Source organism: Haliotis rubra, unplaced genomic scaffold (assembly GCF_003918875.1).
Source record: "Haliotis rubra isolate DU_JTF1 unplaced genomic scaffold, ASM391887v1 Scf152, whole genome shotgun sequence".
In the NCBI taxonomy this organism is placed as follows: domain Eukaryota; kingdom Metazoa; phylum Mollusca; class Gastropoda; order Lepetellida; family Haliotidae; genus Haliotis; species Haliotis rubra.
In genome coordinates this window covers 404792-526687 of record NW_025765470.1, presented here as the reverse complement: position 1 = coordinate 526687, position 121896 = coordinate 404792, and the positions used below count along the sequence as shown (strand labels likewise).

The following is a 121896-nucleotide window of genomic DNA, read 5'->3' as shown; positions in this document are numbered from 1 at the left end:
TTTAAGAGAAATGTCAAAGGTTCAGTTTTAAGTATCAAAGTTCATGTGAGAGGAATGCTCCGGGACTCGAACTCAAAATGGGCCAGAATAACAGCCTTTTATCCCTACATCCTCTGTATCACAGGAAAAGATTCTTCAATAGAACTTTTGTAAGTTTCAGGACAACAAATACCAATTGCGTTTTTAATGGCTTTCAGTATACATAAAATACTTGCTTTCTGTATCTTTTCTTGTCTCATTGCATAAATTCTATTTCACTTAGCATTTTGTGTTCATTAATGAATCCTCATTGTGAAGTTCAAGACATGCAATATAATGTCATGTCTAATGCTATAGATATGTAGCATCTCTTTGAGCTGTGGGCATCAACATGGGCCTTTCACTGGGACTCAGCTGATGGAGAGTCAAGGCCATGTTGATCTCTATGAGGAATATGAGGGATATATGGTTGGTGTATGTTTACAATAGTTTACCATAGTTTCAAAAAATAATCAAAACTCTTTTCCATTATCAAAGAACGACCATTATATTTTCAAGGGAGGCCTGGGATATTTTTTTTAATGCATGTTGCCCATATTTTTTTCAAATATGATCCGCCAAATTATTTGGTAGCACTAGGTAGTATCTTTTTAAGCCATGTCGCAGCATGGTTCCTGTCACATTATGGAGTCCGGCATTCCAATTGGGTCTGTTGAAATACAAGTAAATTGCAGTGTGAAGTTGTTTTGGTCAATAGGTTCAAAGATATAAAATAGTTGTTAATACATGTACTGTTGAAAGTGCTGGGTGTTCCATTTGTTCCACTGATTGACATATTTATGTCCTTCAAAACATATATTCTCAGTTTCTCCATCAATGTAACAGTGGGACAAATAAAAGTTTACAAATTTGTCTTTTTTCCCATTGTAGATTTTGGCTGTAATTGTTCAAATCTGTAAACACAAACATAAAACAAATGTATCCCTGATTTGTACTATTTGTAATAGTCACATGAAATACTACTGCGTGAAACGAGTTCATATTAAGGAGCTGTGAAGATCCAGGTTACAATTGATCTTCAGTAACCCATGCTTGTCGTAAGAGGCGACTAACGGGATCAGTGGCCATGCTCCCTGATTGGGTGACACATGTCATCATATCCCAGTTGCATGGAACGATGCTCATGCTGTTGATCACTGGATTGTCTGGTCCAGACTCGATTATTTACAGATCACAGCCGTATAGTTGGAATATTGCTGAGTGGGGCGTTATACAACAAACCAATCAATCATTAAGGCTGCTTTTTGGATCTGGAATATGTTGTGATATATTAGGGTCTCCCAAGACAGTACAATGGTCGGTTCCCGTGAGTGTTGTTTAAGAGTTGTTGTATCTGAATCTCACTTGGTGTTGTGTCCCAGTTGTGTCCCAGTTGTGTCCCAGTTGTGTCCTGTAACATGTCACTTGGATGAGGCTGTCACTCACCATATAAAGAATATTTCAGCATATTTCTGTGTAGGAAATGAATAAAACATTTATTTTTAAAGTGAAATATGAATTTGTTCTATGTCCATGAATTAATGATTGTGATTAGTGTTGTTCAGTAAGCATGCCCATTTCACATGGAAAATGGGTTTGCCATTTAACAATAACTTGACACCATAAGGAGGGCATTGACCATCTAGGATGCTGTTGTGCTATCAACATCCCACAAGCTTCTCCATCCTCCTGGAGACCCATCAAGATTCGTGTTAGAATTGGTCTTCAGTAACCCATGCTGGTAAGATTCAACTAACGGGATCTGGTGGTCAGGCTCTCTGATTTGGTTGACACATGTCATCGTATCCCAATTGCATAGATTGATGTTTATGATGTCTATCACTGGATTGTCTGGTCCAGACTCGATTATTTACAGACTGCCGCCATAGAGCTGGAATATTGCCAAGTGTGACATTAAACAACAAGCAAACAAAAAAACATCCTCCTGGAAGATGCTGGGATGCTTTTCTATATTTAGTTCAACCTTGCCATGACTGATATTTTCTGATTTCTTCATCAATTGTTGGACATTGTAAAATGACAGAATGACATAGTTTGTGAACAATATATTATAACTGTTTCGGGTTTTTATATACAGTATTACCAATATTATTTGATGTCAGTCTCTAAATATGAAGTCGGACCGGACAATCTAGTGTTTGAACTTATGAGCTGTGATCTACTAGGATACAATGTCATGCATCAGCCAAGTCTGTGGCCCTGACCACCTAATCACTAAGGATGGAACTTCACGGGTACATATTTATATTATCGCTCTTTACAGAAAGATAATTGATATATCTCTGTTTAAAATTGTTTCTGAATATTTTACGATGCCGAGACATGAAGGAATTCTGGTTGACACAAAAAAACTCATCAGTTCTGATAAAACTATAGGTGTGTTTCTGAACCTGAGCTACTATTTGGTCCTTTCTCCTTTTGGAGCAATAGTATACCAGCTAAAGCACAAATAGGGTTTTAGACAAATTATTCTTATTGTCAATATTTCAAAAAAAATTGTAAACCATTAGTAATAATTGCTTTATTCTTTATGTGTTAAGTGAGTGGTTGAGTATGGTTTTACACCGCATTTAGCAATATCACGGCAGGGGACACCAGAAATGGGCTTCACACATTGTACTCATGTTGGAAATCGAACCCAGGTCTTCAGTGTGACGAGTGAACACCTTAACCACTAAGCTACCCCACCAGCCCTTATGTGTTAAGCTTGTAACTGTCAGACACAGAGCAGTACAATCATTGACATGAGTGTGACACTTTGACTGCTTGAGCTGGTAGGTCACATGTACAATAGCTTCATCCAACACAGTGTCAGAGGGGCCTCAGCCTTAGTGGGAAATAACTGCTTGTCAATTTAGTTGTCTACATTTGTGTCCAATTAAATATTTTTAACAAATATTCTTTCTTGTAAGATTTTTTATAACAATACTGACTGACCATCGTTCGGAGGCGGAAACTGAATCATCGGACTAACGAGGTGTCAATTGTATACAATATATAGGGAGATGATTTGGTGCCCAGTGAGTAGCGTTCGGAAGTCGGTGGATTCGGATTAACGAGGACCGGATTACCGCGGCCTGACTGTACAAAACAAACAACTGCACAAATCAGATGCCTTTCATCGACATATTAAGTTATCTCTCACAGAACAAGAGGAGACCTGGCAGTAGAGTCATGTCAAGTAGAAGTGCCAGCATCAACTGGCAGTAGAGTCATGTCAAGTAGAAGTGCCAGCATCAACTGGCAGTAGAGTCATGTCAAGTAGATGTGCCAGCATCAACTGGCAGTAGAGTCATGTCAAGTAGAAGTGCCAGCATCAACTGGCAGTAGAGTCATGTCAAGTAGAAGTGCCAGCATCAACTGGCAGTAGAGTCATGTCAAGTAGAGGTGCCAGTATCAACTGGCAGTAGAGTCATGTCAAGTAGAAGTGCCAGCATCAACTGGCAGTACAGTCATGTCAAGTAGAAGTGCCAGCATCAACTGGCAGTAGAGTCATGTCAAGTAGAAGTGCCAGCATCAACTGGCAGTAGAGTCATGACAAAGTAGATGTGCCAGCATCAACTGGCAGTAGAGTCATGTCAAGTAGAAGTGCCAGCATCAACTGGCAGTAGAGTCATGTCAAGTAGAAGTGCCAGCATCAACTGACAGTAGAGTCATGTCAAGTAGAAGTGCCAGCATCAACTGGCAGTAGAAGTGCCAGCATCAACTGACAGTAGAGTCATGTCATAGTAGAAGCGCCAGCATTAACTGGCAGTAGAAGTGCCAGCATCAACTGGCAGTAGAGTCATGTCAAGTAGAAGTGCCAGCATTAACTGGCAGTAGAGTCATGTCAAGTAGATGTGCCAGCATCAGCAGTAGAGTCATGTCAAGTAGAAGTGCCAGCATCAACTGACAGTAGAGTCATGTCAAGTAGATGTGCCAGCATCAACTGACAGTAGAGTCATGTCAAGTAGATGTGCCAGCATCAACTGACAAGTGCCAGCATCAACTGGCAGTAGAGTCATGTCAAGTAGAAGTGCCAGCATCAACTGGCAGTAGAGTCATGTCAAGTAGAAGTGCCAGCATCAACTGGCAGTAGAGTCATGTCAAGTAGAAGTGCCAGCATCAACTGGCAGTAGAGTCATGTCAAGTAGAAGTGCCAGCATCAACTGGCAGTAGAGTCATGTCAAGTAGAAGTGCCAGCATCAACTGGCAGTAGAGTCATGTCAAGAGTAGAAGTGCCAGCATCAACTGGCAGTAGAGTCATGTCAAGTAGAAGTGCCAGCATTAACTGGCAGTAGAGTCATGTCAAGTAGAAGTGCCAGCATCAACTGGCAGTAGAGTCATGTCAAGTAGAAGTGCCAGCATTAACTGGCGGTAGAAGTGCCAGCAAGTAGAAGTGGCAGTATCAACATGTCAAGTAGAAGTGCCAGCATCAACTGACAGTAGAGTCATGTCAAGTAGAAGCGCCAGCATTAACTGGCAGTAGAAGTGCCAGCATCAACTGGCAGTAGAGTCATGTCAAGTAGAAGTGCCAGCATTAACTGGCAGTAGAGTCATGTCAAGTAGATGTGCCAGCATTAACTGGCAGTAGAGTCATGTCAAGTAGAAGTGCCAGCATCAACTGGCAGTAGAGTCATGTCAAGTAGATGTGCCAGCATCAACTGACAGTAGAGTCATGTCAAGTAGATGTGCCAGCATCAACTGACAGTAGAGTCATGTCAAGTAGAAGTGCCAGCATCAACTGGCAGTAGAGTCATGTCAAGTAGAAGTGCCAGCATCAACTGGCAGTAGAGTCATGTCAAGTAGAAGTGCCAGCATCAACTGGCAGTAGAGTCATGTCAAGTAGAAGCGCCAGCATTAACTGGCAGTAGAAGTGCCAGCATCAACTGGCAGTAGAGTCATGTCAAGTAGAGGTGCCAGTATCAACTGGCAGTAGAGTCATGTCAAGTAGAAGTGCCAGCATCAACTGGCAGTAGAGTCATGTCAAGTATATGTGCCAGCATCAACTGGCAGTAGAGTCATGTCAAGTAGAAGTGCCAGCATCAACTGGCAGTAGAGTCATGTCAAGTAGAAGTGCCAGCATCAACTGGCAGTAGAGTCATGTCAAGTAGATGTGCCAGCATCAACTGGCAGTAGAGTCATGTCAAGTAGAAGTGCCAGCATCAACTGGCAGTAGAGTCATGTCAAGTAGAAGTGCCAGCATCAACTGGCAGTAGAGTCATGTCAAGTAGAAGTGCCAGCATCAACTGGCAGTAGAGTCATGTCAAGTAGAAGTGCCAGCATCAACTGGCAGTAGAAGTGCCAGCATCAACTGGCAGTAGAGTCATGTCAAGTAGAAGTGCCAGCATTACCTGGCAGTAGAGTCATGTCAAGTAGATGTGCCAGCATCAACTGGCAGTAGAGTCATGTCAAGTAGAAGCGCCAGCATTAACTGGCAGTAGAAGTGCCAGCATCAACTGGCAGTAGAGTCATGTCAAGTAGATGTGCCAGCATTACCTGGCAGTAGAGTCATGTCAAGTAGATGTGCCAGCATCAACTGGCAGTAGAGTCATGTCAAGTAGAAGTGCCAGCATCAACTGGCAGTACAGTCATGTCAAGTAGAAGTGCCAGCATCAACTGGCAGTAGAGTCATGTCAAGTAGAAGTGCCAGCATCAACTGGCAGTAGAGTCATGACAAAGTAGATGTGCCAGCATCAACTGGCAGTAGAGTCATGTCAAGTAGAAGTGCCAGCATCAACTGGCAGTAGAGTCATGTCAAGTAGAAGTGCCAGCATCAACTGGCAGTAGAAGTGCCAGCATCAACTGACAGTAGAGTCATGTCAAGTAGAAGCGCCAGCATTAACTGGCAGTAGAAGTGCCAGCATCAACTGGCAGTAGAGTCATGTCAAGTAGAAGTGCCAGCATTAACTGGCAGTAGAGTCATGTCAAGTAGATGTGCCAGCATTAACTGGCAGTAGAGTCATGTCAAGTAGAAGTGCCAGCATCAACTGGCAGTAGAGTCATGTCAAGTAGATGTGCCAGCATCAACTGACAGTAGAGTCATGTCAAGTAGATGTGCCAGCATCAACTGACAGTAGAGTCATGTCAAGTAGAAGTGCCAGCATTTACTGGCAGTAGAAGTGCCAGCATCAACTGGCAGTAGAGTCATGTCAAGTAGATGTGCCAGCATTAACTGGCAGTAGAGTCATGTCAAGTAGAAGTGCCAGCATCAACTGGCAGTAGAGTCATGTCAAGTAGATGTGCCAGCATCAACTGACAGTAGAGTCATGTCAAGTAGATGTGCCAGCATCAACTGACAGTAGAGTCATGTCAAGTAGAAGTGCCAGCATTAACTGGCAGTAGAAGTGCCAGCATCAACTGGCAGTAGAGTCATGTCAAGTAGATGTGCCAGCATCAACTGGCAGTAGAGTCATGTCAAGTAGAAGTGCCAGCAGAAACTGGAACTAACCTGGCATTCTTTTTAACTTTTTAAAAATATGGAAATCATCTGGTTACAACACTTCTTTTTGGTCTCTTTGGTGGAAGTCGTCATATGAGCGAAATATTCTCAAGCACTACGTAAAACCCAATTTCACCTCACCTCACCTCTTTGGTGGAAGCAAAGAAGTTAAAGCTATAATTAGTCCAGTCATCTTAATTGTCACCATTTCCTGTTCTGTCTTGGAGCTGTTTGAACATATCATTTGTACTTGCAAAACTGACAAGGTACCCGGGTCGAGTCCACTGTCACCGTTGTGTTTGGGTATCCACAACCCCAAGGCAGTGCAAAACGAACACATACATACCAGTACTACAATCTTCACACACTCCAGTGAACAAGACGAGGATTGATTCTTGCAAATACTGATGGCAACACGGAAATCAGCTGAGATAAAACACTTTGTTTCAATGTGTATTTGTGCACACCTCTGGGTATGGACAGACACCTTTGTCAAAAGACCCACTATAAAATGCATCAGTCATAAATGTAAATGGCACCGAATCTACAAACTGGAGTTGCGTCCTTTAGCTGCAACCACAAGCTCTAAATGTTGATTCACGCCGAATATTTAGCCATGTTTGTCAGCCCTCGTGTTTATGGGTGTCAGCAATGTGACGTCTGTCATGTTTCTGGGTGTCAGCAATATTACGTCCCTCGTGTTTATGGGTGTCAGCAATATGACGTCCGTCTTGTTCCTGGGTGTCAGTAATATGACGTCTGTCGTGTTTATGGGTGTCAGCAATATGACGTCTGTCATGTTCCTGGGTGTCAGCAATATTACATCTGTCGTGTTCCTGGGTGTCAGCAATATTATGTCCGTAGTGTTTATGGGTGTCCGCAATATTATGTCCGTCATGTTCCTGGGTGTCGGCAATATGACATCTGTCGTGTTTATGGGTGTCCGCAATATGACGTCTGTCATGTTCCTGGGTGTCAGCAATATTATGTCCCTCGTGTTTATGGGTGTCCGCAATATGACATCTGTCATGTTCCTGGGTGTCAGCAATATGACGTCCCTCGTGTTTCTGGGTGTCAGCAATGTGACGTCTGTCATGTTTCTGGGTGTCAGCAATATTACGTCCCTCGTGTTTATGGGTGTCAGTAATATTACGTCTGTCGTGTTCCTGGGTGTCAGCAATATGACGTCTGTCGTGTTCCTGGGTGTCAGTAATATGACGTCTGTCGTGTTTATGGGTGTCAGTAATGTGACATCTGTCGTGTTCCTGGGTGTCAGTAATATTATGTCCGTCATGTTCCTGGGTGTCAGTAATATGACGTCTGTCGTGTTTATGGGTGTCATCAATATGACGTCCGTCATGTTCCTGGGTGTCAGTTATATGACGTCTGTCGTGTTTATGGGTGTCAGCAATATGACGTCTGTCATGTTCCTGGGTGTCAGCAATATTACGTCTGTCATGTTCCTTGGTGTCAGTAATATGATGTCTGTCGTGTTTATGGGTGTTAGCAATATGACGTCTGTCATGTTCCTGGGTGTCAGCAATATTACGTCTGTCATGTTCCTGGGTGTCAGTAATATGACATCTGTCGCGTTCCTGGGTGTCAGCAATATGATGTCTGTCATGTTCCTTGGTGTCAGTAATATGACGTCCCTCATGTTCCTGGGTGTCAGCAATATGACGTCCGTCATGTACCTGGGTGTCAGTAATATGACGTCTGTCGTGTTTATGGGTGTCAGCAATATGACATCTGTCATGTTCCTGGGTGTCAGCAATATGATGTCTGTCATGTTCCTTGGTGTCAGTAATATGACGTCCCTCATGTTCCTGGGTGTCAGCAATATGACGTCCGTCATGTACCTGGGTGTCAGTAATATGGCGTCTGTCGTGTTTATGGGTGTCAGCAATATGACATCTGTCATGTTCCTGGGTGTCAGCAATATTACGTCCGTCGTGTTCCTGGGTGTCAGCAATATTACGTCTGTCATGTTCCTGGGTGTTTGCAATATGACGTCTGTCATGTTTTTGGTGTCAGCAATATTACGTCCGTCGTGTTCCTGGCTGTCAGCAATATTATGTCCGTCGTGTTTATGGGTGTCCGCAATATTATGTCCGTCATGTTCCTGGGTGTCGGCAATATGACATCTGTCGTGTTTATGGGTGTCCGCAATATGACGTCTGTCATGTTCCTGGGTGTCAGCAATATTATGTCCGTCGTGTTTATGGGTGTCCGCAATATTATGTCTGTTGTGTTTCTGGGTGTCAGCAATATTATGTCCGTCGTGTTTATGGGTGTCTGCAATATGACGTCTGTCATGTTCCTGGGTGTCTGCAATATGACGTCTGTCATGTTTTTGGTGTCAGCAATATGACGTCTGTCATGTTTATGGGTGTCAGCAATAAGCAACCATCGTGTTCCTGGGTGTCAGCAATATTATGTCCGCAGTGTTTATGGGTATCCACAATATGACGTCTGTCGTGTTCCTGGGTGTCAGTTATATGACATCTGTCGTGTATGGGTGTCCACAATATGACGTCTGTTGTGTTCCTTGGTGTCTGCAATATGACGTCTGTCATGTTTTTGGTGTCAGCAATATGACGTCTGTCATGTTCCTGGGTGCCAGCAATATGACGTCCATCGTGTTCCTGGGCGTCAGCAATATTATGTCCGTCGTGTTTATGGGTGTCCGCAATATGACGTCTATCGTGTCCAGGGTGTCCGCAATATGACGTCTGTTGTGTTCCTGGGTGTCAGCAATATTACGTCTGTCGTGTTCCTGGGTGTCCGCAATATGACGTCTGTCGTGTTCCTGGGTGTCCGCAATATGACGTCTGGCGTGTTCCTGGGTGTCCGCAATATGACGTCTGTTGTGTTCCTGAGTGTCAGCAATATGACATCTCTCGTGTTCCTGGGTGTCAGCAATATGACGTCCCTCGTGTTTATGGGTGTCAGCAATATGACATCTGTCGTGTTTATGGTTGTCAGCAATATGACATCTGTCGTGTTCCTGGGTGTCAGCAATATGACGTCTGTCGTGTTCCTGGGTGTCAGCAATATGACGTCTGTTGTGTTCCTGGGTGTCAGCTTGACATCTGTCGTGTTCCTGGGTGTCAGCAATTTGACGTCTGTTGTGTTCCTGGGTGTCAGATTGACATCTGTCGTGTTTATGGGTGTCAGCACAATGACGTCTGTTGTGTTCCTGGGTGTCAGCAATATGACGTCTGTCCCGCAGGAGGCTGATATATCGGGATAATAGTGGAATACTGTGACCTCACTGTGATTTAGGAACACATTCAGCGACCTTCTGCATTCTTCCCATTCAGCAAGAAATTTGCAATTGTTGCTAGATATGGTGCCCTCAGACTTAACCAGATTCTGTCAAAACAGGTCTCTCATATAGCCAGAGTGGAATTTGGTTAGGGTTAGTGTTTTGATAACACTTAGTCTAGATGAGCCATAGTCTGTATCAGCAAAATGCTCAATTTGTGAGATGAGTGAAATTTGTATTAAAGTGAGATACATTGATATGGTATTATTTGAATTGCTTAGCATTTTCCATACATGTGTTAAAGTCAGATACATTGAAATGGTTTTAACTAGATTTATAACAGAAAAGGTATTACCAGTATATATGGCAAACTTTAGCCAAACAATGACAAATGCATGTGTTGAGATCAGGTTCATAGACAACAAAAGGCGATCAGTATCTTGTTCACAATAACTATGGTGGCATGGTGGGTGTCAGCTGGCTCAGGCGCCAGGCTGGTGTTCCAGCGGGCATGAGGTGCCATAATGGAGCCCACCTGTGACCGGGTGTAAACACCTTGGAGTCAACTTTGTGTGCAGACTCTTTCAGTGTTGTCCCAACCCCTAGTGTACAGTACACACCCCTTTGTACTTAAAAGAACCCACGTATCCGTTGGTATATGACCAGATGGTGACCAGTTCAGTGTGAAAGCTACATTCCAGCAATATCACGATGGGGGACCCCAAAATGGGCTTCACACATTGTACCTACATGGGGAATCGAACCTGGGTCTTCGGCATCATGAGCAGACGCTTTAACCTTTAGGCTACCCCACTGCCCCGTATAAAGGGTTGAAGTTCAGCAGTGTACACTAGTAAATAGATAAAGAAATCCACAAAATATTGACACATGAATTTCTCTCTCGCGCGCGTGCGCGCGAATAGGCTGAAGTTTTTGATAATCTACATTCATAAAAATAGCGAGGCAATGACTTCTTGGCCTTCCACCTGAACTTCCCCTTGTGTTCAAACTGACTACTTCTGTCTCTGCACTGTGAGTATGTTGCAAGTTGAAGACTTGGTGAAAGGATTCATGTGAGTCAACTTCTGTTGGGAATCCACCTCTGAGCAAGGATCTGTGTCGTATCCAGCCGACATATTTGGCAAGTTTGGTTGTTGCTTAACGCCACATGCAGCAATGTTTCAGCTATAGCTTATGGTCGCAGTCTGTAAATATTCGAGTATGGACCATACAATCCAGTGATCAATAGCATGAGCATCGATCTACACAATTGGGAACCGATGACATGTGTCAACAAAGTCCACCTGCCCACCTGATCCCGTTAGTCACCTCTTACGACAAGCATGGGTTACTGAAGATCAATTCTAACCCGGATCTTCATGGGTGTATTTGGCAAGTGCACGGTGCCTGAAATTGCCACAGAGGTGGAAATTGGACACTTCTTGGATAGTCTATCCGTTGGCATTATTTTCTTTCTACTTGTTAAAGACCTGCAATATATCTCCATGTTGTAATCATGTTCAGTGCTATAACCTTTCTGCACAAGTCTTTGAACAGTAGGTTTAAGTACAATGTACTTATATTTCGTATTTAAATCTGTATTGTGTAACATAATTGCCACTGTACATGTTAGTGTATTAGTGTGCACCTATTTATAGTATTATTAAAGGATGATTTGTATGTTAACGTATTACCTACCATGGAAAGACATGTATAAATATGGAACTTGAATACTTATTATTTATAATGTAAGGTTATATCCCAAAACTTCCACATCCCAATACAACCACACATTGAATCCCCTTTTTAGGTAATAGGATAGCCCAGAAAGTGCACTGAACTGAAACAACAGATAATGATACATCACCTGACTTAGGGTAGAGATTTTAGTAGAGAAGAGGGCAATTAGTTAATAAATCTGAAATATATATAATCTAAATTATATATATATTTCATATAGGCAAAAAATGTTAAGTAATTTGTTTTCTTGTTTTACCTAAATGATGTTGATTACATTCATAGTATTCTGAATATTCAAAACATAAATCTGCGAGATTAACGTTATATCTAATGTACATTTATATTAAAATATGTAGTTTTACAAAACAACATTGCTAATGAGTTTTGAAATTTTATATTTATTGCTTAAAAGGGACCAACAAACCAAATAATTCCTTTCAATTCTGATTTGCAAATATAAAGTAATATGTAGCAAAAAATTCAAAATGAGAATGTGAATTGTACTATGCTTACTTTAAGCTCTACTACCAAACATACTTGCACTACCAAATCCAGGCATAAACACAAAAATCAATTTGAATTAAATCAGGAAATTGATTATGTTGTGGTTTGGACATTGGCATTAATTGTTATGGTAGTGACACAATAACGGTAGTGACATTTTTAATAGTCGCCATATTTATATGTCATTTTAAAAGATGATTTAATGGAATTTGTGAGTCAAATATTTGAGAATGTTTAAAGAATATGCAATAGGCAAAAGATTGCATGTTACGGCAGTGACGCTGTGGCGGTATATAATGTCATCACCGTAACGGCCAGGTTCTTCAACACCACACTCTTCAGAACAGTACAGAGTGACTGGGTTATGACTGTCAAATGTGAAATCTTGGACACTATAGGACATAGGTTCTATATAAATGTTCTACATAGACTGTTATACGTAACTAGAACAGATATGTATTTTTGTTAATAACCCTGCCTTTAATGGGTTAAACCATTACAGACTGGGGTAATCAGTATGCTAAAGTGTGTGCAGTCAACCAGAAATGTTGTTATAAGCTGTGGTAGTTTTGGGATGTGGAAGTTTTGGGAGGATCCCTAATGTAAGGCAATTTCCACTTTCTCACATCTTTAGCAAGGGTTTGTTGACATTTAAACTGGAATGGCAATCACTATACTAATACATGTGTATTAGGTCTTCTGATCCCAATACTTCTCCAGAATACTGGCCTGCTTGTGTGCATGTGGGTGCACGTGCATGCGTGCATGTTCAGTCAACTGCAATGTCTGAATCTGTGGTCGAACATGGCCTTCACAACTTCTTTAACGCATTATTGTTACATATTCAAGATATGTTGACATGTCTTCTGAAGTGATCAACAGCACTCTTCCTCCTTGTAACTACATACTTTGTGTTATAAGGTAAACCAAAAATATATGAAATCTTCAGTTTTACTTCTGAAGATAATAACAGCCCTAACCTTTGTTATACTGAAGATCTTATGATGGTGTAATAACCACTAAACAAAACTACAGGAAAGACGTAAGGGCCCCTTGTTCTTGAAAGGATCTCAGCCCTAGGATATCCTAACTTTGATCCTTGGGTCTGGGATAGGTGTCCTTATTCTTGAAAGGATCTCAGCCCTAGGATATCCTAACTTTGATCCTTGGGTCTGGGATAGGTGTCCTTATTCTTGAAAGGATCTCAGCCCTAGGATATCCTAACTTTGATCCTTGGGTCTGGGATAGGTGTCCTTATTCTTGAAAGGATCTCAGCCCTAGGATATCCTAACTTTGATCCTTGGGTCTGGGATAGGTGTCCTTATTCTTGAAAGGATCTCAGCCCTAGGATATCCTAACTTTGATCCTTGGGTCTGGGATAGGTGTCCTTATTCTTGAAAGGTATCCCAGTGCTAGGTAGGGTTGGCTATTGAGGAGGAAACAACTCTTGCGATAGTGATAGTCTATTGCGACTCTTGAATTGTCTCATTTGAAATGAACTTATAGTTTATAAGTTGAAGTAGTTTCAGTCTCTCTTAATAACTGACAAGAAACTTGAAACCCAGATCAAGTAAACAGTTAAAACATAAACTCAATGAAGCTGAAAGTCTGCACCCAAACAATAAAAAAACAAAAACAAAACATAAATATTTATTAAAAATAAAGTCAATTACTAAACTATCGATAGACACACATTTCTACCATCGATTAATTGCTATCGGAGACTCAACAATTGCAATCCATCTATAGTTTGATGCATCGTTACAGCCCTAGTGCTAGGATATCCTTAACTTGAGACAAATACTAGGTAGGTTTTCCCGCTTTAAACATGCCCATAAGGTGCAGGCTACATGATACTACTATTGTACTGATTGGTGATAGTGAAGGACTACTATGGCAACAGCCAAAACACAGGATTTATGGCTATGATGTAATCAAGGTAGCATACTCACAAGAACTGAAGGGCTGCTGTTAAAAATCTGAAGTGGTAACAGTCAAAACACATAAATTATGCTGTGCTGTAATAGAGGTAGGGTACTCAGACAAAGTGTGTGATCTGTATACTGAACTATTCAGTTACCTGTCATATATTAGTGTATGAAATAAGCCAAAACCCCAGCCAGACATCCGGTTTCAAAATGTTACCAGTCCAAAATGGATTTAACCAGACCAGACACCAAGATATTACTCAGATGTACTTTATACCGTCTAATTTTTTACCAGACCATTGGGTTGGCTAGCTGTAAAGCTAGACCGTCCGTCTGAAACCTAACCCATCTCAGGCCGTCGGGCAGGCCATATTTCATACACTGCATACCGTATATTTCAAACTATTTGTGATTCCAATCAGTAAGCATACTTGACTTCAAGCCGTGCAGAGTTATGTCCCTTAGGTAGTGTTCATTGTCCATAACTTGCTCTGAAGATATCTATATTTTTGCTATACAGAAATTGAATAATATTTTAATCAGTTAACATATCTTTACCACGATGTTTAATGACTGTACTTTTCTGTATGTACCTGTGAAGATTCGGGTTAGAATTGTCTTCAGCAACCCATGCTTGTCGGAAGAGATGACTGACGGGATCGGTGGTCAGACCCGCTGACTGGGTCGACACATCGTCATGATCGTATCCCAATTGCGTAGATCGATGCTCATGCTGTTGATCACTGGATTGTCTGGGCCCGACTCGATTTTTTACAGACTTCCGCCATATAGCTGGAATATTGCTGCGTGCAGCGTTAAACAACAAACAAACTTCTGTATGGTCACAGGTGTGTGTGTCAAGTAAAGGGACTCTATTTGTTTCTTTTTCTGTCAGAGCCCATATACTGTTATTTGGCCTGTGATTGTACAGACATGGGGAACTTCATTGCTTGTCACATATTAATATCAATGACTCTTGTGTTCAGTCCAGATATGATTAGTTATGTTGGGTCTTTAGTCAATTTTACCAGTGATTACACAATGCCATATAGAAAGTGGTCAAATGTAACATATGTTATATTTAGGATTACTCTTTCTTAGTAAATACTATAAATACAGCTGACTGCAGAGTAAAACCCAGGACTGTGTGGTGAGCAAATACTATAAATACTGCTGACTGCAGAGTCTAACCCAGGACTGTGTGGTGAGCAAATACTATAAATACTGCTGACTGCAGAGTCAAACCCAGGACTGTGTGGTGAGCAAATACTATAAATACTGCTGACTGCAGAGTCAAACCCAGGACTGTGTGGTGAGCAAATACTATAAATACTGCTGACTGCAGAGTCAAACCCAGGACTGTGTGGTGAGCAAATACTATAAATACTGCTGACTGCAGAGTCAAACCCAGGGCTGTGTGGTGAGCAAATACTATAAATACTGCTGACTGCAGAGTCAAACCCAGGACTGTGTGGTGAGCAAATACTATAAATACTGCTGACTGCAGAGTCAAACCCAGGACTGTGTGGTGAGCAAATACTATAAATACTGCTGAATGCAGAGTCAAACCCAGGACTGTGTGGTGAGCAAATACTATAAATACTGCTGAATGCACAGACTAGTGCTACCCATTCCTTGATCACATTTCTGTAAGTAGCCTAAAAGAAAACAAAGCCTGTATCTCATGTAAAATCTGGTTTTAATCCGAGTGTTTTGGAGACACCAGATACAGTCACTGTACATCACACTCTCTCTTCTCTCACAGCAACTCAGCTGAAATACACAAACATGACAAAATACTCCATACAAATCAGTATATTGCATGACAAAAATAACATGAAAATGATCCTATATATTATTAGTATTTACAAAATTCTTTGACTTTTCTGTACAAGTTGATAAGGCATTGAAAACAAGTACTTCACATAAAATACTCCTGGAAAATGATACTGTCTTTTTTGACAATGATAGTTTGACATGCAATCAGTATAACATGAACTTTATGCATATGTATAATGAATATCACACAGACATACTATGCAGCCTCCACAAATCCTATACCATTAATCAGGAATTATCATGCATAACAGACCATTAACTTGAAAAATCATTTAAAAACTATTACAGAAACAAAATCAAATAACAAAAAAGAAAAATTCCAAACTTAAAAATTCTTAAATTAAATACAAAATGTTTTTGTAAACATAACTCCTACCAGCACAGCCACAAAGTGTTGAAGTGAATGTTCTAGAAGCACAAATGACTACAACTACCCACTGTTAAAGCTTGACGGTTCCAGCACACAAGTAAAACGAAACACCATGATGTCCGCATGTTCTACCCGTATCTAATACTCACAAAAAGGTGACAAGCAAATGAAGGAAATAAACACACTAACCATGCAGACACCACTCTCCACCTCTCTCTTACTGGTGACCATTTGGGCAACATGCACACAACATACATAACCAACACATGATGAGTTTATGAGTGCAGATCTTTGGTGGTAATAAGTCAGGTTGAGAACTAATGAGAACTCTTACATGTTTGTGTGGTGGTGAACATGAGTGTTAACTATCACATCACTGTATAGTACAATACATAACTCAATGTATCTGATGTTAAAGCAGCTCAACATCAACAGAATGACTCGCCAAATTCCCCCAAATGAAGGGTCCTTGTGTAATATCCGTATGATGCTGACAGTTTTGACAAATCTTGTACATGACTCGTCTTCAGGATTTATTTCTATCATTGGGAGGCATGTTTTCTTCAGATTTTACAGATGACCTGATGGGACAATTGACGAAGCCCATATCACCTGTGTAGTGATTCAATGACTGAATGAGTATCTGCATTATGTCCAATGTCTTCCACTACTTCCATCTCTTGAAAAGTGAATGCATATGTTCAATCCCTGAGTGTCTACCGAACTCCATCCTCGATAATCTCCAGGGTTTACGTTACGATCACTCTCCACTATACCCTGGATGCATCCACGGCTATTATATTACCTCCCTTTGCTGGCTCCGCATTCTCACAGTAGCCAATCAGCGAAGCCGCTGTTACATCCGAGCTTTCCAGTGTCAACAAAGATAGTGGTCGCAGTCGCGAAGGTTTGTTCGTCGTGCCACTCAGATTTTGGGGGATATAATACAGACAAATTGACAGATCTGAAACTTATATGAAAGAACAACTTCTACCCATTTCAGAGTACCTGTGCATCAATTGTGTTGCCAAGTTTAAACGGTTAGATAATTTAAGAAGCGAAAGTGAGTTGTGATTGTTTCGCTCAACTTCCCAGTGTAGACACCTGATTGGATAAAAAGCCAGCAAAGGGAGGTAATAAAATAATCGGGCCAAGCCGTGGATGCATCCTGGGTATAGTTGAGAGTGATCGTAACGTATATACCCCGGAGATTATAGAGGATGACCGAACTCATGCTGCTTGAACTATGTTTCAGCTATATCACAGCATAACGAGGAAGGAAGGAAATCCAAACCAACACTAAACAGTTACTAGTGAAACCAAGCAATGGGCAGGTGCTGACAAGCCAACAATCATATTCCAGGGATGCAGCTCTGCCTAATGAATTGTATCACCTCGTATCAGCTCACCCACTAGCTGACTTGTCTCTATAAAGTGACTGAACACTATCCATTCGTATCATGCAAGAAATGTGTGTGCAGCAGCTTAATGCAAGGATGTGGGGACATCACACTGATAGATGATAGTGTCCTGTCAACACGCTTTCACCATGTATCACAACATTAACTTGACAGACATGACATTGATGTAGTAGCGCACAGTAGCTGCCTTCATAGCATGACAACACTAATTCACACATTCACACCACTAGCGATGTCAGAAAAAACTGAACCCACAGCCAAACTTTCGATGTGCAAAAGAAACCAATTCTATTGAGAAACAGCTGAACATGCTCAAAAAACCTGTTGCACAAATTACAAGGTAACAAAAGTACAAGTGTTTTACGAAACAAAAATCATGCAGGATATTATATTGACTTGTAAGTATATTTGATAAATTACAACATGGTTTAAAAATGAATAAATATCGTAACTCTCCATCGGAATATTTGAAGCCATATAGCAAGGTACTAACAACTGGCACATGTGTGGTCACAGTACCTTAGGTTGAAACTAGGTTGACACTATGTACAGTGAACAAGGTCCTGTGATATAACACAGGTGCAACAACTAGTTATTTCTTCTTAGCACTTCGGAGGCACAACCAGTTAGGTTTGACACAGTTAAAAGCTTTGGTTGGTAACAGAGTAGTGGGGAACCATCCTTTGGACAGTAGACAAACTGACAAAACTTGCTTGAAAAAACCCCAACCTGACCCGGATATTGTACAAGAACTTCCAGCAATGATGATTTCTGAAAGCTCTTGAAGAATCTCCAGGAAAAATTGACGAGACTTAATATATCACACACGTACATGACGAGGACAATCTGACAATATCATCAGATCATAAACAGTCCTCAAACAGTCACTCGATCAGCCAGACAAATAATGTACAGACATTTGGACACCGAGTCCGACATGGAAGCACCTGTTACAGGCGGGGCAGTGGTGGTATTGTCACTGTTTTGAACAATTGCTCTGTGGTTTTGATGAAATACGTAATGGTATGAGCACAGCTTATCAGAAATACCATCCACTGTTAAGATGTAAACACTAAGACTGAAATAGGATTAAGCTTGTTAATTCCTAATTACAAACCCACTTCTATCCACTGCTGGTAATAGGGGGGAAATGATTCATCAAATTCTGTGATCATGTGGGAAAACACTTATCACTTTCATCATTTTCACTGGTTGTCAATAACAATATTCCAGAGCGTGTATTTGTATACAAGTATGGTGCATTGTTCAAGGCAAGGATATCATGATGATTGTGATGTTAAAGGATCTTGGAAGGACCATCAGAATCAAACACAATCATACTGTGACAACATACTTCAGTTGTAGCAGTAGGGCAACATTTCTACTCTTGTGTAAAATCTCAAAACATTTGCAATTGTTCAGTCAAAATCAACTCAACTGTTTATGTGGCACAAACATCAGTAAACTCAGTTATAGCACAAGGGGCAAAGCTGTAGCAGACATTATACTTTTCAAATATACCTGAAGTATGAAATCCTATCTGTGTTCTAACATGGAGTTGGTGCATTGGATGAACATGCAGCTCAAGGTTCCCAGAGAATAGCTTTAGTTTATTATCATCTGGGATATCAGAATTATGCCTTGGGCCAGTACACCTTAATTTCGGGATCAATTAGTACTAATCGTCGCCTTTCCCTTAACATTCTGTTTGTAGGGTGGGCAGATCTATTACCAACATTCAACAAGGTCCCAGCGTAACAGCTGATATTTAATACTTTCAGGTGGGACTGACTGCAAAACTAAAGAACAGATCCAGTGTAGTAAAGATTCTGGCTGCACTGACTGTCTAACTGTGGGCAGCCCTAAACACAGAATGTTATGAATGTATATAATAGCACAGATGAGGAAGATATAGAGGGAAGAGCAGGCCATTATGTTCATTCTAGAAACATGAGAAAGGCAGTATCTGCAGAAAGAGGTAGGTTGATGGCAACTTGCACATGTGGTAATACAAAGCTACATGTTCCACTCTCTCAAGTCAACAGTAACCAACATACTGTTAGGTTTAGCATGTAAATATGTGATGGTAAACATGACCCTTCTGATAATATTTCAATCTGGGACATACATATACATTTATTAGATTGTTCACAAGGATCTGTTTACTTTCCTTAGTTTCCTATACGCAAGAAGCAACTCAAAGTCATGACAGATTCTTCGTTTACCCACCAGTGTAGTATATCTCCATTCTGATACGATGAACACTACATTAGCATTCTTAACCCTTATTTTCAGTTCAGCTTGAATCAAACAAGTTACGCATTTTACTTGATGAAACAGGAAGCAAAACTTCTCGTTCTTTATGTAATGTCACAAATGAAACCTGAACATCATTCACTCCCTTGTCTTCGTGATCAGAAACAAACATCACATACAATCTTTTGATTTGATTAACACACGTAAATATACCAAAAGCTTGCTTGAGTGAGACTAAAATATTTCAGGTAGATCTCTCAAGTCAAGTCAAGTCAAGTTCAACAGAGACTGTTTGTTTATCTAAGCTTATTGGTGAGAGAAATCATGTAGCAAGTAGTTACCGGTACATGATATGTAGGTAACTAAACAACACTGATGTCGGTATGTTTGTTGGTTAATGCCACACTCGGCAATATTACAGCTACCGGTATATGGCAGTGGTCTGTAAAGAATCAAGTGTGGATCAGACAATCCAGTGATCAACAGCATGAACATCAATCTATGAAATTGCAATACGATGATGACATGTGTCAACCAAGTCAGCGAGTCTTTACCACCTGATCCTGTTAGTCACCTCTTCTGACAAGCATTGATGTTGGAGCTGTCTAGTGTAAACAGAATGGAGATATGACACACTGGACTACTAGGGATCCTGCCATGTTCTGTCACTGAATTATAATAATGTAATGTTTCATAGTATCTCTATCAAGAGGAACACCTGGTGTAAGCATGTCCACACAAATATTCTGGGACTTAATCATTTCTGAATACAACATTAAACACTCAAACAAGAAGAGAAATCACACATCAAGGCATGTAATCCACAAAAGGGATATTGTCATGTTATCTGCGGAAATATTAACAACAGTACATACAGCACGTACATCTTTGGTTCATGTTCAGTTGTTCAAGTGATCCTTCTCTCGCTGACTAATGCTGGCAGCACCATCAGGAAGGGATGTTATCACCATAGCAAGAAATAAAACCTGTGGTTACCTCAGTCTCACAAGTAGGAAAGAATTCCTTTTGATTCCAGTAACTATGGTAACCTGCTGTCAAAATAAGGTTTGGAAAATATTTCCAAATCGAACATTTTGGAATTAGGCAGCTTTTGTGTTCCTTAACACATTGCAAAGTTCATATAGACATGCCATTAATAATAGTCCAATAAGGAATTTGAAATGGAACAGCAAGGATGTAGGCCTGCAATGTCTCTTGGAATGACAATCTGTTTGAGACCTTCGGAAACCCTCAACAGTATATTCTAAACCTAGACCTAACACCAACCTCTGAAACATCAAGAAACAATGATGTAGAGAGAACATCATTTTGGCAAAAAATGATACATGACAAAAATATGTTTTTGATGTCTCCAGAAAATATGTGATGGAATAGATTGATGATTGAATGAGATGGAAGGAATGACTTTTTGAGATGCTACGTCTGTGCAGTACCTCGATTACCATGACCCCCAACATTATGCTGGTCAAATCATGCATGGCAACCATCACAATCTACATGATTAATACTCAGTTGAAAAATATGCCCTCATCGTGTTACGTAGTTGTGTTTCACTGATGATGGCAGCACCTGAGAACAAAGACATTTGAACATGTTTACAGTTGGTGAATCATTCTCCACATCAGATAATGTTGCAGGCTGAAGTGTTAGCCTGGAAAACACCAATCGGAATTACCTCCCTTGAAAAGTGATATCAGTTCTGGACAGCTGACAATCTGGCTTGTGTTCTTAGTGGTCAGCCTGTAAAGCTACACAATAAATTATCTCCCTTGAATTGACATCAGTACTGGAAATATAGGTGGTCTCACATACAACAAGAAAATCAAAGAAAAGACCTGACTTTCTGCAGCTGTCTCTAAAACCTCACCCTCTGTACAACATTATATTGTGCACAATACACCCAATCACATGACAAGGCTCTCTTAGGTATTTAAAATACATTTGGAATTTCCTGGAAAAAAGAACAATGCGATGTACAGCCCTATTTCATACACCGATCTCGTCAGATCCTGAACCCTGTGATTATCATCAACACACCTACAAGACAATTATATATAGCTTAAACTCTTCTTTCACCAGAATACAATACTGATCAAATCTTCTCACCGTCACTAGCTGGATTTCATACTGTATCTATCCACATGCTTCCTGTCAAAACATGAAGGTCAAGGTGTCCTGTAAGAAGTTATCCTGTAGAAGAGTCTCAAGATTTATATTCCATCACTGTTATGCAAACAATTTTCTCCAAATAGTATTCTTGTCTGTACCGTGTGATGAACTGACAAAACAGAGCTCTTTAACATGCAGCTGCTGTTTGGAATGTGTAAATCTATTCTCACAAGTAATGTTAATTTTCTTTTTGAACATCATTAAATAACATTGCAACTTTGGTCATCTCAAGATTTGATTTTCCATGCATTCATGGCAGATGACAAGGTTGACCATGATTACAACTGGTGATATATATGTGAATCATTCTATTTACCAACTACTTATCTTCAAAACCTTTACTACAGTCAACAAATGGGTACAGACCTATTGACATGGGATACCTTCATATCAATAGGCACCAGACAGCATACTAATTTTAGTTATTATGCAACATTCTGTCCTCACGAATATCAAGTGAAATGGGTTAGGTTTATGACTTGACTAAAGTGATTATCAAGGGTTTTGTTTTTGCAAAGTTGGTGTTGCTTTTGGCATGTTTGGCACTGTGAAGATTTGATCAGTTGTCTGACAATGCCATATTATCTAGTCTAGTAGAAACAATAAACACTGAGAACTCCTTACACATTCACAAGTACACAGCCATATCTGGTGTGGACAGCCACTCCCATTGTGAGACATGCCACATTCACAATGCAAATCAAGCTATTTTGGAGGACATACAATCAATGACTGTCCTGACAATCATTATGGCCCTTCTGTGATGTACAATCCATGCCTGTCTTGACAATCAAGATGTTCCTTCTGTGATGTACAATCCATGCCTGTCTTGACAATCATGATGGCCCTTCTGTGATGTACAATCCATGCCTGTCTTGACAATCATGATGGTCCTTCTGTGATGTACATACATGCCTGTCTTGACAATCAAGATGTTTCTTCTGTGATGTACAATCCATGCCTGTCTTGACAATCATGATGGCCCTTCTGTCATGTACAGTCCATGCCTGTCTTGACAATCATGATGGTCCTTCTGTGAAGTACAATCCACACCCATAATGGCCAGCCTGTGAAGTACAATCCATGACTTCCTTGACAACCACAATGGCCCTTTTGTGAAGTACAATCCATGACTTTCTTGACAACCACAATGGCCCTTTTGTGAAGTACAATCAACACCCATAATGGCCCTTCTGTGAAGTACAATCCATTTCTGGTTTTGAAGTGAAACCCATGATTTATGGTGACTTGGATTTCACGGCATTTTTGTAATGCACAAACCCTGACTTGTCCTGATTAACAATCCCTCACTTTGTCCTCCTCCTTTGTTTGAGCACCAGTGGTTGTGTTCATCTGAGTAGCAATAGCCTACCAGTTAAACTCTAGCAGTCTCATTGGGAATCCCTACAACCTTGGAAACATCTGCTTCTTGCTGCAGATAAACAACAATCCAGTACAATAAAGCCATGTCTGTAACAGAATATACTGTGATCTTGGGTTTCAGATGTACATAAAGAGCTTTTAGGTACAGATACACATCAAGCTTGTCCAACAGGATATTGTCCCTCCAACACAGTCAGTGAAACATCCAACAGTGGCAGCAGTAGCATGGAGTGCATGTTGGTCTACTGGCCACCTCCTACACATGAACATCAGTGCATCAGCAAAACTGCACTTGGGCCTGTACTATGCTGACTGAACAACCTTGATTACATTCTTAAGTTTCTCAATAGTCAATTGTGTTTCACTTGTCTTTGCTAATAAGTGCTGATTTTTTTCCACTTGTTCCTGGAAATAAATAAAAATAAGACATTAAATTTGGAATATTTCAAATGCAGTCTGAGGGGGAAACCTGCCACCACAATGATTAGACAAAGAGGGGTGAATGAGTGAGTGAGTGAGTGTGGTCTTAAGCCGCTTTTAGCAATATTCCAGTGGGGAACACTAGAAATGGGCTTCACACATTGTACCCATGTGGGGAATCAAACCAGGAACACAAAGAGGAAGCTTCTGAGGAATTACTGACCAGAATGTTTGACAGACAGGCTTACAAGCCATGACTGCATAAAAGATTATGGTTGTTACTGCTGCAGTGGAATAACAGTAAGTGGTAACCTTGGAATTATCACCATGCGTTCTACTTTACATAAAAACACACAATCATTGAACCCTAGCTTGCCAACTGAAACTTTTGTCTCCAGATCTCTTGCACAATGAAGGAAAGTGCCCTTAATATACTGAAAATCGTATGGTAATTACGTAATTGAAAATTTTAACTATAAATTGTATATTTATATACTTATCCTATCTCACGACTTGCACCTCTCTCTCTTCATTCGACCATGAGTGGAAACGAATTAAAACTTTGCTCAAGACCTACCTTGCCCCTCTCCCCGTGCTGTGCATGCCTTCCTGTCTCAGTCGTGCTCACTAGTCCATGACAGCACGAGGCATGCGCAGTCCTCACCCACGTGATCACCTCACATACTCATTCTCGATCTTGGAGCCATAAAGGACAAAACCGGAGCGGTGGTAATCTATGTAGTGGGGAGGTAGGGAGGGACTTTATCGCGTGAGATAGGATAAGTATATAAATATACAATTTATAGTTAAAATTTTCAAATTTTTAAACTTATCCTATCTCTCGACTTGCACTTATCCCACGGTAGGAAGGTGGGTCATAGATTACCGAATTCAAGCGATAACAGCTAGTGTTACGCCCAAACAACCGTGGGAAGCAACTGCAAGGTGGGGCAATAACTACCAAGTTACTACGTCTTGAGGGTTAGGTCGAACCCATTGACTTATTAAGCACAATTGCTCCCAGGGACCGGGATTCCCGAGCAATGTGGTGTTCAGTCACTACCTTCACAAAGTGAAAGGGCGAGCTTAACGAGTGTAATCAGTCGCATCGCCACGATTTCCAAGGTACCCCGTAATAAAAGTCAAGCGACTAGTATCGGGCCAGCCCTGCTTGAAACAACCCCCACAGACACCGTCCCGAGGAGGGTGAAAGAGAAATGTGAATCGGTAAAACTCACAATTTTTAGCGTTCAGTACCACAACATCATCTTATGACTTCCATTACTTACCACAATAAGATCACATAGATGTGTATAGGCGCAGGAGCATGAACGCTCACGGTGTAACACTTCGAAGGACTCACTTCACTGACTTAATTACTCCGTGGAGCAGAGGGACAGTAAGTGAGGTGGCGACTCTCTGTAGTCTCAAACAAATGAGAGGAAAAATCTAAATCGAGGAAGAAATAAAGGCGTAAATCAGAAAAAAGTTTTCAGATTTATTCAGATTGTACACAAGCAGAAACGATCGCGACTTGGGATCAACTGCACAGTGGGATCCATATAGCATCGGAGCACAAGAAAGTTCATTATCTGCGATGTTGTGCGCTGATAACTGCTGGGCAAGGGCGAGTGGTCCAAACTGATGAAGGCCTTGAATATCCGTCACCGACACATCTCTGAGGTAATGAGGCGAAAATACCGTGTCAGATCGCCAAAAACACCCCTCCATTATGGCAGTTAACGAGCAGTTGCTATGCAGCGCCATAGTAGAAGCCAAAGCCCTGGTTTCATGAGGGTTGACTGCCGTCAGAGTGGTGGCAAACCGGCAAAGTGTAGGCTCATAGTATTGTTGCTCGTAGCCAATATGAGAGTGTTGTCGCGAGAAACTTCCGCCTTGGAAGCCGTGAGAACAAGGGTATAAATAGCCTCTTCACGCAGACGGCGGCGCTCTTGCGATGCTTTAAGGTAAATCACGAAGTGCTCTGACTGGACAAAGAGACAGATCTTCAACATCTGCTGGACCCAATATGGTAGACAAAGGCGGGATTGTAAAGAGCGATCAGGTTGACCCGGCAACTGTTTTTGCAATAAAATCCCAGCGCAAATCCCAACAATACCTTGCCATGTCTACTCTGTTCAAAAACGGACCACGGTTGATATCTAGAGCATGCAGTTCTGATATACGTGCGCTGTGGCCAAAAGGCAATAAGAAAAAGGTCTTGAATGAAACTTGTTCAAACTCCTTGTCCTGTAAGGGTTCATAATGCTCGGACACTAAGTGGTGCAGGACCACGGATAAGTCCCAAGCTGGTGGGCCGAAATTTCCTGGATTGGTCGGCTAGCTTAAAAGAGCGAAGTAAATGTACTGCAGTTCCGGTACCGTGAAACCTTCGTACCAGAAGTCGTAAGCTAGGACCGAATTAAGAGCCGCCAAGTAGGTGGCTAAAGTGGAACCCTTGAGTTTCCTTGTAGCCCGCAAATGTTGTAAATATTCCGCAACAACCTGGGGCGAAGCAGTAGTAGGGGAAGCGATCCCTCTGACCCGACAATAACATTCAAATTTCTTCCACTTATCGTCATACAAAGAGCGGGTAGACGTCACGATGAGCTGCAGTGATAGCTGAGGCCACTCTGTGAGAATAACCTTTGGCTATTAGTGATTTCTGCAAATGTGCCATACGTGAAGATTGAGCGTCTGTGGTGACTCGTGATACATGCCCGAGTCTTGGATGAACTAATAGGTCGTCCGCATGCGGGAAGAGGAATGCTGCTTCGACTGACTAGACTTTTTAGGCCGACGAACCAACTTCTGGCTGGCCAAAATGGCTACCAAAAGTAGTTGTACTTTGTTGGTTAACAGAATTTTCTGAATGACCTTGTGAAGTAGAGCCGGAGGTGGAAACGCGCATAAGCGTTGAGGCCTTCCCAAGGAATGGCCAGGGCCGCGTGATCCCAAGCTAGTGGATCTGGAATTGGAGATCTGAATCTCGGCAGTTGGGAGTTGAACCCGGTGGCAAACAGATCGACACTTTCGGTTAGAGATCAGGTAAATTATCGTCCGAAAAATCTTGGGCAGGAGTTGCCACTCTGTGGGCTGACGGGCGACTGGACGTGACACAGCGTCGGCAATCCGCTTTTTGTTCGAGGAATGTGCCTGGCTCTTGCGGCGATGTTGAGAGAATCTATCAGAAGATAGAAAGCGAAGCGTCCACTGTAGGAGTGCTGCTGAGCAGTCGACCCTAGGTGATTGATGTACCACACTACCGTCGAGTTGGCGGACTGTATCAGCAGGTGAGACATCTTGAGTAGAGCCGCCCAGTGCTGAATCGCCAGTAATACTGCCTTGAACTCCAGAATGTTTATGTGGAGTGACTTGTCTTCGGGCGACCACTGCCCTGCCACTTGATGCTGAAGGAAGTGAAACCAACCTTCTAGAGAGGCGTCCACAAACAACTGATGGGTTGGACTGAATGGCACCAAAGAGGCGCCGGCGCCAAACATTCTATGCGTTGAGCCACCAGCGTAGAATTGGGCGAGTAGTTCCCTGGGTAACGAATCAACACCTGAGGGTTGTTGGTTTGAAGATGAGAGCGCAGAAATAACTGAAGTGAAGCGAAGCTGCAGTTGACCTCTGTAAGTCAGAGCCTGAGCTGGCGTTAAGGCGTAGCAACTCCTGCCACTGGCGTAGAGTTCTGGGGTGATCAAGGCTAAGCGGAACCAGGCGCTGAATTTTGGTCCACCTGTCCTGGGGAACAAACAACTTGGCTTGTTCTGTGTCAAGATTGCTCCTATGAACTGAAGTCTGCGAAGTGGGGTGTTAACTCCGACTTCTGTAATTGAGGAGCCACCCTAACTGTTTGAGCAGCCTGATGGTGAACTCCGATGGATTTGAAGAGCGTTTGGATCCTGTTGTGCCTGAATACAATCGTCGATATAGCTTTTCGAAAGTCACTCCCGAGAATGTAGGAAACTGCTGATGGGTTTGGTCACCGAGTAAAAGCCCGCGGGGCATTAGAGATTCCAAATGGAAGGGCGTTCCATTGGTAGTGATGGCCCCGAAGGTGAACCTGAGATATTTCCGATGATCTGGGTGAATCGGAATGTGCAGGTATCGTCTTGAAGATCTAGGGATGAGGAAATCCCTTTCTTCAGAATTGAAAATGAGAAGACTGACCGATACCATCGCGAAAATGAGGTGGTTGTTGCAGGAATCGGCGTTGAATGTCTTCATATTGAAGATGAGGCGCAACTTGCTGGAGTTTTTCTTTGGCACCAGAAAATCGGGAGTAAAATCCTGGAGTTATGCACACCTGATCTAGGTGTTCTATTGCATGTTTCTCCAGTAGAGTTTGGATTGTAGTCGAAAGGACTGCAGCCGATCCAGAGGATATATTTGCTGCAAGGGTTGAGTGGTGAGGGTGGATCCCGACCACAGGCAGTCGATAGCCGTGAATGAGAGTCATTGTGACAAAAGGATCTCCCAGAACCTCCCAGTTGGGAACAAACAGACCTAACCTCCCTCCTACAGGGGAATCGAACACTGGAACCACGGATCCGGCAGAACCAATCGAAGCTCTGACTTCCGTGAGTCACTGTTTGGACTGTCTATGTCCAGTTCCGTCAATGAATTCGATAGGGGAGGCGGCGTGATCGCGGAACCGCGAAATGGCCTCCTGCCTCTGCCGCGCTTGAGAAGGCGCCGTGCCTTTCATACAGTCGGAGGTCTGGGTTGGAAGGGTAAATTGCTGCGGTTCGGCGATGCGAATAGAATCTTGGAACTGAATTTTTGCAATTCCAAAGAGATCAACAGATACTTGAAATTGGTTAAGGCGGTCCACCTTGGATGCGATTTCAGCAATAGCCCCACTGAACACCGTATCCCCGACCATGGTTGACAAAATAATTCAGCCTTGAATCTATCTTCCCATGAGGAGAAATTCAGCGGACTCCAAATTCGCCGTATTGCAAGTAAATAGCCAAAAATGAGACAATTGCTCGAAGACCACCTGGAATTGGTCTAAAATCAGAGTCATACTACCCCTGATGTATCGTCCTGGTCGATATATGCATGGTTGACCGCCTCTCCGCAACAGCGTCAACAGCTGAAATAATGCAGCTAATGGCAGGGATAGCATGGCGAACCGTGAGTATCTAAGTGAGCCAATTCCTGTCTTCCACCAAATCGGTGAAATGGAACTTGCCACAGACCATGGAAATGTCATCATCGACTGAAGGTGCAGCTGACCAAAGTTTCACACCATGAGTATGTGCGTGGATGGTCTGAACCTTGGAGCAGACAAACCATCCTTAGATCCTTCTAAGCTTGTTGAAAGCAGCGTCAAGAGAAGAAGGCAACTGTTGAAGACATGGGCAAAGGAAGTGTGATACTGGCAACATCTCTATTAGTCATGGCATAAGGCGTTGGCCAAATCATCTGGAGATTTACTAAGAGGTAGCTGAAGTTTTTCAACTATCCAGGCTAACACGTGAGCGGTTCAACAACATCAAAACTGCCATCAGGAGTGGAGATGTCTGACTGCCCAGGTGAAGGGAAAGTAGTCTGAGATCGAGTCCGATCCTCAAATCCCGAGCGATTATTGCTAAATGAATGCGTAGACGATTGTTGAACATGTGAGGGCGAGTGACACTGATTCCAAGCAGGCGTAGCGGCACCGAAGCATGGTATCTAAATCCGGCTGGAGCCGGAATCAATAGCAGGATTCCAAGACTCAGCAATAATCTGTGACCGGGCAAAATAGAACTGGAAAGGTGTGAAGGGTGAACGCTGAGCCACTGAAGCGTAACAGCTGCCCTAGCAGGTGAAACCACCCGTACAGAACGGCGTTGCTGATGTGTACTATCATGGGAAGGCACTGACGTAAAGGCGATTACTAGCACAAGGCTGGCTAGAGGGGATATTCTGATTCCCCTGAGGTGAATGAGACCCGATTCTCATTATCCCTCTGGCGCTTAAAGACACCAAGCGGTTAGGTGAACCGGATGGAAATGGCGAACCGCCGACTAGGGTGAGACTGAGCGACTACGGGGAATCAAAAGCGCTGTGGTGAGTCGAACGGAAACACCTGTTGAAATGAATTGAGTCGGAATGTGAAGCGGTTCGTCCTGGTGAACCTATTTGAGTCACGTGGAAACAGTACGGCCAGAGGAACCCGATTCGACTACATGGAATCAGTTCGATCAACTGAACTCATTCGAGATGTTCTGGTGAGCCGCCTGCGGCGTGTGAGCCGGTTCAACAGGGAATTGAGTCGGTTTGGCATGGTGAGCCGGCTCGGCGATGTGGAAGTCGGTTCGGCAGAATTGAGCGGTTCGGTAAGGTGAGCCGGTTCGGCTAAAGTAGAAGTCGGCTTCGGCTGTGTGAAACCGGCTTCGGCGATGTGGAAGTCGGTTCGGCAAGGTGAGCCGGTTCGGTAAGGTGAGCGGTTCGGCTATGTGAGTCGACTCTCGAAAGTGAAGCGAGACCTAAACGACTCTTGCCAGCCGTGGAAGAACGCATTCGAACCTTCTCGCACCAGATGGTGATTCAACTTCGTGTGGGTGAATTGTTCCGGTTAGATGAAACCGTGGAATTAGGAGAGCGGGTGCGTTCCAACCGCGCGCCGATCCCCGCTTTGACGATGAATGCTTAGAAGTTCTCGAAGTCTGTGATCGTTCGAAGAAACAGACCTCTGAGATAATGTAGATCGCCAGGTCTGGCGTAGAAGAAATATCGGTCATTACCACCCTGATACGGCTCCTGAGAACGTAAACTGGGTGAGGAACCTCTCCTAAAAGCCGTCTCACGTTCTCAGATAAATAGGAATCTGACCGAAGCGTCCATAAAATCTTCGTCCAGGCGAGGCGGCCGATTGAGGACGGTGAGCAGTGAGGGTGGAAGCGATCTAAGCATTGTTTCTTAGCGGGAGATGGACCAGACCCCGCAGAAATAGTCCTAGCCCTATCTGCCAAAGCGTCTGGCACAAGCACGCGTTTGTAAGATTTAAAAAGCCTCATTAGACAGACCTGAACACTTAGGACAGCGTGTGTCCCAGTCACAAGCACCCACACAATCAACACCGCGATGTGTGAGGGTCCCATGCTGAAAATACTTTATTACAACGGACGCCAAAACTTCCGTTTACTGGCCTTAACAGGCTTAACCATTTTGAGCAATTCTCAGACGAAAAATTGTTCACGTCCACTCAGTGGAGCGACAAGAAAGAGAATGAGTATGTGAGGTGATCACGTGGGTGAGGACTGCGCATGCCTCGTGCTGTCATGGACTAGTGAGCACGACTGAGACAGGAAGGCATGCACAGCACGGGGAGAGGGGCAAGGTAGGTCTTGAGCAAAGTTTTAATTCGTTTCCACTCATGGTCGAATGAAGAGAGAGAGGTGCAAGTCGTGAGATAGGATAAGTTTAAAAATTTACATTTTTAGTTTTGCTACTTCATAATAAAATACTGAACACTCTCAAAGTAAACATATTTTTCAATCAAACACGAATTTTGTCTTTAATTACACAGCACAGCATAATAAAGCATGCAGAGTAGTACCCTTCATACCAGATACAGACAAACTGTCACTGATTTAACTGAATGGGAACACAACAAGCAATGGTATGACTATGAGTAACACCACTTTAACATAGACATGCAGTACTCAGGGTGGGAAAAAAAGAAATAACCCATTGCCAGACGCCCCAGTCCAGTGTTTTTTACTGTCGGGCAAGCCAATTTGTATATCACGCTATACCGGTGTCCAGTTGACTTTCCAATGTTAATTATGTTGTTTATTTTTAAAAAAACACAAGAAAAGTGGCCGGTATAGTGGAAAAATTATCAGGGCAAGTGATTTTACATGTGCAACTGTACAGGAGTACACTAGCAATTTTAAAGTTATTTCCACCCCTGGGTACTGCATGATAAGTTCTCAACCAAAATGAAGACAAGAGTAACAATAAAATGCTTGCAGTTACCCATGACCACTTACTTTACACTACGTACATTGACCATCACTACTTACATTAAAAGAATTATTCAGCGATTTTGACTTGGCTTCCAGTTGTATTTTCTCAGTAGAAAGGTCGTTGGTTTTCTTTTGCAGCTTCCTCTTTTCTTCTTCTTTAGCTGCAGGAATCACAAGACAAGGTTAGAAGGTTCAACAAGTAACAGTATTTCAGCTATATCACAACATGCCACCATTATATGGAGGTAAGCCAAGTGACACATGTTGTTCATTATACTGGTGAAAGTCAGTGTACAGGTATTATACAGACAAACCCAAAACACACATCTTAGTCCTCTGAACAGCAGCGCTTTAAGAAGGGGACTTCCAGAAAGACAAAGCAAATCTCAGGACAAGATTAGAACATCACCAGTCTCACTTTAGCCAATCAAGTCGGGTCTAGTAAACTGTGCTTAGATTTGTTCAGATTTTCTGCTATGACAAATGAAGTCAAGTAACAAGTTAAAGCTGGCAGAATCATATCCTTTTCTGACTGTAAAATGGAATGGGAGAGAGAATGCTTGATGTGTTACTGTGAGAATGAGTTTGTGAGTGAAAGCATGTATGAATCATTTTAGGCAACCAAGGGTTAGCAAATAAATTATATATATCAACAGATCATGGGAGAGTTTGCTGAACATTATTAAAGACAGAAGAGAGAGGATTCATGCAAGGGGCCACGGATGCCAGAAGCATGTCACCACACCAGTAACCAGTAAATAAAGTATATTTAAAATTGATATTTTTATACTTATCCTGACTCATGATCTTTGGCTTATCTCCCTTTTCTTTTTGAATGGTACTGGAACACTTGCATCCCTTGAAGTTCCCGAAGTGGACATAAAAATACACTCACCCACGAGTTACCTCCCTTTTCCCACGTAAACAGTCATGTGACCAGCCTTATTTGTCACTCTCTCCTGATTTTTCTGCCCAAGCACTTGGATCTGCTGTGCAATCCGAAGTGTTTCCAGTGGGGAGGTTGGGAGGGCTTCTCGTCATGAGTCAGGGTAAGTATAAAAATATCAATCCGACGGATTGGTGGTGGGTCAAGCCACTTCATGGATTCATCAACTGTCCTTAGATACGTCCTGTATCCCCTCCATGGGAACTGCAAAATGGCATTTCCTATTCTTCCAACTTCCGTTATAACTCGGGGACCACTTTGTTGTCTTACTTCCATCTCAGACAAGTTGAATCATCTTGATTCATGTGGCTTAAGATATACTAGTATCTTCTTTTTACTAGATATCTATAACAACCCATAGATTATGATAAGATCTTTATCATAAATGAGTTGCGACCCCTTCACGTACAGGTAAGATCTTTACCCGTACAGGATCTTTAATCACTCATGCTAGTCTGTCCTAGACTGTGCGCATGGACTTTCAAACTAATACTTTTCCTTAGTAAAAGTTATCAACAAGTCAACGTGATAAAGGGTGAGATTTTCCAACTCAGCGCCTTTGAGGAACTGTTAGTTGCTGTGCTACAACGAGAGGCCCAAATTGCTGAATGCCAGAGACGTCTTCAGTGGCTATGTCTCGGAGGTAGTGGTTGGCAAACACCGTATCCAACTTCCAAAAGCAGCCCTCCATAATTGCTCATATAGAGCAATTTCCCTGCAGAGCCAATGTTGACGCCAGTGCTCTGACTTCGTGCGGGTTGGAAGCTCTAGGAGGTTCTAGTCCTGCTGCTTTATAGGCTCTCAATATGACGGCTCTCATCCCGAACAATATCGTTCGTTCTTGAGACTTCTGCTGATGTCTCTGTGGATAATGGGATGAACAGGCGCTTTAATTTTTGTCTCCTTGTCTTAGTCTTTTGAAGATATCTTTTCAGGGCTCTGACCGGACACAAGGATAGGTCCTCTATATCCTCTGGTCCGAGGATTGTAGATAGCGCTGGTACGTGGAACTGTCTATCTGGCTGACCAGGTAGTAGGTTCTTGGCAATGAAGTCCCATCTAAGTCCTAGATGAACTGCAGCATGTTGCCCCATGTCAAATCTGGTTCGACCAAAGTCCAGCGTATGTATCTCTGATATCCGAGCTGCCGTGGCTAGCGCAAGCAGGAACAGAGTCTTCTGTGTCAGCAGCTCGAAGGTAGTATGGTCTAGAGGTTCGTAGACATCACTTGTAAGATGACGTAGAATTACATTCAGATCCCAGGCCAGAGCTCTGAACTTCTTTTGCTGGTCCTCCAGTTTAAAAGATCTAAGCAGAGCAAGTAATTCTGCTACTTTCGTCAACTTGATGCCTGTTTTCATGGTAATCACTGTACTGATGGCAGCGAGGTATGTAGATAATGTCGAACCTTTCAGATGTCTAGTCTGTCTAAGATGACACAGGTATTCCGCCACTTGAGGATGAGTAGCTTTCATAGCAATAAAGCCTTTCCGCCTTGCATAAGTCTCAAACTTGAGCCACTTGTCATCATACAGGTTACGAGTAGATCTGCGTAACGCTAGCGTTACTGCCTTGGCTGAGAATCCTCTTTTCTTCAAACATGTTTTGATACGGTCCACACATGTAGCTGGAACAGTGTTGGGTTCCCGTCGACTTGCTTGGTGTGTGGATGTATGAGTAGGTTCGGCCAATCTGGTAACTTGATTGTTGGACTTCCGAGATCTTCTATTAGGTCTAGGAACCATACTTTCGCTGGCCAGTATGGCGCAACCAAAGTCAGTTGTAGAGCCTGTGTCTGTTTGATCTTCAACAGTACTTTCAGTAGTAATATCGGGGGTGGAAACGCGTAAGCGTTTAGTCCTTCCCAGGATATGCTCAGTGCATCTGTTGCCCAGGCCTGAGGATCTGGAACTGGTGAGACAAACGTCTGTAGTTGTATGTTGAACCTCGTGGCAAATAGGTCCTATTTCCCTTATGATGAGCCGAAATGCTTGTGGATGGAGCATCCATTCCGTATGTGACTGGTGCAGTGGTCAGGAGAGAGCCTCTGCAAGCACGTTCTTGGCTCTGGGTATGTGACACACCTTTATCCAGATGTTTGCCTCCTCCATGATGTTAGACAACTGGAATGTGAGCTGTAGTAGGCTTGGTGATCTTGAGATCCTTGCCGATTTATGGAGAATGCCACTGTAGAGTTGTCCGTGTGGACCATCAGCATTCTGTTGATCAGCGAGCTCGACCATAGTTGTAAGGCGTTGATCACAGCTTTCATCTCCAGCAGATTGATGTGATGATGCTGCTCTGTTTTGGACCACTTCCTTGATGCAACTTGATTGTTGAGATGCGCACTCCAACTTTGTATCGATGCGTCTACGTAGAAATGTGTGTCGAAGGCTGGCTCTTGTAAATAGGTCCCTCCGCAGACGTTCGACCTGTGGGTCCACCAAAGTAGGTACACTTTGAGATTGTCTGGCAGCAAGATAGGGTCGATGCTGTCCAGATGTTTTGTCAGGAACCGTTGCAGCGGCCTTAGTTGTAACCTTCCTGTGTGAGTCAAGTCCTGCACCGAGGATAGTTGACCCAGTAGACATTGCCATGTTCATAGTGTTAACGGAGAGATGACTGCTTGTGGAATCATGGCTTGTATCTTGACCCAATGATCTTCTGGGACCACAATTTGATTCTGTGTTGTGATAATTCTTATTCCCAGCAATTGAAGATCTTGTTTGATTCTAACTCCAATCTTCATCAGGTTCACTAGCCATCCTAGTTGCATGAGCAACTTAATTGTGAAGTTCAGCTGCTGTCTGAGTTGATTGGCACTTTGAAGAACCTGTATGCCGTGGTCCAGATAACTGGTTCTGCGTAGACCTCGATGCTGCAGATAGGTGCCGATAGGCTTGGTTATTCATATGAATAATCCTAGAGCCGACGATATTTAACGCTAGGACGTTCCATTGGAAGTGCTAATCTCTGATTGCAGTGATGATACATCATTCTTTCCCTTATATACGCAGGCGATCTGTGTTGATCAGCATACATCGAGCGTTGTCTATTTATATTCCTTTGATGATAACAGGCCGTAGTTGTATACTGTTTCCAAGGCTGCCGATGAAGTATTCCCCCTTACCACGAGTTTGCTTACAAATCAGAAAACATGCTGGAGCCTGCTCTGTCAGTGGGAGGCGTTGTCTGACGTGGACCAATCAGCTTCCAAGCATGACGTCACCGGTGTTGTAGCAAGTTGGCCTACATACAATCTGGAAGTCATCAGCGTATATGCAGTACGTCTCTGTTGGGTTGGAGTGAGTGAGTGAGTGAACGACAATATCCGCAGGCCATTTGCTACCAGGTATAAGACCTCAGCATCCGTATAGATGAAGTGATTCCTTTCATCAAGTAGGTTGTCGTCCGAAACTGAACCTATACAGGTATAAGGTTTGTGCAGGTTGTAGACTTTTGTAGGCTGTAAACTAGTGATCGCACATGTTGTAGATTTTTTTGTTGAGTATTAAACTATGCCAAACCCTTCTGTTTTCATCATTGCTTCGTTTTACTCAGCCGTATGGTAATAGAGTTGACAACAACCTGCCTGTTGCTGTAAGTATTAGATATACCCACACTTTCCGAGGTGTGCCGCTCAATACCCCTACTGTTTGAGTTGTGTGGCCTCCGAGGCGTTAGCCGAGGAGACCACCGACTCAAACAGTAGGGTATAATTACACACCGAGGAAGTGTGGGTACATCTGACTTATACCTCACTTCTGGTCGAGTTACGAGTTTATTATAACACTTTATGTTCTAATTATGACAATTTTTTTTATTTCTTTTCTATCTGTTTCATTTCTTTTTAGCCCACTGGTTAAGACCCTCAAATGTCCCGCGTCTATAGTCTGTTTGCAGTGAAACCTACCGATCAATTTCACTTTAAACAAAAAAGTACTCAAATAAGTGAAATTAAGATTGCGAATCTCATAATTTGACCTTGCCAAATGAACATCTCAGAATTATATTCAACTTAGAATAAAATTTGTTTAACAAATGATCATAGTTTCAAATCAATATTATTGGTTTGTATTACAATTTTAGGGGGTAAGCGCGTAGTTGGAACAGTGAAACAAATGCCCGTCGCGATGCGTAACAAGCGTTAACTTCTACCAAACCTGCATGTTCTGGGTGTTTCATTTAATCGCATACCCCATTGTAATACAAACCAATAACAGCTTTGAAACTATGATCGCTTGTTAAACAACTTTTATCCTAAGCTGAATATAATTCTGAGATTTAAATGTTCAATAGGCAAGGTAAAATTATGGGCATTTGCAATCTTAGTTTCACTTTATTTGATTTACTTTTAAAGTGATATTCATCGATGCGTTTTCACTGCAAACAGACTATAAGCAGTCGATTACATGTGCATGCACGGGCTTGCACGATTTCCCACGATTTTAAACACCAGTTCGGGCGCGAGAATGACTTCAAGTAGCCCCAAATATGCTAATATTACTGATAATTGACATTTGTATGGGCAGACCAATGCGCATGCGTTCTCTGACTTCGCATGTGGCATAGAAAACATTTGGAAGATCACCGTTAGATTCGCAAGGGATGCTGAAGAGTGGACAGAGGATTTTCTTTCTCAAATTGACAGTTCGTTAGCGTCACATTTCGACCTGGATGATAAGGAAGATTTTGAAACAATCGAAATCTCAATGTGAGTCCATTGAAATAAAATTATATTTCGCCGTTTGTTGTGTCTTTATTGCTTCGGTATACCCTAGTGAAAAAGTGTAGGTGTATCATTGATACACCTACACTTTTGACAGGTGTACCGGTCAATACACCTACACTTTTAACAAAGGAAACCATGGCAACGAGACCGGAAGCGGGGTATAAGGGTTTGTTAACCCTAGGGTTCGCGAACCCTGCAGATGTCTGCGTTGCTGTTATCTGCCTGTAGATCTGAGAGTTCTCGAACCTTGTACATGTCTGCAGCTTTCTCAAAGCTGTGCGTAGGTTAGAAGGTACCTTGGATATAGGTTCAATCGGAGGAATAGACACCGAATCAAAGTCGTCATTACGCATCTTATATGTGTAGACTTCATCTATATCCTTAGAAGGAGACTCCAAGTTCAAACCATTGGCTATCCAAGCTGTAACCTCTGAGTCCAGGCGACGAAGTCTGGTTATACATCAGTTAATCTCCAGATTGGTAGAGCTATGCCTCCGCGAATCATCCTTCTGCAAACCTGTAGCCCTTCTCGAACCTCCATCATCCTTTCGCGAACTGAAGATCCTCCCTTCGCGAACCTCTATCTTGAGAGTCCTCTCTTCGCAAACCTCTATCTGTGGATTCATCTCTTAGCGAACCTCTGTGACATGAGCCTACTCTTCGCGAACCTCTGTCGCTAGATGTATCCCTTCGCAAACCTCTGTGATGTGAGCCTCCTCTTCGCGAACCTGTGTCTCGTGATGAGTGACTTTGCGAACGTCTGTGAGAGATATGAGATCTCGATCTAGAACGGCTATGTGTAGGAGATGAATCCCGTGATGTTCTCGAATGTTGAGGGTTCGCAGATGTAGAACGGTGAGTAGGCATCTCATGTCTTCTATCCTCCTCCAAGATGACAAAGTCGGTAGACTGTGGAGACCTTCGCAAGGTGTACGTTCGCCAACGTAGTCTTGAGACGAAGTTCTATGTGGAGTAGGTTCACACAGGTCTGTAAGTTCGCGCAGGTCCGTAGGTTTGCGTACGGTGTTAGTAGATGAGAGGATTCGCCGAGCCTTCGTTTCTTCCTCGAACCTCCGTATACGGGACTCCAGTGCTCGCCATCCACTTCGTCGAAAAGGGAGAGAGTGACAAGTAAGGCTGGTCACATGACTGTTTACGTGGGAAAAGGGAGGTAACTCGTGGGTGAGTGTATTTTTACGTCCGATTCGGGAACTTCAAGGGATGCAAGTGTTCCACTACCATTCGCAAGGAAAAGGGAGATAAGCCAAAGATCATGAGTCAGGATAAGAAAAAAATTAAGAATGTACACGAGTGGGTGACATTACCTGCTTTTGTTGCAATGTAGGAATGTACAAGAGCCAGAGTCTCTGCTGACCCAGCCCAATTCTTGTTTGACGCCTGAAACAAAAGAATTGGGAATTTCTTCATAATTTCATTGCATGGCAACAGAAAATTATAGATAGTTTTGAGGTGTATAGGTGTATATCACATCATGTCCCAAGATAAAGGACAGAGATACCCATCACAATAATAAGTATCCTAGGTGCTTCAACATTGACTAAGCAGGGGTGCTTACTGAAAGTTACAAAACATGAGGTGAACTTTTGTCTGAGCAGTGGTGAACAAATTATAAACCTTATCTACAGTACCGTATATGACCGTCTATAAGCCGAATTTTGAGGACCAAAAAAAGCAGTCTGTAGAAGGGGGTCGTCTTATCCATGGGTTACTTTTTTCCAGGGGTAAGAAAACAACATCGTATCATTTCGTGTGAACAAACAACAGAAGACGACTTTGTCAGTAGAGACGTCAAATTTGCAATTCAACATCACTAGACAAGATTATTTACCTTTTAAGTTACTAGTATAAGTTGTTTTTGCTGGGCATTGTATTATTTGCAGGGATTAAGATTACCGTGCGTATTTGTCTCGTACACAAAGCCGGAAATAGCAATCAGCTGTGCACACGTTTCCCGGCAAACAAGTTCAAACATGCACAATAATATAACGGGACGAATTCTGACGCAGTCATCAGTAAAATATAATACAGAATACCATTATTTAACCCAAAGAAATATATCCTAGCATTGTGTAATTTTAGTTACAGTTTTTGCTCTATAAATTAATTAAGATTACCGTGTGTATTTGAGCCGGAAATAGCAATCAGCTGCATTTTTGCACACGTTTCTCGGCGAACAAGTTCAAACATGCACAATAATATAACGGGATGAATTCTGACACAGTCGTCAGTAAAATATAATACAGAATACTATTATTTAACCCAAAGAAATATATCCTAGCATTGTGTAATTTTATTTACAGTTTTTTATGTAAAATATATATAATCAAGACTAAGGTTATACGGACCCTCATGAACGTGGTAAGCACATGGAATGGGGTAAAATACGGAAGCCATTTAAATTCTAACATTTTTACCGATGTTACTGTAAACTAGCAGTCAATGGAAAACGAGGCGGTAATCAGTTCGTGATTGTTGAATGGGGTAAAATAAGCAAGCCAGTTTGTTGCTACAATAAATATGATATTTAGAGAAGCAAAATATATTATGCATTTTCTGTCAACTACACTTGTTTCGATCCGTGAGTAGACACAATATATATGACAGTGAATTCTTTGAATAATGTTGACCAAAGTCATAATTATTGGTAACTGCCAGTTGTCTGTGGTCTGTGTTTGCTGCGATTAGGACCCCATCGCGGGGGATCGACTTATGCACGAAACATACCATTTTGACACTGATTTTAAGGGTCAAATTTGGGGGTCGTCTTATCCATGGGGTCGTCTTATAGACGGTCATATATGGTAGTTCCTTCTAAATGATATACCCTTTCTACACTGCTCTAAAAATATCTGTAATACATGCAAGGAGATATGGACTGTCACAGTTAGTTACAGCCTGGTCTAGTAGCTGGTCAGGGCACTTATTGGATCAGGTCTATATACGGTGATTATGATAGCATAATTGTCTTTCTGGTCTTTCTTGGAACCTACCTGTCAAGATCCGGGTTAGAATTGGTCTTCAGTAACCCATGCTTGTCGTAAGAGGCAACTAACAGGATCAGCTGAACTAGCTGACTAGGTTGAGACATGTCATCATATCCCAATAGTGTAGATCAATGCTCATGCTGTTGATCACTGGACTGTCTGGTCCAGAGTCGATTATTTACAGACCGCCACCATATAGCTGGAATATTGCCGAGTCCGGCGTAAAACTAAACTCACTCACTCACAACTTGGAACCTAACACATCCTAGCTTCAGAGAGTCAAAGCATACACCATTCTCAAGTGTCCAAATTTTCAGGCAGACAGTCCTCCTTTCCAAACTCACCTGACACTTGGGACAACTCCAGGGACTCAGGGGTACTGTTGTGAGGGGTGGGTTCAGACAGTCTAGGTGATACACCATTCTACATGAGCTGCAAAGCAGTAACTCTCCTTCCTTCCCACAAACAGCACAGAAATCATCATGTGCTTCAGCCTGATGGAAAAACAGTTAGGCAATTTTAACATGACACATAAAAGAAGTGAAAACCAAATCAGTGCAAAACAACGACAAGAACAGGCACAACCCTTTATTCCGAAATCCTTCAAAATTTGAAGATCATTCAGACTGGATAAGTAAAACCTCTTGTACCAAAAGAATGAATTAATAGATTTTCATTCCAAGCTGACTTAATTCCAAACACAATGCCAGCCTCATGTCATTCACAACTGTCCCCAAGGGCCACTGCCAAACAGACCCATGAAGATCCGGGTTAGAATTGGTCTTCAGTAACCCATGCTTGTCGTAAGAGGCAACTAACGGGACAGGGTGGTCCGGCTCGTAGACTTGGCTGACACATGTCATCATATCCAAATTGCGTATATCAATGCTCATGCTGTTGATTGTCTGGTCCAGACACGATTATTTATAGACTGCCGCCATATAGCCGAAATATTGCTGAGTGTGGCATAAAACTAAACTCGTTAACTCATTAACTACCATACTACCATACACCCTGACACACATTGTTTAGTACCTACAGATGAAGGCACAGTGTCCTTATGTAAACATTTTGTGGGTAAGTAAAGGGGATTTTCCATGCAGTGTAAATATTTTGGATATAAGACTGATGAAAAAATGACAGTAATTACTAAAAAGTTAACCAAATATACAGCTTCATTTATCTCATTTTCAAAACAAATGAAGATGGTGCTGTTCCCAGTGAAATTATTTGGATTACATTTTGTTTAAACAAACCTACAGTCAAGGCCCTTTGTACATAACAGAAGGCAGTCACCCAGGTTTTCAGCTGCTGAAAATACTCAAGCACTGTCCTCACAGACTTACCTCCCCTGAACCATTGCGCATAATGTTGTTCTTGTACAACATGCCATTGTGAGGGCTGTCTGGTGTCGTTGGGCGGCTGTTGTTGGGGGAAGGACCATGTTTCGGAGGCCGGCCTGCAGGTTAAGGAACATATGCATGATTGCTAGCATATAGGTTGCACTAAAACCTTTTCATTTATATGAAACTCAGCTTGAGATCCTGAACAAATATCAGTAAGTAACTAAGTTTTTTTTAAAAACATCATATCAAGAAAATAGGTACCCGGTGGGATAAGTCATGTGACTATTAACCTTCTAACCCTTCACAGGCTGGTTGGGTTATCCGGGGTAATAATTACAGTGCTTTTGGGCAGTGCTACATTGGAAATCAGTGCATTACAAATGAATAACATTATCATTATCTATTTCATTAACTGAAAGATAAATGCTGTTTGGCCAGAATACAGAGTAGAGGGTTTGTGAAACTTTCAGGCAGACAGATGAGACTTTGTTCTATTTTTTCACTTATCTACACTACTGTACACGTTCCAAGCATCCAGTGTTACCTACCTCTCGGCCTCTTGACACCTGGTGGCAGGGGATTCAGCAGATAGTGGGACACCCTCTTTCTCTGATAAAATAAAATCAACATCAGTTCACTAGCTAATTTGTGTACTTGAGAGGCATCTAGCAACAATTTTAGTCACAATATATTGTACATATTGTAACAGCAATAACACAACCACAGTGTGTCAGCAGTTATATCACAGTTTAGTACATGTTGTATCAGCTATATATTAACAGCAATAACACAACCACAGTGTGTCAGCAGTTATATCACAGTGTAGTACATGTTGTATCAGCTATATTGTATCAGCTATACTGTAAAAGCAATAACACAACCAGTGTCAGCAGTTATATCACAGTGTAGTACATGTTGTATCAGCTATATTGTAAAAGCAATAACACAACCACAGAGTGTCAGCAGTTATATCACAGTGTAGTACATGTTGTATCAGCTATATTGTAACAGCTATAACACAATAACACAACCAGTGTCAGCAGTTATATCACAGTGTAGTACATGTTGTATCAGCTATATTGTAACAGCTATACTGTAAAAGCAATAACACAACCAGTGTCAGCAGTTATATCACAGTGTAGTACATGTTGTATCAGCTATATTGTATCAGCTATACCGTAAAAGCAATAACACAACCAGTGTCAGCAGTTATATCACAGTGTAGTACATGTTGTATCAGCTATATTAACAGCAATAACACAACCACAGTGTGTCAGCAGTTATATCACAGTGTAGTACATGTTGTATCAGCTATACTGTAAAAGCAATAACACAACCAGTGTCAGCAGTTATATCACAGTGTAGTACATGTTGTATCAGCTATATATTAACAGCAATAACACAACCAGTGTCAGCAGTTATATCAGTGTAGTACATGTTGTATCAGCTATATATTAACAGCAATAACACAACCACAGTGTGTCAGCAGTTATATCACAGTGTAGTACATGTTGTATCAGATACTGTAAACGTACTTATTTTCGCGTGGTGCAATTTTCGCGGAATTGACAGTTTAGACTACATTGCGCGGTCAATTATTCGCGCAATCAGTAATTGCCGGAACTGCCAGCTGTCTCTTTTGCCGCCACTAATAGCAGTGAAAACAAACAGAGTGGCTTAACCTGTCAGGCGGCGTTTATTGCTTACTCATAGGAAACCCCTATCTGTGCGATATACTAGTACACAGTAACCCGTTTACTCCCGGAGGAGATGAAAAACACATCAGTCTTATGTTCCGAATTCTGACGATCTGACGAATTAACTTATACTGTATATGAAGCTTTTTGTGATTTCAAACAAGCCGGGTTGTTGTGAATGAGTTGACTGAGTGTTAAGTGACTATTCGCTTCATGATGATACGTTTGTATCTAAATGAATAAATAAAATACTGCTGTATTATTTCTTTCCGAGTTGTTTCATGGTAATCTGTTTTGTATCAAACCATCTGTCATGTGACCAATTTCCATGGCGGCCACAACATACATTGCTGTTTTTGCTAATTCGGCGATGGGATTTGGCTCATTATTTAATTATGTTTTGGGAAATCCATTACAGCGACAGTTAAGTATGATTGTTTATGCTACTATCAGTCGTCATTTTAAGATTCCCGTAGATTTCTGTCTTCAAACTTGATGTGTTATGGTTTATTCGCGGTGTATAAATTTGTCGCTAAAATGTTTTGCGCGAAAAGCGCGAAAATAGAACCTGCGTGAAATATACTACGTTTACAGTATACTGTATCAGCTATACTGTAAAAGCAATAACACAACCAGTGTCAGCAGTTATATCACAGTGTAGTACATGTTGTATCAGCTATATATTAACAGCAATAACACAACCACAGTGTGTCAGCAGTTATATCACAGTGTAGTACATGTTGTATCAGCTATATATTAACAGCAATAACACAACCACAGTGTGTCAGCAGTTATATCACAGTGTAGTACATGTTGTATCAGCTATATATTAACAGCAATAACACAACCACAGTGTGTCAGCAGTTATATCACAGTGTAGTACATGTTGTATCAGCTATATATTAACAGCAATAACACAACCACAGTGTGTCAGCAGTTATATCACAGTGTAGTACATGTTGTATCAGATATACTGTATCAGCTATATATTAACAGCAATAACACAACCAGTGTCAGCAGTTATATCACAGTGTAGTACATGTTGTATCAGCTATATATTAACAGCAATAACACAGTCACATTTTATCAGCATCAATCCAGTTGTGGTTTAACAGCAATATAACTGATAATTGAAACAGCTGAAAAGATTAAATTATTGTTCATTTTGCTCAACAAATAAGGAGTAACAGATACCTCAGGTTCAAAATTATAACTGAATTGTGGGTTGGCCGTAGACCTCCGTTTTCTCTCAGTCCTTTTGCACTGCAACTCTGAAATAGACAACCATTGCACGCCATCAGTATCCATGTACGCTTGAGACAATTACTAGCATTGCACAAGTAAGCACCTATGACGTGTAATCCACAAAACAAAATTACAAAGTAAATACTTGTTGTGAATAAATGTTTGAAACTTGTTGCCATGGAAGCCTAAAACATAGTTTTTCTAAACAAATCCCACACTATAGTTACTAGTAGTTCCCCTCTAGACCTACTCATCTGCCAAGCGTGGAAAAATAGATTTTCAAGATCTTCTCAGGAAACAACCTCTTGCATGGATGGTGGATATAACTGATGCTGACAAAGAGCTTTCAGATGACTATAAAACAATTCATGTAGTCCTCCTCATAACATTTCCACATGAATAGACAAAAATGAGTCAGTGTCTACCTTTCAGTGCATCAGGAGTGACTAGATCCAGAGAAGCCATGAAGTCCATTTTCTGAAAGTCAAACAAATCCCAACTTAGCAACACTTCTTCAAAATGGCACAGCACATCAATTAACGCATCACTTCACAATATTCAAACAATATGATGGCAATCTGAAAATAAGAGAGTAGACCAGACCATCCAGTGATTGCAATCATGAGCATTGATCTATACATTTGGGATTATGACATACATCAACCAGGTCAGAGACCGTGACCACCTGATACTGTTTTTGCCTCATTAGACAAGCACAGATTGCTCAAGACCAATTATAGACCGATTATTCACAGGTTGCACTGCTATTTAAATGAAATACCTGCGATCCATTACTTAACATTATCCAATCATACCTGCTTCTGTTCTGGCTTGATCTGCTTCCTGTCCACAGACTTACGGGAATCTCTGGTGACATCAGAGTCTGACACTCGTCTCTGTGGCTCTGAATTTGGGGGAGGCATATGGTTCTTGCTATTGACTAGAACAGGTTTCTGGCCCTGGAAAATCAATGCATGCATAAATCTTCAATTGTTTCTCAGTTGCTCTATGTCCCAGACAGCACAATTCCAGCAATAAAATGGCAACCTGTTATAAACTGATTTAGGACCAAGCAACAAGTGGTTGATGGCAATCTCAGGCAATCAAGGTAACGAGACACACAACCAGCTAACTCACCAGACCACCAGATCCCCATGTTTGTCTGCGGTACTGGGAATCTCCACATAAGAGATTTCAACTAACATGGCAAGAAGTGTTCAAGAAATAGTAGTATTTTTACAGGGTGACATAAGAACACATAGGTAGGATAAGCTTGGTTGGTTGGTTTGTTGTTTAACGCCGCACTCAGCAATATTCCAGCTATATGGCGGTGGTCTGTAAATAATCCAGTCTGGACCAGACAATCCAGTGATCAACATCATAACTGGGATATAATGACAAGTGTCAACAAAGTCAGCAAGCCTGACCGCCCTGATCCTGGTAGTAGCCTAGAAGACCAATTCTAACCTGAATCTTCACGGATGGGTAGGACAAGCAATGGGAGGACACTTCAACTTCAACATTGTCATCCAGCACACAAGCCAGAAAGCACAATTACATAATCTAAATACATGTAAACATGGTCAATGTTCCAATGGCCCTGTGAGATTTGCCATTTCACAGCACTCTAAGATTAGATCAAAACTTGGTACTGTCCTTAAGATAAGATGTTCTCCTCAAGAAATAAGCATCCAATATATCTCTGTTGCTATCATGTTCTACAAGTTTTACATGCTGTAATCAAATAGCTGAATGAAAGGTATTTTATGCCTCTCCACAGCATTATTAGGTTTCAGGAAAGACATCAAGTTAGCAAGCCTAGTCCAGACAATGCAGTGGTTGATAGTGTGACCAATGTGTATAAGGACTCTTTCCCCCCATCAACAAATCCCTTCTAAGCCTGTTCAGTCACATCTTCAATCAAACGTTGGATACTGGGAATTAACTCTGCATAGGCTTTCCCACATGTCTGACCCATGATCACATGGGACTCCTCCAACATGACAAAATGAGATCCACTAACTGTGAGAAAAGGGTAACAACAAATTTAACGCTGATATCAGCTTCTTTACTAAAATATGAGAATTGATTTCAAAATTAAAATAATTAAAAAAAAAAGACATCTATGTTAACCATGTTCCTTTAACCTTTGCTTTGATATCATACACCGTGATAATTAGGAGACAAAACCTACTGTTATGAAATTTGCAGTAGTATAACAGAATTATAAAGCGTTTTTATCTTGTTCGAATGAATATTTGTTTCTATGCTTGATAAGTATTTTTGTATGTATTAATACCTATTTCTGTGATTTCTGACGCAAGGAATGAGTCAAGCCCATCATCGCCAAATCCATCTTTAAATACATATGTGTAATTTCCGGCAGGAAAAACGACATAATCTATCAATGTGTCGGTAGTTTAATTGGTGTCCGCCATGTTCATGGGCAAATGAAAATAGTGCATTAAAGTAAACCATGTAAAATTGCGCATGGAAAAATCAGACCTGTAAAACTGAATTATATACCTCTGAATGACTTTAATTAACCAATCACAATCTAGTATTTACTGAAGTCATGGTAGAATGATAAATACCTTGGCGTTTCTGCAGTAGCTCACCTGGACTGCTTTGGATGGAGCTGAGCTTACAACAGGGTACTGTGGGACTCTGATGGGTGGAGAGCTACCCCGTGGGGCAAGAGGCTTCAGGGCAGGTTTGATTGGCACCTGAGTTGGAGTTGTGGCGATGTTGTTGACGATGTTGTTGACAATGTTGTTTACAGGTTGTTGTTTGGTGGTGTCGAGGCAGACTGTGAGGTCGGAGGGTTGGCAGGCTGAGGCCGACACAGGTAGCACCACGGCTTGACATGTCTGTGGGGAAAGGATCTACTGTTTCATATTATATAGCTTCAAACGGATGGTTGGATTAACAAGACTAATTGTGTCACTATCTCAATCTCTATTATCAGTAATGTGCAGCAGAATTTCTGACACAAGGGTTGATAGCAAGCGGTATTTAAGCAAACTGGTGGAAGGCAATAATTTTAGTACTTTTCATAAAGTCAAATATATGAGATTGCCTTCCCCTAGCCTAAACTGTGCCATGAAATAAGTGAGTGAGTATGCTTTTACACCACTTTTAGCAATATTCCAGCAATATCACGACAGGGAATGTGAGAAATGGGCTTCACACATTGTATCCATGTGGGGAATTGAACCCAAGTCTTCAGCAACCCCTCTGCCCCGCCATGAAATGAAGGAATCATACTAATCTTATCTTTGACATTTATAAACAATTATCAACCAAAGACATACAACTTACTTTTTCCTGCTTGACACATGATTCAACGTGATACAACAATGTTACAGAATTCAACAGCAGGAAACTGTACACAGTTTTACCATAACTGAGATAGGTTATAGACAACTGACAAAGAAAGAACAGATTCCAAGTACAAACACAAATTACTGCAATCCTTTGAATGTAAATGTAAATGAAAAGGACTTAGTAATGACTGCTGTTACTGTACTGAATATTTTCACTTGGTAGGTGAGCAGCGGTTTGCAGGTAATTATAACATCATCTGATCAGGTATCAAAGAACCAAGGTGCTATCCTACATGCTTTGAGACTTGTCATGTTACTTCATTAGAAGCACTCAATGTAGTGCTATTTGTAATGCCAAGGAGAGGGAGTATCCCAGGGGTGGAAACAACCCATTGCCCGACGTCCGAGTCCACTGTTTTTTTCTGTCGGGCAAGCAAATTTGTATATCACACTGTACCGGTGTCCAGTTGACTTTTCAATGTTAATTATGTTGTTTATTTTAAAAATCAACAAGAAAACGGCTGGTATAGTGGAAAAATTATCAGGGCAAGTGATTTTACATGTGCCACTGTACCTGAGTACACTAGCAATTTTAAAGTTATTTCCACCCCTGTTTCCTTATGTGATATATATCCTTGTTTTTAGCATTTGCAGTGAACCTCAACACCAGGTATTTATACCACCCTGCATCAAGTTTCATGAGTATGAGTTAAAAAAACAATACAGAATCAAGATTTGGATGACGATTGCATGGCAAACATGTTTATAACGAACTGGCTCACATTAAACTTGTTTTCAGTCTCGGACACTCAATCGACATTCATATAATGAACTACAGTCACAACAATGAAAATGACAAGATATCAAGGGCAAGGGAGATTACTTAATGAATCGAGTGCCATCAGTGTGTCACAAACAGGCAGATATGAAGTCCCACTAACGTAATGGTACTGTCAGTAATGGTGTCAATGTGGAGCACTGATGGCAAGTGATGTCAGAGATACATTTCTGTGGTTCTGCCCTTGCCTTCAGCAAAGATGTTGACGGTACCTATTCATCTGCTATTAGGGTCAAGACATAACTATTTAAACAAGAAATGTGCAAAAATCATCCCAAAATTGATACATATCTTGCATATAAAATTCATTTAACCACCACCCTTTCTTTACAACAGGGTTTATGGATTCATCTGTTTAGATGAGTAGAAAAGATAGGAGTGGCAGAGGTCAAACTGTACACATCTTCAGCATAACGGAAACATTTGACATTGTGTGTGTTTTAATAGCTCTGTAAAACATTCATTTCACCCATATGTATTTAAACTGTATCTGGCACAAGAAGTTAAGAATTTCAACATGATCAATAACGAGGTTGTCTGTGATAGCCTCCTGTTCTTCTACTTTAACATAAAGCTGTAGAGAATCAGCTACATGACCAACTCACCTGTAGCTTGGAGTGAGCTGCAGGCACGGTGACACTGAAAGTAGTTGGCAGGATAACAGCCTGGGCCTGCACCTGGGTACATGCCACTAACGGAGGCTGTCCCACAGACAGTGCTGTCACAGGGGGTTGGGGTGTTGGGGCTAGACTTGTTGCTGGGACAGACACTTGCACTGCGATCTGTGTTGTAGGTACTACATTGGATATCTGTTTCTGAACCAGTTCCTTTCGTAAACTCTGCACAACAGCTTTCTGAAACAGAAAAAAATTGCATTTTAGAATAAGCAGATTTAACAATGCTAAGTTGAGTGATAGGTGGTAATAGCACTCAACACTCCATGCTTTGCGACACTGAGATAAACCTGCTGGACTATGAAGAATCTATAAACAGAATTCAACTTATTTCAGCATCCTTCCCAAAGGCTAATAATAGTTGTAATCAGTTTCCTGAACTATTTTGATAGATAAGAATATATTGGTCTAAAAGTCAAGGTATGGCTAACAGGATCATATTGCTGAAATCATGTGGGTAGAACAGAAGTGTGTTGGTGCCACAATTTTAACATCTACTCAAGATAAAATTATAAAAATTGTTCTGTACAAAATACAATTTGTGCATTTCCTTCCAAACAACAAAGACAATTCACTGTTAGCAATAAACTCAAATGTTTACAAGCCCAAGTAAAGATAAAACCATTCTGAAATTTGGAAAAATAGTATTAGACTGTGGGAATGTATACCATGCACAGACTTGCAGACTAGCGCTAAGTTCCAACTCTGACATAGGTCCTGTTGTGTGGCCTTCCTATTACAAACTTTACTTAACAGTTTCTGGCTAACTTAACATATGCTGAACTTTAACCTTTCACCAATATTGAGCTCAACAAGTCTACCAACTACAGCGGGAAATCCATTCACCATCCACCATCCACCAAGGACCAAGTTCTTGTCAATGACTGCTGTATCTGCTAGGCACCTTGCTTCCTACATTCACCAGTGTCAGGGAAATACAATTTATGGCCTGATTGGTTTTGCCTAACTTTATTGTAAAGTGAGAACAGTCTTTGTTATGTTAATTCTACCATTCCACGAATTCATTGACCACCAGGACCACTGCAAACTTATCATTTAGTGGTCCTGATGAATTTTTACTAGCTAGGGACCACAGGACCAGCGTAAATTTCGCACAGTGCAACGTGATTAATTAACAAAAAAAAAGTCACAATTTTATTTTCTATCTTCACATGGCTCAAATATTTGATCCATGTGGCTGAAGATGGCTTCAGACAAGGACTAACATATACAGTGCTTGGTTTGGACATTTGACTTGCCGTTGCCTTTGCCATGTCCTATTCAAGTGATGTAGCACTATGGGACAGTGAAGAAAATTATGGAACATTTGGCCTTCCATAATATTGTCTCCAGAAGAAACCAATGTAATACAGCTCACACAAAATGTAGAGACCCACATGATAACAGACTTCTGAAGAATTGTTCATCAAATGGACCATGGTCCAAGCCTAGCTTACGTCTAGCAACAAATACTGGACATAAAACTGGAAGAGATTTTTTGTAAGATATCATGACCGAAGCATTCTTGAATGTCATGTAACAGTACTAACACTTCATTGCTTCAAACCAACATGCTAGAAACAACAATCTATCAGTCACAAGCAGCTGATTATCAGGACTGATCAACAACAAGCACCTGCTGTTGGGAAATTTAAGATTGATCATTGATTGATTAATGATCAATCATGGATGAGAAATGAAACAACATCAATCCTAATGAGTGTTTTGAAAATAAACAAAGGCCTGGAATTGTTACAGAAACTTGCACCAAGTGCACAAAGGTAAGCTGCAAGATTAATGGATGTTAACAGACATGTGAATATCGTATCTCAATAATACACATAACATTCATAAAATCAATCATCACAAACCTCTTCATACAATGTAAGTGCTAGTAACCGAGTAAGGCAAGTTTGCAAGTTTAATACAACTAACGTGAGGAAACAATCTGAGCACTTTTAGTGAGAAGTTCCAAAGTCCCGAATATGAATTTTGGACTTCTAAATGACTGAATTACATATGTTTACCTTTGTATCATTTGACTTGTTTTAACATTATTGCATCAGGATAGAATCATGATCCAGCTTAGAATTTGTCTTCAGCTACCCATGCTTGTAGTAAGACTAAGAGGCACCTAATGAGCTCGGTTGGTCAGGCTCGCTGACTTGGTTGACCACATGTCATTGTATCCCGATTGCGTAGATCGATGCTCAATCACTGGATTGTCTGGTCCAGACTCGCCACACACAGTCACATACAGTTAACAACTTGCCACATACAGTCACATACAGTTAACAATTTGCCACATACAGTATAACAACTTGCCACATAGTCACGTACAGTATAACAACTTGCCACATACAGTCACATACAGTATAACAACTTGTCACATACAGGATAACAACTTGCCACCATAGTCACATACAGTTAACAACTTGCCACATACAGTCACATACAGTATAACTTGCCACATACAGTATAACAACTTGCCACATACAGTCACATACAGTATAACAACTTGCCACATACAATCACATACAGTAAACCAATGGGAACATTGAGCAGTAGTTAAACTCCATTTCTGGCCTTTTTTCTCCATTGGGTAATACAGTCCTTCCTGTTATTCCTCATTACTTAAAGATATCCCCACATTGTATGCTGCAACCAATGAGAATAGAATGCTGCTCTTACCACAGGCAAATCATAATCTGACCAAATGGGCTGTGTTGCCAATCAGATTTGGTTACATAAACATCTAATAAAGATAATCAGCTATTGTTTAACGTTCATAAACACTCCAGGTATTGTCATAATACTCTTTTTGATGACTGATATCATTAGTGGCTCAAAAATCTTAATTCAGAAATTTACTTAAATATTCATACCTCTTTAATTCCACTCTGTGGAGATCCTGGCCCCCAACAGATTCTCAATACTGCATGCTTGTGAAGGGAGTCAAATAAACTGGTCATCAATATGGATAATGATGATGATGGATGGTAATCTGTCACAACTGTTTACAGTGTGTGAGAGCTAAAACTTGCGCCCCAGATACATAACATGTACAGCTATCATTTGCTGACTGTAGAGCAATCCAGCATTTAGCTGATTATGTGTTCACAAGAAATGGTCAGCAAACCAGCATATGAAGTAAACATGGATAACAAGCAGCAACTTCTTTTCATTCTTATCAACAGTGTTTGAAATTAGGATGGATGAAGAGGTCGATGAAGTTTACACCCAAGCAAAAGATCACAAGGTACAGTTTCCTTGCGATTAGAATCATAGGACCTCAAAATCTCAACTTATCAACATCAGAGCTGTGAAAAGGACCCTTAATTTCTGTGCTTGATTTTGCAGATACAACTGTGCATAGTCATATCCCTACGGTTGACTAATAAATTGATATTATGCCAAATAAACTGGCCCAGATTTATCATATACAATAGCTGAAAAATCATTTGGATATATTATTGTACACCAAGCTGAACATACACCTTTGTACATGGGTTATGATAATCTTTCATTCAAATGGAACCATTTGTGAGGATAGACACAACAGATACTTGGAAACATCCCCTCCATTTTGTGAGTCACAAAGACACTATAGGACAGAACCTGGCTATTGATAAGGTTCATCTGGGTAAAGTGCCTCTCAAGTGCCCCTAGACAGAGCAGTGTGTCAACATCATTACAACACTGCACCATGCGTGCAGACACTTGTGTCTATAACACACAGTTTAAAGGCCATGAATGATATTCACAGAAGTAATTCTATGACAATATCACAGATCCGAACATCCTCATGATGTATGTATATTTACATAGTCCAAACAAACTTGAAATAATACACAACAGCATGTACCAACACATGGATTCAAATAGTGCATAATATATAGCTATGATTTCTGGTTTGACAGTCAATTATTACCTGAATCAAGACTTACTGATCTGAAAACACAACCGAGGTGATTGCATGATCTTGTCGTTAACACTCAGTGGTGACAATCAAATAATGACTCCCTCGCTCGTGCACCAGCTGCCTCCAGGTTAAAACAGGATTGTATTATTCACATCTTTCACAGTTTTCGTTATTCTCCTGTATTACCATGTTGTATTTAGTTTCCTTAGATTAATCTTTAACTTCAGATCTGATCTAAAACTTCACTCTAAAATGCATGGACCAACCAAGTTATTTAAACAGTTCTAATGTCTCCATATCAACCTTCTCAATGAAGTTGATCAAGAGTACGGAAAGTCTGTGAAATACTCCAACCATATGACACCTTCCCAGCCCAGTGAGTGCTGTAATATGACACCTATGCATGATGATCTGTGCTGGGAGCCACTGAGCAGCCTTATGTTGAGTTGGCCTGACAATGCCAGTATGTGATAGAGAGCTGTGTCTGTATCTAATGATCAGTGTGATTCATGATGGTAGGACAGGCCTACGGAAGCTACTGCTGCTACTCCTGTGTGTGGCCATCTTCTCAAGGTAATCAATACACGGCGGTGGCCGAGGCCGACAACGACGTGCAGTACATGCATCACACTACTGGTACAGGAGTATACAGACACTTCCCCCACTCAACTCATCAGCTCTACTCCTTCACATGCACTTTCCTTTCAGAAAACACATGATTCACCTGCTTTTCAGCTTACATTATAAACATTCTGAATAAGATATTGTTAGTAAATAATTTCCTGATGTTACACATATCTGGTTTCAGTTCCAAACAGACCATTCTGCACAAGTGTTATGTTTCTTAAAACAGTTCACCTCAAGGCAAGATGTACGAGTTGTATTCTTAAAACAAGATTAAGATGATCTTTTTTCCCTCACACCTATTCAGAAAAAAAAGTAAAATTTCCTCACTTTTATGTAAATAAACCAATGAAAGTTAACATACAGAGAATCAAAAATTGACACACAACTTTCATAATTTACTTGAGCTTTGTACCTGACCCAGTGATTCTCACTTGTCCCTAGGCCCTGCTCATTGAAATCTGGAGAATATTGTGATTTCTTCTCATAGAAACCAGGAGACCTCCAGTGTCAGACAGGATCAGAAACATGTTCATCTACAAACTTGAAGTTAATCATTCGAGTGTTAGCCACTCTGACACAGCACCCTGATAAATCAAACAAGTTTTATTATTAACTCTTTCAACACAAGATTTACTGAGACTCTCATACATAGGTGCAGCTCTGATCAATATCACCCTCTAAAACAGCTTTGTTACAACATGTCATCAACCTTTTGTAACGTCTGATCCTTCCCTTTATCACATTGAAGGTCACATTCACCATACTATTTAAATATTACATATATACCTATTGAAGTATGTTTTAACAAACACAAGTTCACACAAACACACACGGACAGCATTAAGCATCAAATTCATGGTAATCACACATCCTTTCAGACACTAATATACAGGATATAGTAGTGATATACATGAAGCCAGAGTGATTTAAACATGTATATCAATAAACAGTATTGGCTTCTATCACTTGCCACCTTAATGATAATCTACTGTAACAACCCAATATCTGTATATCAGGCAAGTGTGTTTTGTACATTTATTCTCTTTCATTTCATAATCACTTGTTTATTGTATATAAATGCTCAAATCACTCTGGCTTCATGTACATTACTAGTATATATACATATTCTGTATATCTGTTAGTTATCATTCACCTGACCAAGGGGCAAGGAAGAGCCAAGAAAAACTGTGTATACAACATAGAAGAAGTTGACATCAATAATATTTTGTCTTATACTTTTCAGACACTGTTAAACATGACTGATTTTACAAATGATATGACACGTTCATGACACTACACATTACATTGATGTGGCTACAGCTAACCACTTAAACCAGCCTGCATTTAAGGACACAGGATATCACTGTCGGTGACCAGCCAGTTGAATGTCCCAAAGTTTAAGTACTCCAAACTGTTATTGCAAGCAACATGCCCTCTTTTTGTTGTATCATCACAGCCTACAACCTGGTCAGAAACAAGGAATGCAGGGCTGAGAATATGAGTGGCAAGTCTTGCTGTCCACTATGTCATGGTTGAGAGGCTTCCCAGGTGTTCATCATCCTTGAACTGTCCACACAACACTGGTGATGACTTTGATTGTCACTGAGTGCTGTAAAGGAGCACTTCACATGACACTAAAGCTACACTATACATATACTGACCATGAGGGAATCATGTACAGTACAGGAACACTTGATACTTTAGGAGACAGTGTCAATCAGTGAGGTAACAAAACCCCAACAAAACATATGAAGTAGAGTCAATCAATGTAACAGTGACTGGAGAGCCCTTGTATTGTTATTGTTTATGTTGTGTTGTACATACTTGTATACTTTTGTATTATCCTATTATCCTTTTGTATTACAGGACGGTGTGATGCCACTAAATCATTACTTGTCTGGGTGTATCATTCTTGGGGCGGTGGGGTAGCCTAGTGGTTAAAGTGTTGGCTTGTCACGCCGAAGACCCGGGTTCGAATCCCTACATGGGTACAATGCGTGAAGCCCATTTCTGGTGTTCCCCGCCGTGATGGTGTTGGAATATTGATAAAAGCGGCGTAAAACCAAACTCAGTCAGTCAGTGTATCATTCTTGGTGATGAAATCATTCCTAGGTCTTCAAAATGGAGTCAAGATAAACAAAAAAACACTTTACACCTGCCCCATTTTTCTACTCTGGTACAATGTCAAAAGTACAAGACTCAAAAAATGTTGAAAAAATACCTTCTCCAGAAGTTGTATTATTTCTTTTAGATGCATGACAAAATACTTCTGTACTGCAGTCATTCTTGATTTATTTTATAGCTCTTGGCCATTGCTGAGGTACAATCTGTCTTTTGAAAAAGCAGCTTCCTAAAATGTGTAAAACTGTTTTGATGTACATAACATTGCCTAATGCCAGAGCAAAATAATTTGTGCCTTTGTGAGGTAACAATGTTAGTAACAACGTGACTGTTTACCATGCATAGAGATATGCTCTCATAGACATCATTTACACATACACACATCAACTGTTTCATGAAGTCATCATGAATAATTCATTATCTCCATCAAACTTTCACAGTCAATATTGGTCTTTTTCCCATATCTACTTTCTTGCCTCTCCATATACACAGCCCGGCTGACAGTCCCAATCACACATGACAATCAGCCAAGGTGAGCAGTCACTTGTGCAGCTCACCTCCTGGGTACACTGAGCCAGGCAGTCTATGTCATGAATGAATCAGGATGACATTATTAACTTCGGAAGAATACTTCAGTTACTATGGTAACATGTTCCTTTCAATCAGGGGTGTTGGGTTACATTAGTTGCAGGAACACTAATTGTTCCACCATCAACATATGTACCAGTGACAAGATACAGTCAAGAGTTTTGGTAGCCGGTCACCTCCTCCAGCCATGTTATCTCTCTACAGTATGTCTGAATCGCCTACAACTAGAAGCATCGTCTATCATGTCCGGTCACCCACACAGCCTCACTTCCACATCAGTACCGGACAGCATCCACACACCAGTAATGGGCTGCTGGCTGCTGCGGCACTTCCATAGTGTACTCTGGGGACACTTCAGTTGGCCTTGTAAGGAACTGACCAACTTCAAAAGGTTCCATACCAATAGTATTGTTTGCATAAAGAGCTGAAATAGTGTCAAATGGCAGCAAAACATTTCTTTAGATTGAATGCCAGCAGTCAGAAAATGATTGATCTCAATTCTGTAACATGTTTTGATAATGAAGATCACAATCTAGGCCCACTACGACAAGGGTTGCAGACCCATTGATTACATAACAACAGGGTTAAGCATCTCCGCTGATATTTGTGATTCACTTGTCTGAAGCTGAAAAAACATCAAATGGAAGACAAGTCTCACATCAATGCACATAAAGAAGTTTGAATTTGATAAATGGTATCTACCTGAAATGTCAGATTGTATTTCCTTACACTAACCTATTACTTACAGGCTGATGTCATGTATATATCTGTAGTTCGCGCTGACAAGGTACTGCCATAACTACATCGTTACGCACTCATTCACCTACAATAACATGACTAGAACTACCACAACACAACTAGAACTACAAAAACACAACTAGAACTACAAAAACACGACTAGACTGACTGACTGAGTTTAGTTTTACGCCGCTTTTAGCAATATTCCAGCAACATCACGGCGGGGGACACCAGAAATAGGCTTCACACATTGTGCCCATGTGGGGAATCGAACCCGGGTCTTCGGCGTGACGAGCCAACGCTTTAACCACTAGGCTACCCCACCGCCCCAACACGACTAGAACTACAATAGCATGACTAGAACTACAATAGCATGACTAGAACTAATACCCTCTACATCAGAACTCGCTTTCCTCTCACCACTTTGAAATTCTTTAAACAACTTTTATGCTGCTCAGTTTCAACAGAAGTGTTGCATTTAAGCATGCTTCCTTAACTAAGGCCTTGAAATTTGCAGATGAAACATTTGAATTTATGTGCACTCAGCATGAGGTTACCATGGCAATAACATGGGACGCTAGGATATTAATGATTCCTTTCCAACACTGTACAAATTATATGAAACCTGTGTTATTGTAAAGGAATTACCATAACATGAGATCACACATACAGGCAATGATAATTGATCAATATTTTAAACACAAAAGATATTACTGTGAGCACAGCACACTGGAAACCAAATGTCAACAAATCTGTTCTGAAGTATGCAAGTCAATCAAGTTATTACACTATCTTGCTGTAGAAAGTATTCATTGTTTCTGCACTAGAGTTTGTAATCAACATTATTAATATTTTTCAACATTTCCTTCAATATTTTTCTCGTTACTTTTACCATGTTAGCTGTGTGTGAACGGCAAATTAGATTACCCCTATTGATGCCTAAAACCACTTCACCCGCCAGAGAAGATATACATGTAACATCAGTAAAGTTATCTCTCAGCAATTTCACATTTTCACAGACCAAGTTTTTGTTTCCCTTTTGTTCACCTAAAGAAACAAGACTGGACAATATACAAAATAGCAAATAAGTATGTACCCCAAACTTTAGGTGAGCATTAACTTCAGCTGTGCACTAGACAAGAAAGTCCAGCAACTTTTTAAAGTAATACTATTCACTACAAATTTCCAGGATTTGAAACGATTTTTCTATAAAACTTATTCATTTAACAGCCAATATTATGCATACATACAGTGTGTTTGCTGTAATTCATTGCCAGGCTGTATTGTTCACAAGGCAACACACTCACAAATTAATCCTGCCAGGAAAAGCATGAACATGACAAATTATGTCGACGTCAGTTCTCTTCAACAGTAGCTGTCCCTGCTTGCCATACTGACAAGCAGTAACTGTAAACTATCATCCTGGCAGCTATTTTTGATTTACAAATGCCATTATTAAACATTAGACATAATTCTTCTGTCACTTACGCCCTTTTTGTGAAACGGACTGAAAAACGAGTGTTGTCTGCTTGGTCATCAGTGCTATTTTAGGTGTGAACTACATAAACTCTCAATATGCTCAGAACTTGTGCATTCAGAGTTGCACAAGTCTATACATATAATAAGCTGCATTAGTGCATCTCACCTTTTGTAAGGAAAGGAATACACTAAACCTTGTACCATGTTTCTTCATGTCATCATTTCTCTTTGCAAGATCCGGGTTAGAATTGATCCAAAGTAACCAAAGCTTTTCGCAAGAGGTGACTAACGGGATCGGGTGGTCAGACTCGCTGACTTGGTTGACACATGTCAACGCATCCCAATTGTGTAGATCGATGCTCCTGCTGTTGATCACTGGTCCAGATTATTTACAGACCACCGCCATACAGCTGGAATATTGCTGAGTGCGGTGTAAAACTAAACTCACTCACTCTTCGCATAATATTAATTCTGATGGAAAATCAAAATCATGTTCAGCAAGTTTTATGCTGATCCCAGTGACCAAAATCACTGGAAATTACAAGTCCAAATACTTCACCACTAAAATAAATGTAACAAGTGTTTGCCACTGATATGGCAATGTCCCCACCGCTAAAGAATGGAATATCTATATTTACTACTTTTAATTTTTTGGTCACATACAAGATGCCTGAAATGACTGGTGTCTGCATAATCACCAAATGTAGGCTGTCAACATAATTGAAAACATTAGGTGCAATGTTTTATGAGATTTCGCGTTTAATTAAGTTTGAAAAGCAGTCAAAGTGTCATGGTGACCTTGAAGATAAGGTCAAGGTCACCCAAATAAAGGTGTCTGCGTAATCCCCCAATGTAGGCTGTCACCAAATTTGACTGACTGACTGAGTTTGGTTTTACGCCGCTTTTAGCAATATTCCAGCAACATCACGGCGGGGAACACCAGAAATGGGCTTCACAAATTGTACCCATGTGGGGATTCGAACCCGGGTCTTCGGCGTGACACCAAATTTGAAGACATTGGGTTGAACAGTAGCAATATTCCAGCAACATCACGGCGGGGAACACCAGAAATGGGCTTCACAAATTGTACCCATGTGGGGATTCGAACCCGGGTCTTCGGCGTGACACCAAATTTGAAGACATTGGGTTGAACAGTTCATGAGATATCACGTTAACAAAAGTTTGAAAAGTGGTCAAAGTGTCGCCGTGACCTTGAAAATACACATATTTGGTCACCCAAATATAGGTGTCTGCATAATCCCCCAATGTAGGCTCTCACCAAATTTGAAGACATTGGGTTGAACAGTTCATGAGATATCGCGTTAACAAGAATCGGGACGTACGAACAGACGCTGCTGAATAGATAGTTACTGAGTATAATATAGTCCCATCCTGAAGTAAACTCATCTGACTATGAGGAGGTGCACAGCACTAAAACACTAATTCCATAGTATGCTACCAATCACAGCAACAAAATATATTTGGACGAGGACGTTTTCTTGATTGCAAACTGCTTGATTGTATGCTGAGAAAGCAGCTAAAAGAACTTTCCACTTTACAGCTGCTGCTTGATGGAAGATGTCAAACTAAAGTTTAAAGAACAAGTGAAGAATGGATTATCCAAATCCTATTTAAACAAACTAATGGAAATTGAACATTATGCTAACAATTTGCCTGCAGCAATGCAGACAACAACAAAAACTGGAAAAACCCTGATAGGCTGGATAAAAATTCTTACAAATATTTTATATTTAAATAAGCTTCTATTAAGTCTGGAGACCAGTTCCTCAACATGAGCTAACATTTACTACTGTAATTTTCTCAACACCCATGAATGTTTAGATTTGAAATATCACCAGTTTACACAAAACAACTTGTCTCTAGCTTGGAACACCAAGATTTTTAAAAAGAACACATCACTCAAAAAATAAAATTCAAATTCAAAATGGGAATGTTTCCTATACCTGAAACCTCAACAAACATGAACGTCCAAAAAACAAAATCAGGCATCCCTGGTTCAATCTTGGAGCTGTTTATGCATCACAAACAGTAATACTGGGTTAATTAAAATTACACAGAGTAAAGGTAGGCATACCACCCCCTTTACAAGTATGGGAGCTCTTTGCAATATGACCATGATGATCTAACTGCCAACTTGAAGTTGGTGGACAGCTCAAATGATTCAGCATTTCCAGTGACATGCTTGGTGGATATTGAGGATCAACATCTGGACCACCTGTGAGTCAAGAATAACCAATGGATTTGGAGAGTTCAGGGACACAACCTTTCTCTCTGTATTCTCGAACATTAGCCTATTTGATCAACTGTGTCTTCTAACAAAACTATCTGTACAGAATGAGTCAAAACAGTGAATGATCTCATGGTACATCAGCTTTATGGAAGGTGATGTAAGTCATACCAATCCTGAGACAAATAAGAACGCATCAACCTGCTCTAACAGTCATTCTGCGTGCCTTTCACTAGTTATAGTCTGAACATTTGTATGTTGGTTAGAAGAAGCTATCACACCATGGAACCGACATTTACTATACTTCCCCTATGATAAAGGGTAGGACAGATACCTAATTTTCAACATAATCTCCTTCAAATTACCTGAGGTCTATGAAGCTAAAAAATTGTACATCACATATCTATAATCTAAATCGTGTCAGGAAAACTAGATTTCTGATTAAAAAGAAAACTGAAGTTGCTGTGATGTGTCACACTTCAGCATTTACTGATGTATTGATGTGTCACAACTTTCACCTGATGATACAATCCATGATACGCCTACTCATGTTAGAATTTTAGTTCTGGATCAATTTTAAATCGTAATAATGTTTTATAAAAATCCTGATCTGATATCTTTTGAAACTGGTATTTCCTTAACAACTATAAAAATATGCCAAAATTGAGTAGTCAAGTTTACATACAACTGGATGATAGAAACAATTTATCTTCTTACCCAGTCCACATGAAACCTCTTCTTACCCAGCCCACATGAAACCTCTTCTTACCCAGCCCATATGAAACCTCTTCTTACCCAGCCCACATGAAACCTCTTCTTACCCAGCCCACATGAAACCTCTTCTTACCCAGTCCACATGAAACCTCTTCTTACCCAGTCCAGGTGAAACCTCTTCTTACCCAGCCCACTTGAAACCTCTTCTTACCCAGCCCACATGAAACCTCTTTTTACCCAGCCCACATGAAACATGGAAATCTTCACATGAGAACAGGGCACACTAAATATAACATGATATCATACTGAGACTAAAATACCTTGAAATGTATCAATATATGATGTATGACACTTGTGACATTCTACAATGCTAACAGCAGCCTTGTTTAATGTCATTTCAGCCAATCATTTAACAATGAATTCATGGCATTTGCTTCCATACAGACAATAATAAGAACTACTTTTTACAAACAACTTTCATCGTCATGTATCATTTACTCCTCTATGGCTGTCCTGTTGCCCACAAATCAAATCAATGCCTTTTAACATATATTCTCTACAAGCAAGAGAAGTACAAGTAAGTATAAAGTTACGCATATAATTCTAAACTACTTTTAAGAATGGCTGCCATAACAACCACTTTGAAATGTAATAACAGTAAACTACGGTTACAACAAAATAATAAGGGACCAATAATTTCAGTTACTTTCGTTTGTTATATGCATTTCAACTGAAATACACAGAAAGTGTCGGTGTCGCAAAAGAAAGTTATATCTGTTGTGTTCCCTATTAACAAACTTTCTGTTCAAGTTACAACTATGAGAGTTGATAATATGTAGTTGAACAACTACCATATATGATGATAGAATGGAAAACAAGACCATACAAAACTGACAAGACACTTTACGGTGTCCTAAAATAATAGGAATATGAGTCTTAAAAAAAGACAATCTGAACTTCAGATTTATGACAGGCCCCTGACTTCCATGCTCAGTTGTAAACTCCGAAGGAATGTAGTTTCTTCTCTGGAGTGTTCAGGAATTCAAATAAGTTCTCAACTCAATGTCAGACTGCACTTCCATGTAATGAACCCAGGTCTGCATTGACTGAACCAGCCAGGTAGCTTGGCCACACTGCCTAATGAAAAAACTGTCCATCACACCAACAGACCTTTCCTCACTGTATGGTAAACGTTCCCTGAAAGTAGCTTATGCTCAAGAATTGACCATGTCTGGTCATTCTCTGTCACAAGAGCTATGGGTACACCATGGGTAAACCAGTCGTTTCAGACTTCATAATTTGACGTTTACAGAGCTGCATTCTTTGCAGGACCAGGTGACTACAGGTTTGAATCGCAGGTTATGACTGATTCTTGCAGCCCAAACATCAACCTGTGTATACTTTGGACTGTCTCCTTAGACCAACACTGGCATGATCCAAACCATTCCACACATGGCCAAGCCTTAGTAGACATGATCAGTACTCAACTTGGTTTCATTTTCATGAAAAATAATTTCAGCAGAATCATCCCAGCTAGATTTGCTTCACAGATTTTGATATCAACAGCAAATGTAAGTAAGATTAATATCTGGTCTGAAATGAAAAGATTTTACAGAAAAAACAGCTAAATTATATTCATAAAATGTTACAGAAGGAGCCAAGAGACTTTCTACATTTTCATAAACTGTCGTAATCTATTCTTGACTTTCATGGGTGTATTTGCTTCTCTATATAAAGGCAGCATCAGAGAACATGCACACGAGGTATAGAAGGTCAAAGAAAATCCAAATCATTTACTTTGTGCAAACCATACTCAAACTAACTACTTTTAAGATGAATTAATGATGCTTAAACAGCACATAAATACTTTAATGACTTCAAAACTTAAACCTGCAAAATCTTCCAAGCCACAAAGTTGTGGTTAAAATGGTTACAAATGTGAACAAAATTTCTGTTTGTCTACATAAACAAATTTTAGAAACATCATTTGTGGCAACTGAAGTTTATTGCTTAACATCTGTAGACTAAAGTGATTGACATAGTTTCTCCATGGCCAGTTTTTCAGATTTGCAATGAAACTTGTGTAACCACGCACATCGTTGGTGTCATTGAACATTTCAATAGCCCCATGCAGCACTGCTAAGATTTGCTTACACTGAGTAACTTGACTGTGTGCAATGAATCAAGTTTACCAACTTATGGCGTATTCCATCTTGACATCATGGCAGAGTACCCTCTTATCTTTGCAGAGCGAAAAATAACACAAAAGTTGTGAGTGAAAATATGATTACAGTAACTAACAATAGTGAGGGCTGGAATGACTCCAAGCAGACAAACAACAATAACAACATACAGAACATGGAACTCAAAATGTGTTGCTGTGAAAATAAAATTATACCAAGAATAGCTGATGAAGTATGTGCAGCTAATATGCCATTATAAGCCTAATGCTTTGACTTCCATATCATAATCGGAACTTGATTAAAATGCTTTCAAATGTTTCCGGCAAACCAACAATATTGTCTGGACTTATTGATTTTACCAGTTTCCACTTGGAAAATTTTTGGCCATATGGTATAAAATCAAGGCCTGTTTCCAACAGCAAGCATGGATAAGCTGAATATGCATTTCTGTTAATTACAATATGTAATGTATGACCTTTATCTAATGAGCAGGTCTGACAAATTTTAAGCTAAGGCACACCCAGGAAATGCTAAAACTCTCTGAAAGGTCATCATTAGAATGAAATACAAGATACCTACAATCTCCCAACATCAATGATGCTTAATGTCTTTCAACATTCAGAAAACCTCAATATGATTATTTCTCAGCATGACCGTAACTAAGGTCCAACTTCCTTTGATAAAAACGTTTTTGAAATTGTTTCCATCTGATTTACAAAGACGAAAATTGAGACAGAACAAACTGTTGGTAAATGCACCCTCAGTCATACATGAAGTGAACCTACATGCTCTAAAATACTAACATCAAAAAGTGGACGCAAGGAAAAAGCCTAGTGAATTATTTGACCTTCTTTACTAAATTTCATATCAGTAGTACAGAAGATTACAGTTACTGTAACATTTAGAAATGAAAAATTGTAAACTGTCTGTATTGTTTCAAAATAAACACTGCCAAAAGAGGTGAATGGGAGGGATAAGTGCCCTGAAGGCAGTCACTGCTGTGATAGTTCCAAGGTGGGTTACCTACAGGCCACCCTGATACACCTAGAATGTCAGACTGCTACATTCACTCACTGAAACTTTCATATTTTACCCCAAACATAAAAAGTTGAACTTTGGACTGACCTTAAACAAATAGAATATAGAAACAGTCATGGTACTTCCTGGACTTTGAACTTTTGAAAATGGGGTTGTTTTTTCAGTTCAAATCTATTACTAGATCTTCAGAATGTTCAAATAATATTTTATTTCTTTGAAACGAGAAAAGGAGCGAATATTTGTACTTTAGCCACACTATATAATGCTACAATTATTTCTGAACCCATTAACATTGGCAGTTTAAATATTCACTGTAATAATGTTCATGTAGATGTTATGTAGCCAGCAGAAGAAAAACTTCAAAATACATTCTACCCAGATTTTCACACTAATAATCACAGAGATGTAGCTAGTAAGCAGTTCCAAAGGGTGCAGTTGAAAAAAATCTGTTTTCGAGAAATTATCTAAGTTTTGCAAAAACGCTGTCTGTTAAAAGTTTTTTTCTGCATGACATGGTGCACACACAGCACTATTTTGTCACTATGCTACAAATAAGGCAGCGCCCACAGTGTCTGACATTTTCTGGTATCTATCGTGATGGAAGCGGACATTCGAAATATTCGATTCTAGCGACCACGTAAAATGAAATTCATGAAGGGATATGGTTAGATTCACAGAATATGTGAGAGAATTGTAAGTGTAACAAGACTAAAGTATGCTGAGGTTTTCATATCTGAAAAGCTTATTCACAGAATGTGTGAGAGAATCGCAACAAGACCAGAGTATGCTGAGGATTTTATATCAGAGAAGCTTATCAGAAAAGCATATCGAGGTTCAGTATCAGATTGTATCAAGTTCACACTCTGCATTGTACATAATACTGACTGAACATTAAGTTAGGCTACTTGAGAAAAGCTACTGTAAGTCCGAGTAATTGAGTGAAGAAATTCTAGTGATTAGTTTCTTGTTTTATGGTTTCTGATTTCAGAAACAAAGGGGGGAAAACATTGATTTTGAATTAATCGATGACAACACTACCATATTTTTGTGTGTATAGTGTGAATTTTTTCCTCCCAAAAGTACATCTGTGTAGAGTGTCTATTGAATTTCAATTTTGTTTTCACAAAGACATTATCGTGAGGATGTAACACCAGAAATACCATGTCCATGTTCATAGCACATCTGGACTTTTGTTTTGCTTTCTGACTTATTAAATTTCACCAAGATTTCAGTGAATTGGTTAAGAGTGGCGCATCACAACTCACCGTCAATACAGCAGATGATTATAACACTCGTGATGCCTTTGAATGAACCTTCGTTGTCCGGCAATAAATTGATATATCATTTTCACCATACTTTCACATAAAAAGTCATGTTTGTTGTTTTTCACTTGTCAACCTAATGTCTGAACAATCAAAATAGTAAGAAAAGACTCTTCAAACTACTTTGTGCATGATGTGGGGCTAGCCTAGTGGTGAAAGTGTCTGCTCGTCACGCCAAAGACCTAGGTTCAATTCCCCACATAAGTACAATGTGTTAAACCCTATTTCTGGTGTCACCACAATGAAATTGCTGGAAGATTGCTAAAAACAGCATAAAACCATACTCACTCACTATTCCATGCATGAAGTAGATCTCACAACATAACAAAGTGTAACCCTTAGAGTTATTTTCATAAAAAAGAAGTTCCCAGAATATATTTGAGTACACAATGCCATTTAGAAAGTGGTCAAATGTAACATTTGTTATATTTTGGATTACACTTTCTCAGTAAAGTGCAGAGCCATTATTGTGGAAGTCACGTTGGCTAAGCGGGTTAGGCGGCTGACTTTGTGTGCTGGCGATTAGGTGCCTGACTCTGAGGGTGTGGGTTCGAATCCAGAATGGGACTCAACCCTACAAAAGTACTAGAATCTGTACGTTACAGAATATATTTACCTGGTAAAATAATGGGGAAAAATTTACATACAGCCGATAGCTGTTTCCAGTTCATTTTATGAGACAATTACACATGATAATCTTAATCTCTGAAAACAAAACAAAGCCCTGCATATTACAATCAAGACAGGAAACCATCATGTCTTGAGATGTTATGGCAAACTGCGCATTGTAATTGACTAAGTTTGTCATCTCCTGTACGTTCGCCTTGGTGACAAGATCTTGGCCTTAGTGAAAATTAGCTTATGTATGGAGAAACTATTTCTCTTTGAAGACAAGATTTAGGTTTTCACTGCACATTAGCCTATGTAGGGAATAACATTTCCTGCCCTAGAAGGGATGTGTGCACAATATGCAAGAAAATATTAACTTGGTCCCACAGATCAAACATAGGGAGAGTATTCGCACATACAAAGGTTCCTTGCCTTATACTGACTGACTGAGTTTGGTTTTACGCCCCTTTTAGCAATATTCCAGCAATATCATGGCGGGGGACACCAGAAATGGGCTTCACGCATTGTACCCATGTGGGGATTCGAACCCTGGTCTTCGGCGTGACGAGCCAACGCTTTAACCACTAGACTACCCCACCGCCCCTCCTTGCCTTATAGAAATCAAACAATACGAAATGTTTCACACTAATATCAATCAAATGGGCAAAGAATTCAACTCACATCACCCTAAAATAATGCAATAGAGAACCATCCACTGGTATGACACAGCCGGGGATCGAACCCTCCGACACCACGGAGGCGGTCATAACAATGAGTTATGTACAAGTAACAAAACAAAAAGATATCAGCTTGTTTATAAGGAATTGGACCAATATGTGTAAAGTTCCAATGTTGAACATCGTAAACGGATCATTTCACAAAGTAATGTAATTGTCCTGTGGTTCTATGGCAACCATTTACACACTACAGTTGTTGCATTAATCTTCAGCAGTAAATTGGTCATATTTAAACAACGATGATTATATTTCAGCATGTTCAGCATTAGAATGGTATTCAAATTTGTTCAGCAAAATTAATGAATAATTCATTATCAAAATACTCACAATTTGGCAAAATACTTCACACATCACTGGACATTTAGCAGAATTTTTTACCTCTCAAAACTATAGAAAATTTATGTTAAGCTCAAATGCATGTACATCTGTTTAATCTTTCTGGCCAAACTTGATAACTTTAAAATTTGTTAAATTATTATTGTGTTTTACAAAAGAGTGACAGTCTTAATATAAAATTTGGGCAATATTCTCTCCTTAATAACTTCAAAGTGGAAGAAATGGACAACATGGAGCATTGTTGCCATTAATGGAAGATCTTCTGATGTTCTATGAAGATAGATTAGCAAAATCTATTAATTGTTCTCAAAAATAGAACAAGTGGAGATCAGTAGTGTATGCCATCAAGTTCACTCCATAATTGTAATGGTGACTTGAATACAAGACACACTGTCTTATATGCTCATCGACTTGATGGAGAGACATTCAAATAGGAAATGTTTCAGTGCTGTAGAAATCATTGATGAATCTGATAAATGCAGTACACTTGAGAACACACTGCTGGACATTTGTTCTGAGATAAATTACACAATAGCTCTAAATGTTAAATCTGGCATTGTGTGGGCTAAAGACTTTCGTGCAGTGGAGGCAGAGTACCACTGCCTTTGTTCGAGGTTTTCAGGTTAGGAGGTACAGACGGTGAGGCAATATCAGGAATTTGAACTCGGAATATACACATGGCTTAATCAATGTATGCCAATGGCTAACTACTACACAAATCGTGAGGCAGATTAGTACCTGTGTGTTAAAAGACAAGTGAGGATGCAGAACTACATGTATACAGTTTGAAATACCTAACATGTAGACTGCAGAATCATTCTGGTGCTAGTCTAACTGTCACAGAAATTGAAAAGAAGAAATATGTTTAAATCCTTTGAGAACTTTCGCCATGTTGCCTTAAATTGACCTGATCAATCTCATTGTAATATGAAGAGCTCGAATACCCTCTTGATACCAAAGCTGTAAACATTGTTGAACAAAGTTTACAGAAGTTACCCAGTTGTTAGTTATTATCATTATTGATGATGATGACGACGACGATGTTGATGGGTAGTTTGGGCTGGTTATTAATATAGATCAGTAACCATTAACTAATTATCAATCGTTGATAAATATCAGATTTGTAACAAACAAAACTGAAAAAAACACTGAACGACAAAAAACTTTTCATGCAACAAATTTATGTTTGAATTCCTTTGTGGACACTTAAGAGTCAGCCCTTTATTCATGAATACTTAATGCCTTATATAAAAAATTTAAATGACAAACGTGTCATAAATTACTTAAGATGAAACTTTCAAATGATTTTTTATTTAAAAAAGCAATACATCGTGAACAATCTCTCTTATAGCCTAATAACAGTGCTGTAAGGGGCCTTGGTAAAATAACACAAGCTACACTACTATGCGGCTTGGATATATTCCATTTTGCGTATCTCACTTATACAAACAACAAACTAGTTCCAAACAAAAACACTCTCATAAATATATTCGTAACTAGTTAATTCTAGTGACCACGAACAATGAACTAAATTCATGAAGGGATAGAGTTCGATTCACCGAATATGTGAGTGGAATATATCGATATACATCGATAAATGTGTTATTAGTTTGTACTTTACTGCTAATTTTATGTTTATAAAAAAAACCATCCTACTTACCTACCCTAAATTTTAAAGAGGTGAACTCGGAACCACAACATTTTTTTTATTTGGCCTTGTTTGATCTAGATGCGATCTAGACTACTAGCTGTCAGACTTCCATTTGTTTAAGCTGCGAGGGCTAAGTGGGCTCGATTGTTGACGATTAGGTGCCTAACATTGAGAGTACGGGTTCTAATCCTGATTGTGACTGAACCCCCAAAAGCAGTACAACCGGTACTTTATCGAGGAAGTATAACCCCAAATATATGTTAACATTGCCCATTGCCTGTGCACACTCTTCGGTTAGGCATTAAACACAGCTTTTCAGATTGGAACAGTTTGAATGCAGTGCCATCTTGTAGATATTGCAAACAGCCTTATATACAGGATGCTAACTGTATGCACTTGTGTTGTTACTATCTCACCATTGGTAAACAGATCACACATAGTTTCTGCACATTAGAGCTGGTGACAACAAGGTAAAGAGAAAACATGTTTACTAGTGGTGTTCCGATGATAGAAAATCGATCAAAAGAAGGATTAATAATGATTATCTATTGTAAAAAAAACATATTTTCCATTAATTGGAATTTTGTTGTTTTAGTTTAACACTCTTGAATGAAGTAAACTAAAGTACTGTCGGAAATAGAAAAAAACTGTTTTTAGGCTGTTACTCTGTATCCCTAAAATTTACACAACTGCAAATAGCATATGTCAAAATAACCCACTTCGGCCTAACTTGGCATTCAGTGGGATGCATAACAGGATATCCAGAAAAGCATGTTTACTCGTAAAAACTTAGAAAAAATACCTGTAGCTGCTGAAAACAATAGATCAGACTATAGATGGCAATTAGGTCGCTCAGCCAGGTATGATGACCGACCGCCGACTCACCTGGCATGAAATGCATGTGCTGCCTACAGGCACAAGGGGTCATCTCAAAGAAAGTTTGAGCTTTTTCATGTGTGTTGACTATGCCTCATTTATTGATTAACATCTTATGTGTCTTACTTTCATAAAGTTTATGTTGAGATATGTAAAAGAGTTCGATACCTGATAACCATAGAAACGCATCGTATTAAATGTCTCAAAATATATAGGTGGCATGACCACCCGATCGCGAAGATCGTCAGGACTGGATATTATTTGTAAATTGTTATGACATGCCGTGTACTTTCCCAGTTTCAGCATGAAAGTTATTATTTTTTACGCCAGCTATCGTTTATAATTAAGCTACGTCTTATTTCAAGTTGGGCATTTAAAAAGTGTCCTTTGTGATACAATATCGTTGCACACTAATTTACACAAAGCAATGGTCTGTTCCAAATAAATCGTCTTGGACTTAGAAAAAAACAGCATTGCTCATTTCTGCACTAATCTCTCCTCAGTAAAGTCCTTTTTCTACGTTTCCTATGTCCCTATCACTGAGACTGTAGTTAGGCCGAACTTAGTTTAACAGATAATTCACACTTGCACGTATCAACTACATAAATTGTAGAGATAAATGAGAAAATACAGTCATTTTCTATTTCCGACAGTACTTTAACGATTAAATTTGACGAATATTCACGAACAAACATGCGCTCAACAGCGTAAAGCTATGCGCATTGTAAAATTTTTAACTACTTTTATTATTTAATTACAATTCCAGTTCATTGCATGACAGTATTAGTTATAAGAAACATTTATTAGAAAAAAACTGGTGAAAAACCCTTCAAATTGGTGATTTCATTAAAAATGTATATATTTCGATTATAATCGATAATCGTTAACCACAATCCTCCGATAATCGATAGTGGATTTGGTTTCCGATTCCTAACACTAATGTTTACATTTTTCTGTTAAAAATGCAACAAATTAGATACAACGATCAGCAGTATCAGGTCACTCATTGATGAAACTTTGTGTGTAAGACCCTGGTCCGATTCTCGACATAGGCATACACTGCTCTAAATCAATTTCTGGTGTCCCCCAGTATAATATTGCTGGAATATTCATGAATATGAAGTGGCAAAAAAACTATACCAGCTCACTACACATACAAATGAGGACTGAAGAGTTATGCCCCTTTATGTTGGGGGGGAAGAGGTTTTCTTTTGATTTGAAAATTCCTTGCATGTATACATCAATAAATGTTAGAAACTGCAGAAAGTCAATCAAATATACCGCAGAGTTTTGTTTGTGTATTTTCTCATGAATATCAATGCCATCAATCATAAACTTGTTTTTCAATATCATTTCATTGAAGCAAATATCATGTAAACAGTCCTTTCCAGTATGGTGCAAGCGAAATTTCTCAATATATTTGCATTCACAAAGTGTATATAGAAACACTCTAGGAGGTGAGCTTAAATGGACTGGTTTTGAAGAAGCTGAAATTTGCCCTACCATACAAATTTCTAATAGAAGAAGTATATTGTGTTTCAGGTGAACACTCTTGTGCAAGAGGTTTTGTCAGTGAGCCACGAATGACAGGATTTTTGTACATCATTTCAGTATAATCATGAACATCATAAAATGTAGTTAGTCGTTTTCAACTATATGTTGTTTTATTATTGTATCACATTTTATGAAAACACACATGAACATTCAGAAAACACTCCAGAAAAAGTGCATTATCTGCAATGTTACCTGAAAATAAAGGATCAGGAAACGTAAGTACTGCACTCAAAAAGGGTTTTCCCCTCTTTATCATTTTAACTGGCGTCAATAAATTACTGTCATTCTTATACTACAGAACACATTAAATAGAATTTAAAAGGATTCTCCATTATTTTGCCCAATATGGTTTTCAAATGTTTTAAGTAAAGCACTGTGTTTTTCATACTACACTGATGTCCATTTCCTATGTCTAGTGGTTTAGTTTACAAACTTTTGAGCATGTATTTCACTATCACTCATAAGCAAAGGTTGTGTGCCACATACTTTGAGACCTTAGCATTCACATTCTAAACCTGTGTTCACAGTATAGCTAAGTCATGGGTTGTCATGATTTATATTCAGTATTTTGGGGTAGTGTGGGAGTATCATGTAGTATCATATAGCTTTTCCAGATATTTAACATGTACTCCAGCCTGGGCCGTTCCTCAAAGCGATCGTAGCACTACGACAGTCGTAACTCCCATACTTTAACATAGACTTATGACTGTCGTAGCGCTACGATTGCTTTGAGGAACGGGGTCCACATCAGCAAAGACAGTACTTAATTCTTTTCAATTCATTCTTCTCCGTCCCAAAAATTGTGCAGCTTGAAAAAAGCCAATCTTTGGCATCAAAATATAAAGGAATAAACTACATTTTATCCAGTCAGTATAGATATTTACTTAAGCACTTTTACTTTCTAAATTTTGTTTCAGTAAAATTTCAGAGACAATGACCAATTGGTGATGCAATATTTTCCGAAAATATTTTAAAATTTCCTAAAGTTGATGTGATCATGAAAATGTCCTGCCATTTGTCTCTTGCAAAATTTCTTACACTTACTTTTGACAAAACAAATCCTGAAATTTACAAATTGAACTTTGCCACAATCTTTCAGAGTGGCAATGTACTGTTGATTTTCGATATCAATCCCATATGTAATAAAGAACATGTGAGTATATATAAAATAAGAAAATAGTTTCCAACTGAATAAATTACAAATACTTTCACATATGGAACCTCCAGAATGCTGTCCAAGAATTTTCCATCTTGGACTGAGCTTCAGGAAAAGGTTAAGAAACGTTTAAACCCAGTTCGCAAGCTGGATAAGAGCAATCCTCAACAAGATGCCACTGAACAAGTTCACCTCTGGTGAAAAGACAAAACTGAAGGATGTAGGCAGAAATCAATAAATTCCTGATGCATTAGCATAGTAGGTCACCAAACTTCCAAGCACAGCTTCAGCTAACAAAGGTGATACGTCCAGAAAAACATCCCCATACTCACTTGTTTCTCACTGAGGGACATAATCTCTGTTTGCAGTTCATGGAGCTTAGTCTTCATTGCTTGATTCTGTAGAAATAAAGAAACATTTGGCTTGTCAGCTATAATAAATCTGACTACAGAGTTGGAGAAAATGGCCGCACGAAAAGTTTCGACAACAAAAATCAATAATTTGTAGCTAGCGAGCAGACAGAGAGAAGGGATTCGGGGTGTTGCTGCTGCTTGCGGTCAAGTGATGAAGACATAAACATCCTTACCTGGGGCTCTGCTTTCATCTTCACTACCAGCATCTGCAATAACAATAAATGTACACTATAATCTTGCACCGATTCCATCTTTCCTGAGTCTTCATGAAGTTTGGAAAGGTCGCATAATTTCACTACACAGAAGATGTGCTGCTTTATTATTGGACGACCTGTCGCACCAAAACAACATCATTTCACTGTCAAACTCACTTAAAATAGACCTCGTAGGTTAAGCAACGTACAAAAAACTAGTAAGAATTCATAACAAATCCCTACAGCTATCATAATACTAATCATATCACTTTTGTGATGAAAGTTGTCAGTGGTAGACGAGATAATCAATCATCAGGATAGTCGGAGAAGTTTGTCACGGTACCTGATGGTTCTTTATCGCCAGTTTAAGTTTACTCTGGATCGAATCGAGATCAGTCCTATCCATTGTGATGATCAGACAGCTTCCGGAACCGTTCCAAGGAATCTGTCTTGCTTATCCGCTAGAAACTCAGGTAATCCCAGGCTACATCAACAAGATCACAAATACTGTTACTCAGAAAGTACAAAAACACAACTGGACCGGACAACTTTCTTACGCGTATTTTCCATATCCTCTGTCAAGTTGTTCCACCACACTGTACTTGTAATTAGGGTCTACTGAATTGTCTAAACAACCGTTTCAAGTTGATAGAGAAACAAAGCAGGGCCGATGACCAATTCAATTGTTTACAAAGTACAAGGTAAACGGTACTATATTTTCTCCCTCCTTCCGACAAAGGAGTGCTACGGTCAAACTCTCGCGAGCTGGGTGCCCAGATGCACTACTTTCCTACCTCACGGACTATTTGTCATCAGTATAAATAATCACTTATAATATTTTCTAAAGGATTAAACATTTCATATACCTTTTATCTCTGCTCCACATAACCACCTCTAACACACAGGAGCTGAAATTCATTATTAAAGTTGTAATTCGATAGTAAACAAATTTCCACTCATTTGTGAGTTCAGCGGACGAATACATAGCAGGTGAGACGAAATAAAATGGCGGCAACCATGTGTTGCTTATGATTTGGCTGTCAACACATCATTAACTTAAAAGTTAAAAAGAATACCAAATTAACATTCGAGCCTGGTCAACTGACACCTTTTTTACAACTGGTAAGTGACTTTGGACAATTTAAAAGTTATTGACACCGAAATTAGTCGCCCCAAACTTGCAACAAATCCTCGGCAATGTTGCACATTGGTCACCTGTTTTCGACAGGTGCCCTTTAAATAGATCTTTTAGTATATTACGGTGTTTTGTCAAAATGTACGTTTTACAACGATGAAATACCCTCCAAATACCCAAGTAACGCTTGCATCTCAGACGTTCACATTGTCGGTTTCATCGCTGATTACCATTTGACAGAGTTGATCCATTTACATCAGGAAATGATATGCCATGAAATTTTGGGTAAAATGAACTAGATGTTTGTCACTGTTCAGTTTTACACTGAACATGACATTTTACTCAAGACATGAAAGTCAAGCTTAATCGCTGTGTGACATACACGCTTTTGGAGTTTGGACCTTGTTGTTATTGGCTGCTTTTATGAATCAATGCAGTTTTATGATCCAATAACCCAAGTTACAATCCTATGATCAAATAAAAGTGTACATTAACCATACTGTATACCTCTAGTTTGACCTCACGGTGCAGTTCAGAAAAGGTTGCTAGTACCTCCTTTGTGAAACAGGTGACTAAATTGTATATTGGGGTCAAGTTCTGTTACATTTTGTTATGATTCACTTATGGATGGAACAAATTGCCTGTCATGTTCAGGACAAGTATAGGTTTGTGTGGCCCAGGCCCACATATTTGCAGGTCCGTGTGATGAAGACAGATTATCACTCCAGCATACAATAACGCTGACTCATTCAGTTAGTGACACTGTTGTGGTCTTATGAGCACAGGATGTACCATAGTTGTACACTATAGCACAGAATAGATGTCTTTAGGAAAATTAGTACCTCTACAATATGATGTGGGTACGATTCCCCACATGGGTGCAATGTGTAAACCCACTTCTGGTGTCCCCCGCCGTGAGATTGCTGGAATAGTGCTAAAAGTGGTATAAAACTAAACTCACTCACAGTCTAAGATAAAGCAGTCGGTTATCCAGTTAAACATACTGTAACACTAACAAAATGGAGGTTTATTTTTTTACCACATGGGTTAATAGCTTTATGCCAGGAATTCATTAAACACTTTTTGTAAGAATGATACTCTGATAGACACGTTTATGTAACTTGTGAGAAGAAAGTGAATTCTGTAAGCAAACAAGAATATTGGCTCTAAAGTTCTAATGGTTGGTCATAACAAAGTGGGTCGGTGGGGTAGCGTGGTGGTTAAAGCGTTCACTCGTCACGCCAAAGTCCCAGGTTCTAATCCCCACATGGGCACAAATGTGTGAAGCCCATTTCTGGTGTCCCCAGCCGTGATATTGCTGGAACATTGCTAAAAACGGCGTAAAACCATACTCACTCACTCACTCATGACCAAGTATCTCCTACTCGTGGTGGATATTGTAATGCTCCACGCATCCCATAACTACGGTAGTTGGCTACACATAAATACTGTAAATAATAAATGCAGCTTTTAAAACTATGAATGCTTGTGCACTAAGGTACACTGCATATCCAATATTGTTATATTACACGGGTAAACAGAGGTAATCTTTAGACCATGTGAGTATGATACCCATACTTTTGAAACTATGTGGGTATTTCCAGTTTCAAGTGAGTATCTACACTTTTGATACCCACCATATTTTTACTGTCCGGGTATTCATTTCAAATAACAAGTTTTAAGAGGTGCGACATTTTTTTATTAAATACTAGAGATGAGACAAAAACCTCCAGGTTAAAGATGAATAACTAATAATGCTAAATTATAGCTAATACAGCTTTGTCCACTTGTGCTGTATGAAATAATATGTGACTTAGTCTACATCCGTTTTGTTGTGAAAAAGATACCAAGATCGCTATTAGGTGATATAACAGCCATGTTGTCACTCTAACAGTTATTCTCGCAAAAACTTTGTTTGATTACCAGATTAAAATTTACACTGCTTACAGCACTGAGTTCATGAAAGTGTCGACCATAACGGCGAACAAATTTGTACACTCGGCCAAGCTTCGTCCGCCCATGCAGTTGTCAAATTTATGTTTGTCTTTTCTGCCTGGCATACAGTGACACGTAACACTACAACATCACCTCATAGTCTCTTTGATTCAAATTTAACCGTGTATATTTACTTTTCCACGTAGCAAGTGTTCTTGTTCTTGTTATCCCCCTCAACGTGTTTTGCGGAGGGTATTAAAATGGAATCCGTCCGTCCGTCTGTCTGTGCACACTTGTCTTTTCCGGAGCAGAACTCTAAAATTGTCAATATTTCTTCACCAAACTTGGCACATACATGGATCTGGTGGTGTACTGGTGCCTTTTGGTAGTTTTGGAATTCTGAATACAATAGTTTTGGCGTTTTCATGGCAACAAGTTCGACTTTCACTGAAATTAGTGGTAGTACTCTGTTCCGGAGCAGAACTCTAAAACCGTTCAATATTTCTTAACCAAACTTGGCACATAGATAGATCTGGTGGTGTACTGGTGCCTTTTGGTAGTTTTGGAATTCTGAATAAAATATTTTTTATCCCACGCAACACGTTTTGCGAGGGAGGGTGTGTGTGTGTGTCAAAATAGACCCTGTCCGTCCGTGCACATTTGTCTTTTCCGGAGCAGAACTCTAAAACCGCTCACTATTTCTTCACCAAAGTTTTGCGGGGGGTATTAAAATGGACTCCGTCCGTGCGACCGTGTGTCCGTCCGTCCGTGCACATTTGTCTTTTCCGGAGCAGAACTCTAAAACCGTTCAATATTTCTTCACCACACTTGGCACATAGATAGATCTGGTGATGTACTGGTGCCTTTTGGTAGTTTTGGAATTCTGAATAAAATATTTTTGGCATTTCCATGGCAACAAATTTGACTTAGCCTGAAATTGGTGGTGGTGCTCTTTTCCGGAGCTGAACTCTAAAACCGTTCACTATTTCTTCACCAAACTTGGCACATAGATAGATCTGGTGGTGTACTGGTGCCTTTTGGTAGTTTTGGAATTCTGAATAAAATATTTTTTATCCCACGCAACACGTTTTGCGAGGGAGGGTGTGTGTGTGTGTGTCAAAATAGACCCTGTCCGTCCGTGCACATTTGTCTTTTCCGGAGCAGAACTCTAAAACCGTTCAATATTTCTTCACCACACTTGGCACATAGATTGGTCTGGTGATGTACTGGTGCCTTTTAGTAGTTTTGGAATTCTGAATAAACTATATTTTATCCCACGCAACACGTTTTATGGGGTGTGTGTGTGTGTGTGTGTCAAAATAGACCCCGTCCAACAGTGCACATTTGTCTTTTCCGAGCAGAACTCTAAAACCGCTCACTATTTCTTCACCAAAGTTTTATGGGGTATTAAAATGGACTCCGTCCGTGTGTCTGTCCGTCCGTCCGCACATTTGTCTCTTTTCTGGAGCAGAACTCTAAAACCGTTCAATATTTCTTTTGACTAAACTTGGCACATAGATAGGTCTTGGTGTACTGGTGCCTTTTGGTAGTTTTGGAATATTGAATAAAATATTTTGGCATTTCCATGGCAACAAGTTTGACACCACTGAAATTGTGATAGTGCTGGAGCAGAACTTTAAAACCGTTCACTATTTCTTCACCAAACTTGCACATTTCTGGTGGTGTACTGGTGCCTTTGGTAGTTTTGAATTCTGAATAAAATATTTTTATCCCACGCAACACGTTTTGCGAGGGAGGGTGTGTGTGTGTGTGTCAAAATAGACCCTGTCCGTCCGTGCACATTTGTCTTTTCCGGAGCAGAACTCTAAAACCGTTCAATATTTCTTCACCACACTTGGCACATAGATTGGTCTGGTGATGTACTGGTGCCTTTTAGTAGTTTTGGAATTCTGAATAAACTATATTTTATCCCACGCAACACGTTTTATGGGGTGTGTGTGTGTGTGTGTCAAAATAGACCCCGTCCAACAGTGCACATTTGTCTTTTCCGGAGCAGAACTCTAAAACCGTTCACTATTTCTTCACCAAAGTTTTGCGGGGGGTATTAAAATGGACTCCGTCCGTGCAACCGTGTCTGTCCGTCCGTCCGTGCACATTTGTCTTTTCTGGAGCAGAACTCTAAAACCGTTCACTATTTCTTGACTAAACTTGGCACATAGATAGGTCTGGTGGTGTACTGGTGCCTTTTGGTAGTTTTGGAATATTGAATAAAATATTTTTGGCATTTCCATGGCAACAAGTTTGACATAGACTGAAATTGGTGATAGTGCTCCTTTCTGGAGCAGAACTTTAAAAACCTTTCAATACTCTCCTTCCACTTTTCTTTATACACACCTAAATATTTGACATAATTATAACTCGTAGACATAATCATGAAGAGTATTTTGCCATTGTGTGGGGATATTGATGACTTTGTCTTCTTGTTTCTTCATTGTTTTGGAGGAACTACAGAGAACTGTTGTTTTTAATGTCAGATGTCAGGCATTATCTCACCTGACAGAATGTCAAGTGTTGTTATTGACAGACACACCATACAAATTTGACACAACTGTCATTACCCGAGGTCAGTGCCGTCAATTTCTGCTCCCATGTGCTAATATTCTGATACAGGAACAGAGTAAATGGAAGGTCGACAGCCATATCCCTATGATACCTATTTATATCCTATGTCCAGCTCTGAAGTATATCTTGGTCTTGCATCAGGCCAGTCTTCCAATCCAATGTACCAATACTGAAGTATACCAGTCCCCTAACTTCTAATGTCCATCTTGCATCAGGCCAGTCTTACTCCAATGTACCAATACTGAAGTATACCGCCCCTAACTTCTACGTCATCTTGCATCAGGCCAGTCTTACTCCAATGTACCAATACTGAAGTATACCACCCCTAACTTCTACGTCATCTTGCATCAGGCCAGTCTTACTCCAATGTACCAATACTGAAGTATACTGCCCCTAACTTCTACGTCATCTTGCATCAGGCCAGTCTTACTCCAATGTACCAATACTGAAGTATACCACCCCTATAACTTCTACGTCATCTTGCATCAGGCCAGTCTTACTCCAATGTACCAATACTGAAGTATACTGCCCCTAACTTCTACATCATCTTGCATCAGGCCAGTCTTACTCCAATGTACCAATACTGAAGTATACTATAACTTCTACGTCATCTTGCATCAGGCCAGTCTTACTCCAATGTACCAATACTGAAGTATACTGCCCCTAACTTCTACGCATCATCTTGCATCAGGCCAGTCTTACTCCAATGTACCAATACTGAAGTATACTGCCCCCTAACTTCTACGTCATCTTGCATCAGGCCAGTCTTACTCCAATGTACCAATACTGAAGTATACTGCCCCTAACTTCTACTGCCATCTTGCATCAGGCCAGTCTTACTCCAATGTACCAATACTGTACTACTGCGATCATCTTGCATCAGGCCAGTCTTACTCCAATGTATACTGAAGTATGCACCCCTAACTATACCCTAAACTTCTACGTCATCTTGCATCAGGCCAGTCTTACTCCAATGTACCAATACTGAAGTATACCACCCTAACTTCTACATCATCTTGCATCAGGCCAGTCTTACTCCAATGTACCAATACTGAAGTATACCGCCCCTAACTTCTACGTCATCTTGCATCAGGCCAGTCTTACTCCAATGTACCAATACTGAAGTATACTGCCCCTAACTTCTACGTCATCTTGCATCAGGCCAGTCTTACTCCAATGTACCAATACTGAAGTATACTGCCCCTAACTTCTACGTCATCTTGCATCAGGCCAGTCTTACTCCAATGTACCAATACTGAAGTATACCACCCCTAACTTCTAACCTCTAATGTCCATCTTGCATCAGGCCAGTCTTACTCCAATGTACCAATACTGAAGTATACCACCCCTAACTTCTACGTCATCTTGCATCAGGCCAGTCTTACTCCAATGTACCAATACTGAAGTATACTGCCCCTAACTTCTACGTCATCTTGCATCAGGCCAGTCTTACTCCAATGTACCAATACTGAAGTATACTGCCCCTAACTTCTACGTCATCTTGCATCAGGCCAGTCTTACTCCAATGTACCAATACTGAAGTATACTGCCCCATAACTTCTACTGCCATCTTGCATCAGGCCAGTCTTACTCCAATGTACCAATACTTGCATCAGGCCAGTATAATGTACCAATACTGAAGTATACCACCCTAACTTCTACGCCATCTTGCATCAGGCCAGTCTTACTCCAATGTACCAATACTGAAGTATACTCACCCCTAACTTCTACGCCATCTTGCATCAGGCCAGTCTTACTCCAATGTACCAATACTGAAGTATACTGCCCCTAACTTCTACGTCATCTTGCATCAGGCCAGTCTTACTCCAATGTACCAATACTGAAGTATACTGCCCCTAACTTCTACGTCATCTTGCATCAGGCCAGTCTTACTCCAATGTACCAATACTGAAGTATACTGCCCCTAACTTCTACGTCATCTTGCATCAGGCCAGTCTTACTCCAATGTACCAATACTGAAGTATACCGCCCCTAACTTCTACGTCATCTTGCATCAGGCCAGTCTTACTCCAATGTACCAATACTGAAGTATACTTCTACGATCATCTTGCCCCTAACTTCTACGCCCCTATCTTCTTGCATCAGGCCAGTCTTACTCCAATGTACCAATACTGAAGTATACTGCCCCTAACTTCTACATCATCTTGCATCAGGCCAGTCTTACTCCAATGTACCAATACTGAAGTATACCCCTAACTTCTACTGCCCCCTCTTCATCTTGCATCAGGCCAGTCTTACTCCAATGTACCAATACTGAAGTATACTCTACCCCTAACTTCTACATCATCTTGCATCAGGCCAGTCTTACTCCAATGTACCAATACTGAAGTATACTGCCCTAAACTTCTACGTCATCTTGCATCAGGCCAGTCTTACTCCAATGTACCAATACTGAAGTATACAGGCCCTAACTTCTATACCTTCTAACTTCTCATCATCTTGCATCAGGCCAGTCTTACTCCAATGTACCAATACTGAAGTATACCACCCCTAACTTCTACGTCATCTTGCATCAGGCCAGTCTTACTCCAATGTACCAATACTGAAGTATACTGCCCCTAACTTCTACATCATCTAGCATCAGGCCAGTCTTACTCCAATGTACCAATACTGAAGTATACTGCCCCTAACTTCTACGTCATCTTGCATCAGGCCAGTCTTACTCCAATGTACCAATACTGAAGTATACCGCCCCTAACTTCTACATCATCTTGCATCAGGCCAGTCTTACTCCAGTGTACCAATACTGAAGATGCTGACAGTCAAGTTCAGTCCCAGCCAGCAGGTAGTGGTGACGCCTGCAGTATCTTGAGATGCTGTCTAACATTTGTTGTTCAAGAAGTGTTCAGTGACAATATGAACAGACATGTCAACAGACATGAACTCCAGTGAAGCAGTTAGAATTTCAGTCTGTAATGTCTTGATTTTCCTGTATTTTGTGATGACACAGTCAATGTTATATCAGAATTTGCAGACGTCATGAGAATGTTTTGATAACATATGTCTTTGTCTGTGTCTTTTCGTTGATGCAAAAATCATCTGGTGTATTGACTGATGATGTGTGGAAAGATGATAGTGATTATTTTGAAGTCTGGGATTAGCTGTGCATTTAAACACTTGCTGTGTTAGCTGAATGATTGGCACATATGACTAATGGGGGGATAACTCCGTTGAGAACTTGTTCATGTGGTTACCCTTTAAGAAGAGTATCAAGAGTGTGTGATGTGTACTTATTGCGAGGGGGATCCTTGCCTGTTTCTCTGAAGCGTCTGCTGCTTCAGCTTTAAGTGACCACAACATGTGCCCCCAAGCCTTGACATGGAATGTGTTGACACAACTACTGTTTTCAGAGTATTTTATCCTCTTCCTCTGTGAGGTGTGCTCTTGACTTGTGGGAATATGACAACAGTAGGCTGTGTAATGGAACAAAGGGATAGTATCTTAACATTACATTGTGGGGTAGTTTTATCTATGTTCAGTAACACTGATAGAAAGTCAATCTTACGTTGTGGGACAGTTAGCCGCAGTAAGATCTGCTTGAAGGAATTTATACATTGACTGAAGTAGTCAGAAATAGCAAAAAAAAATTCGCATCGATATGTACAAGTTATGTAGGTAATATGTGTAAGTGTGAAATATCTGATAAACTAAGTTCGGCCTAACTACAGTCTCGGTGGTAGAGAGATAGGAAATGTAGAAAAATGACTTTACTGAGGAGAGATTAGTGCAGAATTGAGAAATGAGGGTTTTTTCTAAGTCCAAAGCGACTTATTTGGAGCACACGATGGCTTTATGCAAATTAGTGTGCGATGATATTATATTACATAGGACAATTTTTAAATGTCCATTTTGAAATTAAACTTACTTAAACGATAGCTGACGTAATAAATAATAACTTTAATACTGAAACTATGAAGGATGTAGCTACCATGGAGTCTCACTATCACTATAAAAAGAAACAGGAGTGGCCGTCTCAAAAGCAAATCCAAGACGGGTGTCGCAGACGGTGGTTGGGGTCGGGATGAGATAAGATAATCATTTAGGGGAATTAAACTGGGAAGCAAATGGCATGTCATAACAATTTACAAATAATATCCAGTCCTGTCGATCTTCGGTGGTCATGCCACCTATACATTTTGAGACATTTAATACAATGGCTGATTTAAGCTTTTCTATGGGTATCATACCCTTTTACGTATCTTAATATAAACTTTATGATCAATTCAACACACATGAAAAAGCATAAAATATCTTTGAGATGACCCCTTGTGCTTGTAGGCAGGGCGTGCATTTCATGCCAGGTGAGTCGACGGTCCGTCATAATACCTGGCTGAGTGACCTAATTGCCATCTATAGTCTGATCTATTGTTTTGAGCAGCTATTCATATTTTTCTAAGTTTTGCCCGATTTTACGAGTAAACATGCTTTTCTGGATATACTATTACGCATCCCACTGAATGCCCAGTTAGGCCGATGTGGGTTATTTCGATATATGCTATTTGTAAATTTGTCAATTTTAGGGATACAGAGTAACACTAACAGCCTAAAAACAGTTTTTTCTATTTCCGACAGTACTTTAGTGCTGGAGTTAGGCAACAGTCTTTCATTGCCTGATGATGCCTGTTAAAAGTAACCACAAGCTGTAGTCATGTATACATACATGGACCCCTCAAGTTAACTGAGTTGAGTTCTCTTTTATGACACACCAGGATTTTATGTACCATTAGCAAATCGAACACAAATACTGGATTATGTCTATCAATTATGTATCTTTTTAATGATGATTCAATTGAGAGGTTAATAGCCGCGGAGGGTAACTCAAAATGTCAGTTGTAACAGTTGGCATATTTCATTCAGTTTTAACTCTGAGAATTCAGCAGAAATTCAGCCAGTATAAGGTAGCTTCAAATTAGATTTGATATTTTCAGGAGACATTGTTGTGTTGTCATTGTGAAGCAAGCTTACCTGAAGTTGTAATGGAAAGATTTCCGCCCCTAACCTCCAGTTTTTTTTTATCATTCCATGCCTCAGAATAGATGGGGTTTTTTTTATATTGTTCAGAGTTTTATGTAGATATTCATTGGTTTCTTTATTGTCGACATTACTTAATTTTTATTTCCACATGTTCGTTTTGAAGATTTAATAAGCTAATTGGAACCAAACATACATAACATGGTTATATATACAGGTAAGATAGGTCCATGTTGAAAAACAGCAATATCTGCCAAATGATAGGTTTATCACCATTCTACATTTGACAAAATGAAACCTGTTTAATAGCTGATTTTGGCTGTATAATGCTTAGACATTGCCTTTTTAAAGTATAAAATTTAATAACATGTAAAACATGCTTGGAAGTATGCCACGTCAACTTCATACACCATGTAGGCACCCCATAGAATCGAGGCAACTTTGTTGAATCACTGAGTGTTTGCTGATAGTTTCCTGTGTGTTTTCAATGTATTGTTCCTCTCCTGGCTCCAGTCTACTAGGTTTTGTAATCTCAGGAGTAGACATTTAACAATAGTTCTACTTTGGTGCTTATGTGGTAATATGTTTGTGTACCTACCCAAGTGACCACCTCCGTGGTGTAGTGGTTAGAGTGTCTGCCCGGAGAGCGGAAGGTCGCGGGTTCGATCCCTGACCGCGTCATACCAAAAGACGTTAAAATATGGTACTTGTTGGTCCCTGCCAGGCTCTCAGCATCAATGGGTACAACAAGGACTGGTCGGCTCGGAGTCAGTATAATGTGTCTGAGTGGGGTATTCATGCTTCACTGCGGCATGGTATCTCAGTGGGCTAGCACTATAAAACCAGCTTAAATCTGGGCTAGTACAAGCAGCCGCACATACACATACACAAGCATGCACATCGTCATATGAGTGAAATATTCTCAAGCACGACGTTAAACCCGATTTCACCTCACCTCACCTACCCAAGTGAAGTCACATGAGGTAGCCTTGTGGTTAAAGTGTCCGCTAGTCAATTTCGAAGACACAGGTTCGATTCCCCTCATAGGTACAATGTGTGAAGTCCATTTCTGGTGTCCCCGCCATGATTTTGCTAGAATATTGCTAAAAGCGGCTTACGGACCAACATGTGATTTGATTTTGTCGTCCACCTTGATATTGCTTGAATATTGCTAAAAGCGGCTTACGGACCAACATGTGATTTGATTTTGTCGTCTACCTTGATATTGCTTGAATATTGCTAAAGCGGCTTACGGACCAACATGTGATTTGATTTTGTCGTCCACCTTGATATTGCTTGAATATTGCTAAAAGCGGCTTACGGACCAACATGTGATTTGATTTTGTCGTCCACCTTGATATTGCTTGAATATTGCTAAAAGCGGCTTACGGACCAACATGTGATTTGATTTTGTCGTCCACCTTGATATTGCTAGAATATTGCTAAAAGCAGCATTGAATCCTAAACAGTAAGAACAGATCTGAAACGACGTGTACATAAGCTAAAAAAGCTACACTGGGTTCTACTACAGATGTATTTGCACACAGTGTTCTTAATAATGTCCATGCCTATTTGTACACAAGTAATTGGATCAGGGTGATTTAGTTTGAGTATTTGAATCAAATACATAACTTATGTAGTAAACTGAAAACAACACTTATGGAGGTCACATTGCTCTTTGTGAGGAAGAAAATTTTAAGTCGTGCTTGAATGTAGAAAAGCACATAGTTTCATGCTCTTACTTGATTTCTGTCGAAGTAATATCTAAAAATATACTGTGACACATAATTTGCTTATTGTAGTAACGGAAGTCTGCATTTTGTAACCAATGATTGTAGTATAATTATGTGGAACGCTATTGACAGTGAGTGGAAATTGATTACTTTTCTATAAATATTATCATCTGCAGTGATAACTCATTTTATGATTAGAGTTTTACATTGTATGGCATCCAAAATGTATTTTTGAATGTAATAATGCTGAAATAATTCTGAACAGATTTGGCAGAGGAAACTATTTGACAAAACACGTCAATGAAATATCAAATGTGTTTTGCCTGACTTGACAGGATACCCCCTACACATGTATTTTTTTGGTCAAGATAGCCCAACTATACCACTTCATGCATCCCACAAACAAATCATACATTTCATAGAATTGTTTCCATCAGTTCATTTCTAAAAAATGTATGTCATGTTTGAAAGAACTATTATGTTTTAGTGTGGTGGGTTAGCCTAGTGGTTAAAACATTTGCTCTTCACACCGAAGACCCAGGTTTGATTCCCCACATGGGTACAATGTGTGAGGCCCATTTCTGGTGTACCCCGCCGTGATATTGCTAGAATATTGCTAAAAGCGGAGTAAAACCATACTAACTCACTCACTATTACATTTTACTTTGGATAATAAATGAAATGTGTCATTGAATGTTCTTACCTGGACATGTATTAACAGTGGTTGACTGCAGGTATATGCAAATAAGACTGGTTTAGGTTAGAAAATTAATAGCCTATCAAATTATGTACAATAATCACATGATACATTATACGAAAAGTTTCACACACTTTCTTGTGTTGATATTTCTAAGCAGACAATCAAAAGTAACTTTCCTTGCTACATAAAGATCCAAATTTATAACTTAAAAGCCTACTTAAACTTTGTATATTTAATGTTCTACTTAAACTTTATATGTTTAATTTAGTTTTTTTACTCTGGAAACAACATGTTGGAGTCATCATAGCTCCAAGAATAAAACAGTAGGAGAAACTCTGACATTGACATATGAAAACTTATTTGCATTTATACCTTTAAGTAAATTTTAATTAGTTGTCATGACTTTTAAGAGCACTTAAACATTGTAATTTTATCTACAAGTTTTCCTGTTTAGTATGGACGCTTGTCTGTTATTAAACTTTTGTGTATGAAAACCTGCAGGTGAAAAGGATTTGGAAATATAGTAAAATAATCTGTGGGCCATTGTCTGTGAAGCGGTAGGCAGATAACACTAACTCCAGTAACCTTGATCAGATTAACACTATTGATACCTTGACAGTAGTTGTCAGAGAATGGATACATAATTTATATAATCCATAGTATGCTTTGACACATAGTAAGCGATAGTCCTTGTTATTTGACTTGTACATTTCAAAATATATTTATGATGAAAATTGCAAGACTCTTTGAGGACATTTTGTTGCAATCACTGATTGGGTCATGTACACTGCTAGTGATGTTGTGATTCACTGGTACACTGGTGGCTAGTCATCACCGCACAGTATTGGTGTGATTCACTGGTACACTGGTGGCTAGTCATCAAACCGCACAGTATTGGTGTGATTCACTGGTGGCTAGTCATCAAACCGCACAGTATTGGTGTGATTCACTGGTACACTGGTGGCTGGTCATCAAACCGCACAGTATTGGTGTGATTCACTGGTACACTGGTGGCTAGTCATCAAACCGCACAGTATTGGTGTGATTCACTGGTACACTGGTGGCTAGTCATCAAACCGCTCAGTATTGGTGTGATTCACTGGTGGCTAGTCATCAAACCGCACAGTATTGGTGTGATTCACTGGTACACTGGTGGCTAGTCATCAAACCGCTCAGTATTGGTGTGATTCACTGGTACACTGGTGGCTAGTCATCAAACCACAGTATTGGTGTGATTCACTGGTGGCTGGTCATCAAACCGCTCAGTATTGTTGTGATTCACTGGTACACTGGTGGCTAGTCATCAAACCGCACAGTATTGGTGTGATTCACTGGTACACTGGTGGCTAGTCATCAAACCACACAGTATTGGTGTGATTCACTGGTACACTGGTGGCTAGTCATCAAACCGCACAGTATTGGTGTGATTCACTGGTACACTGGTGGCTAGTCATCAAACCACACAGTATTGTTGTGATTCACTGGTGGCTAGTCATCAAACCGCATCACAGTATTGGTGTGATTCACTGGTACACTGGTGGCTAGTCATCAAACCACACATTGTATTGGTGTGATTCACTGGTATTGGGTGGCTAGTCATCAAACCGCACAGTATTGGTGTGATTCACTGGTACACTGGTGGCTATCATCAAACCGCACTTGTTGTGTGATACTGGTACACTGGTGGCTAGTCATCAAACCGCCGCATTGCATATTGTTGTGATTCACTGGTACACTGGTGGCTAGTCTATCATCAACTAGTCATCAAACCACAGTATTGTTGTGATTCACTGGTGGCTGGTGGCTAGTCATCAAACCACACAGTATTGTTGTGATTCACTGGTGGCTAGTCATCAAACCACACAGTATTGGTGTGATTCACTGGTGGCTAGTCATCAAACCGCACAGTATTGGTGTGATTCACTGGTGGCTAGTCATCAAACCGCACAGTATTGGTGTGATTCACTGGTACACTGGTGGCTAGTCATCAAACCGCACAGTATTGTTGTGATTCACTGGTACACTGGTGGCTAGTCATCAAACCACACAGTATTGGTGTGATTCACTGGTACACTGGTGGCTAGTCATCAAACCGCACAGTATTGGTGTGATTCACTGGTACACTGGTGGCTAGTCATCAAACCACACAGTATTGGTGTGATTCACTGGTACACTGGTGGCTAGTCATCAAACCGCATTGGTGTGTATTGGTGTGGGTGGCTTCACTGGTACACTGGTGGCTAGTCATCAAACCGCACAGTATTGTTGTGATTCACTGGTACACTGGTGGCTAGTCATCAAACCACACAGTATTGGTGTGATTCACTGGTGGCTAGTCATCAAACCGCACAGTATTGGTGTGATTCACTGGTGGCTAGTCATCAAACCGCACAGTATTGTTGTGATTCACTGGTACACTGGTGGCTAGTCATCAAACCGCACAGTATTGTTGTGATTCACTGGTGGCTAGTCATCAAACCACACAGTATTGGTGTGATTCACTGGTACACTGGTGGCTAGTCATCAAACCGCACAGTATTGTTGTGATTCACTGGTACACTGGTGGCTAGTCATCAAACCACACAGTATTGGTGTGATTCACTGGTGGCTAGTCATCAAACCGCACAGTATTGGTGTGATTCACTGGTGGCTAGTCATCAAACCGCACAGTATTGGTGTGATTCACTGGTACACTGGTGGCTAGTCATCAAACCGCACAGTGCATTGTATTCACTGGTGGCTAGTCATCAAACCACACAGTATTGGTGTGATTCACTGGTGTGGTGGCTAGTCATCAAACCACACAGTATTGTTGTGATTCACTGGTACACTGGTGGCTAGTCATCAAACCACATTGGTGTATTGTTGTGATTCACTGGTACACTGGTGGCTAGTCATCAAACCACACAGTATTGGTGTGATTCACTGGTGGCTAGTCATCAAACCGCACAGTATTGGTGTGATTCACTGGTACACTGGTGGCTAGTCATCAAACCACACAGTATTGGTGTGATTCACTGGTACACTGGTGGCTAGTCATCAAACCGCACAGTATTGTTGTGATTCACTGGTACACTGGTGGCTGGTCATCAAACCGCATTGTGGTGGTGGCTAGTCATCAAACCGCATTGTGTATTGTTGTGATTCACTGGTACACTGGTGGCTAGTCATCAAACCGCACAGTATTGGTGTGATTCACTGGTACACTGGCTAGTCATCAAACCGTGGCTAGTCATCAAACCGCACAGTATTGTTGTGATTCACTGGTACACTGGTGGCTAGTCATCAAACCACACAGTATTGTTGTGATTCACTGGTACACTGGTGGCTAGTCATCAAACCGCACAGTATTGTTGTGATTCACTGGTACACTGGTGGCTAGTCATCAAACCACACAGTATTGTTGTGATTCACTGGTGGCTAGTCATCAAACCGCACAGTATTGTTGTGATTCACTGGTACACTGGTGGCTAGTCATCAAACCACACAGTATTGGTGTGATTCACTGGTGGCTAGTCATCAAACCACACAGTATTGTTGTGATTCACTGGTACACTGGTGGCTAGTCATCAAACCACACAGTATTGGTGTGATTCACTGGTACACTGGTGGCTAGTCATCAAACCACACAGTATTGGTGTGATTCACTGGTACACTGGTGGCTAGTCATCAAACCACACAGTATTGGTGTGATTCACTGGTACACTGGTGGCTAGTCATCAAACCACACAGTATTGGTGTGATTCACTGGTACACTGGTGGCTAGTCATCAAACCACACAGTATTGGTGTGATTCACTGGTACACTGGTGGCTAGTCATCAAACCACACAGTATTGGTGTGATTCACTGGTGGCTGGTCATCAAACCACACAGTATTGGTGTGATTCACTGGTGGCTGGTCATCAAACCACACAGTATTGGTGTGATTCACTGGTGGCTGGTCATCAAACCGCACAGTATTGGTGTAATTTGTACACTTAATACGATACATATAATCCCATATCAATGTTTAGATTGGAGGGGGTGGCGACTAACTTTGGGGTTAAAGCGTTCACTCGTCATGCCGAATACCAGGGTTTGATTCCCCACATGGGTACAATGTGAGAAGTCCATTTCTGGTGTCCCCTGCCGTGATCACAGCACAGTATGTTAGCTATCAGTGTGGTTGCTGGTCCTGTGGTCCCTAGCTAGTAAAATTTCATCAGGAGCACTAAATGATAAGTTGCAGTGGTCCTGGTGGTCAATGAATTTTGTTTTGATAGTTAGGTAATTCTACGAATGTTATTTTTGACCAATGAAGTACAGACAGGACCACTAATTATTATCCACTCACTGCTCCTGTGGTCTAGTGGGAAATTTTGAAAGGTTTCTTTTCCTGAACTATGATTGGGTAAGCATACAGTACACCGGTCGCAAGATGGACACATAATGGTTGCTTCTGTTGCAAGAGTTCTAGTGAATGAATGAGTTCCTCTCTTTATGATTTGCACAGCCCTGATGTTATGTTTTGGGTTTGTTATTTATTTGTGTTGAATTTGCCTAAATGTTCTTTGAAACATTTGTGAAAAGGCTTTGATATGTCAAGGAATATTCTTTACCAACCCTCAGTAGTAAACATGATAGACTATATATTTTTCCGATATACTTATGGTTTTGACATGTTTTAAATGAATTTTCTTGCTTGAATTGGGTTTTTAACTGAATCACTGGAAGGTCACAAGAGGAAATGTTTCTGCAGTTGATTGCTGATTGCTTGTACACAGTCTCTATCTAAGACAACTAATATCTATTTGTGTCATAGACTACATGTTTCAAACAATATATGTAAATTTTATCATTACATGATCCATCTTCCAATTTCGGCAAAAGTATGATCAGTTCATCGATAATATGGCCGACTAGTGCACCATTACTAATACAACCACGTTTCACTGACAATTTTGTCTTCAAATGTTGTGAAATAGTGTCAACCGACATAGTGCTGTCCATAACGGGAGTGTCAACCGACATAGTGCTGTCCATAACGGGAGTGTCAACCGACATAGTGCTGTCCATAACGGGAGTGTCAACCGACATAATAGTGTCCATAACGGGAGCGTCAACCGACATAATAGTGTCCATAACGGTAGTGTCAACGGACATAGTGGTGTCAATAACGGTAGTGTCAACCGACATAGTGGTGTCAATAACGGTAGTGTCAACTGACATAGTACTGTCCATAACGGGAGTGTCAACCGACATAATAGTGTCCATAACGGTAGTGTCAACCGACAGTGCTGTCCATAACGGTAGTGTCAACCAACATAATAGTGTCCATAACGGTAGTGTCAACCGACAGTGCTGTCCATAACAGTAGTGTCAACCAACATAGTGCTGTCCTTAACGGTAGTGTCTACCGATATAGTACTGTCCATAACGGTAGTGTCAACCGACATAGTACTGTCCTTAACGGTAGTGTCAACCGACATAGTACTGTCCTTAACGGTAGTGTCAACCGACATAATGGTGTCCATAACGGTAGTGTCAACCGACAGTACTGTCCATAACAGTAGTGTCAACCGACATAGTGCTGTCCTTAACGGTAGTGTCTACCGATATAGTACTGTCCATAACGGTAGTGTCAACCGACATAGTACTGTCCTTAACGGTAGTGTCAACCGACATAGTACTGTCCTTAACGGTAGTGTCAACCGACATAATGGTGTCCATAACGGTAGTGTCAACCGACATAATGGTGTCAATAACGGTAGTGTCAACCGACATAATAGTGTCCATAACGGTAGTGTCAACCGACATAATAGTGTCCATAACGGTAGTGTCTACCGATATAGTACTGTCCATAACGGTAGCATCAACTGACATAGTACTGTCCTTAACGGTAGTGTCAACCGACATAGTATTGTCCTTAACGGTAGTGTCTACTGATATAGTACTGTCCATAACGGTAGCATCAACTGACATAGTACTGTCCTTAACGGTAGTGTCAACCGACATAGTATTGTCCTTAACGGTAGTGTCTACCGATATAGTACTGTCTATGATGGTAGTGTCAACCGACAGTGCTGTCCATAATGGTAGTGTCAACCGACAGTGCTGTCCATAATGGTAGTGTCAACCGACATAGTGGTGTCCATAATGGTAGTGTCACTCGACATAGTACTGTCCATGATGGTAGTGTCAACCGACAGTGCTGTCCATAATGGTAGTGTCAACCGACATAGTGGTGTCCATAATGGTAGTGTCAACCGACAGTGCTGTCAATAATGGTAGTGTCAACCGACATAGTTGTGTCCATAACGGTAGTGTCAAACGACATAGTACTGTCCATAATGGTAGTGTCAACCGACATAATGGTGTCCATAACGGTGTCAACCGACATAGTGCTGTCCTTAGCGGTAGTGTCAACTGACATAGTACTGTCCTTAACGGTAGCATCAACTGACATAGTACTGTCCTTAACGGAAGCATCAACTGACATAGTACTGTCCTTAGCGGTAGTGTCAACCGACATAGTGCTGTCCTTAGCGGTAGCATCAACTGACATAGTACTGTCCTTAGCGGTAGTGTCAACCGACATAGTGCTCTCCTTAACGGTAGCATCAACTGACATAGTACTGTCCTTAACGGTAGCATCAACTGACATAGTACTGTCTTTAGCGGTAGTGTCAACCGACTCAGTGCTGTCCATAACGGTAGCATCAACTGACATAATGGTGTCCATAACGGTAGTGTCAACCAACATAGTGCTGTACATAACGGTAGTGTCAACCAACATAGTGATGTACTGTCCTTAACGGTAGCATCAACCGACATAGTACTGTCCTTAACGGTAGTGTCAACTGATATAGTGTCCATAGCGGTAGTGTCAACCGTCATACTGTCCATTAACGGTAGTGTCAACTGACATAGTACTGTCATTAACATAATGGTAGTACATAATGGTGTCCGGTGTCAAGTGTCAACCAACATAGTGGTGTACATAACGGTCCTCAACCCGACATAATAGGTAGTGTCTACCGATATAGTACTGTCCATAACGGTAGTGTCAACTGACATAGTACTGTCCTTAACGGTAGTGTCAACCGACATAATGGTGTCCATAACGGTAGTGTCAACCGACATAGTGCTGTCCATAACGGAAGTGTCAACCGACATAGTGCTGTCCTTAGCGGTAGTGTTGACTGGCATGATGGTTATAGCATCTTGACAACACCAGAAGGTTCCTATTTATTTCACCATGAAAGTGGCGGTCACAAGACAAAACATTATTTTATCCGACATGTCTAAATGGCCGTGTTAGGAAGCCTATATGTTCACGCAGTGCAGATGCACCCTGCTTTGGTGACTCCCTGACAAGTTAACTAGTGTCATTATCTCATCTAGTGTGTTTCTTTAAAAATGTTATGAAGAGTTCCTTGAAATAGACTTAGCAGTTTCCTGTTTGACTCTCATACCATGGCTATGGAGTACAACCCTTGTTGGAATGAATCTTTGTCTCCCAACAGTTTTTTTTCACCTGAGACTGATTTGGGTGTTCATTATATTGTTGACAGTAGAATACAAGATCGTATCATCAGGTTCTCACCTTATTTGATCAACGTTGTCTTTGACAGCTAACAATATTGCATGTTGTCTGAGATATTTTCGTTCAGTTTTTCTTTCATTAGAAAGTCATCCCTCTCTCTCCCACTGTACTGACATTAGTATTATACTGTAACAGTGTATCATCATCCATCTTGTAACACTTATAGAAAGGGAATGGTTTTGCCAATTGGGAAGTTACTAAACTCTGAAAGTAAATCCATGTGTGATGAGTTGTTTTTGAGTAATAGTCATGTTTGTTTGCACGGTTAACACATTATCTTTATGTCCAAGAAGCTAAATAACACATTTTGTGTACATCAGTGTTTAAAACTCCCAAAATTCCAAGCCAGACTGCTGAACTGGTAACTTCAAAACAATTACCAGTCCGGATACAAACTTGCCTGTCCGGTTTTCAACAATGAAAACAAAAATCAAGTTTCTGAATACTTTACTGTTTGTAGGCATCGCAATGAACAACATAGCACTGATAGGCAATGAACAGAGTTTAGGTAAACTGAAAATACATGTGATGTGATTGGTTATTGTAAAATGAACTGTCTAATTGTAAATAGTTTATTATACTTATCATAATACCATAAACACCCTAAACAAGAGCACCTGTCTGATGTTATGAAATATTTACTGTTAGGGGTAAAAACATCTACCAGACCACCGGACAGGCTACTTTTGAAATTTGACCGTCCGAGATGAAAATAGACCGTTCCTGACGGTCGGGCAAGCAGGAATTTTAAATTCATAATTTAATGTACATGCATAAAAGGGTGATTGTACAGCATTGTGTGAAGGTGCTTTCTGGATATTTCAGATTGATGATGGCCAAAAGAACTGCAACCCGGGAACTGACTGACAGAAACTGGGATGAGGAAGATGAGCCAGAGGAGGTAGAGAGAATAAAACACATGACAGTAGAGGTGGTATAACTAGAGCATGCAGGACAGTAGAGGTGGTATAACTAGAGCATGCATGTAGAGGTGGTATAATTGGAGCATGCAGGACAGTAGAGGTGGTATAATTAGGAGCATGCAGGACAGTAGAGGTGGTATAACTGGAGCATGCAGGACAGTAGAGGTGGTATAACTAGAGCATGCAGGACAGTAGAGGTGGTATAATTGGAGCATGCAGGACAGTAGAGGATGTATAACTAGAGCATGCAGGACAGTAGAGGATGTATAACTAGAGCATGCAGGACAGTAGAGGTGGTATAACTAGAGCATGCAGGACAGTAGAGGTGGTATAACTAGAGCATGCAGGACAGTAGAGGATGTATAACTAGAGCATGCAGGATAGTAGAGGATGTATAACTAGAGCATGCAGGACAGTAGAGGTGGTATAACTAGAGCATGCAGGACAGTAGAGGATGTATAACTAGAGCATGCAGGACAGTAGAGGTGGTATAACTAGAGCATGCAGGACAGTAGAGGTGGTATAACTAGAGCATGCAGGACAGTAGAGGTGGTATAACTAGAGCATGCAGGACAGTAGAGGTGGTATAACTAGAGCATGCAGGACAGTAGAGGTGGTATAACTAGAGCATGCAGGACAGTAGAGGTGGTATAACTAGAGCATGCAGGATGCATAACTACAGTAGACAGTAGAGGTGGTATAACTAGAGCATGCAGGACAGTAGAGGTGGTATATAACTAGAGATGCAGGACAGTAGAGGTGGTATAACTAGAGCATGCAGGACAGTAGAGAGGTGATGTATAATTGAGCATGCAGGACAGTAGAGGTGGTATAACTAGAGCATGCAGGACAGTAGAGGTGGTATAACTAGAGCATGCAGGATAGTAGAGGATGTATAACTAGAGCATGCAGGACAGTAGAGGTGGTATAACTAGAGCATGCAGGACAGTAGAGGATGTATAACTAGAGCATGCAGGACAGTAGAGGTGGTATAACTAGAGCATGCAGGACAGTAGAGGTGGTATAACTAGAGCATGCAGGACAGTAGAGGTGGTATAACTAGAGCATGCAGGACAGTAGAGGTGGTATAACTAGAGCATGCAGGACAGTAGAGGATGTATAACTGGAGCATGCAGGACAGTAGAGGTGGTATAACTAGAGCATGCAGGACAGTAGAGGCTGGTATAACTAGAGCATGCAGGACAGTAGAGGGATGGTATAACTAGAGGCATGCAGGACAGTAGAGGTGGTATAACTAGAGCATGCAGGACAGTAGAGGTGGTATAACTAGAGCATGCAGGACAGTAAAGGTGGTATAACTAGAGCATGCAGGACAGTAGAGCTTGTATAACTAGAGCATGCAGGACAGTAGAGGTGGTATAACTAGAGCATGCAGGATAGTAGAGGTGGTATAACTAGAGCATGCAGGACAGTAGAGGTGGTATAACTGTATAACTAGAGCATGCAGGACAGTAGAGGTTGGTATAACTAGAGCATGCAGGACAGTAGAGGTGGTATAACTAGAGCATGCAGGACAGTAGAGGTGGTATAACTAGAGCATGCAGGACAGTAGAGGTGGTATAACTAGAGCATGCAGGACAGTAGAGGTGGTATAATTGGAGCATGCAGGATAGTAGAGCTTGTATAACTAGAGCATGCAGGATAGTAGAGGTGGTATAACTAGAGCATGCAGGACAGCAGAGGTGGTATAATTGGAGCATGCAGGACAGTAGAGGTGGTATAATTGGAGCATGCAGGACAGTAGAGGTGGGTATAACTAGAGCATGCAGGACAGTAGAGGTGGTATAACTAGAGCATGCAGGACAGTAGAGGTGGGTATAACTAGAGCATGCAGGACAGTAGAGGTGGTATAACTGGAGCATGCAGGACAGTAGAGGTGGTATAACTAGAGCATGCAGGACAGTAGAGGTGGTATAACTGGAGCATGCAGGACAGTAGAGGTGGTATAATTGGAGCATGCAGGACAGTAGAGGTGGTATAACTAGAGCATGCAGGACAGTAGAGGTGGTATAACTAGAGCATGCAGGACAGTAGAGGTGGTATAACTAGAGCATGCAGGACAGTAGAGGTGGTATAATTGAGAGCATGCAGGACAGTAGAGGTGGTATAATTGGAGCATGCAGGACAGTAGAGGTGGTATAACTAGAGCATGCAGGACAGTAGAGGTGGTATAATTGGAGCATGCAGGACAGTAGAGGTGGTATAACTAGAGCATGCAGGACAGTAGAGGTGGTATAACTAGAGCATGCAGGACAGTAGAGGTGGTATAACTAGAGCATGCAGGACAGTAGAGGTGGTATAACTAGAGCATGCAGGACAGTAGAGGTGGTATAACTAGAGCATGCAGGACAGTAGAGGTGGTATAACTGGAGCATGCAGGACAGTAGAGGTGGTATAACTAGAGCATGCAGGACAGTAGAGGTGGTATAACTAGAGCATGCAGGACAGTAGAGGTGGTATAACTAGAGCATGGAGGACAGTAGAGGTGGTATAATTGGAGCATGCAGGACAGTAGAGGTGGTATAACTAGAGCATGCAGGACAGTAGAGGTGGTATAACTAGAGCATGCAGGACAGTAGAGGTGGTATAACTAGAGCATGCAGGATAGTAGAGGTGGTATAACTAGAGCATGCAGGACAGTAGAGGTGGTCACCCTGACAGTAGAACAGGCCATGTAGTCGGGTCAAGTCAGTATGTGAAGCCTGTGGTGTTGCAAGTGGCAACTACAACAAATCAAGTGTTAATTTGATCATTTCAGGCTGGAGAATTCATCCAGGCTTCCGAGGATGTCCTAAAAACCCGACAGATAAAGAAAGCCAAGAGACGAGGGATAGATGCTGGAAGTGTTAGTGTTTAATCCCACAGATTATCATTCAACTATCTCAGGGTTTTCCAAAATGAACTATTGTCATTTTGTTCAAAATAGGGTTTGTATATAGTTTTGCTGACTGTACAATGGTAAACAGCAATGAAGGTGCATGAAAGTTGTATTGCCATCCATCTATCCACACTTCCAACTTCTGACACATCTGAAACTGAATGTCTGACCTAAAATCATAGTTGATGTCTGTTGAAGTTCGTCAGATCAAGCATTGAGACCATCATAGTTGCATATCAGAGGTTGTCACATTGTGACTCATAAGCCAGAGTCTGAGGCTGCAGCAGAGCGTGTTTCATGGTCCTCACCTGACAGGCTTGGTGGATATGAATGTTTCATGCCTGTATGTGAAATGAAATGCTTACTTGGTATAAATCTTCAGTGTTTCCCTTGACTGTGGATCATGGCTTCCAAAACTATTCCAATGTGAAAGCCATACTATTCTTAAATAGTGCATACAGTGCAGCCCTAATGACCACAGTTGGTGACATTACTGTATATCTCAGCCTGTTCAGTGTAGTATATACAAGACATTCTGCTGTTACAAGACACAATGTAAAACTTGTTCTTCAGTTTACCTTCAATAAATAACACAGAAGTGACTACAGGTTTCTCTGAACCAGGTCACATGTTGCCATCAACAGACCCTGTCATAGAACTGGAATGTCGCTGACTTTAAGGCAGAAAACAGCATTCACCATCATGACGTGTATAATTTGGGGGTTTCAAGGGGGGTCAACTTGTGCACGGGATAGAAGATATCATTTGTTTTAAAACATTAAATTGGACTAGCATTGTCAACCTGTGTCTGATAGCCACTGATGTTGTCTGACTGTAATACTTAGCATTTTCTTCGAATTAACTGTTCCAAGAACCATATTGTATCTGAATTCCTTGTTCATGGTATACATATTCTCAGGGGTGGAAATAACTTTAAAATTGCTAGTGTACTCCGGTACAGTGGCACATGTAAAATCACTTGCCCTGATAAGTTTTCCACTATACCGTCCGTTTTCTTGTTGATTTTTTAAATAAACAAAATTATTAACATTGGAAAGTCAATTGGACACCGATACAGCATGATATACAAATTTGCTTGCCCGACAAAAACCCAGTGGACTCGGACGTCTGGCAATGGGTTATTTCCACCCCTGATTCTTCAAATAAAGGTTAAATGAACCTCGCTTTGATTGCTCTGGTCAGTGGTCTCCACCATTGGAGAGCCAGAAGTAAGCATGAGCAGGATTTTCTCAGATTTTCTGGTACAATTTGGCATCACAGTAAATTTTACATGTATATTTCCTTTAAATAATCACAGCATTTCCATAAATATGCATCTTAATTATATTGTATTGACATAAACCTGGTGCTGAAAGTTTGTATGTCATGTCTCTTGGCAGAATTGTCTCCCCTTGACCACACTTAATTTCTTTATGTTCATTACTTTTATGACAATGATGATTTGTTTCCAGGAAGGTGGAGCTAGTGTGTTCACAGGATTCGCGGGCTTCAAGTCAAAGGCATCCACACCAAGTTTTGGTGGGACTCTCTTAACAGACAAAGACAAAAATGGTTCAAATTCAGGAGCAAGTGATTCAGTTAAAAGTGAGAATGGTGGCAGTAAATCGGAATCTGAATTCTTAATGAACTTGAAGAGTTTGAACCAGAGTGTGGTGACTTGGATTCAACAGCATGTGGACAAGAACCCATTCTGTATATTGACTCCGATATTCAAGGATTATGAGGAACATTTGGAGGAACTGGAGAAAGAGAAGAAGAAAGAAACTGGGAAACCCAGCTCTGACTCTACTGAAAAGGAAAAGCCTGCCAAGGAGACGAAACAGGACACAGGTGAAGAAACTGACACAGGAAACTGTACACTACTGAAAGGACTGTCAGTAAGGTCAACTATGGCCTCTTACAAATAGGGGCAGTGGGCTCGCCTGGCAGTCAAAGCATTCACTCGTCATATTCGATTCCCCACATGGGTACAATGTGAAAAGTCCATTTCTGGTGTCCCCTGCCATGATATTGCTGAAAGTGGCGTAAAAATAAATTCACCAACTCATTCGCTCTTACAAATAGCATAGTTTGCTGATGATCTTATTTTAACTCAACTGCCAATTGGGCGGGTGGGGTGTGTGTGTTCATTTATTATTAGATAAATTCTTAGTCTTTCATTAAAGGTCACATGCAATCCAAAAAACCAACATAATTTAAACACAATTATCACTTATTCATGACATAATATACATTGCTGATCAAATAACAAAATTATAAGCGTACAATCGCAAATCGAAAGTGCAATGTTTTGTACTTGGCTTTACTTCCCTCGAAACGAAGCACCCGGGATACCGAACCCAGTCAGAGCGGGTGGGCGTGCGAAGACTTTTATTGGCTGGTTCATTTGCCGATGCAACCTTTGCGTGTGTATAGAGATGTTGGGTTGTGTAAATACATGCTCATTTTTTGTGTATAACATTTTGCAATCAACAGACATCATAACATGTCATGTGTTCAAGTATCACACCTGCCTGTCTGTGTAATTACATAATGTGACAGAGACAGAACTCTGGTGCACGAGCCATAAATCAATGCGTTTTGTTTATGGTGTATAGCCTGATAGGTGTTAAGTTCAAATTGCATGTGGTCAGTGATCAAAGTTGTGTATTGCATATTGTCATTAGCAGACAGGCAGGCAGACACATAGGTGTCAATAAAACAAAAACAGACATTTAGTTTTGTCTGTGACAGAGGCACATCTATATCACAGTTAGGCATTCTGGCAATGCTAAATAATGACGTTACTTTTAAGTATTGAACTGAGAAAGTGACTCGGTAAGAAGAACGTGTGGTGAAATAGTCAAATGAAATTATGTAAACAGTTAAATCGGTAATTTACTGTCATAACATGTAAAAAGCTAATGCGTGAGAAATATCAACAAAACATAAGAAAAATAGCTCACATCAAAGCCTACTCCGAGTATTCAACGCCAGCGAAGGTTTTCCGTCTTGAAATGTCGCTTCCAAGCTGTGTGAACCTATTCACTGTGCATGCGCCATGAGCGCAGTGCAGCACAGCTGTTGAAAACACTTTTCACCCCAGCTGGGGTGAATTTAGTGAATCGTTTGAACTCCGATTTCGCAGGGGGGTTTTCATTGCGTTATTTTTTAACTTTATAAGTTGAATTTGCATTTTGGATAATTTGTTACAGTAAGTCCATACCGAAAGGTATCAGAATCTGCAATGTTGTGTTTTACGTTGCATGTGACCTTTAAGATAGGGGAATTGAAATAAATGTAATGGTAAGACCCAGTTACTTCAATGTAAATGTGTGTCATTGTGCGCTGATTGTGTTTGCCATTGCTCATATGAACCACTGTTTTAGGGGTTGGGGGGTTTGTAGGGTGGGTGTGCTCAGAGTGGATAAATTCTGTCTACAGCTGCTGTAATATAGGTGGAATGTTGCCTCTATCCCTTTTGCACATAGTGTACTTGCTTTGAAACAAGTCGTATGTTTGACAAATAATGATCATGTTCCCATGTTCAAATTAGCAGGTGCATCAACTGGAGGGTTCAAGTTTCCTAGCAACGGTTTTGGGCAGTTGAGTTCTACTGGCAGCAGCTTCGGAGGCTCTGCACCGGGAAATGGTGGCTTCGGGTTCAGTTTCACCAAGAGTAGCAGTGCCTCAATGGGAGGTTTCTCCTTCGGATCACAAGCGTCGTCCAACTCGCTTCCCAAAACTGACACCACTGCAGGTAAGAGACGCCTTGTCAGGGTGTCAAAGTTTTGTGTCCCTAAGTGATGTCATGATTTACCCTCTTCATGATGAAGTCAAGCAGAGGCTTATTGGCTGGTGCGCTCTCTTGCCATGTGGAAGGCCTGGGCCTCGTTCCTCAAAGCGATCGTAGCGCTACGACAGTCGTAACTCCCATACTTTAACATAGACTTACGACTGTCGTAGCCCTACGATCGCTTTGAGGAACGGGGCCCTGATCTGTTCTCCCACTGGGAGGAATGTGTGAGGTTACTGGTGTTGCCGTGGTGTTGGTGCAGTATTGCAAATGGCTGTTTACTCACTCATTCCTGTCTTAGCCGTGTCAACACCAAAATTCAAATGTCTTCTGAAAGTTGGCAGTCAGGAAGTAACATTTAACTTGTGCTGAGAGTTCTGACATGTTCAGCTGCAACTTCTATTTGGGCAGTGCAGTGAAGGTAAAAGGAAATGGTCATAAGTTGCAAGGTGGTCCTAACTCCAGTTCTTTACCACGTATTTGTAGTCGATTGTCTTTTGTGAAATTCCCATCTGCTTACTATAGAAAGGTAAAAATGGAGTCTTGGTTTTCAATAATTGAAATGGAAATGAATATTAGGTGTTTTGCTACTACCACATTTATGTACAGTACTGTTGGTTGTCTTCACCTAAGAGGTATACTTTCAAGTGAGACACGTTGGTAGTACATTTGCATAGTTGTATAGCCTTTTAATATGCATCTTATGTTGGATTTTGACTGGTGAAAAGTCTAATTTTATAACGTTAGTACCATGACATGTATTGAAACCTCCAACCTCACATATTCTTGTGCCGATAATGTCTACATGTCTTAGTTGTTCCCTTGCTGCATGTTGTCTTTCTCTCACCTGCTGTTGAATGCAGTGTGTTTTATACCACAAGTACTGTATTGTTTCTCTCTGTTAACTGGGGCGGTGGGGTAGCCTAGTGGTTAAAGCGTTCACTCGTCACGCCGAAGGCCCGGGTTCGATTCCCCACATGGGTACAATGTGTGATGCCCATTTCTGGTGTCCCTGTCGTGATATTGCTGTAACATTGCTAAAAGCGGCATAAAACCCAACTCACTCACTCACTCTCTCTGTTAACTACACTACTCTTCCTTGATTAAGGTTGAAGATGAAAACCTCTGAAAAACATCCAGAAGTCGTATATCCATAGAACTCTCCTTGTTACATGACAGCAGTCTGTAGATAATGGACCAGACAGTCCCGTGATTGACATGAGCTTCAATCTACAAATTTATGGTGTAACGCTGAAGACCCAGGTTCAATTACCCACATGGATACAATGTGTGAAGCCCATTTCTGGTGTCTCCTGCCTTGATATTGCTGGAATATTGCTACAAACGTTGTAAATCTAAACTCACTCACTCACTCACTCACACATATGGTGCAATGACACGTGTTCATTAAGTCCACCCGACTCAGTTAATCACCTGTTGCTAAAGATCCAGATGTACATGGGTGCAGGTGTCATGCAGCTATAGCTTATCTCCCCTGTTGAAGCTGTCATGCAGCTATAGCTTATCTCCCCTGTTGCAGCTGTCATGCAGCTATAGCTTATCTCCCCTGTTGCAGCTGTCATGCAGCTATAGCTTATCTCCCCTGTTGCAGCTGTCATGCAGCTATAGCTTATCTCCTGTTGCAGCTGTCATGCAGCTATAGCTTATCTCCCCTGTTGAAGCTGTCATGCAGCTATAGCTTATCTCCCCTGTTGCAGCTGTCATGCAGCTATAGCTTATCTCCCCTGTTGCAGCTGTCATGCAGCTATAGCTTATCTCCCCTGTTGCAGCTGTCATGCAGCTATAGCTTATCTCCCCTGTTGCAGCTGTCATGCAGCTATAGCTTATCTCCCCTGTTGCAGCTGTCATGCAGCTATAGCTTATCTCCCCTGTTGAAGCTGTCATGCAGCTATAGCTTATCTCCCCTGTTGAAGCTGTCATGCAGCTATAGCTTATCTTCCCTGTTGCAGGTGTCATGCAGCTATAGCTTATCTTCCCTGTTGCAGGTGTCATGCAGCTATAGCTTATCTTCCCTGTTGCAGCTGTCATGCAGCTATAGCTTATCTTCCCTGTTGCAGCTGTCATGCAGCTATAGCTTATCTTCCCTGTTGCAGCTGTCATGCAGCTATAGCTTATCTTCCCTGTTGCAGCTGTCATGCAGCTATAGCTTATCTTCCCTGTTGCAGCTGTCACGCAGCTATAGCTTATCTTCCCTGTTGCAGCTGTCACGCAGCTATAGCTTATCTTCCCTGTTGCAGCTGTCACGCAGCTATAGCTTATCTTCCTGTTGCAGCTGTCAGTGATGCAGCTATAGCTTATCTTCCCTGTTGCAGCTGTCACGCAGCTATAGCTTATCTTCCCTGTTGCAGCTGTCACGCAGCTATAGCTTATCTCCCCTGTTGCAGCTGTCATGCAGCTATAGCTTATCTTCCCTGTTGCAGCTGTCACGCAGCTATAGCTTATCTCCCCTGTTGCAGCTGTCATGCAGCTATAGCTTATCTCCCCTGTTGCAGCTGTCACGCAGCTATAGCTTATCTCCCCTGTTGAAGCTGTCATGCAGCTATAGCTTATCTCCCCTGTTGCAGCTGTCATGCAGCTATAGCTTATCTCCCCTGTTGAAGCTGTCATGCAGCTATAGCTTATCTCCCCTGTTGCAGCTGTCACGCAGCTATAGCTTATCTCCCCTGTTGCAGGTGCTGAAGAGGATGAGTATGTTCCTCCCATGGCTGAAGTGACTGAAGTCCAGGAGTCTGATGCCTTCTACACCAAGAGGTGAGCAGCCCCAACACCTGCCTGCATCCATGTTACTACAGAAGGGGGTCCCCTGTGCCAGCTGGATGGTTTTCTGCAATAAATATGCAGCTTGTTTTTCCAATAGAATAGGTCCCCACTACCCCATGCTTGTTTTTCCAATAGAATAGGTCCCCACTATCCCATGCTTGTTTTTCCAATAGAATAGGTCCCCACTACCCCATGCTTGTTTTTCCAATAGAATAGGTCCCCACTACCCCATGCTTGTTTTTCCAATAGAATAGGTCCCCACTACCCCATGCTTGTTTTCCCAATAGAATAGGTCCCCACTACCCCATGCTTGTTTTCCCACAGAATAGGTCCCCACTACCCCATGCTTGTCTTCCCACAGAATAGGTCCCCACTACCCCATGCTTGTTTTCCCACAGAATCAATCCTGAGAGCAGGTGTAAACTGTATGTGTGTCTGTCTGTCCTGCATGTGTAAACTGTATGTGTGTCTGTCCTACAGGTGCAAACTGTATGTGTGTCTGTCCTACAGGTGCAAACTGTATGTGTGTCTGTTCTACAGGTGTAAGCAGTATGTGTGTCTGTCCTACAGGTGTATGTGTGTCTGTCCTACAGGTGTAAGCTGTTCTACCAGAAGGATGAGAAGTGGGTGGAGCGTGGCGTTGGTAACCTGCATCTCAAGACGGTCAATGAGAAGCTGCAGCTGGTCATCCGAGCTGACACTAACCTAGGTACACCTTCCGTGTTTGTCACATGATCAGTAGTAGCATTGATTGTCTTTAGGAGTAACATGTGTCCATGCAGGTATCAGTATCTGGGTTGTGAATGGTCTGTAAGGGAATGTATGGTCAAGCCGTGGCACATACCACTCACTCATCAGTGGAGTTTGGTTTTGTCTGAAGAGCTGTCATGGAACTCCTCAAAACCAGATACCTCTTTCAACATCCATGTCTGACAACCCAACACTAACTGAAACATGTTATAGAATTCCTGGCATTCAGACCTGATGATCTTTATTCACAGAGTGGATGGTTGCCGAGGCGACCTTGGAGATGTTGTCCCCCAGATGGTCATTGACTTTTAATCTTGGCTGGCCTCAGTGTCTTTGTGCTGAGATGACTATATAGACAGGCGTGTATTGGGATACTTGATTAGAAGGAAACATGGATACATATTAACCAAGCCTGTTTCATCTGAAAGCTTTATTATAGGTTTGAGCTCTATCCATCCGGGATGGGGACAAATTTTCTCAAAAACCGTTAGAGATAGGGAAACTTAATTTGGTATGTGTTTCAGGGCATGAATGCCTTGATGGAGTTTGGAATCAGAAACCGTGTTACAATTTATTACAGAGTTATGGCCCTTGTCATACGTTTCATGACTTAGTGCACGGTATCCCAAATTAGGACAGATTTTCTCAGTAACCGTTATAGATAGGGAAAACAAATTTGGTATGTGTTTTCAGGACATGAATGTCATGGTGGAGTTGAAAAACAGGAACCAAATAGGAACAGAACACTGTGGCGGGGGATATTGATGACCATCTCTTCTTGTTTTTAATGGCAAGAATTTCTGAATTTTTGTTCAAACATTTTGTCAAACATCGAACCATGTTTTGTGTTCTTTTGCAGGAAACATAATGCTGAACATTATCATGTCAGAACAAATGCCAGTCAAGAAGCAAGGAAAAAATAATGTGTTCTTTGTGTGCATCCCTAACCCGCCCTTTGACCCAAAAGCAGCCAATGACAAGCCATGTCCAATCCTTCTCCGAGTGAAGACGTCCACCGATGCTGAAGAACTTATTGCAAAGATAGAAGAGAACGTAAAATAACACTGACTGAGCAGTGTTTGAAGGCTTCCTGTGATGGCTGTTATGATATAGCAAATAAATTCTTATTAATTTGTTTGGAAAGCATTGTTGGAAATATTGTTCAGTATTGTTTGGAGATAATTTATGATGTCACAAGGGATGAAAGACTTTCAATGAGATGGGTCACAATATATAGATTCTCAATTAATTCCAGTCAGTTCTTTAAATGAGAGATCAACATTTTGACTTCATCCCTCTCATTTGTTGCTCATGTGGTACATAACATTAACCTGATCTTGTACAGTATCAGTGTCAGTACGAGATGAAAATAGTCATACTGTACTTCAGGTATGGAAAATGCTCTCCAGTGGGTTATTTTCAACATGACTTCAGTACTTTACTATTGATCGCCTGTCACAAGGGCATTAGGTTCTTCATTGCTTGTTTACCTCATGGTTAGGGAAGTAAACGTAGCGTTTAGGGAAACATCATGCTTTCAAGTGGATGTCCATGTGGTAGGAATATTTTGGTTTGCTCGGTGATGTCTAGAGAAAAGTGTCTTAATGATACTGATAATGCTATCCATGTAATTCACAGACCCAGTGAGACATTTCAGTCACAGGTGAAATTATTGGCTGACCACCGTAAAGGCAACGGAGTATTATTTGCCTTTGTATTAATGATCTGTAGAAGCTGTGTATTCTTCCAATCCTCCATCCACATTGATGTATTGGAATGGATAACTTCAAATGTCTCCAATCTTTGACACCCATCATCCAAGCCAGACAAAGAACTCAGCCATGGATTCTTTACTTGTACATTCTGTGAACTAGTCTGCTTTATGTGGTCACCTATTACCCTAACCCTTCCGGTCCACCAAACCTAGACTTCCCAGTCATTGAATGCTTTTCTACCTTATCTCCAAGTTACTGTTCCATTTCTGAACTGTGCCACTGTGTGTTTTTACTGAACTAGGACAAGTGATAATGTCCTGTGTCTGGACTGGAGACTGAAGGGCATTTAGAAGTAATGATCATGATTTGTTTAATATCAGTTTAACACAACATTTTGGAGTTTATTCTTACCCCTAAAGAAGGAATATGAGTTAATACCAGGACATCATGTTCATAAATTGATGTCTGGAAAGCGCGTCTGCTCATATTTTGCATCTTGTGTTTACCTGTGTGCATGAGGAAGACTCCTGTGTACTGTGTTTGACATGTCTTCCACAACCTTGACTTGAGGTGAAAACATCACCATGCTGCAAATGCCTTCATTTCAAACATTGTATTGTAAACTGCTGTTATAGCGTACTTGATGGGACCACTAAGTTTAGTTTTGGTTACACGCATTTCGACATTAGTAACTACTCGCCTCTTTCCGTGACTTACAAGAAGACTCGTACCCCTATCGTCAGCCATCATTGCCAAGAATCGTAACAAACCAAATCGCATGTAGAAAAAACACATTTGGAAGCATGAAAATGGCAGCACCGTTGAAGTTTGAAACTTCGCTAAACTATGCAAAGCACAATTTAAACAAACTTTGAGCTAAATGATCAGAAACTTTAAACACTGAAACATATTTACAAAGGAAATGACTGTATTGCTGTTCTACCCACTGGATATAGGATACTCTAGGAGCCATGTTTGGAAATTCAGAGTTATCTTTCCTTGGTAGACTATTTTCATCTCCATGCCCATTTGCGCTTAGTCAGGGCCCAGTCGTAAACATGGCCACGAGAGGGGTATAAGACGCCATCCGGCTTGCCGGAATGACACGAGTAGTTATGAATGGCATTTCGACCAATGAATACAGCAGATGGCTGGGATGAAAACAAAACCAGTCCATTATACAAGTCAGTTTGTTGTAAACGAAGTTAACTGTAATAACCCTCTTGTAGATTTTTGTTTGTTTAGAAAAGAGAGGGGTCTTTGGGGTTGTTTCATTCACTTATATCAATATATTTTGACAAGTGATGTAATTCTCGTCAGAATCAGGTTAATACTTTTGTTGTACCCTTGCAGAAGTGACTTAATTTGACTTTCTTGATGTTCAGGCTGTGGATTATTCATGGATGACAAATTCTCTTAAAACAGCAATTAAACCAAAAATATTTTATTCCTGATTTTATTCCTCTTAATTCCAAATCAAGAATAATGCATCTTTTCTTCAATGAAAAAGTCTATCTGCACCAGTTTTCAGAGCTATACTTTTGTGTATTTTTCTGAGCTGATTTAGTAGGGATGTGAAACTACAAATCCATGGCAGGTAATTTAATTTGTTGTAAGAAAAGAAATACCTGGTATTACCTTTCATTTATTCATTTGTTTTGTTGACTTGGATATTTGTGAGTGACACTGGAAGATGCTGGGACAAGGAACCTGACAATGGCTACCCTAGCCAGTCATCATGGATCATACAACTCAACACTAGTTAGGGAACATCTAGGCAACATTGCAGTTAACTGGGTGCAATGTATTTAGCACCAGTTGGCACCAGTTGTCCATTACATTTCACAGATATGTGCCCTCATCAGTCCTTAGTATTGCTTGTCTCATGGTAGGTTACACCTCCCTTGGTATTCTGCCCTTGGAACCCTTTCCATTTCAAGCACCCCTTCACAATCATTAGGATCAGGTTACCCTTTCTGATCAGAAAGAAAATAATTGTGCGATTTTGAGGATACTCATGACATGGTCGCTGGAACTCTCACTTCTTTGGCTTGTCATTGTGTCCATGAGCATTGTGTGTAAGTTTAATTGTATTGGTGGAAGTGTGTATGCCGTGTTTAAATTAAGTTCAGCAATTTTGAAAGTTTTTGCATGCAGAGATCTACGTAATTGTAAAGAATTTTTAATGTGTCAAATTTTTCCCGTATGTTTGTGCTTTACAACAGTTACTGATTGAACACCAGGTGCCATTGTGGAGGTTGGTTGTAACTTTGTACATCCTGTAGCACATTGTCTCAAACTTTCTTGGAAAGGCTACATATTTTATTACTCTGCTTTAAGGTTAATATGTTAAAGTAGATTTTATGCCAATTCAACATGTTTATTAAAAACTTCTTGGTGCCACATATCAATAAATGTTTAAATATACTAATTCGTTTTGTTGTTTTCGATAGAATTTAGGAGCACATGATTACCAGAGTTATCTCCCTTGCATCATGAAATACAAATTTCACCATTCGCCTGTTTCCAGATGTAGTTTGTTTTCAAGGTGTCTGATTCCATTATAACATGGTATACTACTCAACAAAAGTTAGGGAGCTGTTAAGTAGCAGTGCATTTCATCAGGTGGAGCCTATATAGTTCTGACTGCCTTCACAGATTTTATGTGCATTGTCAATCTGTAGTATGTCTGTCTGATGCTAGGTTACACCTAACTCTACCCCTTTGCTCTTTGATTATCTTTCTCATCAAGCACTCGTTCACACTGTCATGATCCTAAAGGTTGAACACCCCTTGACCATCCGGGGCATAGCCATGTCTTGTAGGGAATGTGTTTTAAAAAAAAGGTGAAAAAGGTTTTGAGTTTTGCAGGCAAAATGGGTACCCTGCATGTGTGTTAAGGTGAACAATCGATGTCTTGGTGACAAGCAATAATTATTTGTGATAATGGCTTTGTGTCTGGTGGGGTAACATCAGTCGTCGGCTTACAGTTTTGCTAAAAGTACAGGTTAATTTCACAAACAAGCATTATTACGGTGTTCAGTGTTTCACACCGTGATGCAGGATTATTGCTGAAAGAAATGCTGAAGCAGACTAATTCCCCCACAGCTGTAAACTATCCCTGTTTCAGCACTGTCAGTAATTATCTGCCAGTGATGTCAACAGTGTAGACTGTCATACAGATCCTGAAACAAACAGTTTCAGGAAAAGTTTCAGAAAATAAAGTCACAGGGCTCCTTTTCATCGTATTTTATACTGGTGTCCCCCTCTGTGATATAACTAGAATATTGTTAAAAGCAGCATAAAACTGAACTCACTCACTCACTTGTATTTTGTTTTTTTATTATGAACTGTTTTTCTGTAAAATATGTTAATTTCAGAGACTAGTTGTGAAACAGGTCAAGTAATACCAACATTATGGATAAACCAATGAATGACAGGAGAGTGAGTGAGTGGTGAGGAATACTGCCCAGTGGTTAGAAATAGTCTCAGGTAGCATTGAAGGCCTGGGTGTGTTTCCTGACACGGTTACAGACCTGGGTCCACATTGGTGTTGTGCTGGGGCATGGCTAAAAGGTGGAAAACCATACTCCCTAACTGAATTCTGGTATGACCGTACTAAACAAGGAATGATAACAGTATATGGATGAACAACTTTATGACCGTGAGAGCTCACACTGTAATACAGAAGTTGTTCATCTATATAGAATGTTATCCTTCCTTACTACTCAAACTTCTAAATGTAATTAAACAAGTTTTGGTTTCAAGTTTTTTCAGTTTCAGTTTGCACATACCTTGTATTTAACAAGTAACAAGAATATAAATCAGCCAGACAACAGTATGAAGAGTGAACACCAGAAATATGCCTATTTTTCACATCCTCAGTATTCATGCCTGGATTGCTTCTGTAATATACTGGTACTTCTGCCTACCAGGTGTCAAATATATCCTGTTAACAGGAGGAGTACTTCCATAGAATATGAAAATAGTTGTAATAGCTTGGGATACAAGGTAGTGGATATCATGTAGGGAGATATGCAGGTAGTGGATGGCATGTAGGGAGATATATACAGGTTGTGGATGGCATGTAGGGAGATATATACAGGTTGTGGATGGCATGTAGGGAGATATATACAGGTAGTGGATGGCATGTAGGGAGATATGCAGGTAGTGGATGGCATGTAGGGAGATATATACAGGTTGTGGATGGCATGTAGGGAGATATATACAGGTAGTGGATGGCATGTAGGGAGATATGCAGGTAGTGGATGGCATGTAGGGAGATATGCAGGTAGTGGATGGTATGTAGGGAGATATGCAGGTAGTGGATGGCATGTAGGGAGATATACAGGTAGTGGATGGTATGTAGGGAGATATATACAGGTAGTGGATGGCATGTAGGGAGATGTGCAGGTAGTGAATGGCATGTAGGGAGATGTGCAGGTAGTGAATGGCATGTAGGGAGATATGCAGGTAGTGAATGGCATGTAGGGAGATATGCAGGTAGTGAATGGCATGTAGGGAGATATGCAGGTAGTGGATGGTATGTAGGGAGATATGCAGGTAGTGGATGGCATGTAGGGAGATATATACAGGTTGTGGATGGCATGTAGGGAGATATGCAGGTAGTGGATGGCATGTAGGGAGATATGCAGGTAGTGGATGGTATGTAGGGAGATATGCAGGTAGTGGATGGCATGTAGGGAGATGTGCAGGTAGTGGATGGTATGTAGGGAGATATGCAGGTAGTGGATGGCATGTAGGGAGATATACAGGTAGTGGATGGCATGTAGGAGATATATACAGGTAGTGGATGGCATGTAGGGAGATATATACAGGTATGTGTTTTATAGTTTTCTCCTTGCGTATTTATTGAATCAGTTCGGAAGAAAATGATTGGAAATAGCTTTATTAGATCACTAGTAATTTGTGCTGTGGAACAGTTTGTCATGATGAGCCTGTTGTGTCCGTGATATTTCTGGGGATTGATCATCTGAAATCTGATAGCAAAAGGAAAGACTGCGGAGTGCATGAACCCGGCCACAATACGCGGTCATTAGTATATGGTTGCATGATTCATACTGCTTCCTGTTAGAAAGAGATTGGAACATCTCAGCCATGTGCTCTTGTTGCCCGGCATGTCACTGATACTCTCCTGTAGGCCGTCTAGTCACATGTTCTGCTGTAGTACAGCTAGTCGCTGATACTCTCCTGTAGGCCGTCTAGTCACATGTTCTGCTGTAATACAGCTAGTCACTGATACTCTCCTGTAGGCCGTCTAGTCACATGTTCTGCTGTAGTACAGCTAGTCACTGATACTCTCCTGTAGGCTCTTAGTCACTGATACTCTCCTCCTGTAGGCCGTCTAGTCACATGTTCTGCTGTAGTACAGCTAGTCACTGATACTCTCCTGTAGGCCGTCTAGTCACATGTTCTGCTGTAATACAGCTAGTCACTGATACTCTCCTGTAGGCCGTCTAGTCACATGTTCTGCTGTAGTACAGCTAGTCCCTGATACTCTCCTGTAGGCCGTCTAGTCTCATGTTCTACTGTAGTACAGTTAGTCACTGATACTCTCCTGTAGGCCGTCTAGTCACATGTTCTGCTGTAATACAGCTAGTCACTGATACTCTCCTGTAGGCCGTCTAGTCTCATGTTCTGCTGTAATACAGCTAGTCACTGATACTCTCCTGTAGGCCGTCTAGTCACATGTTCTGCTGTAGTACAGCTAGTCACTGATACTGTCTCTGTGTAGCCGTCTAGTCACATGTTCTGCTGTAGTACAGCTAGTCACTGATACTCTCCTGTAGGCCGTCTAGTCACATGTTCTGCTGTAGTACAGCTAGTCACTGATACTCTCCTGTAGGCCGTCACTGAGTCACATGTTCTGCTGTAGTACAGCTAGTCACTGATACTCTCCTGTAGGCCGTCTAGTCACATGTTCTGCTGTAGTACAGCTAGTCACTGATACTCTCCTGTAGGCCGTCTAGTCACATGTTCTGCTGTAGTACAGCTAGTCACTGATACTCTCCTGTAGGCCGTCTAGTCACATGTTCTGCTGTAGTACAGCTAGTCACTGATACTCTCCTGTAGGCCGTCTAGTCACATGTTCTGCTGTAGTACAGCTAGTCACTGATACTCTCCTGTAGGCCGTCTAGTCACATGTTCTGCTGTAATATAGCTAGTCACTGATACTCTCCTGTAGGCCGGCTAGTCACATGTTCTGCTGTTATATAGGAGGAGAATCGAAATCAAGTCTTCGACGGGACGGACAAGCACGTTAACCAGTCTACCGCGTCTGCTAATTTGTTTCAGACCTAAATATGAATATGTCATCATAACATCATATTAGATTCCCAGGAATCTGTGTATGGTTTTAGAGGTGACTCGACGAACTTGTTCAGAATCGGTGACTAAATCATTTCCTGCCATCGTACCCCGACCTCGAGCATTGTTGTTCATAATGTCAACCCCTGGTTTGTCTGATCCAGACTCGATCATTTATAGCCACCATCATACAGCTGGAATATTACTGTGTGCGTCAATAAACAGTGCTAAAAGATACACTTTGTATGACCTTCTTATGAGGGACTGAAAAGGATTCGAGGTTAAGGGAACCTAAACGAACATGCAGCAGTTGACAGTATGATTCACAATATGCTTACAGAGGCTACGTATGTTACACCATAAACTTGTAATCTGAAACTTGACGTAGATTGAAGTACATTGTCATTGATTATATACTAGCTGTTAACAATCTTGCTGCTACACTTTATAGCTAAACTAAAGGATATAACTGCATTTCCTATATCAAGCACTGCCTCACCTCTGTCAAAGGTCAAGGTCGTATAAGGACATATTGTACGACAAGGAAAAGATTTTAATATTCTTCACAGGTCTAAAAGGCATTTCATAATCGTTTTTAGGGATTCTATTAGTCTGTGACGAACCTTTAATACGTTCAAATACAAATCAAATTGAAGTCAAATACAAAGGTCATCGCCCAATTGTTTGTTTGTTTATTGTGAGTACTCCACTAGACATGCCTATTTACAGTTCTGCAAAAAGGACTAGTCCGGTTTCCATATCACATTATATTAAACGTAAAGTTAAAAACTTTATCGACGCCAGGAATGCATTTGGAACTCAATGATGACTTGTTTTGTAAACTGACAGAATCCAGTGATCGGGCGTCGGACCACTATAACCCCTGTAGACTGTAGTGTATGTTTGTAGTCTTCCACTGCCAGTCTGGCCACAGAGACACTGTTTCTCTTTGTTTCACTCTGTTGACAAATGTTTGGCATGCCCTACAACACACAAACATGTACTGAATATCTAACAAACGGTCGTCAGCCTCGTCCCGCAGAGAGTCACGTAGTATCACTGTCATTGCTCGGGCTTGGGCGCGGTCGTCCTGCATCAAACTGAACATCCACAAGATACAAGTGTCGGGACAAAACAAGATCTAGGTCTATCTGATCCAGCCCCTACATCCTGGTTTTGTCTGATCCAGCCCCTACATCCTGGTTTTGTCTGATTCAGCCCCTAAATCCTGGTTTTGTCTGATCCAGCCCCTACATCCTGGTTTGTCTGATCCAGCCCCTACATCCTGGTTTTGTCTCATCCTGCCCCTACACCCCTGGTTTCTCTGATCCAGACCCTACATCCTGGTTTTGTCTCATCCTGCCCCTACATCCTGGGTTTGTCTGATCCAGCCCCTGCATCCTGGGTTTGTCTGATCCAGCCCCTACATCCTGGTTTGTCTGATCCAGCCCCTACACCCCTGGTTTGTCTGATCCAGCCCCTACATCCTGGGTTTGTCTGATCCAGCCCCTACACCCCAGGTTTATCTGATCATGCCCCTACATTCTGGTTTGTCTGATCCTGCCCCTACACCCCTGGTTTGTCTGATCCAGCCCCTACATCCTGGTTTGTCTGATTCAGGCCCTACATCCTGGTTTGTCTGATCCTGCCCCATACACCCCTGGTTTGTCTGATCCAGCCCTTACATCCTGGGTTTGCCTGATCCAGCCCCTACACTCCTGATTTTGTGTGATCCAGCCCCTACACCCCTGGTTTGTCTGATCCAGCCCCTACATCCTGGGTTCGTCTGATCCAGCCCCTACACCCCGGTTTGTCTGATCCAGCCCCTACATCCTGGTTTTGTTTCTGATCTGATCCAGCCCTTACATCCTGGTTTGTCTGATCCAGCCCTCTACATCCTGGCCCCCTACATTTGTTCTGATCCAGCCCCTGATCCAGCACATCCCTGAGGTTTGTCTGATCCAGCCCCCTACATCCTGGGTTTGTCTGATCTTGACCCTACATCCTGGGCTTTGTCTGATCCAGCCCCTACATCCCTGGTTTGTCTGATCCTGCCCCCCTACACCCCTTTTCTGTCTGATCCAGCCCCTACATCCTGGTTTTGTTTGGATCCTACCCCTACACCCTCTGGTTTGTCTTGATCCAGCCCCTACATCCTGGTTTTGTCTGGATCCAGCCCCTACATCCTGGGTTTGTCTGATCCAACCCCTACACCCCTGGTTTGTCTGATCCAGCCCCCTACATCCTGGTTTTGTCTGATCCAGCCCCCTACACCCCTGGTTTGTCTGATCCAGCCCCCTACATCCTGGTTTGTCTGATTCAGCCCCCACATCCTGGTTTTGTCTGGATCCAGCCCCTGCATCCCAGGTTTGTCTGATCATGCCCCTACATTCTGGGTTTGTCTGATCCAACCCCTACACCTCCCCCTGCCCCTACACCCCAGGGTGTCTGATCCAGCCCCTACATCCTGGTTTGTCTGATCCTGGTTTTGTCTGGATCATGCCCTACATCCTGGTTTGTCTGATCCAGCCCCAACATCCTGAGTTTGTCCTGGCCCCTTTGTCTGGATCCAGCCCCTACATCCCTGGTTTGTCTGTCCAGCCCTACACCCCTGGTTTGTTGTTGTTTGTCTATTCCTGCCCCTACATCCCGGGTTTTGTCTGATCCAGCCCCTACACCCTGGTTTGTCCGTGGTTTGTCTATTCCAGCCCCTACTTCCCCGGGTTTGTCTGATCCAGCCCCTACATCCTGGGTTTGTCTGATCCAGCCCTTACACCCCTGGTTCCTGTCTGATCCAGCCCCTTCCCCTGGTTTGTCTGATCCTGCCCCTACATCCTGGGTCTGATCCAGCCCTAGGTTTGTCTGGGATCCATCCATTCCTGCCCCTACATCCTGGGCTTGTCTGATCCAGCCTCCCTACACCCCTGGTTTGTCTGATCCTGCCCCTACATCCCGGGTTTGTCTGATCCAGCCCTTACACCCCTGGTTTGTCTGTTGTTTGTCTATTCCTGCCCCTACATCCTGGGTTTGTCTGATCCAGCCCCTACACCCCTGATTTGTCCGTTGTTTGTCTATTCCTGCCCCTACTTCCCGGGTTTGTCTGATCCAGCCCCTACATCCCGGGTTTGTCTGATCCAGCCCTTACACCCCTGGTTTCTCTGATCCAGCCCCTACATCCTGGTTTTGTCTGATCCAGCCCCTACATCCTGGGTTTTTCTGATCCAGCCCCTACATTCTAGTTTGTCTGATCCAGTCCTACACCCCTTTTCTGTCTGATCCAGCCCCTACATCCTGGTTTTGTCTGATCTTGCCCCTACACCCTGGGTTTTTCTGATCCTGCCCCTACACCCCTGGTTTGTCTGATCCAGCCCCTACATCCTGGTTTGTCTGATTCAGGCCCTACATCCTGGTTTGTCTGATCCTGCCCCTACACCCCTGGTTTGTCTGATCCAGCCCCTACATCCTGGGTTTGTCTGATCCAACCCCTACACTCCTGGATTTGTGTGGATCCAGCCCTCTACACCCTGGTTTGTCTGATCCAGCCCCTACATCCCTGGTTTGTCTGATCCAGCCCCTACATCCTGGTTTGTCTGATCCAGCCCCTACATCCTGGTTTGTCTGATCCTGGTACATCCCTGGCTCTTTGTCTGATCCAGCCCCCTACATCCCCATGGTTTGTCTGATCCAGCCCCTACATCCTGGTTTTGTCTGATCCAGCCCCTACATCCTGGTTTTGTCTGATCCAGCCCCCTACATCCCCTGGTTTGTCTGATCCAGCCCCTTGTTTGTCTGATCCTGCCCCTACATCCTGGTTTTGTCTGATCCAGCCCCTACATCCTGGTTTGTCCACCCCTTTGTCTGACCTAGCATCCTGGTTTGTCTGATCCTACCCCTACATTCTGGTTTGTCTGATCCAGCCCCTTTGTCATTCCCCTGGTTTGTCTGATCCAGCCCCTACATCCCTGGTTTTGTCTGTCCTTCAGGTTTCCTGGTCATCCTGGGTTTGTCTGATCCAGCCCCTACATCCTGGGTTTGTCTGATCCAGCCCCTACACCCCTGGTTTGTCTGATCCAGCCCCTACATCCTGGGTTTGTCTGATCCAGCCCCTACATCCTGGGTTTGTCTGATCCAGCCCCTACATCCTGGTTTTGTCTGATCCAGCCCCTACATCCTGGTTTTGTCTGATCCAGCCCCTACATCCTGGTTTTGTCTGATCCATGCCCCTACATCCTGGTTTGTCTGATCCAGCCCCTACATCCCTGGTTTGTCTGATCCAGCCCCTACATCCCTGGTTTGTCTGTTGTTTGTCTATTCCTGCCCCTACATCCCTGGTTTGTCTGATCCAGCCCTTACACCCCTGGTTTGTCTGTTGTTTGTCTATTCCTGCCCCTACATCCTGGGTTTGTCTGATCCAGCCCCTACACCCCTGGTTTGTCCGTTGTTTGTCTATTCCTGCCCCTACTTCCCGAGTTTGTCTGATCCAGCCCCTACATCCTGGGTTTGTCTGATCCAGCCCTTACACCCCTGGTTTGTCTGTTGTTTGTCTATTCCTGCCCCTACATCCTGGGTTTGTCTGATCCAGCCCCTACACCCCTGGTTTGTCCGTTGTTTGTCTATTCCTGCCCCTACATCCCGGGTTTGTCTGATCCAGCCCTTACACCCCTGGTTTGTCTGTTGTTTGTCTATTCCTGCCCCTACATCCTGGGTTTGTCTGATCCAGCCCCTACATCCTGATCCATTTGTCCGTTTGTCTGGATCCCTGCCCCCTACACCCTGGGTTTGTCTGATCCAGCCCCTACACCCCTGGTTTGTCTGATCCAGCCCCTACTGGGTTTGTCTGATCCAGCCCCTACATCCTGGTTTGTCTGATCCAGCCCCTACATCCCTGGTTTTGTCTGATCCAGCCCCTACATCCTGGGTTTGTCTGATCCAGCCCCTCTTTTTGTCTGATCCTGCCCCTACATCCTGGTTTGTCTGATCCAGCCCCCTACATCCTGGTTTGTCTGATCCAGCCCCTACATCCCTGGTTTTGTCTGATCCAGCCCCCTACATCCTGGTTTGTCTGATCCAGCCCCTACATCCTGGTTTGTCTGATCCAGCCCCTACACCCCATGGTTTGTCTGATCCAGCCCCTACATCCTGGTTTTGTCTGATCCAGCCCCTACACCCCTGGTTTGTCTGATCCAGCCCCTACATCCTGGTTTTGTCTGATCCAGCCCCTACATCCTGGTTTGTCTGATCCTGCCCCTACATCCCTGGTTTGTCTGATCCAGCCCCTACATCCTGGTTTTGTCTGATCCTACACCCCTGGTTTTGTCTGATCCAGCCCCTACACATTGGTTTGTCTGTCTGATCCTGCCCCTTACATCCTGGTTTTGTCTGATCTGATCCAGCCCCTACATCCTGGTTTGTCTGATCCAGCCCTTACATCCGGTTTGGTCTGATCCAGCCCCTACATCCTGGGTTTGTCTGATCATGACCCTACATTCTGGTTTTGTTTGATCCTACCCCTACACCCCTGGTTTGTCTGATCCAGCCCTTACATCCTGGTTTTGTCTGATACAGCCCCTACATCCTGGGTTTGTCTGATCATGACCCTACATTCTGGTTTTGTCTGATCCAACCCCTACACCCCTGGTTTGTCTGATCCAGCCCCTACATCCTGGTTTGTCTGATCCAGCCCCTACATCCTGGTTTGTCTGATCCAGTCCCTACATCCTGGTTTGTCTGTCTGATCCAGCCCCTACATCCTGGTTTGTCTGATCCAGCCCCTACATCCTGGGTTTGTCTGATCCAGCCCATCCTGGTTTTGTCTGTCCCACATGGACATCCTGGGTTTGTCTGATCCAGCCCCTACATCCTGGTTTTGTCTGATCCAGCCCCTACATCCTGGTTTGTCTGATCCAGCCCCTACATCCTGGTTTTGTCTGATACAGCCCCTACATCCTGGGTTTGTCTGATCAGCCCCTACATCCTGGGTTTGTCTGATCCAACCCCTACACCCCTGGTTTGTCTGATCCAGCCCCTACACCCTGGTTTGTCTGATCCAGCCCCTACATCCTGGTTTGTCTGATCCGGTCCCTACATCCTGGTTTGTCTGATCCAGCCCCTACATCCTGGTTTTGTTTGATCCTACCCCTACACCCCTGGTTTGTCTGATCCAGCCCTTACATCCTGGTTTTGTCTGATACAGCCCCTACATCCTGGGTTTGTCTGATCCAACCCCTACACCCCTGGTTTGTCTGATCCAGCCCCTACATCCTGGTTTGTCTGATCCGGTCCCTACATCCTGGTTTGTCTGATCCAGCCCCTACATCCTGGTTTTGTCTGATCCAGCCCCTACATCTTGGTTTGTCTGATCCAGCCCCTATATCCTGGTTTGTCTGATCCAGCCCCTACATTCTGGTTTTGTCTGATCCAGCCCCTACATCCTGGTTTGTCTGATCCAGCCCCTACATCCTGGGTTTGTCTGATCCAGCCCCTACATCCTGGTTTGTCTGATCCAGCCCCTACATCCTGGTCTGTAAATAATCGAATCTTTACCAGACAATCCAGTGATCAACAGCATGAGCATCGATCTACGCAACTGGGATACGATGACATGTATCAACCAAGTCAGCGAGTCTGACCACCCGATGCCGTTAGTTGCCTCTAAATGCAGGGGTAACTGAAGATCACACGATGAGATGAAAACGCAACTTGACATATCCGTTGTGTAATTGTTTCGTACAAGCGTCGCCTTAATTAACGTACACACTCGAGGACACGGAAATGTGCATTTTGAAAATAAAAGAGAAAATCCAAATGGAATATGATCGAATCTGAAATCTGAATGGGCACCCAAGGGGGTGTGTTTTGTTGCTCGGACGGGTAAACAATTTGATCTTAGAAGTAAAGCCTGATGACACATTAATTCTAAACCCCCTTGGAATGTAATATTTAATCTGGTAATCTCAAATGAATAGCAACTTGATTTTATCTTTGAACAAAAATTAAAGATAGCACTTTATTAATCATATCTTCCAAAATTAATCACATTATATGCACACTTTATCAGAAGGATCAAGTTTTTAAAGACCGAGTATGGACATTTGATAGAACATTGACGCCAGGTATGCTGTCTGTCACAAGTTACGGAAAGTACCTAAACATAACATGTACGTCTTTTTAATCTCGATATTTCTGTTGAAATAGATCGTATAATTGTGACCAAACCAGAACATACACTGTCCCTACTTCAGGACATTCTCTAACAATGTTCATGGACATTGTAAAAATACAAAACCAAAGTCACCAGACTTGTCTAAATCTCGAATTTCTGTTTTCCAAATTAACAAATTAGCTCAAACATTTTAGGAACACATTTTATTAGCAGAACGATTTTTTCTGTGTGATTATGTAACAAAGTTCGATTGTTGTGCTCAGCAGATTATCCGTATATAGCCCCTACACTGATGGAGTCGAGGGAAACGGTCGAGCATCAGCAGGCCCAGCCGTACACATCAATCGACCAGGTTATCAGCCGATGCTGACAACATGTACATGTGCCCGAACCACGAACACGACAGTGTTATCAAAGACTTGACCAACACTTCATGTTAATGTCGATTTCACACACAAGAAGTTCAGGGCGGTGGGGTAGCCAAGTGGTTAAGGCGTTCGCTCGACACGCTGAAGACACGGGTTCGATTGCCCACATGGGTACAATGTGTGAAGCCCATTTCTGGTGTACCCCGCTGTGATATTGCTAGAATATTGCCAAAAGCGGCGTAAAACTAAACTCACTCACAAGAATTTCACAATGCTACATCCCCTTTCTTGCGCCTTCGACGGCTGTCAGCAAATTTCTTACATTGAGACTCAGTTATCTGAACTTTCTTTAGTCTCTGTTTCCCCGAGTTATCGTGGTATGTGATGACCAGACCCGTGTCTGGGAGATGTCCACAGTGACCAGTGTCTGCCGTTGTAACGCCGGCC

The 121896-nt window shown here is 41.3% G+C and overlaps 2 protein-coding genes across 4 annotated transcripts; one reads left to right on the top strand and one right to left on the bottom strand.

The window, feature by feature from the left end:
- Positions 1–22984: 22984 nt before the first annotated feature.
- Positions 22985–74798, bottom strand: LOC124270496 (PHD finger protein 21A-like). Of its 2 annotated transcripts, none has more exons than XM_046705508.1 (14): positions 74408–74798; positions 74044–74076; positions 73790–73855; positions 49490–49738; positions 47315–47590; positions 45536–45679; positions 45146–45197; positions 44670–44746; positions 42327–42387; positions 41779–41891; positions 40777–40926; positions 38753–38825; positions 31807–31910; positions 22985–23764 (listed from the first exon to the last, which is right to left on the bottom strand). In XM_046705508.1, exons 1-14 carry the CDS (start codon positions 74468–74470, stop codon positions 23663–23665), a joined length of 1563 nt encoding a protein of 520 aa, XP_046561464.1. In that variant the 5' UTR covers positions 74471–74798; the 3' UTR covers positions 22985–23662. The 2 variants fall into 2 exon arrangements, with proteins under 2 accessions (XP_046561464.1, XP_046561466.1); XM_046705510.1 differs by having other exon boundaries at positions 47339–47590.
- Positions 74799–75042: 244 nt separating this feature from the next.
- Positions 75043–107020, top strand: LOC124270495 (nuclear pore complex protein Nup50-like). 2 transcript variants are annotated; one of them, XM_046705507.1, is made up of 8 exons: positions 75043–75186; positions 95554–95629; positions 98431–98517; positions 100023–100401; positions 102110–102310; positions 105040–105118; positions 105721–105836; positions 106737–107020. In XM_046705507.1, the coding sequence occupies exons 2-8, from the start codon at positions 95558–95560 to the stop codon at positions 106937–106939; spliced, it is 1137 nt and encodes a 378-aa protein (XP_046561463.1). In that variant the 5' UTR covers positions 75043–75186; positions 95554–95557; the 3' UTR covers positions 106940–107020. The 2 variants fall into 2 exon arrangements, with proteins under 2 accessions (XP_046561463.1, XP_046561462.1); XM_046705506.1 differs by having other exon boundaries at positions 102107–102310.
- Positions 107021–121896: the final 14876 nt, after the last annotated feature.

Excerpts from the sequence above, each read along its gene's own strand:
- LOC124270496 (XM_046705508.1), bottom strand. The coding sequence starts at position 74,470 with ATGGATAGGACTGATCTCGATTCGATCCAGAGTAAACTTAAACTGGCG. Across the intron at positions 40,927-41,778 it reads TGCGCAATGGTTCAGGGGAG|GCTGAAGCACATGATGATTT; the intron begins GTAAGTCTGTGA and ends TTTTTCCATCAG. Across the intron at positions 23,765-31,806 it reads CGCTGAATAATTCTTTTAAT|GAACAAGTGGAAAAAAATCA; the intron begins GTAAGTAGTGAT and ends ATTTATTTCCAG.
- LOC124270495 (XM_046705506.1), top strand. The coding sequence starts at position 95,558 with ATGATGGCCAAAAGAACTGCAACCCGGGAACTGACTGACAGAAACTGG. Across the intron at positions 95,630-98,430 it reads AGGAAGATGAGCCAGAGGAG|GCTGGAGAATTCATCCAGGC; the intron begins GTAGAGAGAATA and ends TGATCATTTCAG. Across the intron at positions 105,119-105,720 it reads GATGCCTTCTACACCAAGAG|GTGTAAGCTGTTCTACCAGA; the intron begins GTGAGCAGCCCC and ends TCTGTCCTACAG.